Here is a 137,608-nt window from a genome sequence, read left to right on the forward strand (position 1 = left end):
TTATAAATTGATGTAATAGAAATTAATGGAATATCATAAATGGAATGTAGAGAATAAATGGAATAAATTCATTCAAGATAAATGATTAAAAAAAATAGAATTGATGGAATAAATAATTTTATATCATTCCATCCCAAATATTGATAACCCAGTTGCACCCCTTGTACATTCAGTAATTTTACAATCTTCTGTTATATATTTCTTTGTACACTCAGTAATTTTCACTTGGTACTAAAGAAAAGCTACAGTTTTTAACCTGGTGAATGAATCTTTTCTTTTTAACACTTTTGAATTCTTTCATTAATAACAGTGTCCAATTACATGTCATGAAACACCTCAAACCCATCTATCTCCTTACGATCCTTTCACGGACAGTAGGATCACCTCAAAAACCGACCAAGTGCCTAGACCTACAGAGGTAACATGCCTAGCCACCCAAAAGAATTAGAGACCACGACTTTCATTCACAAAGAATTCAAATAACCAGTTCGGATGACTTCTCGCAACATACGATTGCGTCAATCCCTGATTGGTAACACTTTGTGCTATGAAAGTTGGTAACACCTGGTGGATGAATCTGTGTGAGGAAAATAAAATAGACGGCTTATATTAAATGTGAACAAGATGTATAGAGGTCAACAAGATGTAAAGCGAGTATCTTTTCATCATCAAAGGTGAGAGAGCGTGTTCTTTGTGCTAGACGGTCGACGGTCTACAAAGTCAACAACCACCTTGAAGTTTTCGCGTCTGTCTCACCTCAATTTCCACCATCTTTTCCTCTTCTTTTTTTTGGTATTATTGATACTTTCTTCAAAGTACCAAAACAAAAGTGCAAAATCTTATATATGCACGCGGCTTGTATGTATTTATGTGATTTTTTCAAATGTAAACGTGTTTACCATATGAAACATATCTTATTTTTTCTTCACTGGTGTTTAAGATTTACAAATATAATTGGGATCTTCAACCATTTAAACAAAACTTTAAAACCAAAAATAAGCAGCAAGAACTCTGGCTTACTTGAGCTTTGTTTGTTTACAAGTTACCAATAGGGCCTTAAAGCAATAAAAATGTTTCAAAATGGATCGATTAGTACAACCCTTAATTTCAGATTTTATTTGACTAAGCCCAGAAGCTACCAAGTAGCAACTTTAACCTAATTAGGCATATAAGTCACTGATTTAGGATCCTAATATTGACCAATTGCATCGTTATTTGGAGCCTAGTAACTCAATCTATTTTATTTGTTTTTGTAAAGATAAAACAAATACTATTTGATTTTCATTATTGATGGATCATGCTATATCAAATGTCATATACTTATGCTACATATCTAACATTTACTACTTATTTTGTTTTACATTTATTATAGGTATCAAATAGCGAATCTTATCTTGTTAAAATTATGACTATTCGCCATAATCTAATTTTTTATTTTTAAAATTGAATACAGAAATTACGGAATGAGATAAAGAATATACTTAGAATAGATTCGTTATTAATGACAAAAAAAAAGAATAGATTCGTTATCCAAGTGATATATAAATTAGTGGTTGTTTAACAGATGAATAAAATTCTTAAAAAATATTTTGTAGAAATTTATTTATAATTACACTAATTGATAAATTGGGAATATACTGTAATACCTTTGGTTCAAAATCGATTGTGTTGATTAAAGTGTCAATATAATTCGAAAATATAAACTGCATTTTCATAAGCAAAAATTTGAAATAAGACATAGGTAGGTGGAATGAACTCAAATATAAGTTGAACATTGATTTAAATTTCTGTGAAGTATACATTATATTTCAGTGGATAGTGGTTTTATAGTTTAGAATTATTGTGATATGGAATAAGGTTTGTTTAGACTTTAGAGTTTGAACCCCGAAACCTTTGTATTTCAGGGTATAGTGTTTGATTATTAAGATGATTTCGATGAGTTGAACATCCATAATTTTTATTGGATCTTTACGTCAATGAAATGGGTTTACTCGGATTGGCTTTAAATTACTCGAAACCGGGCTTAATTTGTTTGGGTTTAAATGCTTATGCTTATAGATAGATCATGAAAACTCAATTTCCTGATTGGTCGAATTAAAGGAGTTGGAAATTATTTCTAAAAAATAATAAAAAAAAGCAATGGCAGAAGCTTGTAAATAACTTGAAAATCTAAGGATAAAATCTTAATAGGGATTATGATTTAATAGTATAGATATAGGTTGAACATTGGTTTAAATATCTGTAAAGTATACATTATATTTCAGTGGAAAGTGGTTTTATAGTTTAGAATTATTGTGATATGGAATAGAGTTTGTTTAGACTTTAGTTTAAACCCCATAACCTTTTTATTTTAGAGTATAGAGTTTGATTATTAAGATAATTTCGATGAGTTGAACATCCATAATTTTTATTGGATCTTTAAGTCGACGAAATGGACTTACTCAGATTGGTTTTAAATTAGTCGAAACTGGGTTTAATTTGTTTGGGTTTAAATGCTTCTACTTATGGATAGGACATAAAACCTCTTCTTTCTGGTCGGTCGAATTAAAAGAATCAAAAATTATTTTTAAAAAATGAAAAAACAATGACAAAGGCTTGTTCAAAATCCAAGGATGAAATCCTAATATGAATTCTGATTTAATAGTATAGATTCATTTATATCTCCTAAGTTTTGATTGGACATTAGCCTTTGGATTAAAGTCAAACACTTGCTTTAGGTGATTAAGTGTATCTATTTTCTAGGATGTATTAAAATGTAAATACGTTGTGGCTGTGCTTAAAAAAATCGTTTTCTATGTTTTAAACATTTGCATCTGGCTTTATCCCATGATTAGCCCACACACAGATCATGCAAGACCTCATCTTAAAACTCGTTATGAGTTTCACCTGTGTCTTTGTTCAATTGAAAATTGTCCTCTTTGCACATTGCTGAATCGTCTCAAGATGAATCGTCGAAGACGTGAGAATCTTTTTGTCCTCTTTGTACATTGCTTCTACCAACCCCTAATCTTTTGGTTACAACTTACAAGTTTGTTCTCTTCTTTCATACAAATATAAAAATACCAATACAAAACAACATGGTATATGCATTCTTATACACAATCAATCCAAAAGATTAAGAAGACAACATCTCAAAGTATGAAAGCAATTAGAATTGGACGTGGGACTTACAGCTTGGTAAGAAAAGCTCTTACCGATATCTTGTACCAGAGCTCTGTCCTTGAGTTCTTGTAGATGGAATATTACTGCTGGTTTTGCGATACTTTGCCAATTCATTGTTAGCATGAGAAAGAAGCTTCTGAGCATTTTCCAGTCTCTTAGTATAATCAGTATCAGCAAGTTTAAATGACACTGTATCCTGTTTGATGAAATAAGGATATTCAAAATCTTAGAATCAATCATTGAGTTTTAAGGCGCACACAGTAGAGAATGCATACCTTTTTTGTCTGTGGAACACGTTGGTTACTGGCTCCTGCCTCGCGGACTGTTCGTTCAAGTTCAGCTAACTTCCTCAGCAAATTGCTCTTGTCATTCTGAAAATGGAAGATAGAATTAGTGAGCTAAGAAAACACACGTAAAAATGGTTGTAGGATTAAAGGTGGAACAAACTCTTAATTACCTTCCACATTTCGTTTTGCATAGAAAGCAACTGAGCTCGCTCTTGTAATTGGTCCAAAGATATCTGCGTCGCAAGAACATCTGTATCCTTCTTGTTCAACTCTGACATGCAACTGTCCAGTAGGAACATCCCACGAGAGCAAAACTTGATAAGAATCTCTTTGTTTGAAACGCTAAATTACTTTTTTCTTTTGAGTACTTCAAGAGAGAAAAATAAGGAAATTGGCTAGTGATAGAACAGTTATGGTAGAAGTAGAACAGCGCTAACCTCTCTCTTTCCTTAACAAGAGCATCTATATGTCTCTTCAGGTTGATGATTTCTTGGTCCTAAAATCGAATGAGAAAAAGGGACATCAATAACAAAGCTGATGATTAACTAAAGAAAGTGGATGCAATAAGTATATAGCATCATCACCTTGGACATGATCTCTTCAGCATGTTGCTTAGCCTCTTCAACCACTCTTTGGATCTGGTGCTGGTCAATCAACTCCTGAAACATCCCATGCGTTTAGGAAACTGCCTTTTTTTAACTCTTTAGAAGATGACATATAGTGTGATATACTTACAGCATAGCTAGTTATATCCATTTTCACACCAAGTAAATCTCGAATAACATCATGAGTCATGCTATCAGCTGCAGCTAATCTTGTGTTCAATGTGCAAACCTGTTCCACCATGAAATTTGTAAGTGGGATTCTATAAGTCACTTCAGAAGGAGAAAAAGAATCTAGTGCAGGTAGGCTGGACCTCTTTCTGTTTAGCAGCTAGCAGTGACTCCAATTCTTCAACACGAACTCTTGCCATGGTCAATTCCTGATCCTTCTCCAACTTCATCTGTTGTACCAACCCAACGATACATCTAAAGGGTGAACTTGAACCTCTGCTCCTTGTTGAGCTTTTGTCAGTTTTATGTGATATGGCGGTCTCTGCAGCTGACGAATTCGAGTCCTCTAATTTGAAGTCTCGAATCATGACCTCCAGAGTCTTATACTGTTAAGATTAGAACCAATGAAATTATATGAGTACAAATTAAGGAAAATAACACTTCCAGGTGCTAACAGAAATCAACACCATTGTTATCAAATCCTGCCTCCTTCAGATGCAGCATAATAAATATCATAAATCATTCTAATTCGTGACAAGGAGATACTAGCAAGAATGAAGTACGGAAACTAGTTATCTGCTGCACCTAACTGATTCAGCAAGCTACCTTAGAGCTGAGAACTGCTAAAGTCTACAAATCCAATACCTTCTCCTGGTAATTAGATGCTTGGGCCTCCGAATGCAGTAAAATTTCGGAGATGTACTCTTTTAGCTGTTTAATCTGTAAGTGGAGAAAGACAAAAGTTGGAAGTAAGGGGAAAAGTTATCATAAGCACAAACTTTAAGGAATTTCATGGGAAAACTGAGCCGCGCAATCCAATATTATAACACACCTCTTTGGTTTGTTCTGCTACTTCTTTCTGGAGGACTTGTATCTGACCATGCGCACCTTGCAGCTCTTTTGACCTGTAGTACATTTATCTTTACCAATATCAGTATTCACCTAGAAAGATCCACAAGAGAAACTTAAATCTTGAGTAGAATTAGGATGGCTGACGTGGATAGTTGACTCTCATATTCATCTCTGCCTTCAGTGGTTGTGACCACAGTGCCAGTGAGGTCCTCAAATCTAAACAATCTCTGCCTGAGGGCTTGGAGCTCTGTCTCTAATGTGCGATGCCTTTTAACTTCCTCATCCATATCATACACCTGGAAGCCAAGATAGGTCACAAATAAGTATAGGAATTAATACAACGGACTGAACAGAGTGTTGTATATAGAGAATGACAAACAAAGCAAACTAACCCGTCGTTCTAATATATTTACAGTACGCTCAAGTTCCTCAACAGAAATTTCTAGAATCTTGACCTCTTCTTCCTTTTGTTCCGCATATATTTTACTCGCTTCAGATTCCTACATGAGACAAAGACTCCTGTCAATCTTCAGTATTGCGAAGGATCAAATGATTCATTTAGAAAGATGAGGCTACAAGTTACATACCTGGCGAGCCTCTACCGCAATTGCTTCTTTTTCATCAGCTATAGCATACGCCAACTTGAGCTTATCATTCAATGAACATATTTCCTCAACAAGTTGATCTTTCTCATCGCTGGTTTTTCTCAAGTTTTCTTCGATGGATTTGACCAACTGCTTTTCTGCTGTAGTAGTCAAGTGAAGGATTTCGTTTTCTAACCTTTGGACAAGCTCTTTTTGTTCTTCCAATCCCTCTTCAGCTGCAACCTTTTCCATACAGAGGTCTCTGACGAGGACGTTTAACTCATCATTCTGCTCCTCAAGAACTTGTATGCTCTCGTTGGCCTGCTCTAGATCTGCCTTCGACGTAAGAAGAGCCTTTTTCAAGTTAATGCAGCAATTTTCGAGATTCTCATTATGAACAAAAAGAGCTTGAACTTGATTCGCTTTCACCTCCAAATCTTTCTGAACTTTGCATAACGCGTCAAACAGCTCATCCATTTCATCTCTGATATCTCTTTTATTTGATGCTGATTCCTGGAGCAGCCGAAAATCAAAAAGCAAACCTTCAAACAAAGCTTCTTTTCTCTCCAGCTCCTTTTTCAGATAAAAGTTCTCATTTAACAGGCCTTCATGTGTTTGAACAACTTCTTCACCTTCGAAACCTGTGACCACATCAGCTTTGTGAACTCTATTTAGCTTTCCCGTAACTTCATCTTCAGCACTGTACCCAATGGCCTTCGTTTCCATTGACTGTTCGTTTTCTTGCCCCGCAACGTGGGGAGTGATAACCTGTTTTCTGTGGTCCAAAATTTGATCCATCAGTTTCCCAATGTGGCACTGATATGTTGCATACATGGTGAACTCTCTCTCCATGTTTTCAGATACAATCTGTTCAACATCGGAAACTAAAGCCTCTACTGTTTCTCCTACTTCTCTTTTCGTTTCCAGAAGACATTCTTCAAGCAAAGACACTGACTTTTCCATGTCAGCCAAAGTCGATTGTGTTTGATTTAGCAGGATTTGACTTTCCTGTTCTTTTGCCAATAGCGTAGACTTCACCTGTTCAAGATCATCCAACAGATTTTTCTCCTTAACCATTTGCTCTTCATGCGTTTGAAGGCACATTCCAGTTACAAATTTTGATTTTTCGTTGGCCTTTACTAATTCACATAGTGTGAGATCAACTTTTTTCATGGTAGCACTAACTGCCTCAAATCGATCGAAGAAGCTTCTCACAGGATCCACACTCTGCATAAGACCCAAATATATCTCAAAAAAGCTGCGTAAATGCAAACTCGGTGGTTTACTTTTTCACTGACATGTAACCAGTTTCTTTATATATCTTGAAAAGAGGAACGGATGGTAGTAAAGACTTACTGGGTTACTGCATTTGCGTTCCGTTTCTGATCTACCCATCGTTATCGTTAATGGCCTCTGTAGAGTCTGCCTTCCCTCTGCATAAAACAAACACTTAAGCTTCTCTCTATGCATAAAGGTTCGTCATTCAAGATTACTAATTATATATCTTCAGTATAGGGTGGGTGATTAAAAAAACAAGCAAAAGTATACCTCCGCAGTAAACACAATCTTCAGAACCACTCTTGACCAACAAAGCTGCTGATGTGGTCCTGTTATGAATTTCCTGGGCGTCAGATTCAGAAGCTGAACCTCCTTGGCCCTCTGCCTTCAATGCACAATCATGTTGCAATCTGCAGTTTGAAAAGTCAGAGCTTGATGTTGAAAGCTCATCACCCTTCGTATATGTTGCTTCACTTATATATCCATCCATTGAAAAATTAATATCAGCATTCCCTTCCGCACTAGGAGAAGCCAAGACTGAACTTGAGGGGCCGCTTTCTTTGACCGATTGATTTTCTACTTTTTCCGGCACTTGGTGTTGATTTCTAGAGTCAGAAAGCCATTTTTTAACAGAAATTGCAGCCTCAGCATGTCGCTCTGCCTCTAGAATAGAACACTGCTTTGCATTTAAGTCATTCTCAAGCGTGTCTACCTCGTTGCTAATTCTGTCTAATCCAGTGCTCACGCGAAAACTCTCTTCGGTGGTTGCAGCATTGCCATCCAGTTGAAATTCGTTGAGAGCAATTGTTGCACCCTTTAAGCAATTCAGCTTCAAATCCATCTCTGCTAACAATATCCTTGCATCCTCCAAGCTTTTGTGAAGAAGTAAAATTGTTTCTTCCTTTCTTATGCAATCTTTTGCAGCCTTTTCAACATAATCTCCTATCCATGCATTCACATGTGGAAACGAACATACAATACTTTCAATATGTGTGGAGGCATCTGTGATGGATTTAGACCCATCCACAATGAAATTTGTTAGTTCCAAGGTGGCCTTTTCCCAGTCTTGGTTAAGTGCTCTTATTTCTGCCTCTCTAGCAGTTATAGCATCTTTCATCGATTGATTTTCTTCGGTCAATTTACAGATTCTTCCTTCAAATTCAGACTGGAGAGCAATCACCTCTTCCTGCAGCTCAAGAATTGTTCTAGCAGTTTCTGTCTCGACTTGCTCGCGGACCACTTCAATATCTTGTTGCTGAGATAAAAGTAACTTCTGCTCTTTTTCATACTGACTATTGAGTGTTTTGGCCTCCTCGAGGTCCTTAATTACTTTCCTTAACTTGAACTGCAGGACTGACCTGTCTGTCCCCTCATCAGCCTTCATTACAGCATCTGTGTTATTGACCATGCCGCTTAACTCCAAGTCTTGACCTTCTATCCTAGGAACAGCATCTCTTTCCATTCTACTTTTGTTGTTCAGCAGTTTGATGGATCTATCGTTCTCCTCTAGCACATCCTGAGATTCATTTATTACCCAAACCCTAATGCCATCAGGATTGTCTGATTCACCATAGATATTACTTGAGTTTTTACTCTCTGAAAAGGCCACTTCCTCTTTGTTTTCACCGATAGCAGACATTGTTTCTACCTGTTTCAACAGAAAAAAAGTGCGTTAGACGAGCTTTTCATTTATATTTATACAGTTTCCTAAGCAAGTTTTCTATGTAAAACAATATATACCAGACTGATTCTTATAACAAGTAATAACTCAACTAACCGTTGAATGCGTATGTGCTTGATTAACCTGCTCAGCTCCACTGATGGTAGATGCAACCTGCAAAAGGTACAACAAACATAAATCACCGGCGAAGCAAATTTTATAACAACCACTCCTCTGTCAGTCTGATATCTTACAAAGTCGGATTGAGTTTGGTCGAATTTCATATATCTTCCAACTCTTGCTTGTATCTCATCTAGTTCTCTGCATTGAAAAGCAACACCAAAACATAAAAAAGACAATACCAAATCAGGCTTCTTTTCCATATAGTCAAATTATTTAATGAAGAAAATGAAAAGTTTCAGGTTATATATCAACTAACACAAATTCATATCAGAACTGTAGTAGAACAGTGTAGTAAACGTAGGACGACAGTTTTTTAGATTAAATGCAACAGAGAACTCAGAAAATTTTCCATTCGCATATCACAAACTAAAAATGCAACAATGTAAATGATTTTCATACAATATCAAAGCTCACAAAAGATATTGGTTATCATAAATTTCATATAGTACCTGACGAAGCTAGAGTTCATCTTTCTGCAGTCTTCCAATTCCTTTTCCACTTCGTTCTCCTATAGTGTTATCAAAGTTCACGCGTAAGAAACCAGCTACAGCACTATCTACGATATTAAGAACAGCAAATAGCATTTTTCCCAAACCTTTATTACATGATTTGAAAAGGACTCATCTTTTGCTTCAAGAACATCAAGAAGCTGCATGATATATGGAAAAAAGTTTTAAATTATGGGCTGAAAGTCCATTTGGTGAAGGCATTTTCAAACCTGGTCGCGAAGTCCTGTCATTTCAGACAGCAATGCCTCTCGCTCCCCATGGTCATAAAACTTCTGATATCTGAAAAGGAAGACAAGCTCAGAGCATAGACGATAACCAAAAAAAGAAGAAGACTCTTCGAAAGCATTTAACAGGTGATTTACCGTAGTAGCTGCTCCCGGAGTTTGGTGTTCTCCAAGGTCGAACGTTTCAACTGTGGGTTTTTGTCCATGATTTCACGAAGAAGATTGATCTCTCCTTTCAGAGATTTATTTTCTTCAATGAGACACTCATTTGTCATCAAAGAATCAGACGTAGAGAATTCCGTCTCTCCAACTTTTTCTTGCTGAAGATTAAGCATTCTTTTAATGCATTTAGCATCCTCTTCCATATCTCTAACCTGCAGTATCAAAGTGTAAGATAACCGAAACAGAATCTATTTTGTTCGCATCATGAGCGGAATCTGTCAAGGCTACATCCTCTCGAAATATGAATTTGGAACCGTCCTTATAGCAAGACTAACCAAGCTGTCTATACGCTCAATCTCAGCCTCAGACTTCTGAAGGGCAGTTTCAGCAATATTTTCTCTTCTGAGAGCACCAATCAAAATATCTTTCGTATTTTTCACCTGTTGTACAGTTATGAAGCCAATTCAGTATTATAGTCGAAAGGCATCCACGAATTTGTTGTAAAATACCTTCATTCTCAGTGAGTTGTTCACCTGACAGTGACACTTGTCTTGTTGTGTTTTTCTTGCTACTTCACATGTACCAGAGTATCTGGGTTCTTCAAGAGAAGCTATGCAGTCTGAAAGAGCCCCACAAGAATTATGGTTCTTCATGAGAGAGGACAGTTGGACCTGTTTCAATATACGAAAAGACTTTGATAGAACTGTCACATGCGTATGCAGGAGATAAGGAAAGTCGTATTATGTCAGTACCTTTAACTTTCTTATTTCCTGCTGGAGTGCTGTGACATCCCCAGAGGCATCTTCGTTGACTTTAGCCTGGAACATGAAAATGAAGCAAACTTACGTCAAGTCTAACTTCATAGACGAAGTTGTAATACTTGAATAATCACAAACTACGTTATTCTGGATAAGTTTGGCTCGTTGTGCGAATTTCAGTGTGCTGAGGGTCTCGTTTGTAGAGCTGAAATAAATCAATAATAATCAGAAATACACAAGACGGAACATATTAGGTAAACGGTAAACCCATTAAACAAGAATGGATATTGGTACAAACCAAAGAGATGGGCTGACATTGGCTATTATCATTGTTTTAGAATTACCCCCAAGAGAATCCTGAAACCATATCTGATGTTAGTCTCAATGCAGTTGCAAGAGAAAATGAAGGCTGAAGTGCTCTAATAGGTCATAATACCTGCAGTAGAAAGGTAAGTCGTGAATCTCGATACGGAATATGTCTATGTTTGCCATGTGCCAAATCCACCAGAGACATTATCACTAAGCTAAATTGACAGATAAATGGGATAGTGTTAGTAACTACTAAGAATTTGTTACAAAATTAAAGAAAATAGAGCATAGTAGAAGGTGTAAGACAGTAGTCATCTTGTTCAAAGATTATTTATCTTACGGTTACGGCAATAATCATTTTAAGTTGTCAAACACCTCAAGCTATTAAAGTCGTGCCATCTACTTTTGCTATGAAACGCTTGCCAGTGCACAACAGAAAATAGTTCATGAAAAAAGCAGAGGGCAGACAATCTGACACGTAAACAGATGCCTAATAAGATTACCCCAGAGTGGATAAGGATTTGTTAATGTTTGCTGCTTCTTTTAGGCGATCACCTTCCGCGCCTGAGCTTTTCTGCCTGTATATGTAACAAAGATAATTTATCAGTCAAAGATGCAAAAGTAACCACAAGCAAATTACTAGCTACCTTTCAGAACCAGCCAAATCGACCAAATTTAGTCTGGCAAATCTTGAATGGGTTAGGGAATCTCTCTCCCAGATGCTCTCGATTGTACACGTGAAAACGCTGTGGGATCTGCTGCTTTCACTATTCATATGAGTAGCTGCAATCTTCCGGTTCGCAGCTCCCTGAGCATAAGGAAAACATTTAAACTTAAATACTTGAATGCCTAAACTCTTAAGATAATATTTAGGTAGGGAAGTCTTGCCTGTAATAGAAGCTTTAAAACGTCATTAACAGTTCTCACATTATGTTCTACAAGATTTTCCACATATACTCCTTTTCCTAAGTCTTCTCTGAGCTAAAACATGGAATACAAGGTTACGACCTATCTCAAAACAAAAAGTAACATAATAATTAAATAATAGTCAAGTGATGGAAGAAAAAGAAACTGGTTTACTTGCAAATTGGTCGAGGATGGCTCCAAGAGGTCGGTAATCTGCTCGTTGTATATCTCAAGAAAAGAACATTTGCAACTGAATCTAAGTTTTTCATCTCTCCTTCCCTCTTCTTCCTGTTCACAGAAGACTTTTTAAGTACTAAAATACATTTTCTTGCAATTTTTCGTCATGAGGAATTTAGGTAGTTACCATTTTGATTCTTGAGAAGAGGTACTCAAAAATACGAGCAGTAACTCCGCAGTCTTCACCGAGGCTTCCCTCTACCTCAGATATCTCTCCCATCATAGTATAAGTCTTGCCACTACCAGTCTATATGAGAGGATGTTTAAGTTTCTACATTTCTGAACCACACAAAATTCTAACAAGCAGAAGCATATCATCATTTATATAATCTCACCTGGCCGTAGGCGAACACACAGCTGTTGTAACCAGACAAACAATTCTCCACCATAGGCAGCCCAGCAACACGAAATAGTTTCTCCTGAAAAATCAGCAGGATACACATCCATAAGGTGTATTCAGGTAACTACATCACATAGTAACATTTGATAAACAAAAAAAAAAAAAAAAAAAAAGCTAAGTGTAGCATTGTGATAGACTATAAATGAGGTTTACCTGAGAGATAGTCTCACTGGCAACATGGTCAAAGGTGAATCTGGTCTCTGGATGGCCTAACCAAACCAATGTCTGTGGACTCTCCTGCTTTAAACACCTACCATGTCCTTGAGTAGCTCTTTCCATTGTGCTTATTGGCCTCATCCTTATCAAAACCTACACCAATTAAAAAGTATACCTTAATTTAGTAAGTTTCAAGCAACCAAAGAAACTCCTAAACAAAATCCACAAACCTGCACATTGTGCTCTTTCCAAAACGAATGATCTTCATTCATCTCAAAATGTGGAGTTGTTTCCACAGAATCAGCCATAGAAATCCCCCTTGGGATCCTTCCTCTTCCAGCGAAAGACTGAGCAACTCTCGCGCCGGTAACACAACCGCCGCCTAGAGAAACCCTAGCACCGCTCCTAGTCGGCGTACTCTGCGCGGAGTTTGGCTCCGACCTAGATCTCGCATTACGAGTTACGATCCTAGGGTTCGAATCGTGCGCACCAGCTCTACCTTCGAATCTCCTCTCCGGACCCTGCGTTCTCGCGAGTTCCAGTTTCTGAGCCAAATCGAAACCGGAGAGGTGAGTCGTCTTCTGCAATTGACTTGGATCTGGTATCGAATTCAGAGGAGCTCGTGAGGGAGAGAACAGAGAGAAGCTCGCGAACTCGTTCTCTTCAGATTCCGGCATCTCGATTCTCGGAACGTTACGCGGCATGAGGATTAGCGTGTACTGATGTTATCTTTCAAAGGTCAACCTGCACGGATCTTCAAATGCTCAGTTTGCTCATCATTATGGAACAATAAGGAAGCCTGAGGATGAAATTAAATGCTTTTTGAAGTTTTCAAGTAGCCTTCAAAGCTCAGATTTGAATTGTGGGGAGTGGATTTTCAAAATCAGCAAGTTTATTTTTCTAAATATAAGCCCTTTGGCTTCTTCATTATTACGAATGATGCCCTATTGTTGTATCTTTGCTTTTCCAGGAAAAAAATAAATAAACTTGCTTACCCATGAGTTTTCAAATCATGATTAGTGTGTCATAATTACTGTAGTTTTATGCCGTAAAAATATTACTGTAGTTTCGAGGAGTTTAAATATAAAATGGTGAGGATACAAGTGGTGGCTATAATGAAAGTTATTGGATTCAAGGGAGATTAACGAGTAACGACCCCACATATAAACAAAAATAGTGGTGGTGGCAATAATACAAACTATAATTAATGTCTCTGATCTCTTTATTCACGCGATTCAGAGAAAATCTATTGAAAAGTGTAATGTTCAAATTTGTTAGCCGTTAATCTGACGTTTGAAAGTTCTAACTTGTTTGGCGTTTTCCAAAGTAGAATTTTGAATTTAATTTTTTTTTTACGGCAAACAATCACAGACTCATGTTGACTTTGTAAATCAAATTGGTAACTTTGCATCTATGTGTACGACGAAAGACGGTTGATGTCAGGCACTACGTGCTAAGCTATCTGCCTTTAGGTTCGCCGTCCTAGGTACATAAACGATGTCTGAGTTGAGGAAACTTCTTCTTAAAATCTTAATGTCTTTCAGATAGGTTTCAAATGCAGGTCATTCTTCGGGTTCCGAAATCATCTTCACTAATTGAGAACAATCCGTTGCAAACGTAATCTGAAATTGTCTTAAATTCCTCATGCATTTCATTGTCCATATCAATGTCTCTACCTCAGAATGAAGATATGACAGACATGCGCATACATTTCTTGCCCCTAACAAACCATCAAAACCTGGTAAAGTACTAAACCATCATTGCCCTGAGAACATGTCATTATCTTTCTAGGAGCAGTCTATAAAGCACCATCTTCCTGAATTCGTTTGGATGGGGCTGATCTGTACATCTTGTGCCACCCGTTGATTCCTTAAAACATGTGTCTCAGCCCAAAGTGTTGATTCCAATTCTGCTATCTCGAGGGTTTCCCTCGGATCAATATCAATATTGCTAAACATCTTATTATTCCGACATTTCCAAATATACCTTAATATCCATGCATACTGATGGTCATCCATCTTTGGGTTAACTCTCCAAAAAAGATGATCCATATTAGCGAAGAAATAGCCTATAGAAAAAATATTCGGATTCAATGGTATCTTAGATAGCGCTCACACCTGTCGTGCTGGAGGAGATTCAAAGAACATATGGATAATTGATTCCTCTTGGTCTCCACATCGTGTACAACATGTATCCCCTTGTATTCCTCTTGCTTTTAGATTTTTCATGACCGCTATACAACCTGAAAGTAACTGTCATAAGAAATGTTTTATCTTTGGAGGACACTTCAATTTCCAACAGTAGGTTTTAAGGGCATCAACTGTTGGTCCATAAAAATCTGGTGGTTTTTCTTTATCTGGATAGACACGTTCCACTTAGTACCCAGATTGTATCGTATATTTTCCATTGTCAGTGAAATGTCATCCGTTCCTATTTTCCATCTGATTTTTATTCAAAGGAATACTTGTAATGATTTTAACATCCTTAGGGTCTACCAAAGTCCTGATTGCCGATTGATTCGATGTACGGGATTCCGAATGAATAAGAGAATCCACTGTGAGATCCGGGTAACTGTGAAGAAGGTTTTTGTTTGCTGGTCTCGGGCGAGTGGATGGGATCCAAGGATCGTTCCACACAGAGATAGATATTGATGACCATGTTCCTACCCGTTTAATTAGTTCTTTACAAACCAGAGATCTAGCAGATATAATACTCCTCCAGCCATATGACGGGGAGTGGGAGAGGATCGGTTCCAGAGGTGAAGCATTCATGTAGTACCGTCCTTTCAAAACTCGAGAAAAAAGAGTATTCGGTTTCTCGATCAGTCGCCACAATTGCTTTCCAAGAATTTTGAATTTAATTAATAAAATAAGTTTATGCATTCTCCTATATATTAAATCAGGAGTCACTTAAGTGACGTTTACTTAGGTATCAATCATAGAAAGAATTTTTTAAAAATTGTTATAATTTGATTGGTTAAAAGATATTCAATTTTTAATTATTTTAATTAGATTTAAAATAAATTGTAAGTTTAAAATTAATTAATATCACTTACCAAATAGTTTAAATTATATTACAAATAATAGTTTATGGTAACTAATTGTCAAAATTATAGAAAGTGCAATAATGTTTGATTAATTATTTTATATTTATACTACATAAAATAATTAGTAGAACACAATTTATAGAAATTGATATAATGATTTCATATTCTAATATAAAACATTATATTCGTATAAAAATTATAATTATTAATTTTTTATAATGTCCATATATGTCTTATAAGTCATTTATAAAACAAATTAGCATTTATAAAATTATTTATCATGGCTTACCAAATTATTTCATATTAATTTTAAATTATTTATATGAGTTTATAAAACATTTATAAAAATAAAAAACAATTCCTATAGATTAAACGTAAAGTCACTTTAGTGATTTTTGCTTACATATCTATCATTTGTGAAGTCTTAAGAAATTGTTATGATTTGCTTTGTCGATAAATTTTAATTTAGATTTAAAATAAAAAAAAATCTAAAACCAATTAATATCAATTGCCAAATAATCTAAATTATATTAGAAATAATGATTTATGGAACTAATTGTTGAAATTATACAAAGAATAATAGCGTTTGATTAATTATTTTTTATATTTATAAACTAAATAATATATTGAACGAAACTTTTTTATAATTTTAATTAGTTATAAAATAAAAGCTAACTCTAAAACTAATTATTATCACTTGCCAAATAACCTAAATGATATTACAAATAATAATTAATGATAAAATTGATTTGTCTAAAACTAATTATTATCAATTATTTTTATATTTATATACTAATAAAACATTGAATCCAAAACAATTTTTAAAAATTGATATAATGATTTCATACTCATATAAAAATATAGTTGTATCTATAATACTAATGAATCTCAATGTCCACATATGCTTTTAAATAATTAGGATTTGAATATTGAACTGATTATATTTAATGGAACGTGCGAGAACTTTGATTTAAAAAATGTTTTGCATTTAAGTCAAATAATATAGTGAATAAGGTAATGTTATGATTGAAAAGAATAATGTTAAGATTGAAAAGAATTCTAAGATGGATTTTTGGTTTATTGATTGTATGTTTTGTATTACTAATTAGAGAGAGAAATAAATATTTGGCAAAAATATGTAAATAGTTAGAAAAATATTAGCAAAAATAATAAAATAACAAAATGATAATGAGAAAAATAAGGAAAGGCCGAAAAAATGCATAATATGTGTTGGTGAAGTTAATGTGATAATTACATATATAAGTTCGTAAAATTTTGTTATTACTAAATATTTATCAGTTATTTTTACATCAAATTTACAGAAAATTTACGGCTGATTTTCAAAATATTTGAAGTTAAACAGTTATATTTTTAATATTTCAAACTATATAATATTATACACATAATATATAGTTTTATACAATATTTATATTCGCGAATTCGCAGAAAACTAGCTAATATATTTTATTTGGACCACATGGGATGAATCATCAGTATTCAACAGGGAGATTAATTTACAATCTTTTCATCTGGTTTTACTTGTTTAAAAGTGAAATGACATACGAATGTGGATCGGAAATATAACCCATAATTAATAATTTTTATTTTTCTTAGAAACAGACACTGGAATAGATCATAAGATTGCGCAAATAAAAGATACGAGCATCCCCAACAAAAGCATAGCATAATTAGTGCTTCTAGAGTTGCAACCTCCTTTGTCACTCACACCACCTACGATAGACAAATCAAAAACGTTTCGAGTTTAACATACAGTATCTCTAAATATAATTTACCAGTGACAAACGATAACAGCATTGCTACGCGATCTTGGATTAAACTGACAAAGAACAAAAGCTCCCCATCCTATTTGGAAATAACTAAAACGCATAGGGATTACTATTGTAATTACCACAATCTCTTGGAGAAGTGTTGTTGGAACACTGGCAAAGAAAGATCTGCGTCTCGGCGTCGAAACCACACGTGCCGCCTGACTTCCGGCAACGGTCGCAACCAATCTCCGGCACCGAGTACGAAAGCTCGATTCCATACGACCAATCCACAGGCGTCACGCCTCTAATTTTTCCATCGTCAATCACCGTCGTGTAATGTGAACAGTCCAAGATGTTCATACTCATCACACGAACCGTATCGTAGCTCGTGAAACAACAATACGGCGTCGCACTCACGGTACTGTTACCTAGCGACGCCGTATGGTTACCTAAGCCGAAGAAAAAAATATCAAATGGCTGTTACAATGACATTACAACAAAATTTTGATTCATTGTCTGAAGTTTTTCTGTTTCTACTTTCTGTTACCTAAAGAAACAAAATTCAATTATGATGTCTTAACAAGAATTAATCGATTAATTAAGAAGAAAATAATCCAAATCTCGATTTCATACCAGAAGTAGTGTTGAAGATGCCAAAGGAAGTACACGAGCTATAAAGCTCGTCGCAGGAGTGGCCGGCGGCTTCGAAGCAGAGACTCTTGTACCGATTCTGAACCGGAGAGTCACTGGAGCAGTTGAAGAGAGCGAAAACGGTGTCGTACGAGGGTCTTATAATAGCGTTCTGGATATCCGAGAGTTTGAAATCGTGGTGAGGCTGGAGGGTGGAGCAAGTGGACATTAACGGATCGAAGACAACCATCGTGTTCTTGTCGTAGTCGATTGACCGTACCTTGTAGCCTCCGGAAGGAGTGATGAAATACAGATCGGTGGAGGAGCAGTTGAGCATTCCTTGGAACTGTGGAGATCCGCAACCTTTGTCAATACCGAACGGGTAGTTTATTTGGATGCTGCCGCAGGATGTTTGGCAAGCTCCTGAGGTTGTTGATGTTAGAGTTGTTACTGTGTAGAGGAAGACAAAGAAGAATAAGAGCCTCGACATCATTTAGTTTCTCGACTTCTTTCTTCTCTCTGGCTGTAAACGCTCTTTTCCTTTTTTTCTCACAAGGGGTTTGGGGAAAGCTTTCTTTCTTTCTCCTGAACTAAACACCGAGTATGGGTATATTCGTAATTTTGTTGTCCTATCTAGTATATAGTATGAAATCCATACATTTGAATTGCACCTTGACTTTCTGTTTTTATTTCGAGTGACTTGGCTTAAAAACCATAGAAAATATCTTAGTTAGGAAACTACCTACAACAGTAGAAGATAGCGTTGGACTGTAGAAGATACAGTTAAACAGTAGTAAAGGGCTGAGGAAAATTACTATCGAAACTTTGAGTAACTTAGAGCAGCCGCGTTAGCAGATTAAAAGGAGTTCATGGGCTGGGGTTTATAGGGCCGAAAAATAAAAAGAAAAGTTTTAATGGGTTTAATTCGGTAATCCGTCTCGTTGGAGTGAGCCCGTATGATACGGGTTCAAGCCACGCGTCGAACAGGCATTGGCCGCGTGTTATCGCGTCGAAAGCGAGAAAAATAGGGTTACGCGTGAGAGGATTCATTTTCTCATCTTTTTTCGAAAGCTAGGGTTTCTTTCTGTGGGAGGCGATTTCTCGTGCGACGCGACAGCCGGAGAATTTCTCGATCGAATCGACGTCAGAGTCTCTCGTAAACGATCTCAGGTGAGTATCGACTACTTTTACGGTTTCATTGAATCTTTTTGGGGTCGAAAGCGTTATCGGTTAATTGAAAATCGATTTGGGGGTTTTGATGTAGGGTTCAAAATCGATATGGGGGTTTCCATTTAGGGTTAATTATCGTCATGCGGGTTCCATTTAGGGTTCGTTTCTCGAGGATTTGAAATCGATTTGGGGGTTTCTACTTAGGGTTCCAAATCGAGTTTCTGGTTACGCTCTACCGTTTATTGTGTTCTAATATTTGCTTTTTCTGGTACAGATGGATCCCGCAGAAAAGAGAAGAGAGACAAAGAGGCAGACGGAGTTGATCAACATGCAAGGATACGTGGCAGATTCAGAATACGGGATTCCGACGAGGTGTCCCTGTGGAGGGAGAATCATTGACGATGTTCGGGGGAAGGACGACTACGACACTCTTCCTGGGAAGCGGTTCTTCACCTGCAAAAACTACAAGGTAAGCGCTTCTTCCCAATTAAATTATTTCCATTTAATTGAGTTTCTAACGAGATTCTCACATGTGTTTTTGTGGTTAACAAGGCTGATGGGTTTCATTACCGTCAGCCTTGGGTGATTGGTGTCCAGGAGCATATCGAACGTCTCACAAAGCGTCTGGAGGAGGTTGAGTTGGTGATCAACTGGGTCTCGGAGGTCAATAATCAGATTGAGAGGCTGGAGGTAATGTGACTTGCATTTTTTTTGTTTAAAATTTGTAATATTTTCCTTATTTTTTTATTAACGGACTAACAAATTGTGATTGTTTTTTACATGTCCAGGCAGAGGTTAAAGCCCTCAATGGGGAGGTTGATAACCTCACTGGGCAGGTTTATAACCTCTCAGTGTAGGTCGCGGACTTGGAGAAGCTATGCTTCGACTGAAAAAAAAGGTAACACTCAAGCTTAATCAATTCGAGTGCTAGTTAGAGTTGAATTTGAACTGAACTATGTGTACTAGGTTGAGTTGAATTTGAAATGAATGTTGATGAATGGTTGAGTGTTAACCCCGTGTACTTGTGTTTTGGTTGGTTGCATAATCAATTCGACTGCTATGTAGAGTTGAATTAGAACTGATTTGATGTTTATTGAAGCTACACTTTCTCCACAAGAAGTGTCTCTTAAAAATAAACTCATTTCTGAAATGCTTTGATAGGGTCAGTTGGTTAATTGCATTTGATATGAATTTTTAAGTTAATTTTTTAGTTGGATAATGCTTGATATGAACTTGATTGCATTTGATATTTGCTGAATATGCTTTGGGTTGCAGGTTTGTAGGTCACGGGTTGCGGTAGGTGGATGCGTGCGTGTGGACGTGTTGTTAGTAGGTCTCGGCTTCTTTTGGTATCAGGTCACGGGTTCTCTGTTTGATTCACGGGTGAGTGTAGAATTTTGAATCTTTCTACACTTTTTTTAACTTCATCGGCTTTAATGGGTGTATGTACCCACAAGTTGTGTTTTGAACTCTCGGGTGTATGTACCCACGGGTTCTATTTTGTACTCACGGGTGTATGTACCCGATCAACATGTAAAATATGTCTCTTTATATAATCTATGTTTCTCACTTCTGTTTGTGCAACAACTCTTTCACTTCTCTATATATTAATTGTTGTTTCATCTCAACTATCACCACTCTAGCATTGATTCTTCACTCTTGCATTGATTCCTCTCAACTATCACCACCCTTTCATTCACTTCTCAACCATCACCACGATTCCTCGCAACTATCACCACGATTCTTCTCAACTATCACCACACCTTCATACACTCCTCAACCATCACCACTTGCATTGATTCTCCACACTTGCGTTGTTCCTTGCATTCAACCAAAAGAAATTAATTCTCAATCCGTAGAGGTTAGTAATGTTTTTATAAGTTATATTTTTATAAGTTTATAAAAAATTTAAGTAATGGAAATTTAAATTAATATTTTTAAATTTAAAAAAAAATGATAAAAGACAACACTACATACCATATAGACAAGGAAAAAATGTTATGTTTTTATAAGTTATATTTTTATAAGTTTATAAAAAATTTAAGTAATGGAAATTTAAATTAATATTTTTAAATTTAAAAAAAAATGATAAAAGACAACACAAAAAAACGATATAGACAAGGAAATAAATGTAATTTACTTATAAGATAGTTATATTTTTATTAGTTTTTTATAAATCCCTTTTGCCTTTTATAGGAAGTAAATTGCTTCAACAATGTCTTCCTCATCAAGTGATGAAGTAGATGAGTATTTAGAAGAAATGGTCGACGAAGTTGTTGATAATTTCATCGACTCAGTAGTTGATGGTCAAGCTAACAACCCGAAGAGACGAGCTTATATCGAAAGAAATCGGGAACGCGGACACAATCAACTATTGACCGACTATTTCAACGAAAATCCCACATACCCATCGGAAATGTTTAGGCGGCGTTTTCGAATGAACAAGTCATTGTTCCTTCGCATTGTCGATCGCCTAAGTACTGAAGTGCCATACTTTCAGCAAAGAAAAAATGCTCACGGAAGGTTCGGGCTATCTGCACTTCAAAAGTGTACGGCAGCTATACGTATGCTGGCATACGGTCAATCGGGAGATACATATGACGAATATCTCCGACTTGGTGAAAGTACGGCACGTTTATGTTTGGAAAATTTCACTATTGGGATAATACAATTGTTTGGACAGGAGTATTTACGAAGACCTAATGAGGATGATCTTCAACGATTACTCCATGATTGGCAGCATCGACTGTATGCACTGGGAGTGGAAAAACTGCCCAACGGCTTGGTAAGGTCAGTACACACGTGGTTCAGGAAAGCCGACAATTGTCTTAGAAGCTGTTGCATCACAAGATCTTTGGATATGACACACATTTTTCGGATTACCAGGTACCCTCAACGATATCAATGTTCTTGATCGGTCACTAGTTTTTGATGATATTTTACAAGGTCGAGCACCAAAAGTGAAGTTCAAGGTCAACAACCACACTTATCGTATGGCCTACTACCTTAGTGACGAGATTTATCCAAATTGGTCAACATTTATCCAATCCATCCCACTCTCTCAAGGTCCTAAAGCAGAGCTATTTGCCGAACGTCAAGAATCCACCAGAAAAGATGTCGAACGGGCTTTTGGAGTATTGCAATCAAGGTTCGCAATAGTTAAAAATCCAGCTCTACTATGGGACAAGGAAAGATAGGATGGATTATGAGAAGTTGTGTCATATTGCACAATATGATAGTAGAGAACGAACGAGACGGATATACCCAAATTGATACATCTGAGTTCGAGTCAGGAGAGTCAAGCAGAAGTTCCAAGGTGAAAACGAGAACAAGTTTTAATATAGGTAATATGTTAGGCGTTCGCAATGAAGTTCGGGATTCAGAGAAACATCATCTTTTGAAAGCGGATTTAGTTGAAAATGTATGGAAAAAGTTTGGTAATGTAGATGAATAATCTTTCTATGTTCATTAATATTCTTAATGTATTTGAATATTCTTAATGTATTGAATAAAAAGTTTTCAAATATTTTTTTTAAAAAATATTATTTTATTCCTATGAACCCCTTCTTCAGGTTCACTAATGCAGATACACAAACGATAGAAGTTCATCACTATTCATGGTCCCATAAAAAAATATTAAAAAAATCCTATGAACCCCAAAAGGGGGTTCATTGATGCGGATGCTCTTATCTCACCAAATGTATGCTATGTGCTGACAAAAATTTTTCGTATAACACTATTCATCACATCAAATATGTAATATATATATTTTATTGTCTTTGATTTAATAATATATTTTAATTATTATTATTAATTAGTTCAAATTTGTAACTAAACAAAAATATATTGTATAATTAGTATTTTTAAATTATTTTACATATCTAAATATTTTTATTTTATTTTCAAGTAAGATATTACTAAATGATGCTTTATATTTTTAAAAGAAATATTATAGAACTTTTTTATTTTATTTTTAATAATATAAATTTTTAGTTAGCATTTAAAAAAATATAGCAATCAATAATAAAAGCCGGATGAGGTTAAAATGCATATTAAATTTGAAGTAAACACCCAAAAAAAATATATATTATTTTGTTATGTGCTTTTTATACTTAATAGTTAGTAACTTTTAATATCATATTTTATATAAAATAAATAAATAAAAAGTATAATACTGTTAAACTGAAAATGTAAATGTAAATGTAAATAAATTTTATAAACATGAAATTACAAAAATTTAACAAACATAATATCTAAGTGTTGCAAAATAATTATTTATCAATTATAAATAATAAAAATATAAAAACTATTAAAGCTGAAAACATCAAAAAATGTATAATATTACTTTGGTGTAATATTTGGTATCATGATTGGAGATAGCAAAAAAAAAATATGATATCAAAATACCAAATTTAGCGTAATTTCATCAGTAAATTTGGTGTCTGTGGCTGGAAATGCCCCAACACAACTAACTGCAATTGGAGAAAGTAAATGAAAAAGTCCGCCTTGGTTTTAAGGATAGATTTGATCAACCCAAATTTCTTGGTGCTTTGGGCGGCATTTTACAAAAAAATTGACCAACAGAAATCTAAAAAGAAGCATCACCTCAAGGCACAAGAGCTGATGAAGTGATGACCTTTTCATTTCTATGGCTCTGCTCAAATGTACAATAGCCACACTGGCTACAGTGGTGAAGGCTAACCAAGACAAGACGGTTAAATAAGAGAGAAACAAACAATGGTGATTTAAAATCTAATCTTCTCTTCTCCTGCTTTCAAGCTGATTTCTAAATTATTTCCCGCCACTAGCTGATACCTAAATGACTTCCCGCTTCTCGTGTGTTTTCCCAATTAAAATTTTATGAGTGAATAATAAAATAAAAAAGCTATGGCGGGTTTCACTTGACAAGAAAAAAGGCAAAAAAAAAGAAAAGAAATGTTAGTCGCCGACGACAACGACTCAGTTCAGATTGGTGGGCTTCTTGACCAGACGCTTAATTCCATAGATGGCGTTTCCGTCCACGAGGCGACGGAGGCTCTGGATCGACTCTCTACGGAGCTCCCTCACTTCCCTTATCGCCTTCTCTCCATCGCTTCCGGTAACTTCTTCTTTCTGTCTTCGGTTTCTAACCAATTAATTAATCACTCGTTGCGTTGTCAAGAGTAGAATTTTGATTTCCTCGAATCGATGGAACAATTAGGGTTACCTTGTTTGACTTGCGACTTCACCAAATCCTTATTTGGTAGATCTATTTACGAGATGCAAACAATATCTCTATAAATATACCCGATCGAAGCAATATTGGCCTTTCCAGAATAATATTTGTGATTTGTTTTGCTTTATGTGGATATTACGTTTTACTATTTGCCAATTTTTTGGATCGAATAGAAACAAATTGAATCGAATTTATCAGATAAAATATGCCCAATGCTAGTTTCTCCAATATAATTGAATCCTTAAGCAATATGTTAATTCAGCTGATCCAAAAACGCATACTAGTCTCAACTGAGTCTTTTGGTTCTAGTCAGCTTTTTAAGTATCCACAGCAGTTAAATGTTTGCTAGTGCATGTTTTTTCTGATTGACAGGAGGTGAAAATCCGAGTCAGAGAGTTGCTGCTGCAACATATCTGAAGAATTTCACCAGAAGGAACACTGGGGCTGGTGGGATCATCTCAGAAGTCAGCAAGGAGTTTAAGGATCAGCTCCTTCGAGCTTTGCTTCATGCTGAGCCTGCACTTCTTAAAGTTTTACTTGAACTGGTTTGCGTTTTCAACTGGCTTGTCTTCGCCCAGCTGTTGATAATCTTGTTTTCGCTTCTTCTTCATTTGTGCACATTTTTATTTTTACTTTGTTTGTGGCCAGTTCCACATTGTTGTTGTGTCAGAGTTTGTGAAGAAAGATGCGTGGCCTGAACTTGTACTGGAGCTGCGTTCTGCTATCGAGAAGAGCAGTTTAATAAGCTGTTTAGACTCTAGCTGGAGTACTGTGAATGCTCTGATGGTGTTGCTCACTGTTGTAAAACCTTTTCAGGTATTTGTTGCATTCAGTTTAGTTTGAATTTTTTTAAAATAATATATTAACGAAGCCGCAGCTTTAAACTTGCATGTCCTATTCTCTCTCCCCATAAGCTCTCCTCTAGCTTATCTCGTTCTCCATCATATTATGGTTGGTTGTTCATTATTGTGGTTGTGAACTTTTGCTACTTCCGGCTGAATATTTTCTAGTGGTATACTAGTATTATAACCAATTCAAACAAATCTGAAAATGTTTATATTTGAAGTGGTAGTCTCGTAGTGTGAACCTGGTTCCAACGATCCTGGTGTTTTAAATAAACGTGGTATATTTCTGTGTGTTTGCTTTGCAGTACTTCTTGCAACCGAAACTTGTTAAGGAACCAGTGCCACAACAGCTGGAGAGTATCACCAATGAAATTCTTGTGCCATTGGTGTCAGTATTCCACCGTCTCGTTGACAAGGTTCTTCTTTTTCCCTCTGTGTTTTCTTGTTCTTCATCTGCTCACATCTTTATGTAAGATATATTTTCATTTTGGAGCTCAGTGAGCATTCATAATTTGTATGATTCTGAAGCAGGCTTTGACTACACATGAATGGGGTGAACTGGAAATGGAAAAGACACTCCACATCATTAGCAAATGCCTCTACTTTTCAGTAAGTCACATATTCAGTTTGTATTGCATGTCTGGGAGATTGAAAATTTTCATGGATTAAAACTTGTCATATCACCTTGTCATTGTTCATATCGTACTATCCACCGTGGTTGTTTTGTTAAGGGTAATTAGTATTGTAGGTGAAGTCCCATATGCCGTCTGCTTTGTCACCTCTGCTCGGTTCCTTCTGCCGAGATATGATCAGAATTCTGGACTCCTTGAGTTTTGACTGGAGCGTTACTCCTTCTGATGGATACTTGCTAAGGTTGAAAACTGGAAAGAGAAGTTTGCTCCTCTTTGGCACACTTGTCAGCAGACATAGAAAATACTCTGACAAGTAAGCAAACACCTTAAAAACCTCTTTAGCAATGCTTATGTCCCACGCCTTATATATCTTTATTATGCAGGTTGGTGCCGGAGATAGTAAAGTGCTCAATGAAGATTGTCAAACATAGCTCAAACATCAGTGTATGTACTAAAGCGTTTCAAGTCATTCTTACCAGAAATAACTTTTCGAGCTCTTCAAAATTTTGGGTTTTTGGTGCCTGACAAGTTTCCATCAAAATTTTTTACTACAAAAAATTGCTGCTTCTCACCCAAATGTTACTATTTTCTCAATCTAATGCTCTGAGTTTCTACTACCATGTGCAGAAGCTCGGAAGCCTTACTGAGAGAATCATATCACTTGCTTTTGATGTAATTTCACGCGTCATGGAAATTGGCCCTGTAAGTTGTTAGAATGTTTACTGCCAATCTTAATAAAGTTATCAAATGTCAATGACAGCAAATTTTTGGTACCTTGAAAACAGGGATGGAGATTACTTTCACCCCATTTCTCTCTTTTGTTGGACTCCGCAATTTTTCCAGCCCTGGCGCTGAATGAAAGGGTACACTTTCTGCAAGTTGTAATATGTGTTGCAAGCATTGCTTACTACCAGGGCTCTTAATTCAGAAACTTTACTCTTCTTTCGGGGATGTTTTACACATAGGACATATCTGAGTGGGAAGAAGATGCAGATGAATTCATAAGGAAGAACCTTCCTTCTGAACTAGTATGTCAACTTATCTTTCTCTCTACATGAATACTTTTATGTTTATGAATACTTTTATGTGTATGATTAGGAATAACATCACTGTGATTTGGCAGGAAGAAATTTCTGGGTGGAGGGAGGACTTGTTTACAGCCAGGAAAAGTGCTATGAACTTGCTTGGTGTTATTGCCATGTCAAAGGTGAAGAATTATGGTTAGTCAATAACCTATTTTCAGCTATTTGTTCATAGCTTCTTACAGAATTTGATGCCATTATCATAGGGACCACCAGTATCTACTACGAATAAAGCTTCCTCAGCTGCAAGTAAGCGGAAGAAAGGTGAAAAGAACAGAATAAATAACCAAAGACGTTCCATGGGAGATCTACTGGTGCTTCCATTTTTGTCAAAGTTTTCTGTGCCTTCAAAGAGCAACATACTGGATGCTAATACTTCAGCAGCGTGAGTTCCTATACATTTTCATGACTTCTTCGATATATGTTCTTCTAGTAGAAATTTAAGAGATCTCGTTTTGCAAGTTAGTGTTCCATGCCATGTTTCTCAAGCCCAAGATCAACATGTCGTAGATATTTGTTCAGTATATTGAAATATATTAATATTCTCTTATGTTCTGTGCTAGACTTCTCAGAATTTCCTCTTCCACTTTAATACTTTCCCTTTCACTTTGTGATTTAGCTAACTTTGTTGCTACTTTCGTCATGTCAGCTATTTTGGTGTTCTAATGGCATATGGTGGCCTGCAAGAGGTGAGAAATTTTGGTTCTCTTTGTTTTGAAGCTTTGCATTCGCAGATATTTTACAGAATTATGATGCTTCGCTTTTTACAGTTTATCCAAGAACAAAATCCTGAGTATGTGGCATCTTTAGTCCGTACCCGCGTGCTACCGATTTATTCTACATCTGATTGCTCACCTTACTTGGTTGCATCTGCGAATTGGGTACTTGGAGAGCTTGCGTCCTGCCTACCTGAGGTGTTAATTTTATTCTTTCTTTATATTTCTTTGGGTAAAATCATTTGCTGGAATCTAATATTCTTTGTATGCACTTTCTAAATTTTGCAACATGTCATTTATAGTGATCTCATAATTGATTAGTTGCTTTATGCTCTCAGGATATGAGTGTGGATGTTTTTTCGTCCCTGCTGAAGGCATTAGCAATGCCAGATCAGGAAGAGATCTCTTGTTACCCAGTGCGTGTTTCGGCTGCTGGGGGAATATGTTCACTACTCGAAGTAAGTCAGCACTTATATTAACAATTGTGTTCGTAGCTTAAGTGATGACTTGTCAAATCTAACTCAAAGAAAATGTTTGTTCAATTCAGAATGAGTACCCACCACCTGAATGGTTGCCGCTTCTTCAGATTATTATTGGTAGGATTGGCAAAGAGGACGAAGAAGATAGCATTTTGTTTCAGCTTCTAAAATCTGTGGTCGAGTCAGGAAGTCAAGATATCGCTATGCATATTCCGTACATTGTATCTTCTCTTGTTAGTAATATGCTGAATTTTATCGATCCTAGTGAAGATCAATGGTCTCAGGTATGTTTAATTCAATTCCTGTTTTCTTAACATTTTAGCTGAAAAATTTAAAGTTTTAAAACATAACGAAAGTACAGGAATGTATTTCTATTGATTTAAGTTAAATTACTGCAAAAGCTTACATCACATGCACATGAAATCCTGGACGCAAGCCCAGATATTTGTGGAATTCTTGTTGAATTTGGACTATTTTTTAGTGGATACAGCAAGTCACCGTTCAATTGTTTGTTTCTTATTTTTTTTCTCAAATAAGGCTACTGTGGGTGGCCTTGAGACACTAGCAGCAATGTCTCAGACTCATGAAATCTCTAAGCCTGAAACGGATGAGGAGGAAAATCAAGCCACTGAAACATGGCTAACCGGTCAAGGTACCATCAGCAAAGCTTTGTCAGCACTTTTACAGCACGCATGGCTGGTAGTTGAATTCTTTCTTACTCTTAATATCTTTATATATCTTCAAACACCACTGCTTTTTTGTACATGGAATTGTAGAAACTAAAACCAAGCATGTGCGCCTGAATGGAACAATGGATTCCTGTTCTAATTCGCACTACTGCTCTGTCTTTTATCTTTGCATTGTTCAGGCAACAGATGTGCCTCCTACTTCTTGCATAGACCATTTCTCGAAGATGTTGTGGTTCATTGCGCTTGCTTCTACTAATTGCAATGTAGCTGTGGAGCTCAGATTAGCTGATTTACTCGTAGTTTGGGCTGATCTTCTTGCTAGCTGGAATGGCTGGGAAGAGTCGGAGGATTTGTCCGTTTTTGACTGCATAGAAGAAGTTGTGAGTATAAGCACCAAATATGACTTTAGAAGTTTCCTTTACAGAGATATGCCTTCCCCGCCAGCCATGCCAGTCCGTCCACGATCTGTTGTTGAATCCATTGGTTCGTTTGTCAGTAAAGCCATACTTGAGTATCCGTCTGCCACAAGGAGGGCTTGTTCTTGTGTCCACACGTTATTACATGTACCAGACTACTCGTCTGACATCGAAGGGGTAAGGAAATCATTGGCGGTGGTCTTCAGTGAAGCAGCCTTTTCTCATTTCCTACAGTTGCGTGAGAAACCTTGTTCGTTGTGGAGGCCTCTTTTGCTGGCGATATCATCTTGCTATATCTCCCATCCTGACGTTGTGGAATGCGTTTTAGAGAAAGTGGTTTCTGGAGGTTTCGAGTTATGGGTATCCTCATTGGCGTTTTCATATTCGCTTACGCTTGATGCCAGTCCTCCATCAATAGCGTCCGAAGTAAAACTATATGGTGAGTTGAAGATAATCTTTCGTTTATATGTTTGATGATTCAGAAGTAACAAACTTAGGCTTTAAGCAACTGGTGAACATGATCTTTAAAGGTTTTGGTTGTATATAGTTGCTATTAGTCATAAATGCATGGGCATAGACTAAAAGACTGCTTTTTTCCAGTGTTGACGTTAGTAAAGGTGATTGAGCTGCTTTTAGATGTAAGGCAAGGGAATGCAACTGATGATTTGGTAAGGAAGTGCTTTGTTTCATTGATGGAGGCTTCTCGGAGACTAGAGGAAATAGCTGAAGAAACAGACGATGATGAAGATGATGGAGAACCTGAAGAAGAAGAAGAGGAAGAATCTGATGAAAATGATTCAAATGACGAGGTTTGATTTGATTGCTAGTACTCTGTTACATTAAAAAATAAAGCCTCAGATGAGGAAACAATTTGCTGTTTTCAAGAAACAACATTGGTCTTCTAGTGACTTGTTTCTTTTTTTCCAAATAAGCTGATCCATGTTTGTGTATCTGAACAGGATTCTGAGAGTGATGATGAATGTGAAGAAACAGAGGAAGAATTTCTAGAGAGGTATGCTAAAGCTGCAGCAGAATTGGAAGATAGTGAAGTTATTGAAGAAGCAGATGAAGAAGATGATGAGCGTGAGATTGATTTGGGTAAGCTGCTCTTCAAAACAAGATAAGAAACAACCACCTACGAGATTTCTAAATTTTTTTTTGATGTACTGATTTTGCAGGTCATCTGAATGAAATCGATACGCAGAAACTGGTTTTATCGTTAATGGAGAGGCATCACCAGAAAGTTGTAAAACTCGTACCCTCTGAAGTGATCTCGACCTTTCTAAATGCCTTTCCTGCATATACCGGTTTCTTCACTTGAGTGACACTGAACATTAAACTGCACTTTTCTCTCTTGTCCAAGTGTGTTGATGTGGTTTTGTGTTTTGTGATCTCTGAACCAACGTTTAAAAGTCATTAAATTAAATACAGTACGAGTTTCGTTTATACGTGTGTCCATAACTCAAAATAGGTGACCTAACGGCCGAGCCTAATTCTCGAAGACCGCCTTTGAATTCTAATAGAAAAATCCACATTTCATTAATTTGTATTCTGGGTTACTTATACATAAACATGGAGTATATTCTGATTAAATTGTTTGTGTTTACTGGAGTCGGTACTTATAATTAAGAGAAATTCCCTATAATTAAAGTAGGAATTATTTTTTTTTATCAAAAGTGAAAAGTCTAAAAAGTTTAAACGCCAAACATAAGTAGATGAGTTAGACTGTTAGTTACTAACGGCTAGCATATAAAGTGTAGATATATTTAAAAATACTTTAATAGTTTTCTTTTAGTTATAAACTGCATCAATTATGACAAGAATTACAAATACTGTGAATTAAAAACGCTAGAGAAATTATGTGAATCCTAAACTAGTAGTCTAGTCGGTATGAGTCCCGTTTCAAGTCATGGAGAGCCCAAACGAAGAGAGACCAACACCCAATTAGTATCCCAACAACGATGAAAGGAAGATTCATATTATTTGACATGCCCATGAAAGCAACAAGCAAAGTAAACCCGTAAATATGAGCGAGTGCAGTAAAAACATTATAGTAGATGAAGACAACACCGTTAATATGAATATCAATGTGGCTTTTATTCTTTTTTGGTCGTAATCAGAAGAAGCTTTGGAACCATATGTTTGTACAAGTTGAAAGAATAGCAAACTGAAAGCAATAATGAGTAGGAAATGTATGACTATCCAGTAGACCAATCCCGAGGTCACCCTGTCATTTAAAAACAGAACAAAAATTGCTTCTGCAGTATGTATTGTTCAGTGATGATAATATCGTTTGAAAAAAAGAGACACACTCACATGATGGTTAATCTACATATGCGTGTCCACATGTCTTCAAGGTTTCCTTAATCTACAAAAGCAATGTTTACAAGCATATGTTAGTAATATATTACATGTTTTCAGATTAGAACAATACCTTAATGTATAAGCCTCTACTTCTAATTAAATCTCATCGGCCATATAGTCGGCATTCAACACCTAGATGTGATATGGCTAAACAATATACCCACATGTGGTCGTTTGAGGAGCAAACTGGATTGATGAGAATGAGTAAAGAAGATTTGACATATAGGTTAAATGAAAGAAATCATCAGAAAATGGTAAAAATGTGGTCAAAATTTTCTGATCATTTTTTACTATATTTTTTTGGTTTAAAAGTTCTAACCATTTCCTGACCAGTTTTTTTATTCATCATGACGTGGTTAAAATAAGGTCATAATTATTTTTTGACCATTTATGTTGTTAAAAATATGGTCAAAATTTAATTTATTTTCTGATCGTCTTTTTGACTATATGTTCTGGTTAAAAAAATTCTAATTATTTCCTGCCATTTTTCTAAATCATAATAAAATAGTCAGAATAAGGTTATAATTTTTTTGGTCGAAAATGTGGTCAAGATATGTTTTTTGTAGTGACACACATTGGTTTCATATCAAAGACGAGATAGCATCTAACATGTTTCAAACATTACGCATATTCATCTAATTCTACCGATTTTGTAGACAAAAATATTTTTTTAAATCTTCGATTAGTTCCTTCGAGACTAGACCCACATCAAAGACGAGATAGCATCTAACATATTTTAAACACTTGATTTATCTATAAACACCTAATTGAGTTTTAAAAAAAGTTAAACTATAAAAAACCGATTATAATATAGAGATATCTACAAATATAGGCAAAATGTTCAGAACTTGCCGGAAAAAATTTGACGGCAGCAACAATAACAACGAAACGACTGATGAGTCCTTGCTAAATCTTAATATATTTTTAACGTTGGTCTCTAAACTGCACGTCTAAGAAGATGATATGCACCAAACACACATATATACAGCCATAAATTAATCTCCATTACTCATTATAAAAGGGAAATTATAAACTTATGAAAATGAAACAAGTACAGAAATTTAGTGAATGCTGAGTAATATAATCGCCTTTTGTCGTAAAAAAAAATTAGTGAATGCAAATACACATCAATTCATTATAACTTTATTGGAAATGAATAAAAATGAAATATGGATATATCTACAAAATCTACAAACTTTGTATTAAGTAGAATTAGATTATTTTCTGTTCAAAAAAAAAGAATTAGGTTATTTAATTTATTTAGCCATTTTGTTATCATAAAAATATAATATTATTGTAAATGCTCAATATAGTTTACTGACGAATTTATATAACATAATTTTTGAATCTATTTTAAAAATTCCATATTCAAATAAAATTTAATGATGGTTACATATAAATATTACATAGGAGTTCTATAGTTAAATATCTTCATTATAAAATGCAACTTACTGAGAGAAATTTATTGGTTGTCAGTTCACTAGAATTTATAGTATCTCTTATATTTTAAAAGAGAATTATTACAGTTTGTCTTGTGTCATCACCACAACTTTTAGAATCTGGAGAAATATAGGTTGGTTCATCTAAATATATAATAAGAATTTTATTAAACTAATCATAAATTAATTATTAATGTAATTCATTCTTTTCTTAAATAAAATTACGGAATTGTTTAATATGGCTAAAGTATATATGATAATTAATTATTTTGAATATTTTATAATAAATATTTTATAAAAATTATTATATACTCTATCATTTTTTCTTAATTTTAACTTATTAAATAAATCAAACAACCACATTAGCCACATAATAAAAATTTAGATTTTTTCATATATGTTATATTTTAAATTTTAAAAAATTACTATAAATTACTAAAACTGTTAAAAGTCTCACATTAAAAAATTTGTGATTCATATTTTAAAATTTTTGTTATGAAAAAATACAAATGATTGCAAAATCATATAAGTAAGAAGTTTTATTTAATAAATATTAAAATTAATATATATATATATATATATATATATATATGTATGTATACATGTATATATGTAATATATTTTAAATTAAACTATATACCACATACAAATACATAAATATTTTAATTTTAAAATTTACTTTGAACAATTTTTTTGATAAAAGCTTTGAAAAAATATTGAAAACTTAATATTTAAATTTAAACTTTGCACTGAATTTTTTTAAAAATTATTAATTACTATAACTATTAAATATCTCACAATGAAAATTTTGTTATCACTAATTTAAAGTTTTTGTTATTAAAATATACAAATGATAAAAAATATGAGTAGAAAACATTATCTAATAGATATCAATATTAAAAATATACTATATCTATATTAATATCATCTAAATTTAATTATATACCATATAAATAGACAAGAGTTTGTTTGGTGATACTGACACTGTTTATACACTGGATTTTTATTATCTAAAACAGTAATATAATCAAAATCCTTAAACTCTTAATGATCTGGACCGTTCGTTTTCGTCACGCGCTCGATCGTTCGCTCAGACATTCATTAAAAGTGAATCAGTAAAGAACTTTTCCAGATTTTCACAATAGCCGGCAGTGAAGTCCACGCGCTGCGATACAGTGCGATTAGTTCTTAGGCTTTTCCCTCCGCCGGACCACCGCAACAGGCATGCACCTTCCTGATCAAGTACGGTTACATCCTTACTCACTCTTCACTCTTTACATAATCTCCCCTTTGAACGCAATCGCTAGATTATTTTGTAGTGAAATTGAATTGAACTCGTGGACGCAAATCTTCTCTTAGTTCGAGGATTTCTACTTTTAAGGGGATGCAAGATGTTTAGATTCTTATCAAATGATGATTCATACATTCTTTGCTGTTTATGGTAGAATCATCAATTAGAGCTTTTTCCATTTATTATATATCTTTTTTTTTTTCTTCATATGTAATTTTGGGTGCATTTTAATACAATCCATGATGGTGATACTGACACTGTTTCTACGGTATGTGCAGGCTTTCATGTGATATTGCTGCTGTGGAGTTTGTGGATCTTTCTCTAAATGGTATATGATTTGACAACTTTGGAATGTATCTTTGGGAATATGTATCACTTTTTCATAAGTTTTGGGAACCTTTCAGGGTAATTTTCGTAGAGGAGAAGGAGGTGGAGGTTCCTCTGGTCATGACAGGAATGAACATATGGTGTTCCCAAAACCAGAGACCATAGATTTCGACTTGCCCTGCGACACTTCTTATCCTCAGCAGTTTGGTGTATGTTTAACGTTTCTATGCCATCCTGAATCCTTAAAGCATCCCTTGTAGCGGTTCGGGAAGGTTTTTATTGTTTCCATACTTGATGTGCAGGACAATGCTGCTAGTTCTTCTGGAAGTAATGTGAAGTCATTGCTGATTGAGATGGGTTTTTGCCCTACTCTTGTTCAGAAAGCTATTGATGAAAATGGTACTAAGAAAAATCCTACAACAATTTTTTTTTTTTTTTTTATCGTATGAAGGCTAATAGTTAATACTACTGACGTTTACTTTCTAACCAGGTGAAGATGATCTTGAGTTGTTATTAGAGATTCTCACTAAGAGTTCTGTAACTGAACATCCTGAACCCAGCTTTCATGGACTAATGGAACCCAAACCGGTAAATTGTCTAACGTGTGATGTCATGTCTTGTATTTAATTCAGATTTATTTCTTAATAGTCTCTCTTTTCTTTGATAGGAGCCTGATACTGAATATGAAGCCGATGGCAAAAGGATGGCGTTACTAGGAATGAAGTTCCCGGAAAATCTAGTTGATTTTGCACTAGACAGACTTGGTAATATATCCACAATGCCAAGTTTCTTACTATTGCAAGAAAACCATTGTGTGTTCTTAAAGATTACATGTGTGAGAGATTGGAACTTTTCATTGTATGACATGTTGAACAGTGATTACATGTGTGAGAGATTGGAACTTTTCATTGTATGACATGTTGAACAGGCAAAAAAACAGAAACATATATGGAACTGTTTTAAAATAATATTAAGGGTGAAAGCCAATTCCTTTCTTCATGATTTTCTTTTCTGTGTGATAGGTAAAGACGCTCAAATTGATGTGATGGTGGACTTCATTGTTGCTGCTCAACTAGCAGAAAAGTTTGCAGAAGAGTCTGATGAATCGCTTGATGACACTGAAATCAATGAAGACGATGAAGATGTCATTCCAGTTGCTTCCAGAGGACCTGAGGTCTGTAATGTCTTTGAAATTAGTTGTTGAATTTTCTTGCTAATTCTTTCTTCTATACTTTAACTTGTTTCTTATATCTATCTTCCTTTCTTTTAGGCTCATTTTGCATATTCTTATGTGCTTATGTCCGTCATTACTACCTTCTAACCTATGTTTTATATTTTATATAGGTTCCCAATGAAGTATTGTTTGAAACAATGGACAAAACTTTGCATCTACTGGAAATGGGATTCTCTAACCATGAAATCTCAATAGCAATTGAGAAGATAGGTCTGTAACTTATTCTCTTTACTTGTTCATCCAATGTTAGGAATTATCATAATAATCAAAGGGAGTAATGAAAAAGCTAAAATTTATGTTGTATCCACCCATATTATACTTAAATCTATTTGCACCTCTTCAGGTACGGAAGGTCAAATTTCTGACCTCGCTGAGACAATTGTTACTGGTGAAGCTCCTGGTCTCATTCCTAATGACCTTGAAGAAATAGAAAAAGTGCGTACTTTCAATGTTTTTAAACTGAATGTTTGTGTATCTCTGTTGAATCACATTATAAAAAACCATCTCATTCTCTTCTCTCACGCAATGATATTTGGTCTGACTGTAGAAAGTTTCAGCGGCTCCTGCAGCTACATGTCTTTCAAAGAGTTGGAGATTTCTTGGTGTTGGTGCAGAGAAAGTAGACAGTGGTAGAGGTTCCTCAAGTGGCACTGCTGATATAAAACCAGATCCTAGTACTGACCCTCTTCCTTTCTCCACCACTGCCAATGTGGGAGAGACCTCAAGGGGTAAAAGACTAAAAGATGAAGATGACAATGCCTTTCTAGACGAATTTTCTGACTTCGATGACAGAGGCAAAAGGCCAAGACCCGAATATATGGAAACCCCTTGGATGCAAGATGATAAAGATAACACATATGGATTCTCAAGGGCAATGCAGCCACGTTTATCCCAAACGCTTAGCCCCGATGTAGCAACACGACCTTATTTCTTCTACGGAAACCTAAGTGAAATCTCTCCAAGGTGGTGTTCTAAGATCTCGGGTTACTTGTTCGGAATCCACCCTGAGCATGTAGATACTCGGTTGTGTTCAGCTCTCCGCAGGACAGAAGGGTACGTGCACAATCTTCCCGTTGAAAACAGGTTCAACATCCTCCCAACGCCAAGGTTAACTGTACAAGACGCAATGCCACACATGAAGAGCTGGTGGCCACAATGGGATGTGAGAAAGCATCTGAGTAGCGTTGCATGTTCTGATTTAGATTATGCAACTACTCTTTGTGAAAGACTTGGACGTCGTCTAGCTGAATGCAAGGGAAAGCCATCTCAGCAAGACCAGACTATAATACTCCGACACTGTCACACCTCTAATCTTATCTGGATTGCTCCCAACATCCTCTCACCTGTAGAGCCTGAGCATCTAGAGTGCATCATGGGATACCCAACAAACCACACCAAGATCGGTGGTGCGAGATATGCTGAGAGGTTGAAGCTGTTTGAGTTCTGTTTCCAGACAGACACATTGGGTTACCATCTCTCTGTGCTCAAGTCCTTGTTTCCTGAAGGGTTAACAGTTTTATCGCTCTTTAGCGGGATCGGTGGTGCGGAGATCACGTTAAACCGCCTTGGAATCCATCTCAAAAACGTGGTCTCTGTTGAGCACTGTGGACTGAGCCGTAACATACTGAAACGATGGTGGCAGAGTTCAGGACAAACCGGAGAGCTTGTGCAGATCGAAGCGATTAGGAGCTTAAGTACAAATAAGCTTGAGGCTTTGGTGGAGAGATTCGGTGGGTTCGACTTTGTCATTTGTCAGAACCCACCAATACCACCTGATCTGTCGAAAGAAACCGGGAGTAACGAAGCTCGTGATTTTGATTACTCTTTGTTTAATGAGTTTGTTCGAGTCACAAAACGTGTCATACATGTCATGGCGTCAAGCTGAGCAAGTGCCTTTACGTCCTCGGCAACATGGAGGGTTTGAGACTTGTCTCATCGCAAAGTTAGTAGTATCCATGGTTTTGTATCATCTAGACAAGTGTGTTTTGAAACTGACGCTTTTGTTGCGTCCCCTCTGTATGTTGCATAATCCGACCGCGGACTTTTTGTCTTTTTTTCTTCGTCCTGCTGTGCTATTTCTTGGAATGGTAATCAAGAAACCGAATGTTGTTGTATCTTATTTTTTAGTTATGTATCATATTAAGCGCCTTTGTGTGAGCTCTATATTTGTTTTGTTGGCTCAATGTTGGTTGTATTCATCCTCAGATATTATATTAGCACTTTTCTCCTCAATCATTGAAGCTAACTAGCACCATTATAAGCCTTACAATGAACCAGAGAGAGTATAACGAGGAGAGTCAGCAGTTGAACCTTGCGCCTTGCTAGCTTTTCTGACGCAAAGCAACATGTGACTGATAAGTCCCAGAGCAGGCGAGCAGCAGTGTCAAATACCAACATCAAACATTTTATAGTGATTCCAAACTTTTCAGATATTATCTATACTCTGTGCGTGTAGAAAGAAATTAAAATGGGCCAAAAATATAAGCCCAATAAAAACTATCTCTCTTTCATCTCATAGTTATATGGGCTTCGAATATTCTGATTTTCTCACCCACATAATATTAAAAAAAAAAATCTCGTCCGTCCACTACTTTCAGAGTACTTCACCGTCCGATTCATTAATCCCCTGAAAGGAATCCAATTAAAAAAGGCCACGCAGCAGCATCATTTCCCGCCTAAATGATACACTAGAAATCGCAATCGCAATCGCCTCTTCTTCCTTAAAATCGAAAACCCTAATTTGATCCCTAATCGTCTCCCCCAAGCCCTAAACCCTAATCGTAAACCCCATCATCAGTATATGGATAAAAGAGATCTCGCATCCGGCTCCGGCTCCTGTTCTGGTACTGCCGTGTCGTTGTTTCTTCTGTTCATTGGATATGAAACTGGAGGATGCGTTCTCCAAAGATGAGGTTTACGATGAGTATGACAAACCATCTGATGAGGAATGGGTGAAGATCGAGACTTTTAGCAAGCTCGTTGGCTGTATATATAAAGTGGCGGTGGAGCTTTTCGAGGGTGGGTATTCGACGTCTAATGTCTACTTCCACCTTCTTGCAGAGCTGAAGGTGATATTGGAGAAGGAGCTGGAGGGTGCTGATAGTGATTACTTTCGTTGCAAAGCTAAGGGGATGTTGAAGAGGTTCGATAAGTACTGGAATCAGATGTTTTTGGTTTTGGCTAGTGCTTGTGTGTTGGATCCGAGGTTTAAGTTGAAGTACGTTGAGTTTTACTGCTCGAAGAAGATTGAGAATGATGAGGGATCAAATGCTGAAACTGTTTTGGACTATTTGCGCAGTCTGTATGCTCGTTATGCAGCTAGTGATATCTGTCATAAACCAATATGCCCTGTTACTGCAGTTGACTCCAGAGAAGAAGATGAAAATGATGATGGAGAAGGAGAAGATTGTGATGAAGAACAAGAAGAAGAGGATTGTGATGAAGGACAAGAAGGAGAAGAAGAAGACTACGAGGATGAAGAAGAAGAAGAAGATTATGAGGACGAAGAACAGGAAGAAGGAGAGGAAAAATATGATTCTGATTCATCAGAAGAAGCAGAAAGGGAAGCAAGAAAGAACAGAGAAAAAAACCCTGACGCTTGCAAGGATTTTGCCTTCTTTCAAGAATTTCTCAAGTTCGAAGGATCATCTCCGAGAGAGTTTGGTGAATCAGAGCTTGATGCCTACCTCAAAGAACCGGTTATGGAGTGGAACAAAGACTTCAAAGCGTTGGAATGGTGGAGAGAAGATGGAGGTCACAAGTATCCAATACTCTCTCGAGTAGCTCGTGACATTCTCTCAATTCCCATCTCACGAGTCACGTCCTACGATGCTTATGTTACTGGCAAAAGAGAGCCTCCTGCGTTCGTCGTCTCCTTGGAAGCCAAAGTTGCTAATGCCATGATGTGCAGCAAAAAGTGGTTACGACTTTGACAATAGTGTCAGAATTGGTAACAACATTGTCTTCACGTCTTCGTCTCTAGTTTGAACTTTAGAAGGTTTCATGAATCTCAATATCTATGTTTTTCGTTTAAGTACTTTCGTCTCCCGTTTCTATATCACTACGATGTTCATTTCTTAGAAGGTTATCTACTTATATTTGTTTAACTAAATTGGAATTTCTCGAAATGATTCACCATTGAAAATATTTCAATGGGGTTTTATAATTAAAAAAATTAATTAAACTTTCAAGACTGAAGAAAGTAACTAGCGTGTATCTTCTTTGGAAAAATTATAAAAATTTTGGTTAATTATTAAACTACTTTAAATTTATTTAGTAGAACTTATTTTTAGTCATGCATCATATTAAGCCCATTTTTAGCTTTATATTAGCATCGTTCTTTCCGTTATTAATCATTGGATTGACTGCACTCTAGAATCTTATATATTAAAACAGAAGTCACAACATCGATTCATATGTGATTTTTTAAAAATGGACCTAACGGATCTATTAATAGAAAGTTATGTTACATTTAATATATAATCTTATCATTTAAATTTTGGGTCTACCAGAAATTTTTATTGGGTTATCAATAATTGGATTTAAACAATAGATAATCTATTGGATTTATAGATAATATAAATTAAATAGATATAATCTAGTGTTGTAATATTATACCTCTATATGCTAACTAATTAAATATTTGTCGATGTTAACTTTTAAAATTATAATTTTTTCAAAAAAATAACAAAAAACATATTATCTAACAATGATTAATCTTTACTGCCTTAAACCAATGAAAACAAATTTTAAACTATATAGTTTATTTTTAAAATTAAACAAAAACTAAATGTTTAATTATTTACTTGATAATATAAATCTATGAAGCGAAACATTTATTTTTTTAAAAACTTTCTAAATTTGTGAAATGTTACAATATCTTTGAATATGACAATAAACAATATTTTACTAATCTTTATATATATAGTTAGGATTTTAATAATGAAATAATAATCCGAAAATATATATACAGAAGAAAATACAAATACATGTGAAAGTTTTTGAAACAATCTATTCAATGAAAAAATATACAATAAACTTATTATGTTTTAAAAATTGATAGACATATATATATTATAATATATACCAATTTAGAATTGAAAACAAAATATTTATATAAAAATAAATGAAAACAAAAATCTGCACGATTGCGCGGATCGAGATCTAGTTAATGTTATGAATCATTGAAGCTACTCCTCGACGACAAACTTTTATTAAAGCTTAACTAGCACCATTGTTAGGTCTACAATGAACCAGAGAGATAACATAACGATGAGAGTCACCAACGAGGCTGATAGAATGTGTCTAACCTTTAACCTTTCGCCCTACTAGCTTCGCTGACTCAAAACAACATTTGAGTGATAATAAGTCCCTGAACGGGAAATCGGCCTATTCCTACATCAACAGAGTCCAACAGTTCCGATCAGTACATGAACATACGAGTTGTGCGAATACATACACGGATATTCAATTAATTTTAATTTCATACACGAATTATAAAATCCGACTTTTACATACATCGACGAATTTTCCATTAGTCAATGAAAACAGAATCTGAGCTGGCAATTAGCAATCGCTTACATGTCTGAAAAGAATCATACGTGGCATTTAACGTTTAAAATAATAAATAATTAGTTAAAAATAATTTTAAACTTGCTAAGCTGGGGGCATTGAACTTGGGTCGAAGCATTAACTCATCTTGACATCAGCCACTGTGCTGAGTCCAACCAATTGTTTTAATTTAGTATGATGTTCTATTTATACAAAGAATATTTATGTGTTTTAGAAAAAAACTAATGAATATTTCGTTTTCATTATATATCTCTTATATATTAGCAGAAGTCACCTAACAAATTAAAATTTGACATATGGAAAATACAAAATATTATAAAAACAAAACATAAAAACTGACTAAAAATAGTTTATCTTCTATTCCTAATTTTCAGGACATAATCCTAAATTTTCTTAGTATATTGCATCCACGTTCAAAACCATTTGATCACCATTTTCAAACTGTTTTTTTTCTTCTATATAATTTTGATATACTAAATTATTCTTTGTTTTTTTCCTCTTTCAATCTTCTCTGTCAAAGCAACATATTTTTATCTCTCTCAAAACAAAACATCGACATGTTTCTTCCCGTCTTTTTTTTCCCTGCACCAATTAAAACGTCTTCTTTCTTTTCCTCTATACCAATTTAAAACTTTATTTATCATTGCTGACTCAATCGACAAGATATAAAATTACGAGAAGAGATTGACTATGGTATGGTATTTTTGAAGAGATTAAGTTTTAGATCACTGCCTATATATAACTTAGAAACTTCCTATATCCATTGATTTGCAGGCACATGCACAATGCACTGTAGGTCACGGTTTGAAAAGATGGGATGGAGCAAAATCAAAAATATTCTCCTGAAAGGGGACTAAAGGGATAATCATCATGTTTTGGCCTCGCAAAGAAGGTTTTGCATGTTTTCTACTATTTAGTACTTTTCTTTAATTTGGTGATTAATATTTTATTTGTTGAATTAATTATTTTTCAGCATTCACTACATCAGTTGAGTTCGACCCTAAAACTATTCTTGGATTATATCACAGAACTTGCATTTCCAAATCCAAAGGTAAGTTTACTTTACTTAATTATTGCTAAACAAGTCATTATAATCTAATAAAAAACAAACTAAAGGTGTAAAAAAATTAAAAAAATTATAATGTTAATTTTTTTTTATAAATTTAACAAACTATCAAAATAAGTAATGTGGGTTAGTTTGAAATGTGTGCTCTTACAAAAAGATGTTAGATAAATTAACATAAAAATAAATGCAACAGTTACTTTAAACTGTAAGAAAATAAACTAGCAAATTTGTTAGATTCATCTTATTTAAATTTACAGTAAATTATATTAAGTATATGTTATTTTAAAATCATCAAACAAAATTAAGGGATCAAATAAATCATTTTAATTATATTTTATATTTTGTTATTTAAAATAGTTTTACAAACATATATCCATTTTATAATGATATCTGTTTTATCCCTTCAACTGCTTTGTTTCAATGTAGGAACCTCTATTATTACGTGCTACTGTTTATATAATAGTTCAAATAATAATTTATTTTGATTGTAAATTATGACAACGATCAAATATTTTTTTAAAAAAGTTATTAACCTGTGCACAGCCCAGGCAGTAATACTAGTTTATTCATAAATTACAAGAGATGTGTCCAACATTCATATTTTATATTAGAGTGTTCCTATAAAAATCCCTAGCATCTTTATACATGGAGAAATCTCCCCAACAATCTGTATTATATATTAGAAATTATATAAAAATTTGTGAAAAATTATATACATTTTTAGAGAAAATTTATGCTGATAATATAATAATTTAGTTCATCCTTATCAATGATATTCATATATATGGGCATACAGGTCGGATCAAATAACGTTAAATCTGATTTCTTTCCACATTTCTAAGTTTTATTCGATTGAAATAAGAAAGTTTGTGAAAATATATTTATACATTATGTTTTTTATAAAACTCAGAAATATTTATACATTGTTTTTTTTTTAACACATAAAAATTTACACATTAGTTATGTATTATATATTAGAAATTATATGCAATTTGTGAATAAAAAATATTTATACATGAGGTTTTTTTTAAAACACAGAAATATTCAATAGTATAAAATAAATAAAACATCATACTAAATAAAAACAATATGGTGATCTTGGCACAGTGGCTGATTTCTGGATGAGTTAATACTCCAACCCAAGTTCGATTTCCCTTCCCTCAACGAAATTAAAAATATTTTTTAAATAATTATTTATTGTTTTGAACAAAAATGCCATATAGGATTTTTAAGGGACATATAAGCGACCGTTAACCGCCAGATCATATTCCGTTTTCATTGACTAACGGAAAATTCGTCAATGTATGTAAAAACTGGATTTCGTCATTTCGTGTATGAAATTTGAATTAATTGAGTGTTTGTGTATGAATTCGCACAGCTCATACGTTTATGTACTGATCGGGACAGTTGGACTATGTTAATGTAGGAATACCAATATAATAGGGACTAGTTTGGGGCAAAACCAAAGAAACATTGGGTTTTGATCCCCAAAATTTTTGAAAAAAAATTACACAGATATAGGCTTATAAAAATAGTTTTTAGGTTCCCAAATTTGTAGAATTTTTTTTTTTGTTAAAATCTTTAATATTTCGCTTATGACCCCCTAAATCTCAGGGCCGGGCCTGCAACGTAAACCATTTTTTGAGTCATTCTGAACTTTTTAGATAGATGATAAATTCCCTAAAGTGATTTGTCATGTAAGTTTTGTAAACACATGAACCAGTGATACTGATACTATGTAACACCATTTTTCTGTTCTTGAATCCCCTATATATTAAGGAGAAGTACTTTTAAAAATTTCTTTAAAGGTTTATTGGCAATGTGTCTGACGTGGCTTTATGAGAAGCTTTTATTTAAGAAATTGCATACGTGTCGCTTGGAGAACGTTTGTCTCAAACACTATGAATTTAAGGCAAACATTACGTTAATCCTTAAAAATCTTTCTCAAGACGATATTTTTTTTCTTGGCTTTCTTTTCGACATAACAACCAAAGTTCTCTTCTCGACGTTATCACCTTCACCTTCCTCATCTAAATATAATCATAGAGACGAGAGGTGTTTGTGCTCGAAGAGTACGTGAGACAAGATATACACAGGCTAAGACAAGAAATCGAGGTTCGTGATAGAGTTTCTAGTACTCACTGAGGTTCTTTTTATTCTAAGACAATAATTCGAGGTTCGTGATAGGCTAAGACAAAATATACTCACGAGCTTCTATTTATTCTAAGTGGCTTGAACCATAATTTTTCCAGTACTGACGAGCTTCTTTTTATTCTAAGTGGCCATAATGTTTCGAGTTATCACAACTCGGTTCTGTTGCAAAAGAGTGCAGAAGATAATACACAATGTAAGACAAGAAATCGAGGTTAGATGCACTTATTCTATGCTAGCGCATCACCTGGTGTGTGTGTGAGTCTCATTGGATTTGACCGTACTTGTATGTTTGCTTTCAGATATTGCGGAAGCCACGTCATGGGAAGATAATTGAAATACTTGATTCCACGGTTGAGAATGAACGAGAGTTCTGTGTTGTCACTGAGTTTGCCCAAGTTTGTTTGGTAGTAGTTTCCAAAAGAACTGCTTTATGAGGCCTATACTTGCACCTATATGATGGAACTCTTTGTTTGCATGGTGAATTGTTTGAATTTCTTGAAGATGACAAGCAACTTCCGGCAGAGCAATTTCAAACTATTGCTAAGCTGCTGTTAACACGTTTTTACCACATGCTTCTTATTACCACATGCACATTGCTGTGGTAATTGCTCTTCCGGAAGTCGCTTGCACAAGGCCAACCCACTTTACTCTGACTTCGTCAATAACCCGTTTCTGTTTCATTTTTCACTTCGGCTTATAGTACGTATATATTTTATTTTTAACGTTATCACCTTCGCCTTCATCATGCTAAAAATAACTATAGAGACGATAGGTGTTGCTGTTCGAAGAGTACTTGAGTTTCATGTAGCTAAAACCACGAATATAACTTCCGAAATCTATTAAATATATATTTTTTTTTTGGATTATGGTTGTGTTCGTTTTTTAAAGAAATTTAATTAATAAATGTTTATTTATTTGAAATTGATTTATTAAAAATATCAATTTTGATCGTCCTTAATCTAACAGTAACCATGTTTTATAGAAACTTGGTTATAATGCTTGGCCCCCAAGTTTTCAATAAGCAATCCTGTCTAAAATTATGTCAAAACTCTATGTAGATAATCTTATATAATATATGGTAGGATATTTTATCTTACCATTACTAGGTTCTTCCTAATTTACAAAGCTGAAAGATGCTAACCTAATGTTAAGAGGATAGCAAATATATATTAACCGCCGCCTCTCTTACTCTCCATCCCAAAACAAAAAACGTAGAGTAGACTCCACATTAAGATGGCTGGAATTTTTGACAACGTTATCGACTTGAATCCTATGAAAACTACGTGGAAAATTAAGGTAAAGATCATTCGTCTATGGAGACAATACTTCGCAGGCGACATTGAGAGTATTGAGATGGTGTTACTTGATTCAAATGTAAGTTGTTTTTCTGATGGTGGTCTGAAATACGAATTATTGTTATTATCACTGTTCTAAAATACGTGTTATACGGCCGTACATGCGCTGACTATACGTTATACGTAACCTTGGCGTACCAAATTTTATAGTTCGGTTAAATTAGATGCTTTGACATGTTTTGGAAGCTTTAACTTGAGTTAAAAGACCAATTAAGACAATTACTTTACTTTAGGTTCGTGATCATATTTTGTAGGAATGTGTGTATAAAGTCTCTCCTTTTTTCACCCATCTTTTTACCATTGCAGAATATAAAAGTTTAGATGTTGTATTTGTATTTTATTGTCCAGAATATTTGTTTTATAATGAAATTCTTTGTTTCACATCCAGGTTCTACAAAAAAAAAGATCTTAGAATATATTTGAAATTTTACTCTTTATTTAAATTAGAAAACATTTAGAACTATACAAATTTATGATATATATTTTAGATTTATCACTATAATTACTAAATAATCTATTTTTCTTTATAAAATATTGACCGTATATACCCCGCATAAGCATCTGTATATACAATTAAGCACTATATGGTAGTTCACCGTCCGACCAGTGTATAATGTATTTTATAACACTGGTTATTATGCGTTTGATACTCAAATAGATAGGTATTTTATATTTATATGGTTTTACTTATATGTGCTGCAGGGTGATATGATTCATGCAACTGTTAATGATGATGTGGTTCCGATCTTTGAATCATTCCTCGAAGAAGGTGACTCGAAGATATTCATCAATTTTTCTCTTTCTCAATCATGTGGGTCCTATCGATTAACCAAGTATCCTTACAAAATTTGGCTCCAAGCCACCACTCGGGTTGGATTTTGTGACGATTTGCCATACAGATTGACTGGTTTCACCCCTGTCAATTTTCGTGAAATCTTAGATGGTAGTCTGAGCCCTGAATATTTGATCGGTGAGTGTAAATAAAATATATGTACAGAGCGTTGAACGTGGTCAAAAATATTATACTGGCTTTTTAATCTTATTTTGTAGATATTATTGGTCAGATTGTAGAGGTTACTCATGTTGAAATAGTGTCTCTCAGTGGGAAGGACACAGAAAAGATTTCATTAGAGTTAAAAAATGAAGAGTGAGTTATACGATTTGATATAGTTTTATTTTGTAAGGATCTACCATTATATATTTTATTTTCACATACTTACCACCATATCCTTTTAAATTTTGATCCTCAGAGATGTTAGGCTTCCATTGGTTGTATGGGGAAAGGTTGCACTAGATCTAAGCGAAGCAATTCAACTTCTTTCTGATCGAACTCTAATTTGTGTTATGAAGTTTGGCAAGATCAAAATATGGAAAGGTAAACGTCTTTATTTTCATGAGGTTACTTATTTTAAGTGATCTTTATAAATATGATATTCTTATACATGAAAAACATGTTCTTCTTACAAGATGAGCGAAGCGTATGCAATGCATACAATGTGTCCGATATCTCCCTTAATCCATCTATTCAAGAGGTAGAAACTTTTGCCAAATTGTAAGTTTGTATATTTTTGGAAAATCATCGAGTTGTATTTTAGTTCAGCCTTATATCAGTACTGATTTTACAAATTTCTTTATTTTTATATTTAGGTTACCAAAGGAAAATATATCTTTAGAAATTGTGCAGTCTAAACCATTTTCGATGGTATCAATGATGTCAGAGGAAGAAGACTACTTCGTTCAAACGCCACAAAAAACAATATCTGATATTTTGGAGACGAGAAAGGTTTAATTAATTTCAATAATTTCATCACCTAAGCATACATTAAGTTTTCTTATTTTTATAAATAGGAGGATTATTTTGATAGGTTGAGAGGTGTTTTGTAAGGTGCACCATAGCTGCGATTGATAATGATATGGGTTGGTACTATATTATTTGCAAAGTGTGTGGTACAAAACTAGATATGTTGCATAATAACGTTCACCCCGGAAGAACCTATGAACTGGATGTTCGTTGTATGCTCTATTGTACTAAGTGCAAGATGCTCAATCCTAAGCTGAAGCTAAGGTACTAATATACAACCCAGTTCATTTTTCTTGCATATCAACAATTGTATTTTTGTTATCTATATTTAATTGTATTTTTATTTATGCTAGGTACAAGTTGCATTTGGTAGTACTAGATAATACAGGCCACACGAAGTTGTTGGTGTTAGATAATATTGCGCTGCAATTGCTCCATCAACCTTGCTTTCATCCAACGACACATATCACAAGTGAAGTATGGCCTCTACTTCAATTTGTTTTGTAATGTTTGTTTTGTTTATATGTTCTCTGTAACCTTACGTACAACTACTTGATTGTCGTTTTTTGTAGATCCTGGAACCCAATGTTTTACGCACCGCTCTCAAGAATTTAGTTGGTAAAACATATTTGTTTAAGATCATTATAGATGAGGTTAATTATCAGTACGAGGACGACACATTCAAGGTGCAGAAGATTATCACCAGCCCATATATGATGAACGAGTTTGACGTGTCCTCTTATCCTAAGGTACATGTCTTTTGAATACCCGAGTCTTTATATAGTGTTTTTGGATATCTTAAAGACTTTTAACTTGAAATGATTAGGGAGGTTCAAACATGTTCTACCCAGATTTTTCTAATGGGCCTGAGGACCCAGAGGTAATATATTGATTGATCTCTACTAACTATGTTTGAATGTGCCGAAGTGTTTTATTTTAAATAACAATTCGTGTGGTTCAGGGTTCTATGCTGCTAGCTGGCGGTTCTTCGGTTGACTCTGAATCTAATGTGAAGACTCCTGCTAAACGTGAAGGATCCCCAATCGAAAGTATAGAGGCAGCCTTTTACCAGAGTACTGCTAACAAACATGGACCTTCTGATTCGATCAAGAAAGTGAAGACTGAAAAAAGTGGCTGAAGAGTTATAGGATGCTTGTCTACAAGGAAAAGAGGCTTTTTTTTGTTATTCTTATAAGTATTTTATTGGTGTTGGCTTTATATTATTTTGCTTATGTGTTTTGGTTTATCTATTTTATTTAGTCTGAAGCGTTTTATGTACTCTAAGGTTATTTGTTGTTAAATTAATATAAAGCCTCTTTTCATTTTTTTTGTCTTAACTGGTATATTTTGTACAAAATTATAGCTCTTTTATATACTAAATTATAAAGCCTTTTTTGAAATAACAAGATATATTATTGAAGCAATTAAAAGGTTACTTTTCAATTTTCGATATTATAATTTTATTATCCATTAATAAAGTATATCCTCAGAGAAGCACTTTAAAATTTACCTTATAGCCAAAGGATTGTTGCGCGAGTCTTTCACTGTAGTTTGGTCTGAAATAATAACCATTATTTCTGATAAGACTAGAGAGAAGAAGAGTTTACTTTGTACCAGATATGCCTTCCAAGCTGTTTTATATGCCTTGTGGAGAGAAATGAATAAGCTGAAGCATGGGAAGAAGATGATACCGTTACCAGTTTTTAAAAAGGTGATTGAGAAGAGGATCAGAAATAGAATCACTTTGGTGCAGAAAAAATGAGGGAGAGGGATGGAAGTGCTAATGCAAATTTAGTTTCAAACAAGAATGTAATTAGCTTATAGTCTTTTTTTTTTTGAGTTCTAGTATGTAAATTACTTTGCAAAAAAGTATGCACTAGTTGTAATAAGGCTTTTTTTGGTGAATAAATTTAACATTCATTCAAAAAAAAAAAAATTTACCTTAAAATTTTATTGGCGAGGAATGTGACGTGGTGATGTGGTTTCACGAGAAGCTTTTATTTAGTAAAACGATTAGGTGTCAGTGTCACGCAGAGAATGTTTCTCACCAAAAATGTAAATTTAATGCGTTCACACTAACATTTTTTTAAAAGAACTTCATACTATCTACACTTTTCTCGACAAACACTTTTACGTGATAAACCTTCATCTTCAAGTTCGATTAGTTGATTTCTCAATTCTCTCAATATAATCATAGCATCAATAAATCATCATTATTCCTCTATACGTTTCTGTTAAAAAAGGTAACCCATCTGATCTATCGCTATTAAGTCGACAGATCCGTAGAGATGACAAAGCGATGAAACTTTAGTACGATGCCAAGTGTTAATGGAGTAACCCTTTTCTCCATACTTGCCTTCATGCATTTAGCAGAGCACTTACGTTCTTGAGAACCGCCTCTCATTGCTGAAAGAGGACGTTGAAAATCTATTTCTAGATAAATGTGAGGTACTCGGTTTTGTTGCTGCTCGATGAGGTGATGTTTCGATGAGATTGAATCAATGTAAATCGTCTCGGCTTAGTGTATTAGTCTTCTCGAGCAAGCAATATAAGCATGCGGTGTCACCACCTTCGCCGCCATGAGAGCTCTGCATTAGACGACCTTGAAGATGAGAAGAAACTTCCAGGAACGAACCACCAGCAAGTCTCACGTGCTGGTCGCATCTGGAACAAACTTTACAATTTAGGACGAACATGTTTACGTGATGCCAACGAGATATGAGCAGAACACTTTAACATTGGTCAGCCAGTTTTTCGTAAACGTGAGACAACTTACACAGATGTTACACAAAATATCGCAACTCGGAACAGCCTGACCGTTTTGCATCATTAGTGTAGCAAAATGTATATGTGTATCATAATTTCACCTACATAATGATCACAATATTGGTGGTACATTGTTTAGTTTATAGAGTAGGAGCTAATCTTTTTCGAAGTTAATGATTTATCACGTAAACGTTAGGTTCCACGGTCTTTGTGTATCCACTATATATAGAAGTAGGACCTAATATTTTTCAAAGATATTGGTTTATCACGTAAATGTGTTCTGCTCATGTGTAAATGCAACGACTTAGAGTATTAGTCTTCTCGGGCAAGCAATATAAGCATGTGAGTGTCACCACCTTCGCCGCCATGAGAGCTCTGCATTAGACGACCTTGAAGATGAGAAGAAACTTCCAGGAACGAACCACCAGCAAGTCTCACGTGCTGGTTGCATCTGGAACAACCTTTACAATTTAGGACGAACACGTTTACGTGATGCCAACGAGATATGAGCAGAACACTGTAACATTGGTCAACCAGTTTTACGTAAACGTGAGGACACTTTATCACTTTAAAATGTTATTGTTTATGATCAGAACTGAATTGTTGAGTTTTATGGTCGCTTCAGACATCTAACAACAGTTGAAGGTTGTTCGGATATTTTATTTGATCCTTAGATTTCAGAAATCAAGTACTACAAATCAATGTGAGTTTATTATGATTTCAAAATATTATTATAGCAATAGTGAACATAATTAGTATTAATGTTAAAAAAAATTATTTACTTTCAGGATTCCATTCCGCGCATTTTGAGTCGACGTCAAGAGAGTTGAAGACTTTAATTTATTATGTTATGCAAGTTTTATGTTATTTTGAGTTTTTTTATTCTAAACTAATTATGTGTGTTTAGATGTTCGAATAGCCTTCAATTTTTTTTATTATGAAACTATGTTTTCTGAATTTAAAGGAGCTATACTTTTTTTTTTTATTTCACACGGTTATTATTTTGCTTATAATATGTTATTGATCTACCTTTTTCGATTTTATTTGTTAAACCCCTAAGTCCATAACTATTACAATGTGATAGACGAAATAATAAAAAAAATATTTTTCAAAGCTTCTTCTCAAACTTGCAATCACCATAAAGTAAATTTTAATATTAGTGGACCCATTATAAAAAGTCTATGACTTTGTCCCTGATAATAACCATACTTTTAGTTTTACCTCACTATCGTTTAAAATATACATTATGTTGTAGGTAATCATAATATATAATTTTAGCATTAATATAGACATTTTATTCTGCGCGAATTAACAACGCTGTCAATGACGACGTAAGAAATTAAAATAAGCCACAAATATAAGTCCAATAGAAAATATCTCTCTTTCATCTCATAGCACCCTTTAAATTAATACTTTATAAATTAATATACACTAAATGTTTTTATAAAATAATATAATTTTATAGTCCTAAATTAAGTTTTTAGTTTAATTAATATATCGCTAAATTAATATTTTTATAAATTAATAAAAAAATTATAGTTTAGGTGTAGTCTCAACTTTATTAATTTGTTGAGATCTCATATATGGACTCAGATACAACAACCGAATATACCATTTTTCCCTTACACGTAAATATTCAAAACAATCTCGTCCGTCCACTACGCACAGTACTTCACCGTCCGATTAATAAATCCCCCGAAAAGAAAAAACTATCCAATTACAAAAAGCCACGTACGTCGATAGATATTCCCGCGAAAATCAAACACTGAAAACCCCTCTCTCTCTCCCCCGAAACACATGGATAACAGAGATCTCGCCTCCGGCTCCTGCTCAGGTACTTTTTTCTCGTTGTTTCTATATTCATTTAGTGGATTCGACCCTAATTTCTAGGGTTTGTTCTGTTCCGATTGAGCTCCTTTCGATGTTTGTGAATCCACCCGAATCTATCAGTGTATTGCGTGTACTGATGACTGTATCCTTAAATCGTTTTAGAAATGAGGAAGAAGCTAAAACTGGACGATCATGAGGAGGAGGTGGATTATAGTCGTCCTTCGCCAGCAGATCCGGAGAAGGAAGCTTTTAACGCCCTAGCGAGGTTCTTCGTTCGCAGCGGGGTCAACCCTAATTTCCGCCCCACTGTTTCTATCCTCCAGAAAGAAGTTCTGGAGATACACCAAGAATGCAAAGAGAAAGCTAAGGACTTTCTCAAAAGTTTCCAAGGGAAGCTAACTCTCTCTTACGAATGGATTGTTCTTGGGCACGGGTGGACCAGAGATTCCGTTAAAGGCCCCGTCTTGCACGAGGGCTTCGTCTGCATCACTGCTCATGATTGGAAGGTCAGGAGATGGATCCTCGGGTACGCTAGCGAGGTGGACGTGGTGGCTCTGGATGATCAGGGGTTTGAGATTGAGGGGAAGGTCTCTACTCTTTTACTGCCTAACGAGGAAGGTTTTGATGAAGAGACGTTGGGTGGTTTCAAGAGAGGGTTAGAAGAGAGGGGAGATAGCTCGATTGTGCCGCCGGTTTTTCCTGTTTACTGCTGCGCTGATCTTTTCAGGTTGATGGTTCATCATGTGTTTAACGACTTTAGCGGGAAGCTGCTGGAGGATTTGCGTATGATTGTTGGATGGGGAAAGTGTTCGTCCGAGAACTGGAACCTGTGGGTTTCTAATCTTCAACGAGCTGTGGATATGAAGAACGAGGATGAGTTCTCGAAGGATGAGATTTACGATGACTATGACAAACCGTCTGATGAGGAATGGGTGAAGATCGAGACTTTTGCCAGACTCGTTGGCTGCATGTATAAAGTGGCGGTGGAGCTTTTCGAAGGAGGTTATTCGACGTCTAACGTCTACTTCTACCTTCTTGCTGAGCTGAAGGTGATGTTGGAGAAGGAGCTTGAGGGGGCTGATAGTGATTACTTTCGCTGCAATGCTAAGTGGATGTTGAAGAGGTTCGATAAGTACTGGGATCATATGTTTCTGGTTTTGGCTACTGCTTCTGTGTTGGATCCTCGGTTCAAGATGAAGTATCTTGAGTTTTACTGCTCTAAGAACAAAGTTTGTGATGAAGCTTCGAAAGCTGAAACTGTTTTGGACTATTTGCGCAGTCTGTATGCTCGCTATGCAGCTAGTGATATCTGTCAGAAACCAATATGCTCGGTTGCTAAAGTTGACTCCAAAGAAGAAGGTGAAAATGGTGATGGAGGAGGAGAAGAAGATCATGATGAAATACAAGATGGTGAAGAAGATTATGATGAAGAACAAGGAGAAGATGAAGAAGATTATGATGAAGAACTAGGAGAAGGAGAAGAAGATTGTGAGGATGATGAAGAAGAGGAATATGACGAGGAAGAAGATGGAGAAGAAAAGTATGATCCTGATTCATCAGAAGAAGCAGAAAGGGAAGCAAGGAAGACAAGAGAAAAGAAGACTGACGCCTGCAAGGATTTTGCCTTCTTCCAAGAATTTCTCAAGTTTGAAGGATCTGCAAGAGAGTTTGGTGAATCAGAGCTTGATTGTTACCTCAGAGAACCGGTAATGGAGTGGAACAAAGACTTCAAAGCATTGGACTGGTGGAGAGAAGAGGGTCACAAGTATCCAGTACTCTCTCGAGTATCTCGTGACATTCTCTCAATCCCAATCTCACGAGCCACGTCGTACTATGCTTATGGAATGGACAGAAGAGAGCCTCCTGCGTTCGTCGTCTCCTTGGAAGCCGAAGTTGCTAACGCCATGATGTGCAGCAAAAAATGGTTACGGCTTTGACAATAGTGTGTCAGAATTGGTAACAACATTATCTTCACGTCTCCGTCTCTAGTTTGAACTTTAGAGGGCTTTACGAATCTCATTATCTCTGTGTTTTCGTTTTAGTACTTCCATCTCCCGTTTCTATATCAGTACGATGTTCGTTTCTTAGAAGGTTGTCTTTGTTTAACTGAGGTGAAACCTTTTCAAAATGATTCTCCACTGAAAATATTCTAACGGGGTTTCTATAAAAAATTAATGTAAATTTCGAAATGGAAGAAAGTAACCAGAGTATTGAAAATTTTGAGATATTTTTAAAATTTCCATTTTACATGTCACACTGTGTAACTGATTAAAATCTAATTGATAAATTATAAATAATTCAATAATTAACCAAAAAAATTATATATAAATTATTTTTTGATGGATGAGATGCTCTATTTTTTGACAAATACAAGACAAACAGTTCTTAAAAGAGCAAATCTCCAAAATAGCAACTTTCTAAATTTATATTACAAAAATAGCGCTCAAAAATTAAAATGACCAAAATAGCACATTTCTAAGTTTATTCTTTGAAAATTTTAATTTTTTTATTTTTCAAAATTTGAAATCTTATCCCAAAACCTTATTTCTCAACTCTAAACCCTAAACCCTAAACTCTAAACCCTAAACCCTAAACCCTAAACTCTAAACCTAAACTCTAAACTTTAAACCCTAAACCCTAAACCCTAAACCCTAAACCCTAAATCCCACCCTTTAACTCTAAACCCTAAGTTTGTGATTTTTGATAAAATATTAAGTGCTATTTTTGTGATTTTTGACTTTGAGTGCTAGTTTGGGAACAAAAACTTGATGAAGATGATGATGATTTTGAGGAGGAGGAGGAGGAAGACGATGATGATGATGACATGGTTGAGGATGAGGCAGATGGTGGTCACAACCCTATCTCCAACTGGTTAGGAATCACTCCAGCTTCCATCAGGAAAGAAGTCCTCAAGATACACGAAGAACGCAAAGTCAAAGCCAAGAGCTTTCTCAAGGACTTTCAAGGGAAGCTAACCCTCTCTTACGAGTGGCTGCTTCTCAACAACCAAGGCTACTATAGAGGCCCCATCAAACACGAGGACTTCACCTGTTTGGCTGCTCATTTCATCGACGACAGCTGGAAGGTCAGGAAATGGATCCTCGGCTACACCATCGACGCCTCCATACCTTTGGATGATGTCTACATTCACCATTTCCGAACTGCTGTTCAGAGCTTCGAGATCGTGGGGAAGGTGTCGACTATCCTGCTCCCTAACCATGAGGATTTTGATGAGAATACGGTTGACGCTATCAGGAAATGTGCGGGAGAGGGAGGGGTTAGCCCGCCTGTTTTCGTGGTGTACTGCTGTGCTGATCTGTTCCGGTTGATGATTGATGGTTTGTGCAGCGGGTTTAGGTGGACTTTGTACGAGGAGCTTCGTATGTTGGTTGGGTGGGGGAGGTGTTCATCGCCCAACTGGATTTGAAGCTGTATCATTACCAGCGAGCTGTTGATATGCATAAGGAGGATGCTTTCTCTAAGGATGAGATTTACGATGATTATGATAAACCGTCTGATGAGGAGTGGGTGAAGATTGAGACGTTTTGTAAGCTCGGTGGTTGTGTTTAGAAAGTGGCTAAGGAGCTTTTTGAAGAAGGGTGGTCCACGTCTAATGTTTACTTTCACCTTCTTGCTGAGCTTAAGGTGATGTTGAAGAAGGAGGTTGATGGTGGTGGTGGTGGGAGTGATTACTTTCTCCGTAAGGGTAAGAAGCTGTTGAAGATTTTTGATAGGTACTGGAGTCGGATGTTTTTGGTTTTGGCTGCTGCTTGTGTGTTGGACCCGAGGTTTAAGATGAAGTTCGTCGAGTTTTACTGCTCGAAGAAGATTGAGGATGACGAGGGATCAAATGCTGAAGCTGTTTTAGACTATTTGCGCAGTCTGTTTGCTCGCTATGCAGCTAGTGATATCTTTAAGAAGCCAATATGTTCTGTTGATACATTTGACCATGAAGTGGATGAAGAAGATGAGGATGAAGATTATGGTGATGATGGAGAGGAAGCAGACAAGGAAGAGAAGTAGAAGCCTGATGCGTACAAGGACTTTGTTTTGTTTCAAGAATTTCTCAAGTTTGAAGGATCTTCAAGAGAGTCTGGTGAATCAGAGCTTGATGCCTACCTCCAAGAGCCGATCATGGAGTGGAACAAAGACTTCAAAGCGTTGAAGTGGTGGAAAGAGAAGAGCCAAACTTATCCAGTACTCTCCCGTGTAGCTCGTGACATTCTCTCTATACCGATCTCACGTGCCACGTCTTACGATGCTTATGTTACGGACAAAAGAGAGCCTCCTGAGAATGTTCTGTCCATGGATGCCAAAGCTGCTAACGCAGTGATGTGCGGCAGAAGCTGGTTACCACTTATAAGATAGTGTGACCAAAATGGTAACACCTTTTTTTCTCCATCTCTATTAAGAACTCAAAGATGCTTTTGTATCCTTCATGAAACTTAACAACTTTGCTTCTTTTTTGGTTTTGGTACTTTGGTTTCCTATTTCTATATATCAGTAGCATGTTCTTTTTGAAGAGTTGTTTACACAATCGTATTATGCAGTCTACAAAAAAAAAATAACATGAAACTTAGGAAATAGAATAAAAAACTATCTTTTGTTAAATTAAATTTGAATATCATAATTTATTTGGAAAATCGAAGAAGACTAGGCGTAGTAAAATAATAAACGTGCTTACATACGTCTCTCTTTGCTTATATAGCTGGGATAATCGTCACTAATTCGTCTTTTTCTACTTTGAAAATTACATGAAAGGGTCTTACTTATCATATGGTTGATATAAACAAAAGTGTACAAATCTATAGCCGTATGAACATGCGATGAGAATTTCAACACGCCACATTTTATTCAACGAGGGATTAAATGACCTATAATTTTGTCTACTAAATTGACCGGAACTAGTATCCAAGCAGCGTCACCCTTTGAAGTTTGGAGTTCGACTTTCCTTTTTAAAAAATTCGTTTTAGTTTGCTAATTTATCTACAGATTTTTAATAAGTAAAGAATTAGTTAGCTTTGATTTAAATAAAATAATTAATAATGTTAGCAACAAATATCATTTTACGCCTCTTTGCAATTCTTTTCAAATTTATTCGGTCATCAGGTGAGGTTAAGAGCCATACGGTGGCGGTGGATTGGAAAAGAGGCCAAGTGGTTCAAAAGGTTGCACTCATGTTTCCCACGTGTAACTCACCACTGGCCAAAGTACAATATTATTAATTAAAATCTTTTTGTCTTAATTGGGTATTCAACCACCAGTTTAACAGATTAGTGTGGTGGACACAAGAGAATCATACATTTCAAAACACCTATTTATAGATATTTACACGAATAAGATATTTTTACCAAAAAGTACAAAAAATACCTAAATAAATTTTCACAAAAAATTATCTTAAAACAGAATATAATATTTATATATTAGTGATATATATTCTCAACATATTCATGTAAAACTTCTTTTTATTTCTTTAATACTTCCCCAAAAAAAAAAAAAAATCAAAATGCGTACAAGCAGAGCTTCTTCAGTCACCAAAAAATGGCTGCTTTTCTCACAGCTTTGTCTTCTGAAGGATCTCGTAATCAGATGCGTACGTCAGTTCATCAGAAGAGCTAAAGCGATGCTTCTGAGTCAAAACGTCGTCGTCGAAGCTGCTGAGATCAGTGTCGTCGTCGACGTTAAGTCATCTCAACAAGATCTCAATAGCTTTCAGATTGCTCAAGTTCGAATCCGTGACTCTGTTTGTATCGAGATTCCCGTTCCCGAAGAAACGCCCTTGTTAGGATCGGTACGTGTGCGTGTTGGGTTTAACGCAATTTCTCTGCTTTTGATTGTTTTGGATTCAATTTTGGATCAAGACTTGACTTTTATGGTTGGAATCCAATTCGTGTTTAGTTAAGAAAGAGTTGTGGTTTGATAAAGTCGTCGCCTTTATTTGCTGTTCTGTTGTGTGAATCCTCTGTTTTTTTCTTTCTTATCTGTCAATTTTTGAAACAGGTGAAGACTTGTTCTGTAGCTGAAGAGGATGTTACTGAGTTTGTCCCCAAGATAAGTTCTGGGAGTTATGCGGATAAAGGCTCGAGGGAGTACATGGAAGATGAACACATATGCATAGACGATCTTTCATCTCATCTCGCCTCTTCCTTCTTCAGATTCCCTGTTCCCGTTGCTTTCTACGGTGTGTTTGATGGCCATGGTGGATCTGAAGCTTCTCAGTATATTAAAGAGAATGCGACAAGATTGTTCTTTGAAGACGATGTGTTTAGAGAGTCTCACTTTGTTCTGAACAACTTTTTCTTGCAAGAAGTTGAGAGATCTCACCGGGAAGCTTATAGGTTAGCTGATCTCGCCATGGAAGATGAAAGCATTGTTAGTGGTTCGTGCGGAACAACCGCATTGACAGCTCTTGTGATCGGACGGCACTTGATGGTTGCTAACGTAGGTGATTGCCGTGCGGTGCTATGCAGGAAAGGGAAAGCTGTTGATATGTCGTTTGATCATAAGTCTACGTTTGAGGCGGAGCGGAGACGGGTGGAGGAGTTAGGAGGGTACTTTGAAGAGGAGTATATATACGGTGAACTCGCGGTTACAAGAGCACTTGGAGACTGGTCACTGAAGAGGTACTCTTCCTTGGGAGGTTCTTTGTCGCCTCTGATCTCAGACCCGGAGATTAAGCAGATGGTTTTGACGGAGGAAGATGAGTTTTTGATAATGGGATGTGACGGTGTTTGGGACGTGATGACAAGTCAGTATGCTGTTACGTTTGCCAGGCAAGGGCTGAGGAGACATGGGGACCCGAGGAGATGTGCGATGGAACTTGGAAGGGAAGCGTTCAGGCTTGACTCGGCGGATAATGTTACAGTGTTGGTCATCTGCTTCACGTCTTCGTCCACAACCCCTCAGAGGAGAAAAATACAGTTTTGTGTTTCTGATGAAGCCAGAGCCAAATTACAGACGATGCTGCAAGGCTAACGGGTTTGTTTGTGTGCGGTCTTGAGGGGGACAAAGTGTATATAAACATAGAAAGCAGAGAGATAAAACCCTCCTTAAGTCAAAGATTGTTTGATGACATTTAACATCTCTCTCTGATATTGGATGAAATAAAAAATGAAGCAGACAAAAAGGAGAAGATGAAGTGACTTACTTAGTTACTTGTGTTTTGCTGTTTTAAATGTGCATAAGTGTTGTAGCCGTTTTTGATCTGTGTTTGATTGGCTATTTTCTCCAGTAGAGAGGATTAGTGAACACTTATGTACATAATAAACTGATTTAAGAATAAAGGGAAATCCCAGGTTATATAAAGTTTTATCTCTCTTTTTTTGTTTCATTTCTTACAGATTTCATTAAAAATATTGTATACTCTTTCTTCTCTTTCTTTCTCTAATCTTCATCTTCGTTTCATTATTTCATATCATGTTATATTCAGTTTGTATATAGTCATGAAATTGTAAAATTGTAAACCATGAAGTATCATCATACATAGCTTGTACATATCTTAGGATGATCATCTATCAGTTAACAATTTATCATAGTGGTTAAAACACTTTAACTGAGTTTGGATTCTCCTAGTAATATGATCTGTGTCATAATTCTTCGGACATTAACCGGTTAATAACATAAATATCTAAACCCACTTGAATGATAATTGAACCGGTCGGTAACTAAACCGGAAACCGGATTCTAAAGGAACAAAGGGGAGGTTGGTTACCTTGCTAGTGACTAGTGAGTGCTTTCCGTCTTTATTCGACTCTTGAAAGAACCAAAGTCTCCTTCGAAAAACAACAAACAAACAAACAACGATGGCGATGGCGATGGCGAACTTGGCTAGGAGAAAGGCTTACCTTCTCACAAGAAACATCTCCACTGCCCCTCTCAGATCCTCCTTCTCCCTCTCCCGCGGCTTCGCTTCGTCCGGATCCGACGAAAACGACGTCGTCATCATCGGCGGGGGTCCTGGAGGTTACGTGGCGGCGATTAAGGCCGCACAGCTCGGTCTCAAAACGACCTGCATCGAAAAACGCGGCGCTCTCGGTGGTACTTGTCTCAACGTCGGATGTATTCCTTCAAAGGTGATTCATTTCAATCGTATTATTCAAATTTGTTCATTGAGATTCGATCCGTGAAGGAGATTAAATTGGTTTTCTTGGAGGTTTAAGAGTCTCTGCTTGTGTGATGAAACGCATTCACTAAATCAGATCTCTTTGTTCCTTGTTAATAGTACTCTGTTTTTTTTTTTCTGTTCTTGTATGATTGTGTTAGGCTTAGGCTCTTCCACACTCTGTATTAGCTTTGATGGACCTATCTATTAGCTTCTATTGAATGAACATTCTCATAAAGCTTCGATTTTTCTGTTCCTTTTAAAATGTATATTTTGGCCCTTCTTCACTCCTCTCAATGCTCTTCGATTATGATTATGTTAGGCTTAGGATCTTCCACACTCTGTTGTATTCACTCTAAATTAGATCGCTTTGTTCCTTGTTAATAACACTTTGTTTTTGTTCTTGTTTGATTGTGTTAGGCTCTCTTCCATACTCTGTTTTAGCTTTGATAGACATATCTTACCTTGTCTATTTAGCTTCTGTTAAATGAAATATTCTAATAAAGCTTCCACTTTTCTTGAATATATTTAACCTCTTCTTCAATCTTCACACATGTACCATGAAGCAAAATCACTTCTTTTTTTTCCTAATCATGGTGTTAATAGCACTCTGTTTTTCTTTGATGTATGACTTGTGTTAGGTTCTTCCACACTCTGTTTTAGCTTTGATGAACCTATCTTACGTTTTGGATTAAATTCTCATAAAGCTTCCTCTTTTCTTGTATATTTTAGGCTCTTCTTCACTCTTCCCACATGTACCACGAAGCAAAGCACGTTTTTGCTAACCATGGCGTTAAGGTCTCTTCCGTTGAAGTCGATCTCCCTGCTATGCTAGCTCAGAAAGACACAGCCGTCAAGAATCTCACCCGCGGTATCGAAGGCCTCTTCAAGAAGAACAAGGTGAACTACGTTAAAGGCTATGGCAAGTTCCTCTCCCCGTCTGAAGTCTCTGTGGAGACAACCGATGGAGAAACCACCGTTGTGAAAGGGAAGCATATCATCGTCGCAACTGGCTCGGATGTCAAGTCTTTGCCCGGCATCACCATCGATGAAAAGAAGATTGTCTCATCGACAGGAGCACTGTCTCTGACCGAGATACCGAAGAAACTGATCGTCATTGGCGCTGGCTACATCGGTCTCGAGATGGGTTCTGTCTGGGGAAGGCTCGGATCTGAGGTCACAGTTGTTGAGTTTGCGTCAGATATTGTGCCCTCGATGGATGGTGAAATCCGCAAGCAGTTTCAACGTTCGCTAGAGAAGCAGAAGATGAAGTTCATGCTCAAGACTAAAGTCGTTGGCGTGGATTCATCAGGAGATGGCGTCAAGCTCATAGTGGAGCCTGCAGAAGGTGGAGACCAGACCACTCTCGAAGCTGATGTTGTCCTCGTGTCAGCAGGAAGATCTCCCTTCACATCTGGACTTGATCTTGACAAAATCGGAGTCGAAACTGACAAAATCGGGAGGATCCTCGTGAACGAGAGGTTCTCAACCAACGTTTCAGGCGTTTATGCTATTGGAGATGTGATTCCAGGACCAATGCTGGCTCACAAAGCCGAAGAAGACGGTGTGGCTTGTGTTGAGTTTATAGCAGGCAAACACGGACACGTGGATTACGACAAGGTCCCTGGCGTTGTCTACACATACCCCGAAGTTGCATCTGTGGGTAAAACCGAGGAGCAGCTGAAGAAAGACGGTGTGAGCTACCGAGTTGGGAAGTTCCCGTTCATGGCTAATAGCAGAGCCAAGGCTATCGATACAGCAGAGGGATTGGTCAAGATTTTGGCTGATAAAGAGACGGACAAGATCTTGGGAGTTCACATTATGTCGCCAAACGCGGGAGAGTTGATCCACGAGGCGGTTCTGGCGATTAACTACGATGCGTCTAGTGAAGACATTGCTAGAGTCTGTCACGCTCATCCCACCATGAGTGAGGCTATCAAGGAAGCTGCTATGGCTACCTACGACAAGCCTATTCACATGTAGAAGAAGGCCGCAGGTAAACCAAGGTTTAGTTTTGGTTCTGTTTAGGCCAATCTTGAACCGGAATTGTTTTGGTTATATTTGGTTTTATATTTTCTGTTTAAGCCTTGATTTTTTTACTCTCTCTTTGATATGGGATGAGCTCAAAGAATATAACTTTACCACTCCTTTGTAATAATTTGAAATGCTCAAGTAACCATTATGGTTCATCGGGTTTGATCCTTGGTTTGCTTGACCCATTTTTAATTGAGTAAACCAAATTCAGTGTGATTTCATTGTTGGTTTTCCTAATATCGGTTCTACTTCCAGATTTAATCATTTGGTTCGGTGGTTCGGAAATACGCCTACTTTGGCAGCAATCCCGAACCTAGCGAGTTACCAAAAAATCGGGACCAAGCGGAGTTTACGCGCGGACTAGTTTAATTATTATTTTATATTATTATAATACTAGGATAAGATCCGCGCAACGTGAGTTTAAAAAAAAAGTAATACGGTTATGAGAAAAAGAAAAATGATATGTTGGTAGGTTTGTTGTATCTATTAAAATATATTGTTTAAATAATATTTTATAAATTGGGAGGAGGGGTGGGGGGCGAAATTAATTGTAATTGGGATCGTGGAGCTTCATTGAAATTCCAAATTCATTCGCAGATTTTGTTGAATATGTGAAGTCATAGAAATAAAACTTTGTTCCAATTTTTTTACTAAATGATCTTCTTATCTGATTTATATATGATTTAAAAAAAACTAAAAGATGACTTATCAGAATTTGGAATTTTTAAAAAATGTTTTTACATCATTAAATAGAAATTGTTAATGTAATAAACATAAATACATAATAGATTAGTAAAAAAAATTATTTTTGTTGATTCTGGGCCAAATCATAAGGCAAGATATTTCATTAGGCCAATTTTGTAATATGATATTTTTGAGGCCCAATGTTATAATCCACTTACACTTTCCATATACATAATTAACCAATTTTTTTTTTCTTTTCTTCGAAATATTCCCTATCCTTCGTCTCCATTTCGTCGCTTCGGAAGAAACGACGCTCAAATATTCTTCGAACCTGCATACAAAATGAATTCACCTACCACAGATCTTCAGTGAAATGAATCGAAGGTTGTATGTACTCTACCGAGTTATGTATTAGCTCCGTCAATCAAAAGCTATAAGGTTAGTCTCATTGTGTTGTCCCCAAAGATCTGGAATATCCGTTCTTAATTTATCGAAGTTTGAGTCATTTGTGAAATTATTTTTTGCATCAGATCCCTGGGAATGTACAAATAAATCAGATCAAACTCTTACGGTGTCTGTTAATGGAGACGATATATTTGTTCTGAAATACGAGAAGATGCGGCAAAAGAGCACATGGAGCTTTAGTCATTCAGCTAACTTCTCATTGCCTCAATAGGTTTGCAAATACATAACAAACACTCAAAAACAGAAATTTCAATTGACATAATTTTCTTTTCTTTCAACCTCAGAACATGTGTCTTTTCCCTGGATCAGCTCCATATAACACCTTCAGATCATGTACAAATCCTCACTTCTTTAATGTCGATAAGGTATGTTCTATACAGAATATGCGGGTTTGAATCAGATCAAACGCACAATCCAAAGCGAAATGGAAAGAGTAGGATTTAATTTCCTCCAAATCTAAGATGAAAAGGGTCATCTTTAAAACAAATGTGTTATGTTATCCTGTAATCTACAAACATTTCATCGGTTATTATTGTTAATAAACTCCGTAACTGTGTTTTTCAACTGGATTAGACAAACAAAAGGTCTCGGATTAAACAGCAAAACATAAATAAAGTGTACTTGCCGATATAAGTATTATAATTTGGTAGTCAGTATATGTAATCTTAAAAGCTTATGTAATGGATAATAGTTATATTGCAGAGAGATTGACAATCAAGAGAAAGATTGTAGATTGAAAGCTCAGCCGTTGTCTACTAATCAGGTTAGAATGAACGATCTTTTCTCTGTTGTTTTGTCTATTTCAAACCAAAGAGTCTATATAAAATACCTTGCAATGAACTTCCCAACTTCAATCATCGGAGGATTCAACCCAATTTCACTGACATTGTAGGCATTGCTCACACTTCTTTCTTCTGTTAGAAATTTCAACATGTCAGTTAGGGTATCACTTAAAACATAGGTATATAATTATGAAGGAATGTATCTTACCCTTCTACACTTTGATTTTTGTAAAGCGTAAAACCAAGACAGTTGAATGTTCATCGCGAACTTGCATAGCCTCGTTAACATCAGAGGCGAATTTACCCCAAAGCACCATTGGAAGTCTTTCATCACTAACATACCAAAAATTTAGATTATTTATTTAGTTATATGTAAAATATGTTATGCGATAGATTAAAGTAATGTATAAGTATAAGTAAAACCAAAACTTACTCAGAATTTCGCAACTCTAAGGAGATCTTCTCTGTCTCCTTCCCATTCACATTAATATGCTCAATGTGACTTATTTCAACAATCTGGCCGATAACATCTGAAGAAAATTCAACTTATACAAACAGTTTTCAAAATTCAAAATGTTACCAATACGTACCAACCAAGTAATCGGGGTTTTAGAGTTCCATCGAGCACTTCTGTGTACTTCACTGGTTCGAAACCTGCTAAACCCTCAGGCAATTTCTCACACGATCGAACACGGGTCGTGGACAGGAAGCTAATCATGTAAGGATGGTTTGTAGTTCTGTAGGAACCAAATGAATGAGTCACTGAAAAATTAATCAGCATCAACGACTCTCCTTGGATTAAGAAAGGAGAGAATTGAGCAACCAATTCTTTTTTCACTGTGGCATGAATTTTACCACCCTGTAAAATTATAAAAACAAAAAGCGTGTCAGACTTAACAGTATTCAAAAATGACAAACTATAAGTATTCAAAGTAAAAAGTACAAAACACGACACCTTAAGATCGCATAGAACCATCTCAATGGTTTCACCTCCGGCGGCTGAATACTGTTTCCACAACCGAATCATTTTCACCTTGATCTTCTACATGGTTTTGAAAGGCTTGACATCGACAACAGCATTGATAGACATTATTTCTAGCACAGACTTTTTTTTTGCTGATTTGCTTGTTTGTAAGATGATGGAATTGAATTGGTGCTAGGAATCATTTATATATGAATATTTTTAGGTTAACTTCGACGAATAAATTCACATTAATTGATACTCAATCGACATATTGTATTTTCCAAATCTAACGCAAAATTAATTTCAATGTAAGACTTGGTGCCAAAGTTTCCGTGTTTTAAATACAAAATTTACATTTCTTTTAGATTCAGGCTTGGTTATGAAGGCAAAATAATTCGCATAATATTTTCTACCTCTTATACGGATGGTTGTACTTTTGACTTGTCATATCAACAGCAAATCCTTAATGTATCTTCCTTCTCTAACTTCACATTAATTCCGATCGAAGCCTTGGAGCAATAGTATTTATGTATTTACTCGAAAATTCCCTGTTTAACATCTACAATGCTTATCAAGGCACATTTAATTCTTACAATATTTTATACCTCAACTTCGGCCGCTGGTTCTTTGAATACAAATAATTTCGAAAACTATTTCATTAGATTAACACGAACAGTTTTCCATTCAGGTTAGGTTTAATTATAGATGGATGTCACAGAAAACCAACTTATTCAGAACAAAACCATGTCCACAGTCGCTTTGATTTCTCATATTGACATTAACATTAACTGTATTTGGAAGCCAAATTAAGAATGCGTACTCTAAAATACACATTAAGATGTTTGGTCCAATGTGATGACATTCAGTGTTCGTTTGTATAGTAGTACCAACGTTTTACACGTTTGACATCAAGCTCCGTATTTATTTTCAATTGACACTGCTGATATTACAGGCCCGCAAAACTTAGACACCATAAGAATAAAACTGAATATATTTTTGATTGGGAATTGCATACTGAAAGAACATCACAAAAATAAAACAAACCAGAACTTAATAAATACTACTAAAGCCTACAGTAGTCGGTCATTCCTCATATTTAGGGTGCCATGTTCTTGATTTTGGATCCCAAACAAAATGACTTATAGAACAACAATCTGGATCTGTAGCAGTTTCTGATCGAAGATGTAATTTGTTATTCTTCATCCATTCCAAGAACTTGAATTTCTCTTGATTAGCAAGGACATTGACATAATTCTCTTCTCTCATATCAATACTGTTATATTGATTCCACTTGTTCACTACGGGGTTTATACAGGCATCGATTATTTTGGATCCCTGCAACATATATCAAACGGTTAAGATGATATGAAAATATATAAGAAATATACTACAAAATATAAACGCATAAAAGTCACTAACATTAACTACTACGAATTCCATAGGTTTTGGATTTCAAGAATCCAAACCTTATGCCATGTGCCAAAATAATTTCGAAAAGAAAATGAGAGATTCGTTAAAAATAATTGATGAAGCTTTGAAACGGATACGGAAACTACCCTAACAATAATAAAAATGTAAAACCTTTGCATGAGATGCCCATTTGTTTTTGGATGACTTCATAGAATAGGCGTTAAGAAACAGTTAAGGGATTTAAGAAACATGGATTGGCACTTTTTTTTACACACGGTTCATATAAATATCACATCATGCCTTGGACACAAAGTGTCATAGTATTTTTAATACAATATATACATATTGAACATAAACTGAATTGCTAAGCAAGGAAAATATATTCGTTTTTTAATAAACTCATACAAATACGACCAATGCTTCATACACGAACCTTTTAATAATCAATCATAATTATATATTGCCTTAACTGGATGTATTAGTCTTTGTATTAATGTTAATGAGAACTTTAATATTATAAACCGCTCTGATTATATCATCGATTTGGCCCCGGTACAAAGTTAAAATGTTTTGACCTGCGACCATGCCAGCACAATGAAAACACTTTAAATTTGACATATTGACATCAACATCTTTCTATCAAACACGCATCACGTATATAGATACATAGACTAATATGAATTGTGTTCAACAAATTAAAAAGAAAGACTACTAATAACTTTATGTTTTTCTATATATTTTTATTTTACATAATGAATAATCAATTAAGCGGTTAAATTAGTTGAAGCAGAACCCAAGAACACAACAGACACACATCAATGGAGAACAGAGATGAGGAGAGAGTTGAGAAGCATAACATTTGCAACACATATATCTACGACCAAAGCTCCATCGAAAACGACTTCAAGTTAACCGGCGTCGTTGGAGCTATTATATTTAACGTTATGATATTCACCAGGATATATATGACTGTCCACATTTACCAGGATATATATGACTGTCCATATCAATTCGAACTTATATTTTCCTAGGACGCTTGATTTTACACTATGCTCCACTGAAACTCCTTAATAAAGCGCCACGTCAGATTTTTTAAGTTGTATAAAACTGCCACATAGGAATGGGGTTTTTTTTAATTCTTACAAAATTCAGGTTATAATTTTTTAAAATCTTCTCAATTAATATATAGGGGATTTAAATTAAATATGAAATATAAATATATTAGAATTTAATAGTTTTCTGTATGTTATTATTGAAATTCATTTATTGGTTTTAAAAAAGTTAATTGTTAGCAATATAATTGAAACACAAATTAATCTAGACTAGTTTTTGAAATTTTATTATCTATATCTATTATTATAAAAAAGTATTTTGCTTTCTCCTCATTGCGCCACGTAGGATTCCACTTAGGAAATTCAAGCTCTGACATCGCAACACGTGTCTCTTTATTAAAATGTTGCGTTTCATTTTTACTATACTTAGAATTTTGTGGGCTTCATTTGTTGGGCTTCATGTTATACTCAATCGCTTGAGCTTGATCAGTGTAAACCTTATCGTCTTCATCATCTTCGGACCGAATGTTAGGGTTCACCATTCTCTCCGATCTCCGACAAGGACGATGCTCACATTTGCTCATCCACAACAACAATGAAGTTTCCAGAAATTGAGTTGCTAAAATGGGCGTGTAAGATCTCTCTGTCGGTCTTTAATCATGTCGTTTAATCTTCCGTCATAATAATTCGAAACGTTTCGAGTTACAGATACATCCTCTTTATCGCATTCTTAACTCCAACGACTCACAAGAACACGATCTACCATTCAATGCAACTCTATCTTCTCTAAGGCGGTGTAACTACACATATAAAAAGGTTAGCCTTCTTCACTTAAAAAACATTCTATCAATCCGTGAAAACAACAATGCAAACTTATTTCCTTCAAATGGATAACTCCCCATTCCTTCTTTTTGATCTGAAGTCGGGTCTCTGTTCTTCCACCGTTTCTCAAATTCTGGGAATGTCGATGTTATATGTGCTTTGGATGTTTCCAGAAACCACATATTGTCTGAAACCTATGACGTAACTTATCTTCCACTTCCCTGCAATTAAGTAATTGTTATTAATGGTGTCATTGAATCAAAGCAGTCCAGTATTCATCTTCCATGCCTTCGTTACCCATTTCATTCACTATATATATATGAACCTGAATTAAGACCTCCTCATAACTCAGTGTTTATTTATGTGAGATGTTTTAGATTTGATTTTGTTGGTTGATTTTGTTTCAGTTTGTTCTTTTATTGATTATCAAAATTTTAATTTGAATTTTTTTTTTCGTGGGAGATGGATTCTGATTTTGTTTGTTGATATTATTTCAGTTTATTCGTGGATTGATTATCAACATCAAGGAGCTTTCTCCTGCTGCTTCGGATATGGACATGGTTTTAGACAGTATACAAAGCTCAAATGAAGGTGAATCCCAGGGGATACTATCAGTAAGTGATCCAAAACTTTCACAAACAAGAAAAGAAGGCTTGCCATTTGCACCTGAAGCACAAGAGCTTGCGGATACTGGGTCATGCCCTGTGATATTACTGTTACATGAAAACGTAATAGCTGATTGCATCTTCAGAGGAGACTGATGGTAGCTTTTCATGTTATTTAGATCTTACTTTGGCTTCTGCTCCATTACCAGACAAGCCAGCTTCACAGATGGCTAAGACAATAGTACAATGTCAATAAAGCGAGATGGAGAGCGACGAGGAGCGACTGAGCAGGCGGTGTAGAGTAACGGAGCAAGCGGCGTTGAGCTGATGGAGCAAGTGACGGAGAGAGTGAGCAAAGTTTCTGTGAATGGAGGGATGAAAGTTGAGGTGGAGGAGTCTGACATGACTCTATAGGCTGTTGCTCAGTTTTGATGGCATCGAACCAGAAGTGAAAGCTATAGTACAACAATAACGCAAAGGTTAGTGTTTCTTCTCCTGCATTCTTCATCTGTATGTACAACAATAGCACAAAGGATGTCAACAGCAGTGGTGAACGATATACAATCGGTACACTACCAACTAAACTGTCTAAACTGAATAAAGTAAACGATACATTACACATCTCTTTTACAGTTTTTTTCTTCTACACACAATTCTTTCAACACAGTTTGATATGATTTTGGATATGGTTTGTTCTACAAAATATAATTTATGTTAGGATATAGTTTGTAACAGATGTTGAATCTGCAGATTTGAATAAGATACTCTTGGATCTTGCGTCAAGGAAGTGTTGTTGTTTACCTCGATGCATCATTCGTTAAGGTTTGTCACATTAACAGTCACGTGCAAATCTTTCTTTTGGTTAATTTATAAGAATCTGCACTTTTCTTATAAGATGATTTTTTTTTTCTGTATAAGCAGCTGTTGGTTTTAAAACACCACCACCACAAAAAGCAGAAGAATTTTTTTTGGTTGAAGAACTGGCAAATTATGTTTGTTTGTAATTATTTTCTTTTGAATTATTTTTTCTCTTTTTTCCTGTTTTATTATGTTTTTACCTTTTAATTGTATCATCGACTGAAAGAAATATGAAAATACATTAATAAAATATTTTAATTTATTTATTTACAGAGAAAACTTTAATATTAATTATTATAAACAATAATTTAAATTTAAATTAATAATATAAATGATTCAATTATTAAGCCCACTTTTAAAATTAATTTAATTAAAATTTGACTTTATATATTATAAATGATATAAGTAACTAAAACACATTGTTTTAACTGATTATAATAATAATATAATTTTTAAAAACATATATAAATAGTAACATCAATTTTTGTAATTTATATACATTAACATCATTTATGATAATTTATGTTAATTTAGTATTTTTACATCAGTTTTTAATATAATGATGTGAATTGTAAAATTAAATAATGAAAAATATCATACATTGTTTATAATTAATGCAAAATTTTAAAATAAATGGTGTTAAACAACTATTGTTTTGTAATGCGTAAACTAATCTTCTCACTATGAAGAAGAAAGAATAAAAAGACTCACTGATTATAACAGGGCAATGCTCTCAAATATACTTTTTTTAAGTTTTGTCATAAAAAGTGCCCCTAAAAATAAAATGAAAAAATAATTTTATTAAATATGCAAAAAACTTTATACCTAGATATATAAATACAAATAAATAAATAAATAATTTTTTTTTTTTGGAATTATATATTTCAAATTCGAGCTTTTTTATATTAAATATTTTTCTAAATTTTCTTTTAGTTGTTTTATTTTTTTTAAAAAATTTCTTTTTGAAATTCAAAAATGCTTTTCGAAACTATTTTTAAAATTTTAACTCTAAATTCAATTTTTTTTTAAAAAAATTAAACCAAACTAATAAAAGTTTAAACTCCACCATTTGCTTCTAAACTCTAAATCTAGGTTAGTCAATCCATATTTTATAGCTATCATAAAGTTTTTATGTTATAACAATGATAAAAAAAGTATTGATTATATGTCTGTTCTTCTGTAGTAAGAAAAAACGTCATAGACAATTGTAATTTCTTTCTATTAATCACATGAATACAACACTACAAAAACAAAGTAATTAAAATGTGACGTATAAGCCTAAGAGTTTTAAAATATAATTATTACTACTTACGTAATTCAACTTATAAAATAAACATCTCGTATGTAGGACGGACCAACCCTAGTATGTATATACAATATATTAACATATGCGTACCAAAACGTTTCCTAGTAGCCAAGTAGATGGGCCTGGAGGTTTAGGATCATCTAGTTCTAAAGCGTAAACTCTACCTCCTATAGCTTGCCTTTTTGGCGCTGGTGCGATTGCAGGTGGAGTTGGAGGAGGATGTACAGTGATTGGCGTAGCTGGGATAGGACGGTTGACGCTGCACTGGGTAGAGATGTGCCCTTTCTTTCCACATGTGAAACATGTAGGATTGTAGGAGTTTGACTGAAAGGATCCAGGTTTCTTCCCGTAGCATTCACTTGACTTATGGCCTATCTTGCCACAGTTAAAGCATTTTCCTATGAACAGAGATCGTCGACTTGGCCGTCCCGATTCGTTTTCCTTATCTTTACCCTTAAAAGATCTTTGGTTTCCACCATACTTTCCTTCTTGATGCTGCTTGGATTTCGTATTTTCCGCCTTCTCAGCTTCCAATCCGATCTCCACATTCACAATCTTTTCCACTAGCTCGGTGAGACTCTCGTAGTTCCCGACTGCTAGTCTATTTTCTAACTCTGGTTTTAGACCAAACATAAAGTTAGATATCATGGTCTCTTCATCATCTTTTCCTCGAAGCACGTGTCGTCGCAGTCGCATAAATTCACATTCATATTCACTAACTGTCTTGTCTCCTTGTACGAGGTTAGCAAACGTTGAAGCCTTCGATTGGACTCCGGGGTGAAATACTTGCGTACAAATTCCATTTTGAATGCCGTCCAAGTGGTGACCAGATGTCCTAATTGGCGATCCCTACTTTCCCACCATTCTGCAGCGTCTTTTTCTAAGTAATACACCGCCATCTTTTTCTTAAACTCTTCAGAACACGTCAGGGTCTCAAAGTTCTTCTCCATAGTTCGAAGCCAGGGTCTGTCCCTCCTTCAAAATGTGGTGTCTTCATGTTCTTCATGGCAGTTATAAATGGTAACATCGGTGTAGCCACTGTAGGTTGTGGTGGTACGAGTGGCTGAGGTTGCACCTGAGGTTGTTGCAGTGACCTCGCTATCACGTCATGAAGCATCTCCAGAGTGTGCTCCATTCCTAATCCTTGTTGTGGTTGATCATGAACTTCTTGTTCAATCGGGTTATTCCGCCTTATTGGTCTTGGTCCTTGGACACTTGACTCACTATCATTTGTTTCTGGTCTTTCCCTTACACTAAGGTTTGGTGGAAAGTGTTCTTCTTGTGGCTTCGACTGGTCGTGCCCAAACAGATTGTCGTTTCCCACTATGTTATCTTCGCTGAACTTGGTGTGTGCTAGTGTTTGCACTCTTACGTCGGATGCATATCCCAGCCCTCTTCTTCTTGAGATTCTTCATGTACCCATCATCCAATCTTGTCCCCCTTCACTCCTTCCCCTTCTTGCCATCTGCAATCCTCAAACAGGGAATTTCCTATTTAGAATAATAATTAGAACAGAATTCTGCTGGTTTCCTAATACATCTTTTGCGACACATTTGACTCGATAAAAGACGAAAATGTGTGATTGACCGCATGATCTAAACCATGCTCTGATACCATCTCTGTAACACCCCCGAACTGTTTTAATCTTCGGTCAGTCAGCCGGACAACAATCAAACAAGAACATGCCTGAACGACCTTCTTCTGCCAAGTCTGGAAGTGTCACAACGGGTTTAGAATGGACTTTCCAAGTCACAAAACATAATTCTATAATCCAGAATATCCATTCAAAACTCGTTTCCTCTAATCTTCGGCCTGAGGCTTTGCAACCCGTACCGAGTCATAGAGTTGTGATATGTTGGACTAACTTAATATCAGATTCAAAACGTCACGAATAGAAAATATACTTTATTTTTTATATATAAAACATAAAGTTCGCAAGCCCAAAATATTATACATAGGGTCCATGGACGCAGTCGAAAATAAAACATACACTCATATATCTTGAAAACGAGTCTTTAGCAAAAGATGTCCAATCTACACCAACTCCTACAGTTTCGCGAGTGCTACGGTCCTTTCTACTGGTCACCTGTAAAAGGATGTGAGGAGTGAGTGAACTAGTTTCACTCAGTGAGCCAGGGTTCCCTATCTAGCATATACAACTACCCGTCATTCTAAACCCCACCCCAAACACAAGCAAGACGAGTAGTTCAATAACCATATTCAAAGGTTAAATGATTAAGGAGTAAACAATTAAACCATAATAAATTAAAACACTCTTTATGAGTGTCACATCAATCAACCATATATATATACTCCAAGGGTCCAACATAATCATTCTTCCTCCACATAAGGGACACCGACAATCCCTTCACTATTACACCACAAAAGCGTAGGCGCTCAAGAATCGCCCGGTCACGGTCCTCAATCGGAATTGCAGTGCCCGGTCCTCTATCGGACTCGCCGGGGGCTGTCACATCCACGTGTGACATTCGGCCTTTGTGATCAAGCCAAGTTAAACCGAGCCCACAACTTTCCGGACCACGACCGACTTAGTGGTACCATTTGAGGAAGCAGTTACCTGCAAACTACTAATAGAACCACCACGAGGTTCTCACACAACTGTACCAACACGAGGTACACACTATAACAACATATAATAATCACACAATAACAATAATCCGGGTGCTTAGACTAGTCTTGCTATCCACTTAGCCCAGACATCGTCTCAAGCCACAGATCCACAAACTGACACCTAGACCGGTCCGGCTCTCCTAGCTCGGAAGCCGTCTCCGATGTCAGGAACCTGCATTAAAAATTGTTAACAAACAATTAACCGTAACTCACTGTGATTAACCGATGTGGCTTGACTTTCTGATTCCGAAAGCTGACCAAACCTTTTTTATTCCTTCCAAAACTTCATCTTGATTCCGTACCGATAATCCCGCAATCTTGCAACACGTCTTGTTCTTTCCGGTAATCCTCTAATACTATTCTTCTTATTTTTCTTTTCTTTTTCTCTTAATCTTTTCTTCTTTCTTTGGTCACGTTGAGTTCGTGGAGAAATGGAGGAGGTTGACTTCCTTTTATAGTTAAACAAGATGTATGAGATGGTGACAAGTATCACACTCACCTCCTCCCATTTTTGGCCACGTTCCCAAAACAATGACTAAGTCATGTGCTTCCTCTCCAAACTGGCCACGTGATCAACATAAACCTGAGTAAGCGACATTGTTTATTTCCTTTCTTTCTTGATAAGCCACGTATCTCACTTCTCTTCTCCTCTTTGACCAGGTGGTGATGACAAAGCCAGGCTGTATATGATTCACTCCTCCTTCCTTTAAGACACGTTAAATGCCTCAAAACCATAAGAAATATATAATATCTCTCGTCTTCTCTTTTCTTTTAAGCATGATTAATCCAAATTTGGTGACCAAAACTCCACGCTCATTGGTCACTATTCTTTGAAAAATGGCTTAATTATCCAATTAAGCTATTGACTTACATTTAATGACATTGCACCATATCATTAAACTGTAGTCAAATTTCGATGACTCCACTTCCCGCCGATACTATTCCGAGTTTTTTTTTTCTTAGACGGGGTATTACATCCTCCTCCCCTTATAAGAATTCATCCCCGAATTCTCTAGGGTTTCGATGATTCCTCTTCTTCCATCACTACATCTTCATGAAAGAACTCTGGGTACAACGCCTTGAACCTTGACTCATCCTCCCATGTCACAACTACACGGTTTCGCTTACCCCATAATACTTGGATTTTGAGGGATTTCTCGGTTCTTTTGTTTTCGTATTCGACGTTCACCTATTCGGATTGGTCCCTCTGGATGAGTGACGTTTGTTTGCAGGTTTTCGATTTGCTCTGTCTCAATAGCGCTGGGATCATGAACATGTTTCCGCAGGATTGATACGTGAAATACCAGATGTATTTGCATCTCTTTAGGCAGGTTGAGACGATAAGCTACCTCTCCGATTCATTGTATAATCTGGTAAGGCCCAATGAATCATACCGCTAGTTTCCCGACTTTCCCGAATCGGTCCTTTCCTTTTTGAGCTGACACTTTCAGATAAACCCAATCACCAATACTGAACACCATTTCTCTCCTTGATTGATCAGTGTACACCTTTTGTCTATCCTGCGCTTTCTTCATATTGGTTTGAATGATCTCCAACTTTTTCATCGTTTCTTCTACAATTTCGGATCCAAACTCTCTTCTTTCTCCAACTTCGCTCCAGCATAAAGGTGTTTTGCATGGCCTCCCATAAAGCGCCTCATATGGTGTCATACCTATGCTAGAATGAAAGCTGTTGTTGTAGGAGAATTCGATTAATGGTAAATGCTTTTCCCACCTTCCCGTCCAATCCAATATACAGATCCGCATCATATCCCCTATGGTGCGAATGGTTCTTTCGGTTTGGCCGTCCGTCTCAGGATGATATGCGGTGCTTATGAATAAGTTAGTTCCCACTGCTTCTTGTAACGCCTTCCAAAAATTTGAGGTGAATCTAGGATCTCGATCTGAGACTATATCTGTTGGCACACCATGCAACCTCACAATTTGGTCCACATACATCTCTGCCAATACTTCTACCTTATCGGTTTCCTTCATAGGCAACAAGTGCGCCACCTTCGTCAGTCTGTCGACAATCACCCATATTGCGTTATTTGATCTACCTCGAGCTGGGGGTAACCCACTGATGAAATCCATGGATATGGAATCCCATTTCCACTGAGGTACTGGTAAGCTTTGTAACAAACCTCCTGGAATTTGATGCTCGACTTTGAGTTGTTGAAAAGTTTGACATTGAGCCACCCATCGCGTCACTGATTTCTTCATTCTTGGCCAATGATAATACCTTCGGATATCTCGATACATTTTCGTACTCCCGGGATGGATATTGAGTAAAGAGTGATGCGCCGAATTCAAAATCTCACCTCGTAGCCCTTCTCCCTGTGGTACAGATATCCTTCCATTAAGTAATAGCGTATCATCTGCCACCACATGATAGCCACTTGTGTTTGGAGCTTCTTGACTCTTGACTTTCTCAATAATTCTCTTTAACTTTTCATCACGTTGTTGCTCCTGTCTGATTGGTGCGAGTAAACCTGCCTGGTTTACGGCACACATGCCTAAAGGCTCACTTGGCTCCCCTTAAATTGCCCATAAAGTCATCAACTTGATTTCACTTGATAACGCTTCCACTTCCTTTCCAACATCGGACGCCAACTTTCTACGACTTAGTGCATCTGCGACAACATTAGCTTTGCCTGGATGATATTGAATCTTCAGGTCGTAATCCGCCACAAACTCCATCCATCGCCTTTGTCGGAGGTTCAAATCATGCTGTGTGAACAAGTACTTGAGACTCTTATGATCTGTGAATACTTCCACGACTTCTCCATATAAGTATAATCTCCAAATCCTTAATACAAACACCATTGCCGCCATTTCTAAATCGTGTGTTGGGTAGTTCTCTTCATGCTTCCTGAGTTGCCTTGATGCATAAGCAATTACTTTACCTTCCTGCATCAACACACAACCCAACCCAACCCTAGAAGCATCTGCGTACACAGTTTAAGGTTTACCTTGTTCAGGTAATGCCAATACTGGTGTTGTGGTCAAAACTTTCTTCAGTCTCTGAAATGCTTCCTCCGTTTCTTTTCCCCAGATGAACGAAACTCCTTTTCCAGTCAACTTCGTCAGGGGCTTAGCGATCGAAGAAAATTTCTTGACGAACTTTTGATATTACCCGGCTAACCTGAGGAAACTTCTTACCTCGGTTACCGTTGATGGCCTTTGCCATTCCTCGATGGCTTTCACCTTTTCCGAATCTATGGAAACTCCTTCTCCAGACACTCGGTGCCCTAAGAATCTGATCTCTCTTTTCCAAAAAGAACACTTACTAAACTTTGCATACAGCTTCTGGTTTCTCAACCATTCTAACCCTAGCTTCAAGTGTGCTTTGTGGTCGACCTCTGTCTTGGAATATATTAAAATGTCATTGATGAAGATTATCACGAACTTGTCGAGATAATCGTGGAAGACTTCATTCATCAATCTCATGAAGGCCGCCAGTGCGTTAGTAAGTCCAAAAGGCATTACTACAAATTTGTATTGTCCATAACGAGTTCTAAACGCAGTCTTCATGACATCATCTTCTGAAATTGGAATCTGATGATAGCCCGACGCCAAGTCGATCTTCGAAAACCAACTTGCTCCCCTTAGCTGATCCAACAACTCATATATCCTCGGAAGAGAATACTTATCTTTGATGGTGATATTGTTGATTCCACGATAATCAATGCAAAGTCGCATGCTACCATCCTTCTTCTTGACAAATAAGACCGGAGCTCCCCATGGTGAAAAGCTAGGTCTTATGAAACCTTTCTCCATTAAGTCTTCAAGCTGTTTCTTCAACTCTGCTAACTCCGCAGGTGCCATCCGGTAAGGAGCCTTTGCTATCGGCTTAGCTCCAGGTTCCAAGTTAATTGTGAAATGGTTACTCCGAGGTGGAGGTAACTATTTTAACGCCGCACACACATCCTCAAACTCTTGTACGACTGCAATATCCGTAATTTCAACTCCATTGCTAGCGGGTCCTTCACTAGCAGTTACTGTTACCAGATACGCTTCTCCATCCTTGAGCAAATCTTCCACTCCTAAGGCAGCTACTAAAGACACATACTTGCTTGGACTGATCCCATAGAACACTATTTGTCGTTTCCCGTTCTCCTTGAACAAAATACGACCTTTTCCACAATCTAATTGTGTCCGATAGCCTGATAACCAATCCATGCCCGGAATAACTTTATATCCCTTTAAGGGCACCACCAATAAATCTGCCAAGAACATCTATTCGCAAATGACTAACAGAACTCTTCTAATGCATTCTATTGCTTGGAGGGTTTGGTCTCTGGGAGTCATTATAACCACATCCATCCTGTCAATCACAAATGAACCCACAAACTGGGCAGCTACCTCAGGGGTCACAAAACTATGTTGCCCCGGAGTCGAACAATACATGTGTGGGACGCCCCGCAACATGTAAAGTTCCTGCCACAACATTAATATATATCAACAACATAATAATTATCCAATAGAAATTAACCAATCCGTTACAAGCAATCACACAACACAAAGTCAAATTAGTAAGGTTAAATAACCCAAATACCTGTGATGAGACCCGTAGATGGGCCTGGAGGTTTAGGATCATCTAGTTCTAAAGCGTAAACTCTACCTCCTATAGCTTGCCTTTTTGGCGCTGGTGCGATTGCAGGTGGAGCTGGAGAGGATGGACAGTGATTGGCGTAGCTGGGATATGACGGTTGACGCTGCACTGGGTAGAGATGTGCCCCTTATTTCCACATGTGAAACATGTAGGATTGTAGGAGTTTGACTGAAAGGATCCAGGTTTCTTCCCATAGCATTCACTTGACTTATGGCCTATCTTGCCACAGTTAAAGCATTTTCATGTGAACAGAGATCGTCGACTTGGCCCTCCCGATTCTTTTTCCTTATCTTTACCCTTAAAAGATCTTGGTTTCCACCATACTTTCCTTCTTGATGCTGCTTGGATTTCTTACTTGCCGCCTTCTCAGCTTCCAATCCGATCTCCACATTCACATCTTTTTCCGCTAGCTTGGTGAGACTCTCGTAGTTTCCGACTGTCAGTCTATTTTCCAACTCTGGTTTTAGACCAAACATAAAGTTAGATATCATGGTCTCTTCATCATCTTGTCCTCGCAGCACGTGTCGTCGCAGTCGCATAAATTCAGATTCATATTCTCTAATTGTCTTGTCTCCTTGTGCTAGGTTAGCAAACTGACGTTGAAGCCTTCGCTTGGACTCCGGGGTGAAATACTGGTGTTCAGATTCCTTTTTGAATGCCGCCCAAGTGGTTACCAGATGTCCTACTTGGCGATCCCTACTTTCCAACCATTCTGCCGCGTCTTTTTCTAAGTAATACACCGCCATCTTTTTCTTAGACTCTTCAGAACACGTCAGGGTCTCAAAGTTCTTCTCCATAGTTCGAAGCCACTGGTCAGCTTCAAATGGGTCTGTCCCTCCTTCAAAATGTGGTGTCTTCATGTTCTTCATGGCAGTTATCAATGGTAACATCGGTGTAGCCACTGTAGGTTGTGGTGGTACGAGTGGCTGAGGTTGCACCTGAGGTTGTTGCAGTGACCTCGCTATCACGTCATGAAGCATCTTCAGAGTGTGCTCCATTCCTAATCCTTGTTGTGGTTGATCATGAACTTCTTGTTCAATCGGGTTATTCCGCCTTATTGGTCTTGGTCCTTGGACACTTGACTCACTATCATCTGTTTCTGGCCTTTCCCTTACACTACGGTTCAGTGGAAAGTGTTCTTCTTGTGGCCTCAACTGGTCGTGCCCAAACAGATTGTCGTTTCCCATTATGTTATCTTCGCTGAACTCCTGGTTGGTGTGTGCTAGTGTTTGCACTCTTACGTCGGATTCATATCTCAACCTTCTTCTTCCTGAGATTCTTCCTGTACCCAACATCCAATCCTGTCCCCCTTCACTCCTTCCCCTTCTTGCCATCTGCAATCCACAAATAGGCAATTTCCTATTTAGAATAATAATTAGAGCGGAACTCTGCTGGTTTTCTAATACATCTTTTGCGACACATTTGACTCGATAAAAGACGAAAAATGCTTGATTGATCGCATGATCTAAACCATGCTCTGATACCACCTCTGTAACACCCCCGAACCGTTTTAAACATCGGTCAGTCAGCCGGGCAACAATCAAACAAGAACATGCCCCAACGACCTTCCTCTGCCAAGTCCGGAAGTGTCACAACGGGTTTAGAATAGACTTTCCAAGTCACAAAACATAATTTTGTAACCTAGAATATCCATTCAAAACTCGTTTCCTCTAATCTTCGGCCTGAGGCTTTGCAATCCGTACCGAGTCATAGAGTTATGTTAGGTTGGACTAACCTAATATCAGATTCAACACGTCACGAATATAAAATATACTTTATTTCTTATATAAAAAACATAAAGTTCGCAAGCCCAAAATATTATACATAGGGTACATGGACGCAGTCGAAAGTAAAACATACATTCATATATCTTGAAAACGAGTGTTTAGCAAAATATGTCCAATCTACACCAGCTCCTACAGTTCCGCGAGTGCTACGGTCCTTTCTACTGGTCACCTGCAAAAGGATGTGAGGAGTGAGTGAACTAGTTTCACTCAGTGAGCCAGGGTTCCCTATCTAGCATATACAAATACCCGTCATTCTAAACCCCACCCCGAACACAGGAAAGACGAGTAGTTCAACAACCATATTCAAAGCTTAAATGATTAAGCAGTAAACAATTAAACCATAATAAATTAAAACACTCTTTATGAGTGTCACATCAATCAACCATGTATATATACTCCAAGGGACCAACAAAATCATTCTTCCTCCACATAAGGGACACCAACAATCCCTTCACTATTACACCACACAGGCGTAGGCGCTCGGGAATCGCCCGGTCACAGTCCTCAATCGGAATCGCCATGCCCCGGTCCTCTATTGGACTCGCCGGGGGCTGTCAAATCCATGTGTGACACTCGGCCTTGGTGATCAAGCCAAGTTAAATCGAGCCCACCACTTTCCGGACCACGACCGGCTTAGTGGTACCATTTGAGGAAGCAATGACCTGTATACTACTACTAGAACCACCACGAGGTTCTCACAGAACAATACCAACACGAGGTACACACTATAACAACTTTTAATAATCACACAATCACAATAATCCGGGTGCTTAAACTAGTCTTGTTATCCACTTAGCCCAGACATCGTCTCAAGCCTCGGATCCACAAACTGACACCTAGACCGGTCCGGCTATCCTAACTCGGAAGCCGTCTCTAATGCCAGGAACCTGCATCAAAAAATGTTAACAAACAATTAACCGTGACTCACAGTGATTAACCGATGTGGTTTGACTTTCTGATTCCGAAAGCTGACCAAACCCTTTTTATTCCTTCCAAAACTTTGTCTTGATTCCGTACCGATAATCCCGTAATATTGTAACACGTCTTGTTTTTTCTTGTAATCCTCTAATACTATTCTTCTTATTTTTCTATTATTTTCTTTTCTTTTCTTTTTCTCTTACTCTTTTCTTCTCCTTCCTTTCTTTTCTTCTTTCTTTGGTCATGTTGAGTTCGTGGAGAAATGGAGGAGGGTGGCTTCCTTTTATAGTTAAACAAGATGTATGAGATGGTAACAAGTATCACACTCACCTCCTCCCATTTTTGGCCACGTTCCCAAAACAATGACTAAGTCATTTGCTTCCTCTCCAAACTGGCCACGTGATTAACATAAACCTGAGTAAGCACATTGTTAGTTCCTTTCTTTCTTGATAAGCCACGTATCTCACTTCTCTTCTTCTCTTCTTCTCTTTGACCACGTGGTGATGACAAAGCCAGGCTGTATATGATTCACTCCTCTTTCCTTTAAGACACGTTAAAGGCCTCAAAACCATAAGAAATATATAATCTCTCGTCTTCTTTTTTCTTTTAACCATGATTAACTAACCCAAATTTGGTGACCAAAACTCCACACTTTTGGTCACTATTCTTTGAAAAATGGTTTAATTATCCAATTAAGCTATTGACTTACATTTAATGATATTGCACCATATTATTAAACTGTAGTCAAATTTCGATAACTCCACTTCCCGCCGATACTATTCCGAACTTTTTTTTTTGGACGGGGTATTACTCCCTTGGTCTTTGAGATGAGGATTCACCAATAACGTCTTCATCATGATTCTATTTAATGTAGTTGTTACAATCTAAAAATAGACTGTTTTGCAAATAATATAAATGAAAGATAATATTACTAATTTTTAAATAAATATAAAATATGATATATTAGAAATATTCTATTTTGGAGTGGAAAATGAAGTAATACATTGGAATAAAATTTAACTCTATTTTAGAGTAGAAAATGGAATAATATATCGGAGATGCTCTTAGGACCCCATGGGTTAAGACTAGACTAGTTAAGACAAATGTAACGTATACCTAATATCCAACAACACGTGTAGAGCCTAGAGTCTTCCTGTCGGTGCTACTTATTTTCCCGGAACAGGTCCATTTCGTTACCACACTTAAACTGGCTTCAATCTCCCTTTCCACTGTAGCACAGCGTCGAAATACTGCTACAAACTTTCCGTGATGGTCACAAGAGGATATGTTGAACTCCTTCTTTTCACCAGTTGATTAACTAAGTGGTGGTAATATAGTCGCAATCTCTTGGAACTTAATGTGTACCCACATCAGTCTTAGGTTTAATTCTGCTTGGGAACTAAATTATCGTCACTTGACCAGTGTAGGTTTGGGGTTCGGCCCAAGTGGTTTACATGGTGGATCACAACAGATGGTCAGTTCAACTTTTGGCATTAGTCGGAAGGTATTCCAAACTTGGATCAGACAGTGTGGTAGTCAGTCCACTCTGTAGCACTAAGGGCGTTCCTCCCGAGACCGATCGGATCAGCCGATAGGTTTTATGAAAAACAAAGTTTTTTTATCCAACATTCTGTGTTGTGCTTTTTTATATCCAAACAAATTATAAGTGCAAAATAATACATGAACTAAAAGTTATCTAAATTTTTGTCGCAAACTTCAATATGTAGCATGAAAAACTACTTTGACTAACATGGCGTTAGTCAACCGTTATGTTAGATAAAACGACATTGCTTTGTAATGTAGGAAAATTTAAAAAAGTTACATTAGATCGGCATCGAACCATGGTCCCGCAGATATAATATAGTCTCACTTACCACTATGCTATGACATTTCTATTGTTTTTTACTAGATTTAAGCCATCTATATTTTGGATTTATATATTCTAAAGGAAAAATTAGTTTTGTTTAAAATTTTTATTTAGTACAAATTATAATTGCATCAATAATTTATATATTTAGTACAAATTATAATTGCATCAACAACAACAAAAAAAAAAACTAAAAGAAAAATCCACAACCGGAAATTTACAATCGGACAAACGCCAAAGAAAAATCTGATCAAAGATCAGAAAACAAAAAACAAAAAACAAAAGGAAATGAGTGGCGCAGACATAAAAAGTGGCCGGCCACCAAATGCTTAAAGTTTGTCGAACAGTCTAGAGAGAAGAGAGAGATGAGAGGAAAGATCCATAGACCTTCTTTCATTCTTTCCTTTTATTTTATTTTATTCTTTTATTTATTTCAATTTGAGGTTGCTCAAAAAAAAATATTTCAATTTGATAAACTTTATTTATTTTATTTTTTAGCATCTATTGGTGAAAATGCATGAAAGCTATTGATGTTTATTTCAAACAAACGTCAACGATTTTATCTTCGACGCATACTTTTTGTTTCACAATAACATTCATCCTGACTACACTGCTTGCAATAATAATTCCGCTCCTCACAAATCCTTTTGCACTGAACGAAGCCTCCAGAATAACATGACACTGTGAGTCTGAAGCATATTATTGTACCCATACTTAATCCATAACCTATTTATATGAAAAAAAATCATTGGAACTGATATGAATATTAATCAAACATGATAAAGTCGTACCTACAAAATTATAAATCATTACTTGGAGAATTAGCAGGAATGGTAACTGCGGTTGGAGGATGACAATCAAGTGAATCAACAAAAGATATAATGAAAAAAGTAGTGAAAACAAACATGACTAAAGTTTTCATGGTGATAACCATTTTAGAGATGATTTTTAAAATTTTTTTTTAGAAATTTGCTTTAATTTTTTTTTTGTTGGTGAATTCTTCTTTACTTTCTGATTATATATACAATAATAACACGAATACGTTAAAACAGAAAAAAATTATTGTTTAAAGATTGTAGATTATTTCCTTTTGAATTGTTGAGAAAAAAAATATTTCTTTTTGAATTCTGCTAGATTCTAGTCAATATATAATCCAATAATTGACTAAGGAGCGGCAAAAAGAATATTAAATTTCTACAAATAGTAAAAGTCAAATACATTTAGTTGGGAAGCATGCGACGTAGCTTAAAAATCAACCAATCAGAAAGCATCTTTTATTTTGTGGGCTACGTATTTGTCAATTGAACCATATGTTTAAGCCCAATATCCAACAACCATATATTTAAGCCCAATATCTAACAATTATTTTACTATCAAAGCACACAAGCTAGGCCAAAAACACAATATGTTTATTAGACATGTCAATTAAGGTCGAAACCGGCGACCCGAGTCCGCCCGACCTTAAAAGTTTTCGGATTTGGGCTTAGTTTTATAAGTCCAAAAATTGGAGTTTTCGAGCTAAGCCTATTTGGACTTTGGATATTTTGGGTCTAAATCCGTTTGGATTAGGGCCGACGCGAAAACCCTACACTTTATATTTTAGTTTAAATATTTTTATTCTTGGAATCAGAACTATTATTAGTATTAAATATTATTTTAATATTTTTACCAAACTCTAAGAAAACAAATATGAAAGTTGTTAATACACCTTATTGTGTGATCATTACAAATGTTACATTTGAAATTTGCAAATGTACCTTCTTCTTTTATAGCATTTTTTTTGAACATACAAAGTCTGAAACGTTTGACCTCGTTTATCATAAATTTTGTTCTCTTATATATTAAGTTTTAATTTATATTTGATTATTTAAATCTTATTAAATTTGCTTAGTTTATAATATGTTTTAAAAACATACGAAAGAGTAAAATGTAAAAATACAAAAAAGTAAAACATTTTTAATAAAGAAGAAAAGTTTAAACTGACTTAATATTTTAAAACAAAAAGTTGAAACTGATTTTTTATGAAAATTCAAATCTATTAAAACAATAGAAGTAACAATGACAAATTATTTTTTTCGAAAAGCCCAGAAAATCCGAAAAACCTTTATAATCCTGTAAAGGCCGGACTTTGAATTCTGGACCCAAAATATTTTCGGGCTGGGCTGGGCTGGGCTAGCCCGGATCATTATAGTCCCGATTCTTCCTCTTCCTTCCGTTCAAACCATTCCCCTTCTCGCTGTACATCAGTTATGCCTATGAGAAGCTTCTAATGTTAATCACCACCATTATCCACATCAGCAATTAAGACAAATAATTTATAATTTTCTCAAAGCTACACATTGTCAACAAATTCGCCTCACTATATATTCAGCTTCTCCTCACCCCTTCTATGTAACCCGATCAACTCATTCTAATCCCTAATCCTCGTCCTTTATATCCGGTCGAACGAAATAATTACAACCTTTATACCCTTTTGGAAAGGATTATATTACTTGGTTTAGCGTATTTAGGATGTGTACTCTGATACTATGTTAGATTCTGGTTTATTATGGACTTCCAACTTAAAACCAATTGGTGGTAGGGGTGTCAAAATGAGTTATAACTCATTAGCTGGCTCAACTCAGCTCTTTTTTTTTCATGAGCATGAACTCTGTTTTTATGCTCATTTAATAAATGAGTTTAATGATCGATATTAAATTATATCGCGAGTTTTATGAACGATCTCTAATGAACACTAGAGCTTGATCCGCGCGCCCGCGCGGAATTGATTTTTATGTTTTTATAAATTGTTTAGAGACAATTTTAAGTATATAAATATATGTTATTTGATATTTTTAGGTTCCTACGAATCTACCCGAATCTGGAAGAATTCGACTCAGACACGTCCTGAAATATATAATACTCGTTGTATGCTCGACATTTGTTGTCATGGTTTATACACGGAATTTAATTTTAAAATCCAAAAAACCATAATACCCAAAAACCGATCTATATACGATATTGCCCATGTCTAACTAATTAAGTAATATCATTCAAACATGTGAAATTATTATGGTTAACACATAAAATAAATGACGTTAAATTATTATTGTAAATATAATTAATGAAGTAGTTTGGAAAAACTGAAAAACTGAATGTAAAACATAGAGTAATACTTAAAATATTTATTTTTTGTTTTGTACTTTTATAATAAATGATGTCAAATTATGTGGAAAATAAAATTAATAAAATGGTTTAAATTGGTTAAAAAGAAATGAATAGGATGTAAAAAAATCACTTATAATAGGTAAGTATTGTTTCGTATTTCAGTTTCAATAGAATAGATAAAACATTAAGCATTAAACATTAAACCTTAGATTTTTTTTAAAAAATTTAAGTTTTTTTTAATATTATATCATTTATTGGTTTTGATATTTTTTTTGTTTGAAATATCATTAATTTATGTTAACATATTAAATGTCTCTATTAAATTTTTTGTAACCATGTTTAAATCTTTCTTAAAATTTAAAATACTCTACATTTAATAAAATAAAAAAATTATATCATCTTATGTATATCATATATTTTCTTATATATCGTCTGGTTGATTTTGAATTATTTTTTGAAGTATAGGTAAATAACTTTTATTTCATATAAATATATAATTTTATAAATGTGTAATAATTTTGAATACTTAAATCTGTAAATTTTGATAACCAATAAAATGATTCAGCAATTCTTTAAGTTTTGAAGCCATAATTTATTTTCAATATTAAACTTTTTGGTATTTATTATTTTGTAAATAATTATTTATTATAAAAATGTGAAATATGTAGTAGATTTCAATATGAACAATTCTGTATTTAATTACTACATAAAAGAATATTGAGAACCATTAACATATTCAGAGATGGTCACTTATTTAACTAATCTTAAAAATTATCTCCTAACGATAAAAATTCTTAGGTGTTGAGTTTCAGGATAGAATCTTGTTAACATATTCTCTCTCTGTTTAAAAAAATCAGAGACGTGTATGAAATCGGAAGCATAATATTGAAATATGGACACGTACCTCTTCATCAATCATCAGCATCTCAAGGCCGAGAAGGATGTCTCCTTTGGAATTATTGCGAGCTTTCCATAAATAGATTAGCTTAAAAAGCAACTGGGAATCTCCAGGTCCTGATGAAACCTTACTGAAGAAAAGTGGAGAATGAATTTGGGTGGTGGTGACTGCCGTTTGATTTGCCATAAAGCTAGGAATGGATTTGAGGATCTGAGCAATAGATTTTCACTACAAGAAAACACATGCTTAACGACGAAATTTAACGAGGAAAAACAATCCTCGTAAATTTACGTCGAGTTTACGAGGAATTTACGTGAAAAACTAAAGTCATCGTTATTTCGTCGTAACGTAACGACAAAAGTGTTTCGTCGTAAAGTGGATGTAATTTTACGAGTATTTTACGAGGAAAAACTATTTCCTCGTAAATACGACGTAAACTTTGCGTGGTATTTACGAGGAAATAGTTTACGTGTATTTAGCGAGGAAATTTTTGAATCCACCAACTTTATAGGTGTTACACGTTTTTTTCCCACCTAATTAATTTTCGTCGTAAATTCATAGGAAAATTACAACTACCAGATTCGAATTTTCCTATAAATATGGATGTTTGAACATCATTTTAAACACACCAACAACAAAAAACGTGAAAGAAAAAAAAAATGGCTGGCTCCGGGACTATTTACGAGTTGCGGAAGTGGATGTATATGCATAGAGATGCTAACGGGAGAGTGACGAAAGAATACCTTGCGGGTCTGGAGACATTTATGCATCAAGCAGATTCAACACCGCTCGCCCAAGAAAGTGGTAAGATGTTATGTCCTTGTCGGAAATGCAACAATTCGAAACTGGCAAACCATAAAAATGTTTGGAAACATTTAATAAATAGAGGTTTCACGCCAAATTACTATATCTAGTTTCAACATGGAGAAGGTTTTAATTATGTTCAGAACGAAGCTAGTAGTAGTAATAGCAATTTTCAGGAAAAAGAACCGGTTGATCATCATTTGCATAATGAACATAGTTACCATCAGGAGGAGATGGTAGGTTATGATAGGGTTCATGATATGGTAGCTGATGCATTCGTAGCTCATGATGAAGATGAAGAACCTAATATAGATGCAAAAAAGTTTTACGAAATGTTAAACGCGGCGAATCAACCACTTTACAGTGGTTGTAGAGAAGGTCTCTCTAAATTGTCGTTAGCTGCTAGAATGATGAATATTAAAACTGATCACAATTTACCTGAAAGTTGCATGAACGAATGGGCGGACTTGTTTAAAGAGTATTTGCCGGAAGACAATGTGTCTGCTGATTCTTATTATGAGATTCAGAAACTAGTTTATAGTCTTGGGTTGCCTTCGGAGATGATAGATGTTTGCATCGACAACTGCATGATCTATTGGGGAGATGATGAGAAGCTAGAAGAATGTCGATTCTGCAAGAAGCCACGATTCAAGCCGCAAGGACGGGGACGTAATAGGGTACCGTACCAAAGGATGTGGTAGCTACCAATTACAGACAGATTGAAAAGATTGTATCAATCAGAGCAGACTGCTGGAAAGATGAGATGGCATGCCGAGCATACTCAGACGGATGGTGAGATGACTCATCCATCAGATGTAAGAGCCTGGAAACATTTCAACAAAGTACATCCAGATTTCGCTAGCAATATCCGGAATGTGTATCTCGGATTATGCACAGATGGATTTAGTCCGTTCGGAATGTCAGGGAGACAATATTCATTATGGCCAGTCTTTCTTACTCCATACAACCTGCCACCGGAGATGTGCATGCAACGGGAGTTACTATTCTTGACCATATTAATACCTGGTCCGAACCATCCAAAAAGGTCCCTGGATGTTTTCCTACAACCACTGATAAAAGAGTTGAAGGATTTGTGGTCAACAGGGGTGAGGACGTATGACTGTTCAACGAAGACGAATTTTACGATGCGAGCGATGCTTTTGTGGACCATAAGTGATTTTCCTGCCTATGGGATGTTGTCTGGATGGACTACACATGGGAGATTAGCTTGTCCATATTGTAATGGAACGACAGATGCGTTTCAACTGAAGAATGGTAGGAAGACAAGTTGGTTTGATTGTCACCGTCGATTTCTTCCCATTGGCCATGCTTACCGAAGAAACAAGAATTTGTTTAGGCACAAAAGGGTTGTGAGAGACACTCCTCCTCCATATCTAACTGGAGAACAAATTGAAGCGCAAATCGACTACTACGAAGCTAACGAAACAGTTCGTTGGGGTGGTAATTGGCATGTCCCTCGTAATATGCCAGATTCTTACGGTGTTCATCACAACTGGCACAAGAAGAGTATATTTTGGGAGTTACCATATTGGAAGGATCTTCTTCTGCGCCACAACCTCGATGTGATGCATATAGAGAAGAATTTCTTTGAGAACATCATGAATACAATATTGAATGTCCCAGGGAAGACAAAAGACAACATAAAATCGAGGTTGGACTTGTCGGATATTTGCTCAAGAAGCGAGTTACATATTAAAAGCAGTGGACAAGTTCCCGTTCCGATATTCAGATTATCTTCAGAAAAAAAGTTGGTGTTGTTCAACTGGGTGGCATCAGAAGTGAAGTTCCCCGATGGGTATGTTTCGAATCTCTCTAGATGTGTTGAAAAGGGTCAAAAGTTCTCCGGGATGAAGAGTCATGATTGTCATGTATTTATGCAACGACTACTGCCCTTTGCATTTGCAGAGCTACTTCCAACAAACATACATGAAGCACTTGCAGGTACGTAGTGTATTATATCACAATAATTTACAAAATAATATATGACTAACATTGTGTTTATTTTTTTTTTGAATATAAAAGGCATTGGAAAATTTTTCAGGGATATATGAAGTAGAAAATTAAAGATAGGGGTTTGGAATATATGAAGTAGAAAATTAAAGATGGGGGTCTGGGTTTCGGGTTTGGGGTTCTAGGGATATATGAAGTAGAAAATTAAAGATGGGGGTTCGGAATATATGAAGTAGAAAATTAAAGATGGGGGTTTGGGTTTCGGGTTTCGGGTTTGGGGTTTCGGGTTTGGGGTTTCGGGTTTCGGGTTTGGGGTTTCGGGTTTGGGGTTTCAGGTTTCGGGTTTTGGGTTTCAGGTTTCGGGGTTGGGGTTTCGGGTTTCGGGTTTCGGATTCTAGGGATTTAAACATAACACTCGTTAATTCCACGTAAGGATGAAATCGTCGTAAAGTCCTCGTAGGATGAAATCGTCGTAAATACCACGTAGGATGAAATCGTCGTAAAAACCACGTAGGATGAAATCGTCGTAAAAACCACGTAAGACAACGAGGGAATAACGACGAAACCTAAAAATAAAAATGGGGTTTGGAATATATGAAGTAGAAAATAAGGAATATGGGGTTTGGGGTTTAGGGGTTTGGGGTTTCGGGTTTGGGGGTTGGGGTTTGGGGTTTCGGGTTTTGGATTTCGGGTTTCGGGTTCTAGGGATATATGAAGTAGAAAATTAAAGATGGGGGTTTGGAATATATGAAGTAGAAAATTAAAGATGGGGGTTTGGGTTTCGGGTTTGGGGTTTCGGGTTTGGGGTTTGGGGTTTGGGGTTTCGGGTTTGGGGGTTGGGGTTTGGGGTTTCGAGTTTTGGATTTCGGGTTTCGGGTTTGGGGTTCTAGGGATATATGAAGTAGAAAATTAAAGATGGGGGTTTGGAATATATGAAGTAGAAAATTAAAGATGGGGGTTTGGGTTTCGGGTTTGGGGTTTCGGGTTTGGGGTTTCGGGTTTGGGGTTTCGGGTTTCGGGTTTGGGGTTTCGGGTTTGGGGTTTCGGGGTTGGGGTTTCGGGTTTCGGGTTTCGGATTCTAGGGAGTTAAACATAACACTCGTTAATTCCACGTGAGCACAAATCGTCGTAAAGTCCTCGTAGGGTGAAATCGTCGTAAATACCACGTAGGATGAAATCGTCGTAAATACCACGTAGGGTTTAAATCGTCGTAAAAACCACGTAGGATGAAATCGTCGTAAAAACCACGTAAGACAACGAGGAAATAACGACGAAACCTAAAAATAAAGACGGGGTTTGGAATATATGAAGTAAAAAATAAGGAATATGGGGTTTGTGGTTTCGGGTTTGGAGTTTCGGGTTTAGGATTTCGGGGTTGGGGGTTGGGGTTTGGGGTTTCGGGTTTTGGATTTCGGGTTTCGAGTTTCGGGTTTCGGGTTCTAGGGATATATGAAGTAGAAAATTAAAGATGGGGGTTTGGAATATATGAAGTAGAAAATTAAAGATGGGGGTTTGGGTTTCGGGTTTCGGGTTTGGGGTTTGGGGTTTGGGGTTTCGGGTTTCGGGTTTGGGGTTTCGGGTTTCGAGTTTCGGGGTTGGGGTTTCGGGTTTCGGGTTTCGGGGTTGGGGTTTCGGGTTTCGGGTTTCGGATTCTAGGGATTTAAACATAACACTAGTTAATTCCACGAAAGGATGAAATCTTCATATAGTCCTCGTAGGGTGAAATCGTCGTAAATACCACGTAGGATGAAATCGTCGTAAATACCACGTAGGATGAAATCGTCGTAAAAACCACGTAGGATGAAATCGTCGTAAAAACCACGTAAGACAACGAGGAAATAACGACGAAACCTAAAAATAAAGATGGGGTTTGGAATATATGAAGTAGAAAATAAGGAATATGGGTTTTGGGGTTTGGGGTTTGGGGTTTAGGGGTTTGGGGTTTTGGGTTTGGGGGTTGGGGTTTGGGGTTTCGGGGTTTGGATTTCGGGTTTCGGGTTCTAGGGATATATGAAGTAGAAAATTAAAGATGGGGGTTTGGAATATATGAAGTAGAAAATTAAAGATGGGGGTTTGGGTTTCGGGTTTCGGGTTTGGGGTTTCGGGTTTGGGGTTTCAGGTTTGGGGTTTCGGGGTTGGGGTTTCGGGTCTCGGGTTTCGGATTCTAGGGATTTAAACATAACACTCATTAATTCCACGTACGCACAAATCGTCGTAAAGTCCTCGTAGGGTGAAATCGTCGTAAATACCACGTAGGATGAAATCGTCGTAAATACCACGTAAAAGGATTTAAACAAAACACTCGTTAATTCCACGTAAGCAGAAATCGTCGTAAAGACCACGTAAAAGGATTTAAACATAAAACCCGTTAATTCCACGTAAGTACAAATCGTCGTAAATATCTCGTTGTGTAAAAACTAGAAAAAAAAGGAAAAGGAGAGAAATACCAGATTAACATGTGGCAAGACTTCCAACAATTATAATACGTAAGTCTCGCCCACATGAATTCTAATATCTTCTCCTTTTCCTATTTTATTCAGATATTTATAATTTGAATAGGATTTTGCTGAGGAATGTGATTTGAGATAAGATGTGTTTTGGGAGTTTGTGTGTGGTTTGAGAATGAGAGTTGTGGGTATATTTATAGGAAAGCAAGCCTTGTTAATTCCTCGTAAGCTAAATCGTCGTTAATACCTCGTATAAAAAAACACGGGCCTTTGTGATTCCTCGCAATTTCCTCGTAAAAAAAACACGGGCCTTTGTAACTGCTTGCTATTTCGTCGTAAACTTACGAGGAATGTGCGACGATATGTAATCTTATATATACACCCGAGCTCTCACTCTTTCTTTCCTCTCTACTTCCTCTCTACTTCCTCTCCATTTCGTAGCAATGGTAAGCCTCTCTGATTCCTCTCTAATTTGGTTAGTTTAGGATAGATTAGGTGGTTAGTATAGGGAATTTAGATAAGTTTGCGGATTTTATGTTATTTAGTGTTGATTAGGTGGATAATGTTGGAAAATATATTGTTGATGTTAATTTTAAAAATTTCATTTTTTTCCCAGGTTCGAAAAGGAAGACTTACTGTCCATTACAGAGAGATCTTCGGTGAGTCGGGTAGTCGTTTAGACCCGGCCTCTTCTTCCGCTCCCGGTTCTTCGGGTCAGGAGACTGTCCCCGAGACTCAGTACACTCAGAGAGTCTCTGGGTCTACTTCTTCTAGTGCACCATCGGCTCCTCATGTGCCTCCTCGGATGCCTCCTCCTGTGCCTCCTCCGATGGTCGCCGATATTCATCCTGATTTGATGGTGCCTCCGAGTGCTCCTTACTCGCAGTACACTGTAGAGGACATTCTCAGTCTGCCAGGCAGAGAAGGTTTACCAGTCATTGACCCAGACCGACCGGACGGAACTTTGTGGTATGTTGCATTAATTTTTTTTTAATTCGTTTAAATTTCTTTTATAACATTAAAAAATAATTAATATTTTAAATTTGTATTTTCCAGGTGGGGGGTTGACGGATGTCTTGCATCGGACGTAATCGACACGATCAAGGGTTACTTCTCCATGCCACATCCAAACTGGAGTAAGACGCCTCACTACGTCAGAAAGACGTGGTTCAAAATTTACGCTGTAAGTTTCTATTAATTAATTATATATACTTTAATTTTGTTCATGCTTTATATATATACTTTCTAAAAAACTAATTGTTAATTTATTTTTTCCAACAGCAAAAATATAATTGGGCCTTGGGGATCACTGAGAGGGTGAGGAAGAAGTTTAACGCGAAGGCGAAAGCTCGCTTGTTGGACACGGTCTCCAACTGGAAGGGTGACTGGATCGTGAAGGGGTATGAGAGTGGCAAACCCGCTGAGCTCACCACGGATGTGTGGGATGGCCTCATCCGTTATTGGCGCCTTCCTGATTCCATTAGAATCGCCCAGGCTTGCTCTAACTCCCGTAACACGGTCGATGAGCACGGAAATGGGCCGATGCTTCACACTACGGGCCAAAAACCCCACACCAGTGTCCGTTTGGAAATGGTAATTAAATATTTTATTAAATAATTTTTTTAATATATATACTAATTTATTCTAACTTTCTTAAATGTTTTTTAGGCCAAAGAGACGGGACATCTCCCGTCTCTTATGGAACTTTACGAGAGGACCCACAAGAACAAGGCGGGCGTATTTGTAGATGGCAAGTCCGAGCAAATCTACAACGACGTAGTTGCTCGGGTTGAAGACCGCCAGACTCAGCTGACCCAGCAGTCTACCGACGGATTACCCGTCACCTTATCCACACTTGAAGTGGATAAGATTTATGAGGAGGTAAATTTTCAAAAAAATTAATTTTTTATTATTCATTTAATTTAACTTTAAATTTTTACTTACAATATTTATTTTTTGTTTTTAAGGTTGTCCCTAAAAAAAAGGGACGGACGTTGGGTATTGGTTCCGTCAAAGATGTTCCGAGAGCGACATCGTCTTATGGTCAGCGACGGGATGATGAAGTCACTGAGCTGCGTAGAGAGTCCGCTCAGCTGCGTAACGAGTTGACCGCGACAAAATCTCGTATGGGTGGAGTCGAGGGCTTCTTGGACGTTATTGCGGCCACAAATCCGGAATGGGAGTCCATGTTGAGGAACATGCGACAACAACATCCCATTCAAGGCGAGTCATCCAACGTACATAACGAGGCGGATGTTACGGGGAGGAGTGATGAATTCTACCGGGCGATGAACGACCCTTAGTTTTTTTTCCGGTTGTTGTATTATATAAATTCAAAACTTATTTATATATAAAATATTTTCATATCATGGAATGTATATCATCAGTTCAATATCATGTTTTATTGAATGGGCAGCCGCGTGGACATATAGTTCCTCAAAGAGGTTTACGGCAGGGGGATCCTTTATCCCCTTATCTATTTATCATGTGTACTGAGGCTTTGATTGCAAATATTAAGAAGGCTGAAAGGAGTAATCAATTCACGGGAATGAAGGTTGCCAGAGCTTGCCCTTCGATTTCTCATCTGTTGTTCCCAGACGATAGTCTTTTTTTCTGTAAGGCACAAAAGGAAGAATGTCACGCTATCCTTAGGATTTTGAAGGAATATGAGGTGGTCTCGGGCCAACTGATTAATTTTCAGAAATCCTCGATTCAATTTGGACATAAGATTGAGGAGTCCACTAGACAGGAGTTGAGAGACATCCTAGGGATACAAAATTTAGGAGGGATGGGATCATATCTGGGTCTGCCGGAGAGTCTTGGGGGATCCAAGATACAAGTTTATGGATTTGTTCAGGACCGTTTGAATAATAGGGTGAATAGATGGACGTTTAAATTTTTTTCTAAAGGTGGAAAGGAAGTAATCATTAAATCAGTAGTCACGGCTTTGGCTAACCATGTGATGTCGGTTTATCGGTTACCAAAGGTAACGGTGAAGAAATTGACGAGTGCGGTATCAAAATTTTGGTGGAGCCCAGGGGGAAATACAAGGGGTATGCACTGGAAGTCATGGGACAAAGTATGTACAAATAAGGACGAAGGAGGTCTGGGTTTTAAGGACATAACAGATTTCAATACGGCTATGCTTGGAAAGTAATTGTGGAGGCTGATAGAGAAGCCTTCAACTCTTTTTGCTAGGGTTTTTAAAGGACGGTACTATAGGAATGCCTCACCGCTAGAACCGATTCGTTCATACTCCCCGTCGAATGGTTGGAGGAGTATTGTATCTGCTAGATCTCTAGTTAGCAAAGGACTAATCAAAAGGGTGGGAATGGGGTCCTCTATCTCTGTATGGAGTGATCCATGGCTCCCAACCACTCGCCCGAGACCAGCAAAAAAAAAAATCAACCTGGCACTTATCAGGACCTCACAGTGGACTCTTTGATAGATCCAATTTCACGAACTTGGAAGTCGCAAGTAATTCGGGATTTGGTGGATCCCCAGGATGCTCAAATTATTGAAAGTATTCCTTTAAGTAAGACTCAGATGGTGGATAGGAATGGATGGCACTTCACATATAATGGGAAATATTCAGTTAAATCAGGATATCAGTTAGAACGGGTCTATCCAGACAAGGCAAAACCATCAGTGTTTTATGGTCCCACAGTGGATATTCTAAAAGCGTTCTGCTGGGAGGTGAGATGCCCTCCAAAGATTAAGCACTTTTTATGGCAAATGGTATCCGGATGTATAGCTGTTAAGAAGAATTTGCAAGCAAGAGTAATGAAGGGAGATATTTGTTGTGTTAGATGTGGAGCTGAGGAGGAATCACTAAACCATGTGTTTTTTGAGTGCCCTCCTGCGCGTCAAGTTTGGGCTTTGTCAAAGATACCGTCTAACCCAACCTACTTCCCTACTAGTTCTCTATTTACGAATATGGATCATCTTTTTTGGAGAGTACTCCCGAAAATGGAAGATCATCAGTTTGCGTGGATATTATGGTATATTTGGAAAGGAAGGAATAATAAGGTTTTTTGTAATTTGGATATTGACCCAAGAGATATACTTACGCTTACAGAAACTGAATCAACACTTTGGGCTGAGGCTCAGGTGATGAAGACTAAGCAGGTACCACAACAGACTGAGGTTTTGAATCGTCAGCCGCGGGTTGGTCGTTGGTGCTTTATAGATGGTTCCTGGAAAGATAAAGAACCTTATTCAGGTCAAGGATAGTATAGCATACTCGAGGGCTTTCAGGGATTGATGGGTGCAAGGAATTCTAGGGCATGTATTTCACCTCTTCATGCAGAGATGGAAGCACTGATATGGGCTATGGAATGTATGAGGAATTTACATCAGTTTCAGGTTACTTTTGCTACAGATTGTTCTCAGTTGGTGAAGATGGTTTCGGAACCAGAGGAATGGCCGGCGTTTGAGAGTTATCTGCACGACATAAAGCTACTGAAGACACGTTTTACTAGCTCAGAGATTATTCATGTACCCCGGACGGAAAATCAAAAGGCGGATAGTCTAGCACGATGTGCCAGGAAACAATCGTCTTTCGTCGTTCACATGGATGCGGAGTTACCAGATTGGTTCGCAGAGTCTATATGAGTCTGTTTGTTGATGATAAAAAAAAAAAAAATGTTCATATTGATTTATTTTTATTTTAAATTTTTATTTATTATTAAAATAAATAATTTTAATTATTTTTTAATTATATTTTTAAATTCTGTAAAATAATAAAAAAGAAGTAAATTCGTAGCTAATGTACGACCTCTTTACGTGGAAACCTTACGAGGAAATGACGAGAAATACTAAACGAGTATTTTATGAGGAACCATTTATGAGGAAATAACGAGGAAAGATTTACGAGTATTTTACGAGGAAACCCTTTCGTGGTTGTTACGTGTATTTTGCGAGGAAACTTTATCAAGGTATTTACGTGTAGATTACGAGGAACTCGTTTCGAGGTATTTACGAGGAAATATAGCGACGTCCTTACGTGGAATATTGACGTGGTCTTTACGACGAATAGCTCTACTTCGTCTTTACGACGAAATATATTCCTCGCTAAGTTACGACGAATTAGCGAGGAAATATGTGTTACGACAGACGAGTAACGAGCAAACGCGCTTCCTCGCTAATTCGTCGTAAAGCCTCTTTTACGACGAAATAAAGAGGAAAACCGCCCTCGTTAAGATTATGTTTTCTTGTAGTGTTTTGGCTCGAGGAAGCATCGTTATGATTGAGTAAGAGGAGGGATGTGGAGAGTTAGACGCCGATTTGTCTGGAGGAGTAATTAAGTAGCTTTAATTCGTCATTATAGCCGTCGCAAGCGTTATACGGAAGAGATAGGAAGAAAGTGAGTTCTGGAATGTATTCTATAGACGTCGTAACAAAATTAGATTGGAGTAAGAAGATGGCAAAACAAATGGGTCATTAAAGATAAAGGGCCTATTACGCAGCAAAGATTCGTGGTCCAACAACTTAACATCTATGATGACATGGACAAATGATTGGTTGCGATTATTTTCGCTAACGTGGACAACTTAAGAAGGCTTCATATTCTCCTTTTAATAGTGTAAGTTTCATGTTTTCTTTTTGAGAAAGGATATAAATATACATGTTTGTTAGAATCTTATATGTATTATTATATATGAAAATAACGCTAACCATGTTATTAGAATAATTGAATAGATTTTTTTTGAAATAATTATTACTGGTTAACGTATAAAATATAATCCTTACAATAATTTTATTATACATTAGTATATATAGAATAATATTGATTGTATTTTTGTTATTGAATACAATTATTTCTTTTGTTTATTTTATATTTATATATATTATTTTTATACTCATATTTACATTATAATGATTTAGCATACGTATAGATGTAGATGATGAAGACGTTTATCACCGAGTTTATATTTATTTATAAATTAAATTCTTATTAGAAAATATAAGGAATATAAATTTATTATTTTTTAGATTTTTGATGAAAAAACTGTTTTGAATTTATTAAAGATATCCATTTAATTTAAAATATAAAATACTGTGATGCTTCCATTATAAAAATATTTTTTCAGAATGTTATGATATTAAATTTTTCAAAGAGTTTGATTATATAACACCAAATTTCACCCTAACTATTGTAGCATGTTTATTAAGGATGTCTTGGTTCCAAGTGAATATACATATACCATATTTTCATGAATATTTTCCCTTAATTGTTCCAATTGAATCAACTTTCTTCTAACATTTAAAATAAATGACATAAATTTCCTTGAATGCTAATGATTTTTCATGTAATATTTATATACACTTAAGTTTTCATTTTTTCTCACGTAACCTCTACAATTCGAAAGAGTACAAAATGCCATCCTAATTTCCGTGGATGAAGACCAAAACAAAAACATTCAATGAAAGCTTCATGTTCTAGACTGCTCCATCAACCTCCCAGATATAGCAGCCGCTTTCATTCTTCTCCACAGCTAATCTATGCCCACCATAAACCATATCCAAAGTCACAGTCACAGTGCTTGATCCAACTTGTCTTGTAACATTCCCTTCAGAAGCGTTGGACCTAAGTGGTTATGCGTCCCTTCGTATGTAGCCACCAGTACAGAAGGATCCTCTACGATGCGTTGCACCTGAACAACAACAACATGACCCAAAGATCATCATAAGACAGCTCAAGAAGTAGATATAAACAATTACAAATGAAAAATAAACTCAATATGAGTGAACGAACATCTAAAGTAAGCTCTGTTTCTCTACAGTTTATATAAAGGAAACATTAATGTGAGATACTCAAGTGATGTGATAATTGTTTGGGTGAATCAAGAAGGGTTTTATGCTTACTTCTTTATCTCACGGCCATCATTAAGTGGCAAAACGTTTGATGATGATGGTGAGATGGTTTCAATCTTCTTCCTTTTCTCTACTCCCTCACTGCTGTTTCATAATCAAAAGTTAATAACGAAACATCTATGTCTTGTTATGGAAACAGAAACAAATTGTGTAACTTACTCTGTACATTCTTCTTCATCGACAAAAACCTCAAAAGAGGAAGCAGCAGTTCTCACAATGGGTTTCTGAGGAACCTGTGAAAATACATATATGCAGGTAAATGAACAGTTTACAGAGATAAGTTTAGTTTAGTTTTCGCAGTTAGAGCAGAAGCAAGAGCTTGAATGCTGCCCATTTTCCAGGTAAGGCATTGTTTTCTTTGTTCCTCTCTGCTCTGCCTCCAAGCATAAGCCAAGAACCAAACTATGGTTTTGACTTGTCCGATTCTGTTTGATCCCCCGTTGTAGTATCCTTGTACACAGCCAAAGGTGCCTTGGATGAGCTACAAAAATCAGAGAGAGAGTTGCTCAATAATTTAGAGTTTTGATGAAGTTTATATATATGTTTAAAGCAAGAAATACATAATGATGAAATTGCTTAGTGATTCAGATTTGTTCTCTTTGCTTGTGGTCCTAAAGCTTGCCTTCCTGTATCTATACAACACATTGTCATGTAAGAGAGCTTAACAGAATATATTAATAAAACTTCTAAAGTAATTAATTACTGTGTCTCACTATTATTATCTCCCCTAGACAATACAGTCCCAAAGCTTCTTGACGGTAAGTCATTCTCCTTTGGCTCCTGTAGTAGGTAAAATAAATCATCATGTGGAAAAAAAAAACTTAAGCATAGATAAACTTACAGAAGAAACTTCTTATATCATCAACTGTTTTGGTCCTTCTCATAGTTCTCACCATAAACTTCTTGTAAGCATCATTCAACTTCTCCACAGGCTTTGCATTCCTGCACAGAGTTTCACACTTTATTAATCAAATCACGTGACAAAAGCCAAGGACCCAAAACGAAGAAAACTCACCTAGAGATTCTGAGATTGAAGATCTCATTAGCAGTCTTCACTTTACCCTTATACTCCATGTTCAACCCATAATCTCTGTAGTACAAACCATGCGTCCTCCCAATATCATTAACGTCCAAAAACTTATAAATCACTTCCGCATCAGCGCAATGCTCCGCCTTCAAAAGGATAAACCACTTCCCTCTAGTAAACTACACGTCCAATACAAAAGAAGATCATTCAAGGAAGAGCTAAAAAAAACATTAAATTTTCCAACCAGACTTTGAGGTAACGAAGATCATCCTTGTACCGGTCCGAGTGCCAGAACTTCTCACGCACTGCTCGTATATCACCAACAGACCCGAGCACTCTCCACCCGGAGGAAACGCCTCCTGCACCCATTTAACACGCCTGGAGAGAAACCTCAAATCTCAGGATCAAGAAGACTTTTTTTTATAATCAAGAATAGATAAAAAATGAACTCACTTTATCCATGGGAAGAGAGGGTTGTCACCGTCGTACTCATCTATATCCTCAATCAGCTTCCTAATGAATCAGAGATCAATGAGTGTGATTCGATTGAAACCCAAGAGATAAAAAAGTTGAAGTGATTCGATTGAAACCCTCAGCAAAAGCTCTTGAAGAAAATTTTACCTTCACTCTTGAAGAAAACCGACTCGAATTGGTTTCACGGGGAGAAAACGAAGTGGTAGAGGAGAAGAGAGAAGACGAAGTGGCAGGAGGAGAAAAGCCTCGGCATCTCCGCGTAATCTAGGTCGGGCTATTAGTTTTAGGTTTTTAGGTTAAGTGAAAACAAAGCCCAAACACAAACACATAAAGCCCAAACGTAAATTTAAGTAAAAAAAAAAACGAAATGTTCTAATTGGTTGATTATATGTGCTGACGTGGATAGCCTAATTTCTCATTATATGTCCCTTTTAGTATTGTGATAAATATATGTTATTTGGATATTTTTAGGTTCCTACGAATCTACCAGAATCTGGAAGAATTAAACTCGGACACATCCGGAAATATATAATACTCGTTGTATGCTCGACATTTGTTGTCATGGTTTATACACGGACTTTAATTTTAAAATCCAAAAAACCATAATACCCAAAAACCGATCTATATAAGAAAATGCCCATGTCTAACTAATTAAGTAATATCATTCAAACGTTTGAAATTATTATGGTTAACACATAAAATAAATGACGTTAAATTATTATTGTAAATATAATTAATGAAGTAGTTTGGAAAAACTGAAAAACTGAATGTAAAAAATGTAGTAATACTTAAAATATTTAATTTTTGTTTCGTACTTTTATAATAAATGATCTCAAATTATGTGGAAAATAAAATTAATAAAATGGTTTAAATTGGTTAAAAAGAAATGAATAAGATGTAAAAAAATCACTTATAATAGGTAAGTATTGTTTCGTATTTCAGTTTTAATAGAATAGATAAAACATTAAGCATAAGTTAAATGTTTTTTTAATTAGTTATATATAAATGCATAATAAGCTCAATATAAGTATATATGACTAAATTAAATGACACACATAACTAAATCAAATGACTAAAATAATAGATAGATTTGTACTAAATCTATAATTGAGTTAGTAACAGTTTATTTCAAAAAAAAAAAAATATTATAATGAAACAATAGTATCATATTAGCAGCCATAGTTCTACTGATTTATTTTTAAAGCGATCACTCTTTTTCTTATTATTTGGCTATAGTGTAGCACAATGGCCAGCACTCGTGTATTTATAACAATTTTTATATATTCATAGATTTAATTTTAATTTATCAGTGATACGTTTGAAAATTTACATGAGATAGATGATTTCAATCCTATATTTTACAGTTTATTGTTCTCTTTATGTGCCCAGTTCATAGATTGCAATCTTTGAATGGCCGAATATAATGGGAATTTAAATAAACTATACGCGATTTATTTTGTCAAAAAAAAACTATACGCGATTTATTATCTTCTAGCTAAAATATTGTTGTAGAATTTCATTATATTTAGGAAAACGAATATTTTTTACTAAACGTAGATTACAGTCTTTAATTTTTTGAACTATCTTAAGTTTTACTAAGAAAATCTATGTGATGTAAATGTAGGTTATTCACTTTAACGGTTACGGTATTTAAATCATATATATTAATTTACTGATTATTTAATTGTTTGAAACCTATAACCAGGGGCGGTCCTGAGGGGAACGGGATGAAACGACCGTCTAGGGGTCCCCATTTTTTAAGAAAAATTCAGCAAAAAATCATTAACAAATAGGCTTCCAATTTTTCAATTTATTATAATTGATCCCCCGATTTATTTATCCTTTTACAAAAACCAAAAAAAAATTCGCCTAGGGCCCCCGGAATATAAGGACCGCCCCTGCCTATAATTTCATGGTTTAGTTTTGTGGTGATAGTTGTGGTGATAGTTTAGTCATTAACTAAATAAGTGCCCACAAATTTATGTGTTTGTTTTCTGCTAAAAGAATTTATGTGCTTGTTCTGGTTATTTCATTTATATTTCTTGGTTTAGTTTGATCAGACATTTAATCTATTAAAACTGAAGTAATAAAAGTAACCTTTATACTTACAATTTATTTACGACCTTATGCCACTGAAATAATAAACAAACTCTAACATTCTATTCTTTGTCTTTTTCTAATTTATTAAATCATTTCCTAATTCGAATATGCTGTATAACAATAACAACATAAGTATAAAATCTTTAAATTACGTATTGAACATAAACATTATGAACATTAATATGTAAAGCATCTCCTGCCATAAATTCGTGGATAGCCTAGCCCAGGAAATTAATGTTCAGAACCAAACATTGAATTGATATATTAGTAGCTATAATAATTATGTCTGGGCATTAATTTCCTGGGCTATGCTATCCACGAATTTATGGCACGAGATGCTTTACGTATTAATGTTCATAATGTTTATGTTCAATACGTAATTTAAAGATTTTATACTGATGTTGTTATTGTTATACAGCATATTCGAATTAGGAAATGATTTAATAAATTAGAAAAAGACAAAGAATAGAATGTTTAAGGTTAGAGTTTCTTTATTATTTCAGTGGCTTAGGGTTGTAAATAAATTATAAATCTAAAGGTTAATTTTATTTTGTACTTCAATTTTAATAGATTAGATGAGCTAAGTCATATTTATAATTATATATATATATGTGTGTGTGGGGATGACTTCCAGTTTTCTTATGTGCTATATTAATCATATTTATCTTCTAAAATTAAAATGTAAAACCAGTTTTTTTATTTTAAATATAGATATAAGAATGTAAAAGAATATTGATATCAATCATCATATCATATATCTTTAGAATTAAAATGTAAAACAAAATATTCGTAAGACTCTCATGCGGAATATTTATATATATCCCTTATATATTAATAGAGAAACATTAAAAAGTTATAACTTGTAGTTTGTACTAATTAAAACTATTCTGCTGAGTTGTCACGTAATTGGAATGCTAATTTTGCTTACATGGCGGCTTGAAAATCAATTGATAATTTTGTTAGTCCAAATTTAAAATTCTAGGAAATGTTATATTATATAGTATATCCATTATGGACCATTCATTTATTAATTTAAAATTATTATATATTCTTTCCTTAAATATAGCCTACGGAATTACCTAATGTGATTAAGATATATATGACAATTAAAGATTTTAAATAATAAAGATTTGCTAACAATCTGTATACTTTCTATTATTTTGTTTAATTATTTTTAATTAAAATAAATTACACAATTACATTAATCATATAATAAAAATTTAGATTTTTTTATATTGTATTTAATTTTTTCAAAACGAGTATAAATTACTAAAATTGTTAAAAGTCTCACATAAACTTTTGTGATCAAGGTTTAAATTTTTTATATAATAAGGTACAATGATTATAAAATCATATGAATAATTTTTTTTTATTTTCATTGGTGTTTATGTTAATATATATATATATATATATCATATCGCTTAAATTAAACTATACATTATATGAAAATACATACTTATATTTTGATATATGCGTTGACCATATATTGAAAAGTTAATATTTTAATTTTGAAATTTTAATTATTATTTTTTAAATGATTATAAATTCTTAAAACCACTAAACATTTCATATTAAAAAATCATTGGTTTAAAATTTTGTTACACAAATATGCAAATAAATATAAAATCATATGAGTACAAACTTCATTTAATAAATATCCATATTAAAAGTATACTATATATCAATGTTAATATCATTTAAATTTAGTTATATATCATATACGATAGATAAGATTGATTGTTTTTATTTATTTACCCTAGAATGATTGCGAATAAACAAGACTGGTCCTTTAATTTATATGCGCACACCAGTTTATCATGTAATAGTAATTGATTTCTTAGTTATTTAATATATAATTAATATCCTATTATTTCATAATATGCAGAAAAACGTAAAATAAGTAATAAGTATAAAATATTTATTCTGCACAAGACGCGGATCTTAACCTATGTATGTATCTCTTTAATAATTTTAAATCTTAAACATTTTCTAAATTTTAGGCGAAAAAAATAACGAAATGAGAATAAACTAAAAATCAATATTTATATCGAACAATAACCAAAATAAAAAAAACGACACAAAAATGAGAAAAATATTGAAGATAGCTAAGATTGGCACGTGAAAATAAACTTCTCATAACCATAATTAACTTTTAAATTGCTAAATCATGATATAAAACTGAGTTGACATAGTTTCATTGTAACCAAATAGTAGGCTTGATATTCTTCGGCCTAAATTAGGTTCTTATGTGAAAAGTGATTTTTTGGCTTAAAATATTTTAAAAATGGGATCAGTTCATCAGTAAACAAATTATGTAATTAACAAAAAGCTTTTACAAAATTGTTTAAGGGCCAAAAATATTAATTCGATCAAGAATATAAATTTTATTTTTCCATAAGATATTTCTTAAATAATTTTCATATAAATTCACCCTGCGTAAGGGGCATGTCTTATCCTATTCTTTATGATTTGAGTAGATGAAGACTTGGAGGGTGAATCATCTCATGACTCATATGTGTAATAGATTTTTGGATCACTAATTTAATTTTTATTTAATTTATTATTAGATTTTGGTTTTATTCAGTATTTAATATTAATGTTTTGAATTTCAATATTTAATTTTTGAAATATATTTTTAAAATTATTTTTATATTTGATACGGAGTTAGCTTATTTAACTCATGATCTAGATGATCTGAGTTCAAGTTTACATATGGAAGCTCATATAATAAATGAGCTTAGCTAAGTTAGCTCATGAAAAATCTGAGTTTACTATGAACTGAGCTGAGTTGAGCTAGTTAACTCATTTTGACACCCCTTGGTGGTTAGTGGATTAACTTTAACCTTTTACATATTAGTTAATGTATCATTAAATTTTCGATGTGGGATACTTCATCTTTAATATTTAACAGTTTCAAAATCAAGTCAACAAGTCACTAAAAGATAGAGAAAAAATCAGGTTCAACATATTCATTAAACCACAACAGGATCATACACAATAGGAATTAAAATTTTGCTACCACCTCCAAACATTATTTATCTCTATAATATTATTTGAGAAGTCAGTTTCATATGTGTCGTTCTCACGTTAACTTTCACGATGGTTGATTACACTTATATCCTTAATGAATTAAAATATTACGTTTAAAATACTATTATTTATTTAGTTTTCTTTTTAAAAAAATTCAAACACATATACATATAATATAAAAGGAATTTTTTTTATAAAGTAAAAAAACGAATTGAAAAAAGAAAATATATGTATATATAATATGATTTCATAAAAAAAGGAAAAGTTCACAAAATAGTAATATTACATTCAATTCATTTTTTTTTAATTTTAAAAAATAATTTCCTTTTTTTATTATATGTATCTGTGTGTGAAATTTTTTAAAAAGGAAACTAAATAAATAATAGTATTTTAAATGTAATATTTTAATTCATTAAGGGTATTAGTGTAATCAATCATCGTGAAAGTTAACATGAGAACGACGCATATGAAACTGACTTCTCAAATAATATTATAGAGATTATTAATTTTTTATTTAGTTTCCTTTTTAAAAGTTTCCAAACACCTATACATATAATAAAAAAAAACAAATTGAAAAAGAAAATATTTGTATATAGAATATGATTTCATAAAAAAGGGAAGTTCACAAAATAGTAACATTACATTTAAAAATATTTTTAATAACTTAAAATATACTTTAAAGTAATAAAATACTTTCTTTATATCTATATTTTCTTAAATGAAAGATATAAATGTGTATATAATGTGATTTCATTAAAAACAATTTACAAAGATAATCTTTATATTAGAAAAAAAGAAATATTATTTCTTTTAAAACATAATTTTAAACAATACAAGAAAATTCAAAGTAATATAAATATTTTTATACATCTATCTATTTTCTTAGATAATTACATTGAGGTGTTCTTTTGTGTTTAATTGACTAAAAATAGTTTATAATTAGTATTATTGAAAATTTTTATTTATTTTTTTCATATATTTAGTTGTCACTGTCTGGTGTTATAACTTAAAACCAATAAATACATAACTTCTTAGTTAAACTAATGTCTTGGAACTTCGCCAAGAATCCAAATACTTTCATCTCTCGTTACCTCGTGTAAAATTTTGACTGTCCATAGAGTTAAACAGACCTCTACTAGACGGATGATGAAACTCACATGCGGCGCCGAGGAGCAGCTGAAGAAAGACGGTGTGAGCTACCGAGTTGGGAAGTTCCCGTTCATGGCTAATAGCAGAGCCAAGGCTATTGATACAGCAGAGGGAAGTAAGGCACTTGGCGTCTGATTCTTCAAGGCTTTTGTAGGAACTCTGTTGATGAGGTAAGTTGAATGTCGTACAGCTTCACCCCACAAGTAATTTGGCATCTTCATTGCCTTCAGCATACTTCTTGTCATTCCCATCAAGGGTCTGTTTTTCCTCTCTACAACACCGTTTTGTTGAGGTGTGTAAGGCGCGGTTAGGTGCCTTTTAACTCCATTCTCGTCACAGAATAGATTGAACTCAGCTGAGGTAAACTCTCCTCCTCTATCGGTGCGAAAGGTTTTGATGGTTGACCCAGTCTGCTTCTCTACACTCTCTTTAAACCTTTTGAATCGATCGAATACCTCACTTTTCCCCTTCAATAGCAACCTTCCATGTGAATCTGTGAGCGTTAAGTAGACATCTTTCATGTTAACCTCACATCCGTTTTATGTTGCTTACCCAAGACTCAATATGTTGTGCTTCAGGTCGGGTATGTAGTATATGTCTTTGAGTGCCTTCTTCTCTCCAGTCTTGCACACAAAGGTAACCACACCCTTTCCTACAATGTCAACACAAGATCCATCACCAAACTTCACCTTCCTTTTGGTGTTGAGATTCAAACTCGAAAAGAACTCCTTGTTCCCTGTCATGTGATTGCTCGCTCCATTATCCAAATACCAGACACTTGCATTGCCTTTGTCGATATCAAGATTCTTCGGAATCACCCTATCTTTGTTCAAAAACACCACCTCGTGTACATAGAGTGCATCGGCCTCTTCTGTCTCGTTTAGGTCGGTTTCTTGATTCTTTTCTGTCTTCTCGGGACAGACAGTTGCGTAGTGACCAGGCTTGTCACATCTCCAACATATCAGCTTCGAAAGATTCTTCTTCGAGTTGTTATCTTTGGTGTGTGACGCACGGTTTTGGTTGTGTGACCTACCTCGACCTCTGCCTCTACCGTTCCTTCCTCTTCCTCTACCACGGGAATTCTCATAGCCCCTCTGACTATGCTCTTCATTGTTCGAAAACATCAGCTTCCCTTGGTCTTCTTTCTGAGTTTCTTCTCCTACACGCTCCTCGTACGCCTCAAGCCTTCCAACTATGTATTCAAACCCCGTCGAGTTGAGATCTAGGACTTGCTCAAGTGATGCTACGATCTGGATATACTTGTGTCTCGGAAGACCCTTCAAGAACTTCTTGGCCATCTTGGATTCTTCTATGTTTTCTCCCAACGAGGTTGCTTTGGATGATAGGCCCGATATCTTCCCCGCGAAGTCATCGACCGTATCTGAATCATCCATCTTCAACCTATCAAACTCCGTCATCAACGTCTGAAGTCTCGCCTCCCTTACACGATCAGCTCCTAGGTGTCGCGACTTGATGGCGTTCCAGATCTCTTTTGATGCGGTTTGTTCTCCCACCTGGAGAATCAATGTTTCGGGAACAGATTGAAACAAAAGAGCTATCGCAACATCGTTCTTCTTTTGATCATCTGAACCGGGTTCAATCGTGTCCCACACTTCATGAACACGAAGTAGAACCTTAATCCTCATCGACCAAACTGTGTAGTTTGTCGATGACAACATCGGACATTGGATGGATGTTGATCCAAAGTCCTTCGTGCGTGGAGCCCTAGTCACGTCAGCCATCGTGCCGCCGCGATCTCTTGCTCACAAGCACCAGGATCTTAAGCTACAACTTAAGCTTAGATCGAGTCTCCAACCTGAGGCTCTGATACCAATTCAAATCTCTTACAAACACAAGAGTTTATAAGAACAAATTTTCTTATTAGCTTTAGAAACTACTCAAAACTAAAGCTCTCAATATGTTTCTCTTAGATCATGTGGAACACCTCTCCATTAGACCTATATTTATATGAAAGACAATTCTATTTAATATGTGGGATATAGAAAACACAAACCTAACCTAAATAGAAACTTCCTTTTCCTATTTTTAGGTTTCCTTATTGTGTTTATCTTAACATATTAAACATCTAATAATATGTTAAGTTTCCACGAGCTTGGAATTATCCAACAAGGGATTGGTCAAGATTTGGCTGATAAAGAGACGGAAAAGATCTTGGTAGTTCACATTATGTCACCTAACGCGGGAGAGTTGATCCATGAGGCGGTTCTGGCGATTAACTATGATGCGTCTAGTGAAGACATTGCTAGAGTCTGTCACGCTCATCCCACCATGAGTGAGGCTATCAAGGAAGCTGCTATGGCTACCTACGACAAGCCCATTCACATGTAGAAGTAGCTCCACAGGTAAAATCAAGGTTTAGTTTTGGTTCTGTTTAGGCCAAATCGAGATCTTAAACCGGAGTTGTTTTGGTTATATTTGGTTTGGTTTTATATTTTGTTTTAAACCTTGATTTTTTTTTTACTTTCTCGTTGATATGGGATGAGCTCAAAGAATATACTTTACCACTCCTTTGTAATAATTTGAAATGCTCAAGTAACCAATTATGGTTCATCGGGTTTGATCGTTGGTTTGCTTGACCCATTTTTAATTGAGTAAACCAAATTCAGTGTGATTTCATTGTTGGTTTTTCTAATATCGGTTCTACTTCCAGATTTAATCATTTGGTTCGGTTATATTTTTTTGCTCCGTTGAACACAAGTTGGGTTCAAATATTACTCTTAGTCTATAAATATACAAAGACACCCTGGAGATTCCGACAATTATGGAGCAACTATGGATTGTTCCAAAAAATTAAAAATTGGAGCAACTATGGAGTAATTGGAGGTTCAGATTATATTAATAATTAATCCCGTTAATTGTGCTCGATATTCTTAAGAAATTCTACTTATGATGATCTTATCTTTGTAGTATAAAAATCGATTAATGGAAAATACAGAATTCTTGTCCAGCTTTCTCTGCTTAATTATTAGATACTTTCTTTCTTGGTCTCATTCTTTAAATTGATTAAACAATTCAATAAAAGAAACAAATCAGGTCAAAGATTATATTTAACCTCGCCAAGATTCTTAATATGACTTAAAACTTTTACCACACCCCTCAAAAGCTGATAAGTTTATATTACAAAGCAATAAAGTACACTCCCCCCATACACATCTAAGAACACGCATAACCATTCTTCTACATAAGAAACATGGTTTTTTCTTGCGTCACAAGAAACATGTTCTCGGTTCTTCATCTTCTCGCCCTCGTTCTCATATCAATCACCCCTTTGTGTTCATCTTATACTCCAAGTGACAAAGTCACAAAAGAATTAGTCGTCCAACTCTGCTCAAAACCGACACTTTACAAAAACTTCTGCATCGCTTGGCTGTTCTCCGACCCAAAAACATTAACCCTCGACTTACACGGTCTTCTCGGTATGGTCATCGAAAAGACCCAAGGGTTTGGGTTCAGGACCATAAAGTTGACGAAAGGTTTAGTGAACACCACAACTGATCCAAATCTCAAGATGATATATGGGTCTTGCTTGACAGATTATGAACAATCCACTAAAGGGATCGAGATAGCAAAAGGATATGCCAGCTCCAAGGTATATTTCTCAGCATTTATGGCGGCTTATAAAGCGATGATGGCTATATCTGATTGTGAAACCTTGATTGAAGCACAGCCAATACCTGCTTATTTTTCGCGTCGCGTTGTGATGTTTGAAAGAATGTGTAGCACTGGTATGGTTTTCTCCAAAGTTTTGAAAGAAGGAAAATAGTATTAAATGTCATAGTGACGAGTGTAACAACTTTAAAAATAAATAATTGCATAAATTCATAGTGTAAATTGCTATGTCTTGCTACTTTGCCAAGAATCAAAATTCTTTCATCTCGTTATTACGTTCAATCTGCTTTGAGAGAGACGAAGAAGTTTGTTATATAAAATATATTCTCTCATTAATCAAATGAACATTTACATGTATATGTATATTGAGCTGTACACTAAACCACTAAGTTAAAAATCTACGTATAAACCGGTAAACCGGGTATGTACATCAATAGGGCCCCTCAAGATGAGCTTTCGGAAATGTTATGAAGGTTCATCTTGGACATAAGATGATTGAACTGATGAGAAAATAGTGGTTTAGTCATTATGTCTGCAACCTGATCAGCCGTACGAACATGGAGAGTCTTGAGTGTACCGCGATCAAGCCGTTCCCGAACAAAATGACAATCATTCTCTATATGCTTAGTTTGTTCATGGAACAATAATGATTAGTAGCAATGGAACAGCGGTGCTATCATAGAACAAGATTGGTGTTGGTGATCGAACCTTCAAATCATTAAGGCGCTTGATCAACTTAACCATTTCTTTCGCAGCTTGAGACAAAGCTTGATATTCTGCTTCAGCGGAATAACAAGAGACTGTGTCATGTTTCTTTGATCGCCATGGGATTAACGAGCCACCAAGAAACATAGACAGGCCTAGCGTTGAACGTCTACTATCACGGCATAAAGACCAATCTGCATCAGCAATGCCCTTCAAAGTCAGGTCCACGTAAGTCGAGTAGAAAAGACCATGTCAAATGGTTCCTTTGAAATATTGTAATACCCGATACACTTCATGAAGATGTGGTAACTTAGGAGCAAATGAGTATTGACAAAGCTTGTTGACAGCATATGAGATATCTGGTCTGGTGATCGTAAGATACATCAACCGTCCTACAAGAGTTCGATACATCTCTGCATTCTCTATAGATGTACCCTCATCAATAAACAATTGAAGATTCGGAACCGTTGGAGTTGATGTAGGCTTGCACCCGAGCATTCCTATAGAAGAAAGAGTCTCCAATGCATATTTTCTCTGACAAATAGAGATTCCTTCACTGCTCCGAGCTATTTACAGACCTAAGAAATACTTAAGAAAGCCAAGATCTCTCAATTTGAACTTCTGAGACAAATCTTGAATTAACTCTTTAGATTTAGATGCACTTGTGCTTGCCACAATTATGTCATCTACATACACCATTACCACAAGAAAATGACCATCATCATACGTCTTCACAAATGCAAACGCAACAAAGCAGCAGAGAATTTAAGGAACCATTGTCTTGAAGCCTGTTTGAGACCATAAATCCATTTATTCAGTCGGAAAACAGAATCTTTAGGCAAAGTGATACATTTTCTCTCTGCAAATTCATTCGGAATCTCCATATAAATTTCTTCATTCAACTCTCCATTTAAAAATGCGTTGGAAATGTTAAGCTGATGAAGAAACCAATTGCGGGAAGCAGCCACTTTTAAAAGAAAACAAACTGTTGTTAGCTTGGCTACTAGAGAGAACGTCTCAGTATAATCCAAGCCCTCTTTCTGTGTAAAACCCTTAGTTACTAAACGGACGTTGCGTCGCTCAAGAGTGCCATCTGCATTGAAGTTTAGTGAGTAAAGGATTTTACAACCAATAGCTTTCTTCACAGCCGGTAAAATCGTCACATCCCATGTCTTAGTATCTTCCATTGCCCCCAAACTCTTTATCAACTGCTTCACACCACTCTTTATCGTTCTTTGCCTCAAAAAATGAATGAGAAATCAGAATCTTGGTGATGTTATTGATGCAAGATAAATGAGAGGAGGAGATTTTGGAATAAGATAACAAAGATAAAATAGGATATGTGAGATTATAATCCATGTTGAAACAATGATAATCCTGTAAATGAGCAGGTTGTTTCCTGGTTCTAGTAGAAATTTGTGGGGAAATGTTAGAAGATGAAGAAATTTCTGGTGAGGGTGTAAAAGGTGATGTACCTGAGGACAAAGATTGTGGTGATGTGAAGAGTTTCAGACCGTCTTCAGATAACAAAGTAGATGGCATGGGAAATATCTCCTCATGAAATATCACATTTCTTGAAATAGAAACCTGATGTGTCTCCAGAACCAACAACTTGTACCCCTTGTATCCATAAGGATAGCCCAAAAAGATGCATGCACTCGACCGTGGTTGAAACTTGTGTCTCTGCTTTGGAGATGTTGAACCATAACCGAGGCAGCCAAAATTCCTTATCTGAGCATACAAAGGCTTTTTTCAAGTGAGAAGTTCATGTGGAGTCTTGTTACCAAGTAGAGGAGAAGGTGTTCGATTGATTACAAAGACTGCAGTCAACACGCAATCACCCCAATAAACCACTGGAAGTAGCGACTAAAACATGAAAGCCCTGGCAACGTTCAGTATATATTGGTGTTTGCGGTCGACTACAGAATTCTGCTCCAGAGTCTCATGACACGAAGGAAACGGTACAATGCCTTTCTCTTGAAAGAATGAAGTAAACTTGAGCTCTGGTGCGTTGTCTGATCGAACAGATTTAACCTTCACATTGTTTTGATTCTATACTTGAGCAACAAATGCAAAAACGACTGTTAAAACTTCATTCTTTGTACACATAAAATAAACCTATGTTTCCCTAAAATGATCATCCACAATTGTCAGAAAATATTTGTTGGACCCAATTTTGGTCAATACCGAAATGGGCCACGATCAAAGGAATGGGCCAAGACAGGCCGAGGCCCACAATGAGAATCGAGCTCGAAGAAGGAGTCGCGGAGGTCGCAGAGATCGCGTAACAAGAAGATGAGATTCCGGATCTGCCACGGGGATCTCGGAGTCGACTTACTATAAAGGAAGGAGAAGACACACGGAAGAGGACACGTTGAAAACTCTAGAGAGAGCTACACATTTACATCGATCTTGTTATCTTCCTACTTTTAGATTATTCCTTTATTGATCTCCTTTGTATCACTCGATTCATTGTATTCGATCCCAGTTATCAATAAAGTCTATCTTCGCCTACCAGAAACTATATAACATCATTGTGTTCTAAAGATATCATTGCTCACATCATTTGTCTTCCCTAAATCAACCCCGATCACTATCAAATACTTTGTGTAGAATTTAGGTTCTACATTTTGGTGCCGTCTGTGGGGAAGATAAACAAAAAACATCTTTGCTAAGAAACCGATCTAAATTTTCCTAAGAGCGACTATGGATCCCAACCAAACTCACTTAACCGCATCGGATCTATCGATCTCGAACTCCTTAGTTCGAGCAAGACGATCACGTCAAGAGAGTTCAACAACCTCGATGAACACTCCCGTTCCACGCGAAGACCAATTAAGAGTCCCACTATCAGCACATCCGAAAATACATTACAGAAAGGAGAAGCTTTGACTTTTTACGAACATGAAACTATAAAGCTCGATATGCCTCACGATGACGCTTTGGTAATCGCGCTAGATGTTGGAGGCATGATCCTCTCGAAAATTCTCATCGATACCGGGAGTGTTGTTAACATCATTTCACAAAAAAACGCTATGGTCGCTCGAACAACCGGTCCCAAAGATCAGGCGGGAAGCAGCACCCCTCACCAGTTTTGAAGGGAGGACAATCCGTCCACTCGGAGTCGCGATAGTAACTACGAAAGCATGCGACCTAAAGCAGGAAACAGAATTCACTGTAGTCGACCTCCCCATGCCTTTTGATTCCATCGTTGGGCGCTCCTGGTTACACCAGATGTGGGCAGTCCCCTCGGTTTATCACCAATGCGTGAAATTCGTATCTCCAACCGGAGAGAAAACCATACTCGGAAGCCAGAAACAAGCTCGCGCCTGCTACATGTCCGAGTTCCGAAAAATGCCGCAAGAGGAACAGAATATCCCACTCGCACGCGACCTCTCAGATAAAGACCCTGCCAAAGATCTATCCAGTACCGTTCCTCTGGACGAAAGTTCCCCCGAAAAAATAGTTAACATCGGAAACGGTCTGCTTCCAGAGCTAAGGCGATCTCTTATCTTATTTCAAACAGAATATCAAAATGTTTGCGTGGTCCGCAGCAGACATGCCTGGAATAGACATTAATGTCTCATCCCACGATCTGAACGTCGATCCCACATTCTAACCCATCAAACAAAAGCGCAGAAAGCTAAGCCCCGAGCGAGCCAAAGCCGTAAATGACGAAGTGGATAAACTTCTAAAAATCGGCTCTATCCGCGAAGTCCAATACCCTGACTGGCTCGCAAACCCAGTCGTGGTTAAGAAGAAGAACGGAAAATGGAGAGTATGTATCGATTTCACCGACTTCAACAAAGCATGTCCGAAAGACAGCTTTCCATTACCACACATCGATCGGCTAGTAGAAGCCATAACCGGACATGAACTGCTGTCCTTCATGGACGCATTCTCAGGCTATAATAAAATCCTCATGAATCCTGAAGACCAAGAAAAAAATGAGCTTCATCACAGAACGAGGAACATATTGCTACAAAGTAATGCCGTTCGGATTAAAAAATGCCGGAGCCACTTACCAAAGACTGGTGAACAAGAGGTTCTCCAAACAGCTTGGGGAAACAATGGAAGTCTATATAGACAATATTCTGGTAAAGTCATCAAGAGCAAGCTACCATGTTCCCCAGTTGCAAGAATGTTTCAACATCCTTAACAAATTCAGAATGAAACTGAACCCGACCAAATGGACGTTCGGGGTAGCCTCTGGAGAGTTCCTCGGCTACTTGGTGATCGAAAGAGCAATCGAAGCCAACCCAAAGCAGATCGCAGCGCTCGTCGATGCTCAACCCCTAGATCGGTCCGAGAAGTACAACGCCTCACCGGAAAAATAGCCGCGTTAAACCGTTTTATATCCAGATCGACCGATAGGTGCCTTCCTTTCTACAAACTCTTGAAAGGAAATAAGAAATTCGAATGGAATATCGAATGCGATTACGCACTAAAAGAACTCAAGGCATACATCAGCGAACCGACCGTGTTATCTAAACCAATCATAGGAGAAACTCTCTTCTTGTATGTTGCGACTTCAGAACACGCAGTAAGCGGGGTCCTAATCCGCGAAATAAATGGAGAACAGAAACCAATATATTACGTAAGCAGATCGTTAGTTTACGCAGAAACCAGATACCCGGTGATGGAGAAACTCGCACTCGCAGTAGTTACAGCTGCCAGAAAACTGAGACCCTACTTCCAGTCTCATTCAATCATAGTCATGACGTCGCAACCCCTCCAGACAATACTTCATAGCCCATGCCAGTCCGTCAGGCTCGCGAAGTGGGCGATCGAGCTTAGCGAGTACGACATAGAATATAAGCCACAGACGAACTCAAAAGCTCAAGTACTAGCATATTTTGTCATCGAGCTCGTCCCAAAAGAGGACAGTTCAAGCTCGAGTACTAAATGGAGATTACATGTCGACGGGGCATCATCTAAACAAGGATCCGGAATCGGAATACAACTCGAATCTCCGGCAGGAGAGATGATCGAACAGTCATTTCGCCTGGGATTCAGCGCGTCGAATAACGAAGCCGAGTAGGAATCCCTAATCGCAGGACTACGGCTCGCAAGAAGCGTTGAGGCCCGAGAAATCAGTGCCTTCAGTGACTCGCAATTGGTTACGAGCCAATTCCATGGAGAGTACGAAGCAAAAAACGAAACAATGGAAGCATACCTATCACTCTTGCAAGAAATCGCCCAGCAGTTCGACAGGTTCGAACTAACGAAAATCCCGAGGGGGGACAATACATCAGCTGATGCTCTAGCCGCACTGGCTTCAACTTCCAATCCAGCAGTAAAAAGAATAATACCAGTAGAAGGGATAGATAAACCAAGCATAAATCTCCCACGCAAGGAGATCGATCCTCCAGAGAGAAATCCTCCACACATTAATGCGATCACTACGCGAGGAATGGCACGAAGAGAAAGCCAAGGTCTCGACAACGAAAACAACGACGAACCTGACAGTCAATCGGCCCCGAGCACATCGCGCGTTGGAACCAGAAAAAAAACTACCACTTCAGCTACCCCCGAGGAGGCTGTCCACGAGACCAGCAATGAGGCGCATGAAGCCTTCAAATAAGAACTGGAAGCCAGACCAGATTGGAGAGTCCCGATATTCAAATATATAAAGGACGGAGAGCTCCCCTCCGAGAAATGGAAAGCTCGAAAAATAAAAGCCCGGAGCTCGCGTTACTGTATCATGGAGGAAAGACTGTACAAAAGGAGCCTAGACGAGCCCTACCTCTTAGGCGTATCCCCCAAGGACACGTTCACGATCCTAAAACAAACCCATGGGGGAGCATGCGAAAGCCATTCCGGGGGACGATCTCTAGCGATCAGGATAAAGAAATTAGGCTACTTCTGGCCAACAATCGCCGATGACAGCAAGCAATTCGCGTTGAAATGCGACAAATGCCAAAGGCACGCGCCAGTGATACACCAACCGACCCAAAAACTGTCCACCATATCCTCGTCGTATCCTTTCATGAAATGGTCCATGGATGTGGTAGGTCCGCTAGTACCCTCCGGACCAGCCCAACTGCGATTTCTTCTAGTATTAACCGACTACTTCACCAAATGGATCGAGGCCGCAGCATTCTCAAATGTCACTTCCACTACAGTAACCAGTTTCATTTGGAAGAACATCATTTGTCGACATGGTCTGCCATACGAAATAGTAACCGACAACGGACCACAATTCATTTCCAAAATGTTCGACGAATTCTGCTTGAAGTGGAAATCAAGATTAAGGCTGCAAGCCCCCGGTACCCAAAATGCAACGGTCATGCCGAAGCCGCAAATAAGAATAAAATGAACAATCTTAAGAAAAGGCTCGACCTCAAGAAAGAGAGATGGGGAGAAGAGCTACATGGCGTTCTATGGGCCTACAGAACAACCCCCACACCGCAACTGGCGAAACTCAGTTTTCATTATTGTGGGAAACGAAATTCGCACTGTCGATTTACATTTAAATTAGGAAAGTAGGAGAACCCTAGTTTCCCAGAGGTCCCGGATATCTGCTAATACCACACGCTAAGCAATCAGAAAACGAGATAACAATGATAAATTATATGAAATCGTAAAAAGAGAGCAAAGAGAAGTCTTATTCCGAATTTGCGTATGAGCGTTTACAACAAGGTATAAGCCTGGGCTCGAGAGCTGTCGGCGAGATTCCTAGTTCTAACAACCCTAAGACGACTAAACCTAATTGAGTCGCAGCTCGAATAACAAAAACGGAAAGTTGCCTAATTGCCCTAAGTGCTAAGTTTGCTCTGAGAAAAGTCCCTCCTCCATGCCTCTCGCCTAGGACTCCTTATATACTGGCCCCAAGGTTGGTTTACACTTTTCCCCTTCTGCCCCTAAGCCGCCATAGCATAAAAATGGAGATATTCCATTTTTTTTCGAACTTCGTAATTATCTTCAAAATTTCGTATTTATCCGCGGAAACTTGACATTTATCTTTCCTTGCGAACCAAGCGTAAACCGTTATGCGGCATACGTGTTGTTGGTTAAGAAATCGTAATTTGGGCCGTCTTAGGTCCCTTTGGGCCGTCTTCTGACTCGAAGTGTTTATTACGGGTTTTTTCCGATAAAGAACGAACTTTCTGCGGTTTTTACGGTTAAGTTTGATCGATAACTTAGAATGGCGGGGAATCGTGAATGGGTTTGCTACGGTCTTCGGGAGATAGCATCGAAGGGTAGACGAGAATGCATGGACTAATGTCGTATCGACGTTTCGGAAGAGCTCGGTCGCTACGTAGCGACCAAGTGCTCGATCACTACGTAGCAACCGAGTGCTCGATCGCTACGTAGCGACCGAGCTCTGGTTCGAACTCGGTTGCTACGTAGCGACCGAGCTCCGGCTCGAGCTCGGTCGCTACGTAGCGACCGAGTTTTGACTCGAGCTCGGTCACTACGTAGCGACCGAGCGGAGCACGTGTTCGGTCGCTGCGTAGCGATCCTTTTCGAGCTCTTGTCCGATGACTCGCGTTTCCTCCGCAAAGTTTTTCGTAAAGAAGAATTTATTTCGAAAAAGTATTTGTCGAAGAAGATTTCTACATTTTTATTTCGGAGATTTGGACGTTAACTTCGTCGCAACCATTTTCGATCCCAACAGTTAGCCCCCCAGCTCGTTGGGAGCGTGGATTTCTAGTGAGATCCCAATGCGTGGTATGGCGAGTTCAGACGAGATTGGTGTACTTGGGCAAAGTTCGTGCCCAAAAATCTACAAGTAAATAGTAATTTCTCATGCCTATAAGAAGGGAGGTAATTTCTTTACAATCTTTACACTTACTCATTCTCATAGAGAGGTTTTCTTGAAAAGTTCTTTCTTCTTTCTCTTTCTCTCTATCATTTCCTCCTTGATCAAAAAGAAAAACACGAGATGTCGAGTAAGAAGAGGAGTTCGAAGAAAGGGTCATTGCCCGCGAACGTTTCTGAAGAGCTTCGAGTGCCGAAGATGGAATTCGTTCCTCATTCGGTAGACCCAGCCGAGAACGAGGCATGGTGGGTGGAGTGTTACGGTTCGATCACGCCTCCCAAAGAAAAATCGTTCCCGGTCATGAACCATCGTCCGGTGGAGGCAGGTGCACCAAGTAGGAGTACTAGTGAATTCCTCGAGGTCATGCAGTCTTTCTACCATATTTTGGATGCGGTGGAATTCAGGGTTCCTCGTCAAGGAGAATGCACTAGTAGTCCCCCGGAGGGCTTCTTTACTTGTTACGAGGCATTCGTAGTGCGCTGCCGTTTGTGGTTCCCGATCCCCGAGATTATCGTCCGTGTGTTCGGTCGTTTCGGGGTGGCGATAAGCCAACTGAATCCTCTTGGCATCCAGAACCTCATAGGAATCCTGGTCTTGAGCTACGGGCATGGTCTCTCCCTCACCGTCGATCATTTCGAAGCGCTTCTTCGATTACAGATCATCAAGGATACAGACAAGTACAGGCTGGTTCCTCGGAACTTCATGTCAGTGGTAAAGGGGTTTACTTCTAACTTCAACTCGTGGAAGAAATTTTTCTTCTTCGTTCGTGTAGACGCTGCGTCCGTTGAGGAGAGTTGTATTTCATTGATCCGGAGGTTGCCGAACGATCGTCCCTTCATCAATCCTCTTGCTCCGTTTCCTGAGGACATTATTGCGGTGAGGGATCTGCTCAGGAACGGTCCTTTTTTCTGGACTTCCTTTACGCCGAAGAGAGTCCGAAAGGCGCTGAGGTTTGTGCATCCTAGTCCCGCTCTGGGCGGAGAAACAAGGAGTGATTCCGAGCCTGATGACCAAGGTCCCGACGCCGCTCCCACGATTGCGACGGGGCTAAACTCTTCGAAGGGGAAAGACATTGACCTCGGTGACCTGGAGTTTTCGGTGGACGATTGCATGCTTCAAGGATGGGATCCGAACCTTGCTTTCGGCGATGGAAGCGGAACTAGCGAGGTCCCTATCCCGGACTTCGATGATTTCTTCGCTGGTCTTCCATCGGGCTTCGATGCTCCTCCGGCTACGAGCGAGTCGGGGAGGCCGAAAGTCATCGCGGAAGGATCTCGTATCATCAACGGGGTATAAGCTTTAAGGATTTTGACGATCGTTATTATTATTATTTTTTTTTTTGCTTATAACGTGTCAAACGGTTTTATAGGGCTTGAACTTGCTTGGATTGGCCATTGAGGCGAGCCATAGAGAGGCCATGATCTATCGCTTTAAGGCGGAGAAGGCGGAAAAGGATCTTGATCTCATGCGAGACGAGATGTTGGCGCGAGACGCTTAACTCGCTCGTGATCATGCCAGGGCTGTTCGTAGGGCGGAAAGGAAGAGCAAGAGGGAAATTGTCGAGGTGATGAAGACTCGCGCTTCTCAATTCCAGGTTGAGTATGGGAACCTCAAGGACGCTTTCAACTCGCTGGGCGACTTCCGTGCGGCTCAGTCGGGAGCCTTAGGAAGACGCGGGCGGATGACAACGTTTTCGAGAGGGAGATGGAGTTAATGAAGGGTGGCATGAAGGATCATGCTCAAGCTGAGACGCTCAATTCTCCGATCGATGGGAAGATTCGGGGATTCTGGGATCCCATCCCGGTTTCTCCTGATACCGTAGAAACCACGACTGATTTTGCCGGTAGTGATGAGGAAGTGAACTATCCCGCGGATGCATTTGGAGCTTCCTTGTCCGGGAATTTCAACTTTGATCTGTGAGTGTTTGACGGGAAGAAGTTTTTCCCTTATCTAGTATTTTGCGGCCAAGTGTGGCCTTTGTTCATATGTGTCCGGCCGAGTGTGGCCTTCGAACTTTGTATAGGCCTGTTTTGGCCGTTTTTATTTTTATCAGGACTGGCCGTTGGTGGCTTTGAACCCCTACCGCTATGCGGTTTATATAGTGGATGTTTGTTTGAGTTACTTTGTTTCGAGTGGGTTTGAAGTAAACATGAGTTGTCGTCTCATATTTAACTTCGTTGAGGCGTTCAATCTGTTGGTTTGTTCGAGACGTGAGTTTTCGTAAAAATTATTTACGATCTTTCGGAAACGTTGAGGTATGAACAGAGAGACATGTTTTGGGATCTCGTATCGTTTAGATATCATGTCTTTGAGATGTCTGAGACCAATGCGATGGGTTTAGGGGAAGACCTAGGTTTACTCTCGGTTTTAAGGTTTGTGCGGTGACTAGCCGGCTATCGGTTTTCCTGTTGCGATTTCTACCTGATTCGTATCGATTTAAAGTCCGCGATAGGTTCTCGGCTTATACGACTTGTATGGTACGAATCGAGCATCTTTCCAGAGACAATTTTTAAGCCAACTGGAAGTGCTAGACCAAAATTTCAGATTTTTTTTGTACGCTTTCGTCCTTGTGTTGGATGTTCGAAGATCAAAAGAGTGATCAAGTTGCGTTTGTTTAAGACGGCTGATATGTTTGTTGGGGCCAATCGACGAACGGAGTGTAAGATTTGTAGTGGTCGCGTTCAGACAATTTGTTCGTATCATCTCAATTTTTAACTTGGCGACGCCTCGCTGTCATTTCAAAGACTATACGTATATTTTCGGTGCTGAAGTGAGACTGTTTTGCGATTTTGGGCTGTACGAGGCCGCTGGCAAGAGTATTAACGTTTGTAAATTTTCTAGGCGTGTTCTAAGACTTTTGCAAGTGTCTTAAAAAGGAGCGACGCATATTGGTCCTAAAAAGTTTCGAAATCTCTATAGAATTCGATTACGATAACGCATTTTTTCGTATGTGGGAGTATACGAGTATACGCACCCACTCCCCCCTCCCCTTTTTAGAGAGGGGGATAGCTGAACTCGTCTTTGGACGAGCTGCCTACGTACCTCTTTCGAGGATCAAGCCATCTCGTAGTTCTGTTTTATGCCGCGAGCGCTTTCACTCGGCGGTTGTCGCCGTGCTGACCGCCTTGATCGTGATGATAGTGGCTGGGTCAGTATTTTCTTCCGGATGTTCCGGTTGAGTTGTAGTGTCGGCTTCGGGCTCGTGTTGAGTTTTGGCATCCGAAGCGTCTGCGTCAGCAGACGATGTCAAATCGTCTTTTATTGAAGCGTCGTCGGTCGAAGATTTATCAATCTTCGTTCGTTTGCGATTTGCCGTTGCAGAGGTCTTCATCTGTCTTAACTTGTGCTCCGCGAGGAAGCACAGTCGCGACTGTTTCTGACATCCCCAGATAGCTGCGACTCCGTTTGGGGTCGGGAATTTGACACCCAGGTGGTACGTCGATGGAACGGCTTGCATAGCGTTGAGCCATGGGGTTCCCATGATCGCGTTGTAGATGGCAGGATGATCGACTACCGCGAACTCGACGATTTTTTTGATCTCCTTGGCCATGACTGGTAGCTGAATCGATTTGAGGGTCATCGATACTTCGCTTGAAAAGCTTGTGAGCGGTTTTGGAGTTGGAGTTACTTCTCCGAGTTTGATACTCATCCGATTGAGAGTGTCGCGGAAGATTACATTGACCGTGCTTCTCGTGTCAATGAGTACTCTTCCGACTTCCAGATCTCGTATGACGAGGTCTATGACAAGCGGATCGCAGTGAGGTTGATCAATCCCGCCGGCTTCCTCCTTTGTGAAGGTGATTGAGCAGTTCTGATCATCTCGGGTAGGAGACCATGTAGGCCAGTTTGCGCTTGACTCCGCCTTCCGCTGGTAAGCCTTGATGGCCAAAACTGTATCGTTGCAGAATTGCGATCCTCCGATGATCATGTTGACTCTAAGACGATTGTTATTTTTCCCTTTGTCGTCTGGCCTCCTGCCGCGTTTATCTGCAGATTGGTTTCTTTGAGGAGATATCTCCGCGGGAAGATTTCTGTCCGGCTTTGGGGGGCGATCGGTCTTGAGGATGAGATCTTTCATGCTGGTCCCGTCCAAGATTTCTCCGGCTAGTAGCTTCGCGGCCAGCCTTGCTCCCAAGACCTTGCAGTTAGTCGTGGAGTGTCCCCGGGACTGGTGGAACTCGCAGAAGGTGTTTTCATCATATCCTTGATTGCGAGTCCACGTATTACCCGTGGTTCGGCCCTGGTCCGAACCGATCGCGTAATTGTGTGCTCCTTGGAGTTCTTCTCCCTCGTGATGGACATAGTTGTCGTTACGAGGGTTCTTCTTCCTCGTTTTCGGGTCTACATCTTTCGAGGATGATCTCGCCGACTTATGTTTTTGCGATAAGATTTTTGTTTCTTCCTCGATCATGATGTATTCTGTCGCCTTGTAGAGGGCGTCTTGGATCTTCCGCGGTTTTTCGAGGGATATCCATTTTCTGAATTTCGACTTGTACCAGAGCGCCTTTCTGAGCGCATCGATGGCCACCTTGTCGCTTATCCCGCTGACCCTGGTCATTACCAACTTGAATCGGCTGATGAACTCCCGGAGGGGTTCCTCTTCCCTCTGGGACAGACTCCAGAGATCGACATCGGAAGTTTCTCTATCTATGAACATAGAGTATTGCTTGAGAAATTCCGATGCGAGCTGTCAGAAACTTTCGATAGAATTTCGCTTAAGGCGCGCGAACCATTCGAGGGCTGCTCCTTCTAGATTCTCGACGAACTGGCGGCAGTAGCCGGCGTCTCTTTCGCCGTCCTTCAGCCTCGCTCTTCCCATCGTGATGTGGAAAGCCTGAAGGTGTGCTCTCAGATCGGTCATTCCATCGTACTTTGGTACTTTAATTTTTCCTGGATCAGATACCTATCTGAGATGCGAGTAGTGAAAGGGGTCTTCCGAGCTCCTTCCAACAGCCTGTCGATCTCGGGGGCCGCGCTGGTTGCGTGATGAATTTGGGATTTTACTGCTCTTACTTCTGCCGCAGTCTTGGTGATATAGTCGCGAAGATCGCGTATATCCGACGTCTCGCCAGCAGGTTCCCGTGCTTGTCGGCGTTTACTGCGAGTGAGCTCGGTCTGCTTTTCAGCCAGCTCTTCTTGTTCGTTCCAATTGAGGATTTTCTCCTCTTCTGTCATTGGTTTGTCGAACGGAGAGCTTTCCCGAGTGAATCGGCTTCTGGTCCTCCTTGGATGTCTGTCGACGTCCTCATCAGTATTGTTGGAGACGTCGCTAGGATCCAGGTCGACTTGCTCGACTCCGTTGTCCTCCGAAACCTTCGCGGGAGGCGGAGGGCTTTCGGAGTTTTCTTTTTCGACGGGAGATTTCTCGCTAGGGTTTTGACCCGAAGGTCGTTCCTGCGCGGCTCCAGGCCTGTTGAGTGGGGTTACGAAGTCGTTGCGAAGTCGAGTCTTTTCCCGCGGACTTTAGTGGTTCCGCGGGGGCGGATTGCTCGAGTCCTTGCCGTTAAAGTTTCAACTTGTTTGGTTAAGATGCTCACGAGCTTATCCTGTTCTTCCGACCTTTTTTCGTAGGTGGCGAACATCTTTTTAAACTCCTCGAGCACCGCACCGTTGGCTGGTGCGTTGGCCGCGGATACGTCCGCTGCGGGAGTGTGGAGATCAGTGCCACTGCTTCCGTTAAGAGGAGTATGCACGTTATCCGGGTCGTCAGTTGACATGTCTGGTTGAGCGTGATGTGGTTGAGAGTTAGATTGATCTGTTTCCCCCTCCTTCTTGCGCCAAACTGTGGGAACCGAAATTCGCACTGTCGATTTCCGTTTAAATTAGGAAAGTAGGAGAACCCTAGTTTCCCAGAGGTCCCGGATATCTGCTAATACCACACGCTAAGCAATCAGAACACGAGATAACAATGATAAATTATATGAAATCGTAAAAAGAGAGCAAAGAGAAGTCTTATTCCGAATTTGCGTATGAGCGTTTACAACAAGGTATAAGCCTGGGCTCGAGAGCTGTCGGCGAGATTCCTAGTTCTAACAACCCTAAGACGGCTAAACCTAATTGAGTCGCAGCTCGAATAACAAAAACGGAAAGTTGCCTAATTGCCCTAAGTGCTAAGCTTGCTCTTCGAAAAGTCTCTCCTCCATGCCTTTCTTCTAGGACTCCTTATATACTGGCCCTAAGGCCGGTTTACGCTTTTCCCCTTCTGCCCCTAAGCCGCCATAGCATAAAAATGGAGATATTCCATTTTTTCCGATCTTCGTAATTATCTTCAAAATTTCGTATTTATCCGCGGAAACTTGACATTTATCTTTCCTTGCGAACCAAGCGTAAACCGTTATGCGGCTTACGGGTTTTTGGTTAAGAAATCGTAAGTTGGGCCTCGAGGCACGTCTTAGGTCCCTTTGGGCCGTCTTCTGACTCGAAGCGTTTATTACGGCTTTTTTCGATAAAGAACAAACTTTCCGCGGTTTTTACGTTTAAGTTTGATTGATAACTTAGAATGGCGGGGAATCTTGAAATGGGTTCGCTACGGTCTTCGGGAGATAGCATCGAAGGGTAGACGAGAATGCATGGACTAATGTCGTATCGACGTTTCGGAAGAGCTCGGTCGAGCGGAGCACGTGTTCGGTCGCTGCGTAGTGATCTTTTTCGAGCTCTTGTCCGATGACTTGCGTTTCCTCCGCAAAGTTTTTCGTAAAGAATAATCTATTTTGAAAAAGTATTTGTCGAAGAAGATTTCTACGTTTTTCTCTTCGGAGATTTGGACGTTAACTTCGTCGCAACCGTTTTCGATCCCAACAATTATCCTACGGGATCGAGACCATACTCCCAGCCGAAATTGAGGCTCCAAGTCAACGACGAGGAATCTGTCCAGAAGACGCCAAACTCAATGAAGAATTGTTAATTCATCAGCTGGATATGATCGAAGAACGACGTGAAAAAGCAGCAATACGCATACAAAATTACCAACAAGTCGCGGGACATTACTATGACTCAAACGTAAGAAACCGCGCCTTCTGCGTAGGCGACCTAGTTCTCTGGAAAGTATTCGACGGAACGAAAGAACCAAGAGCGGGAAAGCTCGGAACAAAATGGGAAGGACCATACAATGTAACTTAAAAAATCCGAACCGGAGTCTACGAGCTAGAAAAGGTCAAAACAGGCCTCCCAGAAATGAGACCTTGGAACGTCTACAACTTAAAGAAATATTACAAGTAACGCAAACCTGAACCTTGATCATAACAATCAAAACTTCGAGCTAGGGGGCCATAGATACCTACAACTCAGTAAAAAAACGGAACTACGATAAGGCTTGATCCCTCGAAAGGGGTACGCAGGCAACTCGTCACCGAGCGCAGCCCAAACAACCAAATAAATAGTCGTTAGGATTGCTTTCATCATTCCGAACATCTAACTCCTAAGCATAGCCCATCTATAAATTTGCTATCAGGCGATATTAAGACCCATAAAACAGATTCCTGATCAGTCTCTGTTTCACACCTTCCAAAAGGTAAAACAACAAGCTTAATGAGGCTTAAAACTAATCGAAAATATACGATTAAAGAGGTATTATCCCATAAATCCATTGGAAAACATATATACGTTTCTCCAACAACAAAAACAAAACATACATATAAAACATAGCAAACGTCGAACTAAATCAAAATAACCCTTGCATCAATCATGATTGACCGAATCTCCGGAGATCTCGGGGAGATCGAGATGACCAAGAGAAAGGTCCGACACCGAAGCAAGACCATAGTCGACCTCGAGCGAAATTTCCAGGTCTTTAAGGCGCTCCAATTCCGCCTCGAGGTCGAAGCCGCCCTCACTGCACTCGGTCAAAGCTTTGACACGAGCTCGCGTCTCTTGCAAAAGAATCTCCGCTGCCGTCTCCTTCTTCTTCTGCTCAAACTTGCCACTGATTGCAGCCAAGACCCCTTCATACTCCTCCGCAAGAGACACACGAGCTAGATGGAGATCCTTGCGAGCTTTCCTATCCCGACCTTCGATCTCTTGCTTATACTTCTCCTCCATCGAGTTAAGATCGTTCTGAGCAATGACCTTTTCCGCCTCAGCAGCCGCCATCTTCTTCCTCAATTCCTCAAAATCCACTTCGCGCTGTTTCTCCGCATCCCGAGCAGTATCCAGCTCGCCCTGAAGCTGTTGGATGGTGAGAAGGTGACCCCCGATCTCCTCCTTACTAGGAAAATTCGTCTATCGCCCCTCCATAAAAGCAACATAATCATTGCTCGCCTCCATAGCCTAAGCAAAAAGATAGCATCAAAACTAAGCATCCCATTCCATAAAGAATCAAGCTAAGACAATGTACCTTGGCATTGGCGACTGCCATCTGAACATAGGCATCACGCTCTCGCATATGCTCAAAAGAAGGAAGCTTGCACCCCTTTCCTCTGACCTTACGCCAAATTGTTGCAAGTTACTTGGGGTTCTCAAGGATGGGGATCTCGCTGTCATACACAAACGACCATGAAGAAGCTTCGCTAATGCTCTAAGGAAGGACACCGGGATTAACCTGCGAAGTACCTTTACCAGAAGCACGCAACGACGGAGAAAGCCTCGGGTTCGATGATCCCGAAGTCACAGTGTTGATCTCCTCCAAAACTCGATGTCGAGATCGACGAGACGACGAATCGATCTCGTCGTCAAAAGCTCGATCGCCAGCAAAACTCGCCGAAGTATTCCGCGATTTGTGAGCTCCACCGGACGGAATAACGACTGACACTGGCCTAGCAGGAAGACCGGGGGACAGAGCGTGCGATCTAAATCTAAGGACCCGCCATCGATGGACTGCCCGAGTTTGCTCTGGAGATCCGGCCTCAGAAGACTCGTCAACACGATCAAGCAACACCTCATCATCCTTCTTTCCTAAAAGCAAAGCAAACCTCAAAAAATCAGGATCATATCAACGAAGCGCCCCATATGGCATCAGAAAACAGAGCAATATAAATAGCCACTTACTATTTGTGCCCCGATCTCTTTTGGGCCGAACGGGAGCCACCAAGGCGACAGGGGTAGCACAATTTGCACCCAGTAGGAGATCGTAGGCAGCTCGAATTCATTCAGGAGTTGAGGAGAGCCAGCGAGTGCTACCTCACCGCAAAGTCTCCATTAACCCACGGAGCTCGGGGGAAATAGGCGCAGAGCCAAAAGGCTCTATATACAATTTTTTTTTTAAATTTTATTTTTACGACAAACAAAAGAAAACAACAGACATCGTCTGCTGAGACAAAATGAGACTTACCGATGTCGTCGGACCATTCCCGACCGACGCCGGATTTATCTTGAAAACGAAAAACTTCTCCCTCCATCGATTATCCCTATTAGGAATTCCCTCGATAATACCACGACCACCTCGAGGAGCGAGAATCATCGTACCAGGAAAGCCGTTATTTCGCTTTATGGAAAATAGTTGCCTTAACTCTCTGAGACCAAATTCGAGACCTTCTTCCTGAGCTCGGACCCAGCAGCCTAAGAAGTATCAAAAAAAGTTAGGCTCCATCTGGGTAAATGCCATCTTGATCTCAGCCAACACCTCGAGAAGGAAACGAGGAAGAGGGAACGATAAGCCGACATCCTCGAAATGAGACATGTAAGCTCCACAATACCCCGGCCACACGTTCTCCGGAGTCTCACCGCTCGCAGGGAGTTCGATTTCTATAACGTAATCGACCCCCCAGAGTTCGTAAATGGCATCGATGTGTTCCCCTTTAAGAATCGTATTGAGATGAGGACCAAACTCAAGAAGAAGATAGCAAAGAAAGAAGAAGGATCGAGATGACGAAGGAGATGACCCACTCGATAATAAGTATATATATCACTACAAGAAAACACACCGAATTCCGACGGAGGTTCCGACGGATACCAAGGTCGTCGGACATTTGTGACGGAATACTGACAAATTTCCGACCAAATGCAAAAAAAATTAAGTCGTCGGAATTCCGTCGGCTATTTCCGACAGAATTCTGACGAAACAAGGGTCGTCGGAATTTTCCGACGACTTTTCGATGACATTCCGATAAAAAATGTAACCGTCGTAGTCGTCAGAAGTTCGTCGGTATATTCCGATGAATTTTCGACGACATTCTGATTAACAGAAAAGTCGTCGGAATTCCGTCGGTTTTTTCCGACGGAATTCCGACGAACCATGTGATCGTTGCCGACAAATATATATGACCGTTGTATCGCCGTTTGATATTGGACAATACCGACGGAATTCCGACGGCCTGCTTTACATCCGTCGGAATTTCGTCGGAAAGTCGTCGGAGGTCTGTAACCAATTTCCTATAAATACAACCCCTCCTCATTCAACTCATTCACACTTCATTCTCTCTTCATTCTCTTTAGTCATAACAATTCCGCGAAAATCATGTCTTCAGAAGTTTATTATCGTTCGTGGATGGATAAACCTCATTTGGATCCGAACACCAATTTGCTTACGGAAGAATACGTTCAAGGGATTGGAGAATTCATGAGGCTTGTTCAACAGCAACCGGATGCAAAAAGTGGTATGTTAAGATGTCCCTGCTCTTCTTGCAATAATAATAAGGTTATAAAAGAATTTGATGTTTGGACTCATTTGTATATGAAAGGGTTTTCACGTAATTATAAAGTTTGGTACCTTCATGGGGAAACTGGTTATGAATATGGTAGTACTAGCGAACCTCAGCCTGTTAGTGAACCTCAGCCTGATATTAGGTTAGAAGAATCTAGAACGGATATAGATTATGGTGTAGGTACTGAGCAGATGGTACATGATCATTATAGAGGGGAAGAACCAAACCCCGAATCTAGGAGATTTTTTGACATGTTGGATGCAGGAAAACAACCTTTGTATCAAAATTGTAGAGATGGTCATTCAGTCTTATCATCTGCAACTAGATTAATGGGTATTAAGACAGACTATAATTTGGCTGAAGAATGTATGGATGCGATTACTGATTTTGTCAAAGGTATTCTACCTGAGGATAACCTTGCACCGGGTTCATACTACGAGGTTCAGAAACTTGTTGCAGGTCTTCAACTACCGTATGAAGTGATAGATGTATGTATTGACAACTGCATGATCTACTGGAGAGCGGATGAGACACGGAATGTATGCAAATTTTGTGGGAAACCTCGTTATCAGGAGACGAGGGGAAGAGTTCCGATCCCATTCAAAAGAATGTGGTATTTGCCTTTGACGGAAAGATTGAAGAGGTTGTATCAGTGTGAGCGCACAGCAAAAGCAATGAGATGGCATGCAGAGCATTCCACAAATGGTGAGATTAGACATCCTTCAGATGCAAAGGCTTGGAAACATTTCCAGTCAACATATCCAGAATTTGCGGAAGAGAGAAGAAATGTTTATCTTGGATTATCTACTGATGGTTTCAGCCCATTTGGAAAGCATGGAAGGCAGTATTCTCTATGGCCAGTTATTGTGACACCGTACAACTTACGGCCGAGCTTGTGCATGCGACGAGAGTTTTTGTTTCTCTCAATTCTCGTCCCCGGGCCAGATCATCCTAAAAGATCACTAGATGTGTTTCTTCAACCACTAATATATGAGTTGCAACAACTATGGGCGCATGGTTTTGAGACATACGATGTTTCGCGCAAAGAAAACTTTCAGATGCGGGCAGTACTTATGTGGACAATAAGTGACTTTCCAGCATATGGTATGTTATCTGGATGGACAACACATGGGAAGCTATCATGTCCATATTGTCAAGATGACACAGATGCTTTCCAACTAAAGAACGGAAGGAAAACGTGTTGGTTTGACTGTCACAGACGATTTCTACCACCTGATCATCCATACCGCAGGAGTAAGACTTCGTTTACGAAGAACAAGCAGGTGTTTGATGGTCCACCTGAGGAAGTTAGTGGGAAAGATTTGTTGAAGCAGTTTAGGTATTTTGATGCAGAAAGGACGCCAGATGTAGGTGGACATGAAAACATTCGAGTCAATGCGGTTGGAGAGCTACATAACTGGCACAAAAAGAGTATTTTCTGGGATCTGCCTTATTGGGAGAGTCATCTATTGCGGCATAATTTAGATGCCATGCATATTGAGAAGAACTTCTTCGATAATCTGATGAACACAGTCCTTAACATCCAAGGTAAAACGAAGGATAATTTGAAGTCAAGGTTGAATTTATTCGATATTTGTGATCGTTCTGAACTTCACGTTGATGAGAACGGTACAGCCACTTTTCCCATTTATCGGCTAGATGGTGCTAGAAAAGAAGAGTTCTTTGATTGGATTACAAATAAAGTGAAATTTCCTGACGGTATGCATCAAATTTGGGGAACTGCGTTGATAGAAGCGAAGGAAAGTTTACTGGCTTGAAGAGTCATGATTGTCATGTAATTATGCAGCGCCTCCTTCCGTTTGCTTTTTCAGCATTATTGCCACATAATGTTCATGAAGCAATTGCAGGTATATTATATTTTTACAATTTAATTTATTTTTATATTTAACAATTATGCTTATAAAAACTTAATACTTACGAAAATTATGTCTTTTATCTATGTAGGGATTAGTGTTTTCTTCCGCGACTTATGCAGCAGAGTATTGACTGAAGAGGGTATTAATAATTTGAAGACAAACGCACCAGTCAGCATGTGCAACCTTGAGAAGATATTTCCTCCATCATTCTTTGATGTAATGGAACATCTTGCTATTCATCTCGCAAGAGAATTGGAACTTGGTGGTCCTGTGCAGTACAGATGGATGTATATTTTTGAGCGTTATATGCATCATCTGAAGAAGATGGTCAAAAATCAAAGCAGGGTGGAAGGATCTATAGTGGCACAGGTGATCAATGAAGAAACTGCAATCTTTGCTGAAAATTATTTTCCACCAGAAGTGCATACAAAACACCGAAGACCTGCTCGGCATGATGATAGAGGGGAGAGAGCAACATATCATGTTACTGTCCCAAGCATGTTCAAGGAAATAGGACGACTTAGTGGAAAATTCACGAAGCGGAGACTTACGGACACTGAGCACGCTCATTTGCAAACATATTTGCTCACCAACTGTGAAGATGTTCTACAATATGAGAGGTAAAAATATTTATTCATTTATTGTTAGATTAATATTCAATAAATTTATTTCATATTGATAATATTTTTGTATATAGTGTATATATGGCGGAGTTGCGTATGACTCACAGGCATGCAACAGAAGATGAGCTTCGACAACTTAGAGATAACGGATTTGCTGCGTGGCTTCGTAGTTATGTGAGTCATATATCATATTACCCTATGCAAATGATTAGTTTAAATTTAATATATATAAACTAATTAATTTTGCAATCATATATGTTTTTTTTATAGGTGAATGATGGTTTGGCCAGAGGTCTTGTGTTCGATGATTGGATACGCGAATTTGTGCAGGGACCAAACTATGTGGTCAAATCATATCCTAAATTTTGTACGCGAGGATATGCATTCACAAGGAAAGGTCATTCTAAGACAACATATGATGCTGGTGTTTCATCTTCTTCTGGTGACGATGTCTACTACGGCAACATAAAAGAAATATTGGAAATCCAATTTCCTGGAATGGTTGGATTGCGTTGTGTAGTATTCTATTGTGATTGGTATGACACCACCCCAGATAGAGGAGTGAAGATTGATGCGTTTGGTGTTACATCAGTTCATTCGCGGCGGAAACTTCAATATTATGATCCCTTCATTCTTGGTTCGCAAGCTGATCAGGTATGTCAATCTATTCATAATTTTTTACCAATATAATTAATTAATGTTATATATTTTACTAATACTTGTATAATTGATATGTATAGGTGTGCTACATCAGTTACCATCGGGTGACGTACAGAGACGATCCATGGGTTACTATAACGCAAATCAACCCAAGAGGACGAGTGGATGGAACTTCTGATGATGATGAACCATTGCAACCAGAGTCTACCAGCAACACCCAGACAGTTGAAGATTTAGAAAATGTTCAACTCGTTGAGAATTTGACTGTGTTTGGACATGATGCTGTCGTACATTCAGAGCCGGAAGCCGAGGTTGGGGAGTTTGATGAAGATTCAGAAGATTCTGATTAGTTTTTTTTTTTTTTTATGGTCCGTCGGAAATCCCTCGCAATATACCGACGACATAGCGACGACAATGGGTTTCATTGAAGATTGGAAAGGTCGTCGGTATTCCGTCAGAAAATACCGACGACATTTGTTTCTATAAAGTTTCAATCATAAAAATCTATAAATTTAGATGCCAAAACTATGAAAATAACACATAATAAGTGTTTAGTATAGTATTAGATCGCAACCGTTCAAATATAACAACTCATTAAAATATTTATGTATGCATATCATTGTTTTCATAACATCTCATCTTAACATTATATACTTATACAATCATATTTATATAAGCTTACACTACAAAAAATGTTATTGTGTAAAATCGTGTTATAAAACATTTTTATTGTTAAATCTTTATGCAAATACTATATATATTATCAAAGATTTGGATCTTGCATTTAGAAACTTGAAATCAACACCCTAAACACTAAGTCGTCGGAATTCCGTCGGAATATACTGACAGACACATTCCGTCAGAATTTAAATTTGCCCGGGAGAACCAAACCGCTTGAAAATTTTCGCGAATTGGCATTTGGTATATTTTAATTATTCCGACGGAATACCGACGAACCCGTGTCCGTCGGAATCGTCTGATATAATAACCCTCCTCCTTCTTCTTTCTTCGTTATCTCCGCATCTCTCTCTCTAAATTCCTCTCTCCACCGGCGATTCACCGGCGATTCCTCCCCCAAAACCGGCGATTCATCCCTCTACACCGGTGATTCCTCCCCCAAACCCTAAATCATGTAAGAATCATCCCAAACCTTCTTTAATCTCAATTGTTTAGGGTTTTGGATGTTAGATCTCGGATTTTAGGTTGTTTGATTGATAGTTTAGGATATATGAGTTAGGATTGTTGTTTGGATTGTTGTTTTATTTATTTTTGGAACATTTTTTGATTTTTAAAAATGTTTTTTGATTTTTAAAGACATTTTTTGATTTTTTTTTTTAAAAAAAAAACGTTTTTCAAGTTTCCAGTAATGAAATATATATAATAAAATGTTTTTAAATTTTTTTAAAAATATTTAACAACATTTTTCTATATTTATAAAAATTTTATAATTTTGTATACATATATATATATATATGTAAATCATGTATAATAAAAATTTTAAAATTATTTATAATTTTTTATAAGTTTCCACTAATAAACTATGTATAATAAAACATTTTTTTAAAAAATATATAAATATTTAACAACATTTTTCTTCATTTATAAATTTTTAACAACATTTTTCTATATTTATAAATTTTTTATAATTTTGTATACATATATATATATATGTAAATCATGTATAATAAAAATTTAAAATATTTTATAATTTTTTATAAGTTTCCACTAATAAACTATGTATAATAAAACGTTTTTTTAAAAAAAATATAAATATTTAACAACATTTTTCTTCATTTATAAATTTTTAACAACATTTTTTTGTATTTATAAATTTTTTATAATTTTGTATACATATATATATATATATATAAAAGGTTTAATAGTTTTTTTAAAACGTTTATAAAACCTTTTGTAAATATATAAATGAAAACATTAAAAATAGAAATGATTTGAAAATATGTTTGATGTATTAATTTTTTTTTTTAGGGCCGAGGATGAAGCCCGCCCCGCAGCCCTTCTTCGACGTAGTTCGGTGAGCAGTTCCCGTGCATCGGGATCGTCTCATGACTCGGTTCCCGCATATATTCCCGCTCCAGCTCCCTCTGCCCCTCACGCTGCTGCTCAACAGGATCCGGGGGTCATGCCGGTTCATCTATTGGTTCAACAACCAGGTCGAGAGCATCTCCCGTTTCTCCAACCCAACCCACGACGAGGCCATAGCACTTGGTTAGTATTTTTTTTATTTGTACCGTTATATTTTTTCCTTTAATTAACTTGCTAACTTGTATTTTTTTTACAGGTTCACCAAGTCGAAAAACGGCATTAGCCGGAGCATCAACCAGATGATGTACTCCATGCTCCGTTTTGGATATCCAAAGTGGAGTGTGATCCCTAACGACGAACGAGAGTTGTGGTTTCGTCAGTTTGCGGTATAGTAACTCTTCATTTTTTTAAAGTTTTTACATTTTTTTAAATATATTTACTTATTAAATTGTGTTTGTTTTGTAGCAAGAGTTCAACTGGCACTCCGATCTTACGGAAACAGTCCGTAAGAAATTCAACGAAAAGGCCATGGACTCTTACACAAAGCAGATAAACGCGTGGAAGACAGTTTGGCAGAAGAACAAGAAGCCACGGTTCATCAACGGGACGGTGTGGGAGCAGTTGATAGGTCATTGGGAGAAGGAAGAAACTGCAGAGACGTCTTCTAGGAACTCCAGGAACCGGTGTGGGAGCAGTTGTATGTGCACAACCTCGGCGCTTGCTCTATGTCTACTAAGGAGGATGAACTTGTAAGTTTTTTATTATTATTTATCTTTATGTTTTTTAAATAAATATTTTATATATTTCTTGGCTAATAATGGCGGTTTTTTTAGATCGAAGCAAATGACGGTAATCCCGTTGATCGTCTCCAACTCATTAAGGTGGCTCACACTAACAAGACGACGGGTCAAATTCAGGACCCCGTGATCAAAGGTGTAGTTGATTTGGTGGAAGCTGAAATAGTTGCCCAATCTCAGCCTCTCTCTGATGATGGCGAATCCACGGGAGCTTCAACCAACCAGTCTCTATTGCAAATAAATGAGATGGTTGAAAAGGTAATTTTTTTTATTAATATATTTTTTTTATAATGTCGATTACTTACTTGTCCCTATTTACTTACTTTAAATATTTTTGTAGGCGGTTCCTAAAAGGAAAGGAGGCCGTTTAGTTGGGTTGGCCCGTCGTGCTTCTTCGTATCCGGCATCTTCTTCGCAAGCTCCGTATGCCGATCCCATGATTCTCGAGGAGCTACATGACAAAGATGAACGGATTGGGGCATTGGAGGAGCAGAACACCACTATCCTTTCGGAGAATGCCACTATCCGTTCGGAGAATGCCACTATCCTTGCTGAATTGGCATCCCAGAAGAAGTTCAACACCGAGATTATGCAGAAGCTAGATCGTTTGATTTCTTCGAGTTCATCTTAGTTTATTTCGGCTTTTTAAAACTTTCGGAATGTTTTTTTTTCTATTTCGGTTTGTATGAATTCTAAACTTTATGAATGTTTTTTTCCTATTTCGGTTTTTATGAATTTAAATTTTATAATATTATTAGTTTTAAATTTCTGATTTTTTAAATTTATTAATATCGAAAAATATATAAAAATGAAAAATTAATTTTTTTTAAAAAAATGGGTATATACCGACGGACAATGGTCGTCGGTATATACCGACGGACATATATCCGTCGGAATTTACCGACGAACCCCATTTCCGTCGGAATATACCGACGAACGAGGTTCGTCGGTATATTCCGACGACCATTGTCCGTCTGTAAATTCCGACGCCTAAAGTTCGTCGGAATACACCGAGGAACACTCTACGTCGGAATTGTCCGAGGAACGTTCTCCGTCGGTACGTAGTTTTCCGATGAACTCTGGTCTCGTGTATCCGCATCGTAATATCGTCGGAAGTTCGTCAGAATGACGTTTCTCGGTATTCGTCAGCAAGGTTTCATTGCACTTCCTGTGGCGAAAAGTCGCAGCAAGGTTTTCGATTTTCTCAAAAACTGTGGCGTTTGCGTAGGCGTTGGCCATAGGCGCAGTGGCGGCTGGGGTTGTCTTACCAGCGTTATTGCAAACTGCGATTTTGTCTTTCGTATTTCCAGACATTGTTTTGATCAAGCGTTTTGTGGCTGAGAGTTAGATTGATCCGTACCCCCCCCCCTCCTTCTAGCGCCAAACTGTGGGAACCGAAATTCGCACTGCTGATTTTCGTTTAAATTAGGAAACTAGGAAAACCCTAATTTCCCAAAGGTCCCGGATATCTGCTAATACCACACGCCAAGCAATCAGAACACGAGATAGCAACGACAAAATATAAGAAATCGTTAAAAGAGAGGAAAGAGAAGTCTTATTCTGAATCTGCTTATGAGCGTTTAAAACAAGGTATAAGCCTGGGCTCGAGAGCTGTCGGCGAGATTCCTAGTTCTACCAACCCTAAGACGGCTAAACTTAATTGAGTCGTAGCTCGAAATAACAAAAACCGGAAAGTTGCCTAATTTCTCTAAGTGCTAAGTTTGCTCTGAAAAAGTTCTCCTCTCATGCCTCTCGCCTACGACTCCTTATATACTGGCTCC

General features: G+C 37.2%; 11 protein-coding genes, 2 long non-coding RNA genes and 2 pseudogenes across 16 annotated transcripts; 11 read left to right on the plus strand and 4 right to left on the minus strand.

The window, feature by feature from the left end:
* Positions 1-2,956: 2,956 nt before the first annotated feature.
* On the minus strand, positions 2,957-13,324 carry LOC106418339 (kinesin-like protein KIN-12C). 3 transcript variants are annotated; one of them, XM_022704832.2, is made up of 34 exons: positions 12,671-13,324; positions 12,438-12,593; positions 12,220-12,303; positions 12,012-12,131; positions 11,822-11,935; positions 11,630-11,722; positions 11,389-11,549; positions 11,245-11,319; positions 10,869-10,956; positions 10,731-10,789; positions 10,574-10,637; positions 10,427-10,492; positions 10,208-10,345; positions 10,010-10,114; positions 9,651-9,886; positions 9,498-9,567; positions 9,375-9,428; positions 9,229-9,287; positions 8,851-8,917; positions 8,714-8,770; positions 7,207-8,584; positions 7,015-7,091; positions 5,662-6,885; positions 5,467-5,574; positions 5,219-5,370; positions 5,055-5,127; positions 4,868-4,942; positions 4,366-4,608; positions 4,185-4,283; positions 4,034-4,108; positions 3,887-3,945; positions 3,620-3,731; positions 3,438-3,533; positions 2,957-3,358 (listed from the first exon to the last, which is right to left on the minus strand). In XM_022704832.2, exons 1-34 carry the CDS (start codon positions 13,142-13,144, stop codon positions 3,191-3,193), a joined length of 6,279 nt encoding a protein of 2,092 aa, XP_022560553.1. In that variant the 5' UTR covers positions 13,145-13,324; the 3' UTR covers positions 2,957-3,190. The 3 variants fall into 3 exon arrangements, with proteins under 3 accessions (XP_022560553.1, XP_022560551.1, XP_013714479.1); XM_022704830.2 differs by having other exon boundaries at positions 9,384-9,428; positions 10,184-10,345; XM_013859025.3 differs by having other exon boundaries at positions 10,184-10,345; positions 12,671-13,323.
* Positions 13,325-16,995: 3,671 nt separating this feature from the next.
* On the minus strand, positions 16,996-18,466 carry BNAC05G36070D. Its single transcript, XM_013858500.3, has 3 exons — positions 17,889-18,466; positions 17,396-17,704; positions 16,996-17,217 (listed from the first exon to the last, which is right to left on the minus strand). The coding sequence occupies exons 1-3, from the start codon at positions 18,376-18,378 to the stop codon at positions 17,120-17,122; spliced, it is 897 nt and encodes a 298-aa protein (XP_013713954.1). The 5' UTR covers positions 18,379-18,466; the 3' UTR covers positions 16,996-17,119.
* A 144-nt stretch (positions 18,467-18,610) lies between these two features.
* Positions 18,611-20,624, plus strand: LOC111207031. The gene is made up of 5 exons (XM_022704602.2): positions 18,611-19,055; positions 19,330-19,524; positions 19,608-19,745; positions 19,844-19,953; positions 20,331-20,624. The coding sequence occupies exons 2-4, from the start codon at positions 19,330-19,332 to the stop codon at positions 19,910-19,912; spliced, it is 402 nt and encodes a 133-aa protein (XP_022560323.1). The 5' UTR covers positions 18,611-19,055; the 3' UTR covers positions 19,913-19,953; positions 20,331-20,624.
* A 3,276-nt stretch (positions 20,625-23,900) lies between these two features.
* Positions 23,901-30,575, plus strand: LOC106418269 (importin beta-like SAD2 homolog). 2 transcript variants are annotated; one of them, XM_013858935.3, is made up of 21 exons: positions 23,901-24,153; positions 24,643-24,815; positions 24,919-25,086; positions 25,421-25,531; positions 25,644-25,724; positions 25,864-26,060; positions 26,131-26,191; positions 26,375-26,449; positions 26,533-26,610; positions 26,713-26,775; positions 26,871-26,954; positions 27,036-27,214; positions 27,479-27,518; positions 27,600-27,743; positions 27,884-28,003; positions 28,093-28,308; positions 28,562-28,723; positions 28,893-29,568; positions 29,730-29,938; positions 30,089-30,227; positions 30,308-30,575. In XM_013858935.3, the coding sequence occupies exons 1-21, from the start codon at positions 23,991-23,993 to the stop codon at positions 30,448-30,450; spliced, it is 3,282 nt and encodes a 1,093-aa protein (XP_013714389.1). In that variant the 5' UTR covers positions 23,901-23,990; the 3' UTR covers positions 30,451-30,575. The 2 variants fall into 2 exon arrangements, with proteins under 2 accessions (XP_013714389.1, XP_013714390.1); XM_013858936.3 differs by having other exon boundaries at positions 23,902-24,153; positions 25,647-25,724.
* Positions 30,576-34,045: 3,470 nt separating this feature from the next.
* Positions 34,046-37,932, plus strand: LOC111206703 (probable inactive DNA (cytosine-5)-methyltransferase DRM3). The gene is made up of 10 exons (XM_022703940.2): positions 34,046-34,174; positions 34,502-34,551; positions 34,628-34,759; positions 34,853-34,949; positions 35,041-35,138; positions 35,218-35,314; positions 35,573-35,724; positions 35,895-35,994; positions 36,128-36,219; positions 36,332-37,932. Exons 2-10 carry the CDS (start codon positions 34,549-34,551, stop codon positions 37,667-37,669), a joined length of 2,109 nt encoding a protein of 702 aa, XP_022559661.1. The 5' UTR covers positions 34,046-34,174; positions 34,502-34,548; the 3' UTR covers positions 37,670-37,932.
* Positions 37,933-38,663: 731 nt separating this feature from the next.
* Positions 38,664-39,716, plus strand: LOC106417136 (zinc finger BED domain-containing protein RICESLEEPER 3-like). Its single transcript, XM_013857990.1, has 2 exons — positions 38,664-39,081; positions 39,409-39,716. Exons 1-2 carry the CDS (start codon positions 38,664-38,666, stop codon positions 39,714-39,716), a joined length of 726 nt encoding a protein of 241 aa, XP_013713444.1.
* A 6,092-nt stretch (positions 39,717-45,808) lies between these two features.
* On the plus strand, positions 45,809-48,869 carry LOC111206881 (replication protein A 70 kDa DNA-binding subunit B-like). Its single transcript, XM_048757552.1, has 11 exons — positions 45,809-45,949; positions 46,633-46,900; positions 46,981-47,077; positions 47,181-47,305; positions 47,398-47,482; positions 47,578-47,713; positions 47,796-47,995; positions 48,085-48,208; positions 48,304-48,480; positions 48,558-48,611; positions 48,693-48,869. Exons 1-11 carry the CDS (start codon positions 45,809-45,811, stop codon positions 48,867-48,869), a joined length of 1,584 nt encoding a protein of 527 aa, XP_048613509.1.
* Positions 48,870-51,319: 2,450 nt separating this feature from the next.
* LOC106417134 (zinc finger BED domain-containing protein RICESLEEPER 2) lies at positions 51,320-54,455 on the plus strand. Its single transcript, XM_013857988.3, has 2 exons — positions 51,320-52,331; positions 52,490-54,455. Exons 1-2 carry the CDS (start codon positions 52,295-52,297, stop codon positions 54,262-54,264), a joined length of 1,812 nt encoding a protein of 603 aa, XP_013713442.1. The 5' UTR covers positions 51,320-52,294; the 3' UTR covers positions 54,265-54,455.
* A 60-nt stretch (positions 54,456-54,515) lies between these two features.
* Positions 54,516-57,551, plus strand: LOC111206880 (annotated as a pseudogene).
* A 236-nt stretch (positions 57,552-57,787) lies between these two features.
* On the plus strand, positions 57,788-59,632 carry LOC111207312 (probable protein phosphatase 2C 43). The gene is made up of 2 exons (XM_022705296.2): positions 57,788-58,118; positions 58,328-59,632. The coding sequence occupies exons 1-2, from the start codon at positions 57,834-57,836 to the stop codon at positions 59,300-59,302; spliced, it is 1,260 nt and encodes a 419-aa protein (XP_022561017.1). The 5' UTR covers positions 57,788-57,833; the 3' UTR covers positions 59,303-59,632.
* Positions 59,633-60,042: 410 nt separating this feature from the next.
* On the plus strand, positions 60,043-62,678 carry LOC106418392 (dihydrolipoyl dehydrogenase 2, mitochondrial). Its single transcript, XM_048758472.1, has 2 exons — positions 60,043-60,399; positions 61,161-62,678. Exons 1-2 carry the CDS (start codon positions 60,130-60,132, stop codon positions 62,409-62,411), a joined length of 1,521 nt encoding a protein of 506 aa, XP_048614429.1. The 5' UTR covers positions 60,043-60,129; the 3' UTR covers positions 62,412-62,678.
* A 5,465-nt stretch (positions 62,679-68,143) lies between these two features.
* Positions 68,144-70,930, plus strand: LOC125587634. Its single transcript, XR_007323887.1, has 3 exons — positions 68,144-68,451; positions 68,528-68,635; positions 69,139-70,930. It is a non-coding gene; the product is annotated as an uncharacterized LOC125587634 (long non-coding RNA).
* Positions 70,931-83,688: 12,758 nt separating this feature from the next.
* Positions 83,689-84,617, minus strand: LOC106418170. The gene is made up of 2 exons (XR_001283625.2): positions 84,041-84,617; positions 83,689-83,953 (listed from the first exon to the last, which is right to left on the minus strand). It is a non-coding gene; the product is annotated as an uncharacterized LOC106418170 (long non-coding RNA).
* Positions 84,618-98,739: 14,122 nt separating this feature from the next.
* On the minus strand, positions 98,740-107,671 carry LOC106417890 (annotated as a pseudogene).
* A 2,690-nt stretch (positions 107,672-110,361) lies between these two features.
* LOC106417142 (pectinesterase inhibitor) lies at positions 110,362-110,934 on the plus strand. The gene has a single exon (XM_013857994.1). It carries the CDS (start codon positions 110,362-110,364, stop codon positions 110,932-110,934), a length of 573 nt encoding a protein of 190 aa, XP_013713448.1.
* Positions 110,935-137,608: the final 26,674 nt, after the last annotated feature.

This window comes from Brassica napus, chromosome C5 (assembly GCF_020379485.1).
Source record: "Brassica napus cultivar Da-Ae chromosome C5, Da-Ae, whole genome shotgun sequence".
In the NCBI taxonomy this organism is placed as follows: domain Eukaryota; kingdom Viridiplantae; phylum Streptophyta; class Magnoliopsida; order Brassicales; family Brassicaceae; genus Brassica; species Brassica napus.

Coding starts and splice junctions, on each gene's coding strand:
- LOC111207031 (XM_022704602.2), top strand. CDS start 19,330: ATGGATCCCGCAGAAAAGAGAAGAGAGACAAAGAGGCAGACGGAGTTG. Junction 19,525..19,607: donor TCACCTGCAAAAACTACAAG/GTAAGCGCTTCT, acceptor GTGGTTAACAAG/GCTGATGGGTTTCATTACCG. Junction 19,746..19,843: donor ATCAGATTGAGAGGCTGGAG/GTAATGTGACTT, acceptor TTACATGTCCAG/GCAGAGGTTAAAGCCCTCAA.
- BNAC05G36070D (XM_013858500.3), bottom strand. CDS start 18,378: ATGATGTCGAGGCTCTTATTCTTCTTTGTCTTCCTCTACACAGTAACA. Junction 17,705..17,888: donor CATCTTCAACACTACTTCTG/GTATGAAATCGA, acceptor TCTTCGGCTTAG/GTAACCATACGGCGTCGCTA. Junction 17,218..17,395: donor CACTTCTCCAAGAGATTGTG/GTAATTACAATA, acceptor TGTCTATCGTAG/GTGGTGTGAGTGACAAAGGA.
- LOC106418392 (XM_048758472.1), top strand. CDS start 60,130: ATGGCGATGGCGATGGCGAACTTGGCTAGGAGAAAGGCTTACCTTCTC. Junction 60,400..61,160: donor TCGGATGTATTCCTTCAAAG/GTGATTCATTTC, acceptor TGTATATTTTAG/GCTCTTCTTCACTCTTCCCA.
- LOC111206703 (XM_022703940.2), top strand. Junction 34,950..35,040: donor GAAAGCTATTGATGAAAATG/GTACTAAGAAAA, acceptor CTTTCTAACCAG/GTGAAGATGATCTTGAGTTG. Junction 35,725..35,894: donor TTGCTTCCAGAGGACCTGAG/GTCTGTAATGTC, acceptor TATTTTATATAG/GTTCCCAATGAAGTATTGTT.
- LOC106418339 (XM_013859025.3), bottom strand. CDS start 13,144: ATGCCGCGTAACGTTCCGAGAATCGAGATGCCGGAATCTGAAGAGAAC. Junction 12,304..12,437: donor CCAGTGAGACTATCTCTCAG/GTAAACCTCATT, acceptor CTGATTTTTCAG/GAGAAACTATTTCGTGTTGC. Junction 9,887..10,009: donor TTGAGCGTATAGACAGCTTG/GTTAGTCTTGCT, acceptor TTGATACTGCAG/GTTAGAGATATGGAAGAGGA.
- LOC106418269 (XM_013858935.3), top strand. CDS start 23,991: ATGTTAGTCGCCGACGACAACGACTCAGTTCAGATTGGTGGGCTTCTT. Junction 26,955..27,035: donor GTGTTATTGCCATGTCAAAG/GTGAAGAATTAT, acceptor CCATTATCATAG/GGACCACCAGTATCTACTAC. Junction 27,744..27,883: donor TTGCGTCCTGCCTACCTGAG/GTGTTAATTTTA, acceptor TTATGCTCTCAG/GATATGAGTGTGGATGTTTT.
- LOC111207312 (XM_022705296.2), top strand. CDS start 57,834: ATGCGTACAAGCAGAGCTTCTTCAGTCACCAAAAAATGGCTGCTTTTC. Junction 58,119..58,327: donor AAACGCCCTTGTTAGGATCG/GTACGTGTGCGT, acceptor TTTTTGAAACAG/GTGAAGACTTGTTCTGTAGC.
- LOC111206881 (XM_048757552.1), top strand. CDS start 45,809: ATGGCTGGAATTTTTGACAACGTTATCGACTTGAATCCTATGAAAACT. Junction 45,950..46,632: donor TGGTGTTACTTGATTCAAAT/GTAAGTTGTTTT, acceptor TATGTGCTGCAG/GGTGATATGATTCATGCAAC. Junction 48,612..48,692: donor ATGGGCCTGAGGACCCAGAG/GTAATATATTGA, acceptor CGTGTGGTTCAG/GGTTCTATGCTGCTAGCTGG.
- LOC106417142 (XM_013857994.1), top strand. CDS start 110,362: ATGGTTTTTTCTTGCGTCACAAGAAACATGTTCTCGGTTCTTCATCTT.
- LOC106417134 (XM_013857988.3), top strand. CDS start 52,295: ATGGATAACAGAGATCTCGCCTCCGGCTCCTGCTCAG. Junction 52,332..52,489: donor CGCCTCCGGCTCCTGCTCAG/GTACTTTTTTCT, acceptor AAATCGTTTTAG/AAATGAGGAAGAAGCTAAAA.
- LOC106417136 (XM_013857990.1), top strand. CDS start 38,664: ATGAAACTGGAGGATGCGTTCTCCAAAGATGAGGTTTACGATGAGTAT. Junction 39,082..39,408: donor TGTTTTGGACTATTTGCGCA/GTCTGTATGCTC, acceptor CCTTCTTTCAAG/AATTTCTCAAGTTCGAAGGA.